Here is a 144179-nt window from a genome sequence, read left to right on the forward strand (position 1 = left end):
TTCTAATTCCAACTACCAATTCCTTGATGACATGATGTGCTAGGGCAATTCAATTGCTCCCCTAATAAATAAAAGAATTAAATATGTTAAAGAGGAATGACACCTTGGGTTTGAGGACATGCTACTATTGCTAGATAAAGAGTCTACAGGAACATTGTTCATGTGATATGCCCATATTTTGTATTGGGCATTGATAGTTACTACTTCAAGACCCCTTCTAAACTTTTCATTATAATATAAACTAGCTGTATCAAACACAGTGGATTGACCCTGGATATGCTTTTCCATGCTCATCATATATGGGCTTTATAGAGAGATTTATGGAGTAATTTCCGGAGGATCTTCTTCACAGCAGCAGTAGCATCAGCCTCCAGCAACAGCAACAGCAGCAGCAACATCAGCAGCAGCAACAACAACAACAGCAGCAGCAAAGCAACAGCAGCAACCACACAGTAGCAGCAACCACAGCAGCAGCAGCAGTAGCAATAGCAGCAGCAGCATCAGCCTCCAGCAATAGCAACAGCAGCAGCAGCAGCAGTAGCAGCAGCAGCAACAGCAGCAACCACAACAGCAACAACAACCACAGCAGCAGCAGCAGCAGCCTCCAGCAACAGCAGCAGCATCAGCAGCAGCAGCAGCAACAGCAGCAGCAGCATCAGTAGCAGCAGCAGCAACAACAACAGCAGCAACAACACAACAACAGCATCAGCCTCCAGTGTACATCACTCAACAAAAACGATTTCAGAAATAGCAGGAATGAAACAGTAATGCTGGAAACAAAAGTAATAAATTGTTCACAGCAAATATGTAAATGCACTTCAAACAGAAGTGGAAATTTTGTTTAATTCATAAACCAATACAACCAAGCTTGTTCTACCCCATTGTTTCCTGACAAAAAGTGTGCATATTTTGAACCTATTTACAGCCAATAAGTTATTTCCCTATAACTGTGCATCTTCTGAACCTATTCCCATCAACACAAAAAAAGTTCAGACTATGAACATATCATCTTCTGCACCTATTTACAACCACCATATTCATTCCCTAAAACTGTGCATCTTTTGAACCTATTCCCATCAACACAAAAAAATGTTTTGACTATGCACATATCATCTTCTGAACCTATTTACAACCACCATATTCCACACAAAAAATAAAAAAGAAATTTCATCTCCTTGGGTTCCATCATGTAGCACCAGCTGACCCCTCCCCTGTTCTCCTAGCTTTTGCCTTTTTCTTCTCTTGCCTGACTACCATTTTTTTTCTTTTCTTAGCCTGAACAGTCATATTGGTTGTAGCAGAGGACTGAGACCTAGTGACTCTTTGAGAGGCTTGAGACCTACTGGCATTCTTTTGGCTTATCTACAAAAAGCAAAACCAAGTTAGTGATCAAATCCATATCCATATTTATTTGAATGAAAACATAAAAAAATTAGCATTCCTTCACAATGCCAACCTGACTAGCAGTTGGTCCCATTTGGCAACCCTTACTATTATGGCCCATTTCTTTGCAGTTACCACATCTCACAGTCTGATGTTTCCTCCTAAACTTTGAATGGTCTGCCTCACCCGGTTCCCGTCGCCTATTTCTTCTAGGTCTACCTGGTTGCCTCTTCAATTTAGGAGGTTGGAGCACACCATATAGTACCTCTGTATTAACTGGCAATTGTTTCAGATCAGGTATTGGTGGAATCATCTCCCTGTATGCAAGCCGGAGTTTCTCAACACTATAATAGTAGTCACAGAAATCATCAATATCTCTCCTCTGCTCTCGAATGCATGTTGTTGCATGCTTACAAGGGATTCCTGAAACCCTCCAAACTCCACAATCACAATGTTTAGTGCTCACATTCACTGTAAATCTTACACTTCCATTAGTGACTTCATACTGATTTTCTCCAGCAAAATGTGCGTGACAAAACCTTACATCATCCGCAATCAATTTCGGCTTCTTCACAGATGGTGTTACCTTCCCCTCAAGAGAGCAAGCAAAAGCATACTTATGCCATAATTTAATCATCAATTTTAGCCTAATATCATCTATTAGACTAAGAACAGTCTTGTTTCTCGTTGGCCCTATCCAATTGTTGAATGATTCTGTCATGTTATTAGTAACATGATCACATTTTGCTCTAGTGTCAAAAGCATGTCTGGACCATGTACAAGGGGGATTCTGAAGCAACCAACCATGTGCTACTACATTCGTGTCTTTAATTTTTTCCATTGCTTTCTCATAAACCCATGCAGAACTTGCTTGTGCTGCTTTCCAAAATTGTGACTTCAATAACAATTCAGGAAAGGAGGCTTTGAAATTACTGTACAGGTGCCTACAGCAAGTTCTGTGGTGAGCACTTGGAAATATACCATTGATAGCATGTATAAGACCCTACAAAAGATAAATATATAAAACAGTTTAGAATATGTAATATACATGTATATGCAATGTAAGATTAAATATACAAAGGAAAAAGGTAGTTTAGGAATACATACCTTCTGCTTGTCTGTCATAAATGTTAGGTTCATGTAATCCACAACACTCTGAAGTGCATCAGCTAGACTGTGTAGAAAAAACTCCCAAGTTGCTGTGTTCTCTACTTCAACAATAGCAAATGCTAGAGGAAACAAGCAATTATTCCCATCAACAGAATCCACCAAATCTTCCCTTCAGAGACAGCAGACAACATAATTCCACCAAATCTTCCCTTCAGATGACATCCATCTAGACCTATAAAAGGTCTACATCCATTAAAGATACAAGCATCCAAACAAACAAACATTCTCTGAAAAGTAGGATCTTCATTGAAGTCATGCCTTACAGCTAGATGCAACAAAATTACTGAACCAAGATTTTTGTTTAACAATAGCTCACAATATGCGGGCAATTTGGAATATGAATCTACATGGGTACCAGAATGCTCTCCCTTGGCAATCTGTTTTGCTCTGTAGTATTGTAACTTATGTACTACAACCCCATATTGTTCTTGTATAGATGTCATCATACTCTTAATAGTCATGTCAGGCTCTTCCCTAAGCCTGGCTAGAAGTACTGTTGCTATCCAAGCAGATGTTACATTGGAATTTTTTGATACGGTTGCACATGTATGACCTGGTCCTATTGACTGGATCATGAAGGTTACACCATCATTAGTAAGTGATGCATGTACCCTCCAAAGGCACCCATCATCTTTATCTCATTTTTCAATCTCAATATATCAAAGCCACCTTTTATTGTAAATTCTTGAAGGGCAGATCTGAATTGTTTGATATTTTAAAAAACTGAATGTAACTTAAAATCTGTACCTCCATCAACAATACCTATGTCATCATCTGGCATGTCCAATTCCTTATCTACATTCAAACCTTCATTCCCTTCATTCCCTTCATTAGTAACTGCCTCCTCATCATAGTCATTTGATGCATCATCATCTAAACTATCACTTTCTTGCTCTCTACTATATTCAGATTCAATATCATCATCATCATCATATGCATAGATGATTCTGATATCATCCCCTCATCAATAACACTAGCAGGAGTCATCCTCTCATCAATAACACTGGCCGGAGTCCTACTACCAGAATTACCACCACCCCTTTTAATAGGGTGTTTCCCAGTCCTACTAGATCCAGCTGTACCCCTTGGATCTCTTGTTCTTGGAACCACTTCACCTGGAAAATCATTGACCTTATACATTTCTGTGGGGCTTGGGCCAACTTCCATATCATATACAAAGAATTTAACCACATCCACATCCTTACACAATCTAAACATTGTCAATATAATCGGGTCAGAGGTAATGTCCATATCTTTTGAGGGGTCCGATAATATACATTGAATAGAAAATTTTGCATCATACCCAACCGGTGCATCATCCCTCACAACTGTGTTGTATATATCTGACACCATATCCAGGTACCCATACTTGTCTGGGTCTACTAACTTTTCACTTGTTATCCCTTCATAATAATATATTAACCTTGTCCATTGTGCTTTACTCATTTCTTATACCCTGCAAGGCTGCAACAGTTTGCAAAAGAAAACAAAGACTAGTGTCAAAATCAGTTGTCACATTAACAATATCAAACTCCTGTTGAATCATTTACTATGCCTTTGTTTGACATGCCCAACAACATACAATCATAGAAACCAAGCACATGCCATTTAGCAGTCCCATTAAATGCATGGCCAATACGGAAATTCTCAAAAACATAGTCCACTTCATATACTAAAGTAGGCTGCAAAAGAACTGAAATACTATATATTTTCCATAATATTTGTCATAATTAGCCAAAATTAATATTTCTCATGTTCTTACATTCTTGAATAAAAACCATAATACTACCAGAGACAAAGGGAGAGAGATCCATGGCCTAAAACAGAACTGAACTCACACTAAAAATTTAAAAAAAAAAAAAGTAAAAATTAAGAGTAAATCATTCTAACCAAAGCTGTCAGTGGGAAATAGTCAAACAAGTTTGTGAAGATCTTCCATACATTGCATTAGAGTGCCATATCAGTAAGAATAAAGAAGCACATAGGGAAAGCTAAATATTATAGAAGAATGTTATTCCATGACCACGCAAAAACAATGTAAAACACAACCAGACAAGTCCAATCAATTATCAGTTCATTAAATTATTACACTCTATGATACAATAAATGAAATGCATATGAAACTTGATACATTTTCTTAGATATACTTAGGCATTACAAAAGTTATCAAATGCTTATGGAAAGACAATTGATTAAAATGTACACAGTTGAATTGACTCAATGCCCATCATCAAAATATTGATCAGCAGTAGATCCAATCAATTATGCCAAAATTACAAGGAAAATATCTGGAGATCTCATGTGTGACCATAACACCAACACCAGAGCATAGGGACAAGTTTACAAGCAGGCACATGAAGCATGTAACGCAAACAATCACAGACCCTTAGAAGCTTAACATATTAGCTAATGCTAAAGCAAGCCTACACTTACAATTCAGTAAATCTCAACCAAGGTCCATTTCACAAGGTGAAAGAACAACCACTCAATTGGTCGCCATCATCTGAACACTAAATCAACTATTGCCAAGTCCCACAACAGAACAGTTCTTTTTTCACCTTGGGAAGAAGCCAGTTTAATACCCTAAAGAGAATACAGAAACAAGGAATGTGAATTTCTCTAGTTTGTTGCCAACGAAAAGGAACAGAAGAATGAAAGAAATTAACAGAGAAGTGCGAGCTCTTTTAATGGGTATCATCAACAAAAGACAGAAAACTATAACGGTTGCAGGAGCCAACAACGATGACTTGTTAGGGTTGTTACTTGAATCCAATGATAAAGATATTCAAGAAAATAAAAACAAGAAGAATGTTGGGATGGACATCGAAGTGGTCATCCAAGAATGTAAGCTATTCTACTTTGCAGGGCAGGAAACCACATCTGTTCTTCTTGTTTGGACAATGGTTGTATTAAGTATGCATTCAGAATGGCAAGTGCGTGCTAGGGAAGAAGTTTTACAAGTCTTTGGGAAGAACAAACCGGATTTTGATGGACTAAATCACCTCAAAATTGTAAGGACTTGCTTTCCCATCAGTTTCAGATACATATAGAGTTTATTAAATTTAAAACAGAGTTTTTCTGAACTTTCCCTAATCCTCCATTGCAGGTTACCATGATTTTGTATGAGGTTCTTAGATTATATCCACCAGTGTTATTTCTTGTTTGGAGTACATACAAGAACATAAAACTAGGAGAAATATCTCTACCCCCTGGAATACAACTAATTTTACCAATAGTCCTTCTTCACCATGATCAAGAAGTATGGCGTGAAGATGCAAAAGAATTCAAACCACAGAGATTTGCAAAAGAATTTGACATGCTTTTATTGACCAAGGAGATAACCTGCAACAAGGTGAAATTCTTGCCACAGTATTTCTCCACGAACAAATCAATCGCTTGAATGCCTTATGGATTTCACCGATCCTCAAGCTTGAATGTCTGAGATTTCAAACATATTCAAAACCCTAGATATTAGAATCTTTTCATGAATATTAAAAGAACAGGAAAGATTGAAGGGGGAAAACATACCGCAGTTGGTGTTCTTCCTTCTTCCATCTTCAGAGCATGGTAGCTGGTGTTATGCACACTGTTCCGGCGTCTTCTCCGTTCAGCCCAACGACAGCTTGAAGAGGTGAAAACGATGAATGTATAGTTTGTTTTTGGTTAAGTTGGGGGTTTTACCCTTAAGGGTATTATGGTAAGTTTGTCACTTCTTAAGGGCAATTTAGCCATTATCGAAAAACTAACAGCAACTTAACTGCAAAAGCCTAACATAGGTGACTAAGTTGATATATATTCATAAAATAAGGGTAATCTTTGTCATTTTGACAAAATTTAGGGTGTCCTTGTCATTTCGAATAGTTATAGGGAGTGTCGATGAAATTTGCCCAAAAAAAAAAATCTATCTTGATTATCTGTTGCTCAGAGATCTAACTTAAGCATCGGAGTGAGATCACCGACAACATCCAGTACTCTCTGATAATCTTGTCTTGCAGGTAGAGCACGCTCCGACAACTTTCTTGACACAACAATACTATTCCAATCAACGAAAGTGAAGAGGGAGAAAAGAAGGCACCCAACGATTTTAAAAATTTAGCTCCTTTGAATCATTGACACATCGTCTCATAAGGGCAAAATTTGTCCCGCTACAATATCTGTTTGTAACCAATCCATCATGTTAAACACATATTTTTAGTATCCAGTTACTTAAACTTTATTTTACTCTTCCTGATGAAACTTCCAACTTCTATAATGTTAGTTTTAAATGGTGTAATTATGAACCTTTCTATCGCAAAGTTTTAGACAAGGCGCATCTACCTATCACTGGGCCTATTTTTTTGCAAGACATCAATTAGTACTTTTTTTTTGCGGTGACAATCGACTAGTACATTTACATATATGAAATTATGTATTTTTTTTTTAACCTGTATCCAAAAACGGGCTTGTGAGAAATGAATCCGGATCAGCTACCCACATGAGAAATCACTGCGTAAGGTCCGTTTATAGAAATATTAAAACTCAAAATCCCAAACGCAATTATAGACGTGGAAAGCAAAATCCCACTTATAAAAAGCAATCATCACTCAATCCCATCTGAAGCCACTTTGAACACGAATATTCTGCTTCTCAAATCCATCGGCGGCCTCACTGTTCTCTTGCTCTTACTGTATTACTTTACCTTCGCTTCTCTAAATCTAAATCTCTAATGGGAAAAAAGAAGGACCTGGTTTTCTTCTTTTATGTGCTCCTCTGCTTGTTCAATCTTCTGACTGGTACGAACAATAGAGTGGAGATGAATTTCTTTCTTTCTTGTTTCCTCTTCTGTCGTCCTGGATTCGTGGGAAATGTATACATAACTTGTTTACCTAATCCCCCTATTTCCTAATTGTTGTTTGTTTCCTCTTCATTTGTTGGTTATTAATTATTTGATTGCGGTTATGATTTTTTTGTAGGAATCCAAGGATTTCAAAGTTCAGTTCAACATCTACAGCAAAATGGTCACAAACGCCTTGGCTTTTCAAAGTTGTTTGTCTTCGGAGACTCTTATGCAGACACAGGGAATATTGGGAAATCAGTTTCAAGTTCTTGGAGGCCCCCGTATGGAATCACTTTTCCCGGTAAACCAGCCGGCCGTTTCTCCGACGGTCGCATCTTGACCGACTATATAGGTACGTCTCTCTCTCATGACTCATTTATCCTCCACCAAACTTATTTATCTTTGTTCCATCTTTCCTTATCTCCGTCTTTCCTTATCGTTTCCTCTTTTCAGTTCAAAGTAATGGCTGGCTTTAGCTTTGTGCATGATTGCTTAGTGGGTTTTGTTCGGCAGGACAACCTCTCTCTCTCTCACACACACACAAGTTGTGGATGGTAAAGTGGGTGGGACGGTGGGTCCTGAGAGCTATTGCCCGTTGCTTTTTTTTTTTGTGGTTTGGTTTTGGGTTTCAACTTTCAAACCTTTTAAATCCTACATCATTTCAGCACTGGACTTTTTTTTTAATGTCTAGTGCTTCTCACCTACTATCGTCTGCCGAGGTCTGAGGGACGACCAGACGTCGATGATTTAATGCTTTTGTTTTTGTTCCTTCAATAAAGGGTGTCGGGCGTGGTGATGGTGATGAGGGGTGAGGGTGAGCGGGTGAAAGAGGGATTCGGGTATGGTGAAGAGGAATGTATGTGGGACCTTTTTCTTTCCTCACTTTTCTATGGAGGAAGAGAGAAGTTTCAGCATTAGGAGAGGGTAGGACCAAGTGTTAAAATGAGATATTGGTTGGGGTTCTATTTATCGGCATGGAAGGGAGTAGGTGGAGAGAATGTACTGTATGGTTAATGGTCATTGGAGGAGGAAACATGTGGCCATAAGAGGGGTGATGTAGAGGGGATTTTTTTCCTCTAAAGTTCCTTTACTCATATGGTTGTGAGGTTCTTTTTAGGGATGCTCGACACATGACAGAGAGAAATCCAACGGTTGTGAGAGTGATTCCCAAACAACGAGTGACTGTCTCTCTTTCTCTCTCCTCTCTCTTCTCTCCACTCTATCTTCAAAATCGCTCTCTTCTCTCTCCTCTCTCCCCGTTTGTAGTTTCTTTGAGAAACTACAACTCTCACGTCTCCTCTCTCTCGTCTCTCTCCTCTCTATACTATTTCCAAAGAAAAAACGAAGAGGGAAGCGGCAACGATTTTGTCAGCTCGTGAGCCAGACGTCTGCAACCGTTCACTCTCGGCCCTCCATAAACCTCCCGAGAAAGAGAGGATCGAGCAAATGGCAGACTAGAGTGAGCAGATGGTATTCAAGCAATTCAAAGAATACCCACATCGCCGTGGCTCCTCCAAGCACACTGGCAGAAATCTTCTTGTTCCTCCACAAGAATACATCAGCAGCTGCAGAGAGAGAGGAAACGTGAGAGTTGCAGTTTCTTTGAGAAACTGCAAACGTGGAGAGAGAGAGAAGATAGTGGTTTTGAGGATACAATGGAGAGAGGAGAGAGAAGAGAGTGGTTTTGAAGAAAGAGTGGAGAAAGGAGAGACTGAGAGAAAGTCACTCGTTGTTTGGGAACCACTCTCACAATCGTTGAATTTCTCTCTGACACGTATCGAGCATCCCTAAGGAGAACCTCAGAACCGTATGGGTGAGGGAACCTTAGAGGAAAAAAATCCGATGTAGAGGGCTATGATTAGATAGGAAATTATGAAGCCATTAGGACTCAAGGGTGAAGGAAAAAAAAAAGGAGGGGTGTGAAGGGTTGTGATAAGTTGGGGAGATTTGGTAGGGATTGGTTGGAAAGGTTTTACTTATGGGCGAAGAAAGAAAGGGTTCTTTGGTAATTTGAAACTTAGCCTAATGATAAAGAAAAGATGGGTAGTTTGGGCATTAAAGAATGACAATGGCAATTTTGTAAATAAGGGGTAAAGTATAGATATATATTGGATGACAAAATTTGTAAATTGATGGTAAAGTAGGGGATATATAATGGGTGGCAATTTAGTAAATAGAGGGTAAAGTAGGCATATGTATTACGATGATAGTTTTGTAAATAGAGGAAAAGGGGTAGTAAGTAGTAACTAGGATAACAGTTTACCAAAAACAAAAAAAACTAGGATAACAGTTTTGTAAATAGAAGGTAAAATATGGTAGTTATTAGGATGGTTGTTTTGCCAATAGGGGAAAAAGTAGAAAAGGGGTTGTTTAGTTGTTATTAGGATGATTGTTTTTGTAATTAAGGAGAAAAGTTAAAGGGTAGAATTTTGATAATTAAGGGGAAAAGTGGGAAAATAAAATCTTTGGAGAGGGAAAATTTGATGGGCTTTATGAAAAAGGTAGGGTGAGGTGGCTAGTTAAACTGAAGATGAGGTGGCATCTCTAGAATATCTCAATTGGAATCTTTTGACCGTAAATTTTGGACAATGATAACTTTCAATTGCTTGTCTGATTTTCATGAACCAGGTGACTTTGGATAGATTTTAACATGTACTATCCAAAAGTGTAAGAATTGGGTAAAGATTTGACAAAGACTATGTTCTAAAGTGGGTCTCTGGGTATAAGAGCCGGTAGATAGTAATTCTCATAAATCAATAGCTAAATCAAACAGTTTTCACACCATTTTTTTAGGACATGGTATGTCATGATAGAATAAACTGGTATAAGAATTTTGGGACCAATTTGGGAATATTTGAAAATTATATCCACCATAGGGGCATCCTGGTCATTTTTTAGAGAACCGTGACCAAGATTTTGGATGAGATTCCAGGAGATTAATTTTTGTCATTACTATCGATACAAATCTCGGTGTGACAAATTCAGTGTCTACAGAATACCTTTCTTTGACTTAGGGTACGTTGTGGATGAAAGTTGAAGAAAATACTCTGAATTTTACCATAAGGAGAGCAAAAATATTACCTGCACCTGGCTCAAGGATGCAAAAGTGGATACATCGGTAATACAATTAAACGAACTGGTACTCATGAAATTTCCAAGATAAAATATGGTAAAACACAATGAAGGGAATGTGTAAAATAAAAAGTGTTGTGTGTGATGATGTGGTGAATTGTACCAACATGCAAAAATTGGAATGGACTCACCTGGGGTTAAAGGGGATTTGATACGTCATAAAATCGGCACCCAATAGGGTTCTGACACATGTAACCCCATGTGGGCGAGGACGGTGCATGCCCGCGAACAGGTCGTCCCATCGAGGACAAGGTGAGGAAGAACCGACCTGGAGTAGATAGTGACATGATCCTGAGAGGGGGGCGACCACTGAGGACGAGGCGAGGAAGAACCGACCTGGAGTAGATAGCAACCTGATCCTGAGAGGGGCCGACCTCGCCCCGATGCCAAATCTGGATAAGGCGGTGGAATCATGCCCCGAAAATGGCGCAAAAATGCCCTAACACCCTAAATCAGCACACTAGTCTAGCCTGATGTGGCGTGATGGGCTGGAAAGCTTATCCCTAGCCCTAAAAAGGCTCCTAATCGCCTAAACTCACGCCGGGAGGATTCCCTTTCCTATTAAGTCATGTCACCGCCTGTAGGACTCTCTCAACCACCTATAAATAACTGGGTAACCTCCTATGATCATCTGATTTTCAATTACTATCATCTGTTGCTAGAGAATTCTGACTTAGGCATCAAAGTGACCAAACTGGCTCGCCCGGCCCGGTCCTCTATTGCTACCTTCTTCTTTGCAGGAACAGCACGCTCCCCCCAGTTCTTAACGCAACAAGATTATACCAATATGCAAATCTGGAGCAGATCATTACCAGCATGTAAAACTGAAGTGGGCTCAATCTCGATTGACAAGATGAATGGATCAAATTAGTATGTAGAAATAGAGCTAACCATATTGGCAAGTTAAATTGGGATAGACTCGATCCTGATGATGAGAGTGGATTATACCAGGTTGGACCGTACCAGGATGTAAAACTAAGGTGGACTCGATCTCGATGATGAGATGAGTGGATCATACTGGTATGAAGAACTGGAGCAGACCGTAGCTACGTGTAAAACACTAGGGTGGACTCAATCCTGATGGTGAGATGAGTGGATCATACGAGTGTGTCCGTAGAACTAGAGCAACCGGTACTGGCATATAAAACCAGAGCATACTATACCAACATGTAAAATTGGAGTGGACTCACTGGATTTAAAGGAGATCATACTATACCAACATGTAAAATTGGAGTGGTCCCTCTCTTTTGGGATTTTATTTATATCTCTCCTCCGTCTCTCCTTTCCTCTCTCGTTTTCCTTTTCTTTTTCCAATCTCTTTCTCCTCCGCAGGTTTTTCTGGATAGCATTGCGCAGAGATCAACACCATCGTTAGTTACACATGAATCATAGTTACAAAATTGGAGTCTTATCACTGGTTCACTCACAAAGGCTTGCATAGTTACACATGAATCATCATAAACATTCAATAAAAATGAAAATCCATATCTCAAGCAAAAATTTAACCAACAATGGAAGAGAAATAATGTTCTAAGTTTAAATAACTGGTAAAAACATCAACAAACTCTAGAATCACCTGCTATAACTCCTGATAATGACATTGAATGCTCTAGATTGGAACAAAATTTCAGCATGAATTCGCAATAAAGATCAGAGTTCAAAGTTGTGCCCTCCCCAACTTAAATGACATTGTCCCCAATGGCGTGCAAAAGAATATAACAATATAAAACAATGGGAAACAAATAAAAACAAAGGAAAGGAGTAATACAACCTTGTGAAGTGGAACGCTACGATCATCAACCCACACCTACCTTGGTTATCTACTGTCTACTTGAAAAACTACGAAAAACAAAAACTGAAGTAAAATGGTGGGTTACCTCCCACAAGCACTAAGTTTACTGTCTTCATCCAGACAAAGAGTGGGAGCTCAAGAAAACTCATAAATCGGGTCAATCAAGTCAACAAACTCAATGACCTGCTTATTTGTAATGCCATCCACATAGGGCTTCAGATGCTACCCATTAACTGTAATAGTGTACCCTGTCTACAGATTTTGAATGGTAATAGCACCATGGGGTGACACTTGGGTGACAACAAAAGGATCATCTCATCGAGAACGAAGCTTACTAGGAAAGAGGCATAATTTGGAATTAAAAAGCCAAACTTTCTGGTTAACCTCAAAAGACTTACGGACAATATGTTTATCATGAAAAGCCTTTGTCCTAGCCTTATAAATACGTGCGCTTTCATACGCATCATTGCGCATCTCTTCCAACTCTAAGAGTTGAAGACGATGGGTGGAACCAGCTTGGACCATATCAAAATTAAACTATGTAATGGCCCACAAAGCACGGTGTTCCAACTCGACAGGTGAGTGACAAGCTTTCCCAAATACCAACCGGTATGGGGACATGCCAATGGGAGTCTTATAAGCAGTACGGTAGGCCCACAATGCGTCATGGAGTCTCAACGACCAATCTTTCTTATCCGGCCTAACCGTTTTCTCAAGAATGTGCTTGATCTCCCTATTGGACACCTCTACTTGATCACTCGTCTGCGGATGATAAGACGTGGCAACCTTATGAGTAATAGAATACTTCCACAGTAAAGGTGCGGGAGAAAGAGAGAAATAGAGCAAACTAGAACTAGAGAGAAAATAGTTGTCAAATGCTTAGTGTTGCATCAAGAAATTACCGAGCGGTCCTGCGAGTACCGTCACCTACAAAAGGACCAAGGGGTCAACAGAGAGAACCGGTGTGGTTCCGGCCTAGGGCTCTCCGATGCCAAAGTTAGATCTCCTAAGCAAACAGATGAATATAGCATTCAATATGAGTTCAGATGTCCCCTCTGAGGGTGGTGTACCTTTCCTTTTATAGTGGAGTATGATGATATAGAGAGTCCCAGTTTGATGGCGAGTGTGCCGTTGAGTGGATAGAGGCCTTGGATAGCAGGGTTCTATCCTGATTGGCCATCTCCCCGCAGGAGGGAGTGTCCTGGTGGTATCAAGATCCTTGGCGGATAGATACTCGTGTGTGGTGATAACGTCATTGGTGCTTGAATCCGTCTGGGTGACGTGACTTCTAAGCGGTGGCCCAGAGTCCTGGTGGTGGCATAAGTCTGTAGTGACCCTATTGGGTCATAGACGAGCAGCCTCGGTGTCTGTGTACATCACGTCTGCGTCCACAATGCCGTGCCTGGGTGAGAGGCCGCTCCTGGGTGAGGCCGCGCCTGGGTGTGAGACCACGCTTGGGTGAGGCCGCGCCTGGGTGAGGCCATGCTTGGGTGCAGGCCGCGCCTGGGTGTGAGACCACGCCTGGGTGAGGCCGCGCCTGGGTGCAGGCCGCGCCCGGGTGAGGCTGTGCCTGGGTGCTGGCCGTGCCTCGGTGGGATCCCCGGTTGGTTCTCTCTGGTTCTGGAGCGGGTCGCTTTGTGACACGTAGCAGCCGCTGACTGGTTCGGTGAATCTTGGATGTATCATTTGCCCCCCACTCTCTTGAGATAGGATGTCCAAGAGAGTAGATGCCTTTATATAGTGAGGGGTCCGCTACGAATGAACTTTCTTTGTGGGGCATGCCTGTAAATCTGTTAGTGAGGTAGGAGAGGTTGGAGGTTCAAACCTTTCCTCCTACACTTTCCCTTCTTCTTTTTTGCTTTATTTTTTTTAGATATATGTCCCTCTTCTTCACTTTCTCCTTTTTCACTTCTCATTTTTCCTCATCATTTCTCTTTCTTAATTTTTGTCTCCCACTTTTTGCTTTTTTTTTGAATTTCTCCTTTGCATTGCACTTTTGTCTTTTGCCCTCTTTTTGGTGCCCACCATGTGCTTGTCCTTGGGTCACCTAGACTAGTGTCAACTTTTTGGTTTTCCTTCCTTTGGTTTTGGGTCCCTGTGCATGCCTTGTGCTCACTTAGTGCCTTGTTTACTTGGAGGGCTTGAGTGGTGCTTGGCTTGAGTGCCTTGCATTTGGTGGTCTCTGTCACTTGATCATGCCCGTGGTGTGGTCGCGTCGTCGTGTGTCTGCTCCCCCGTGCGATCATCTTCCCCCTAAGGTAAGTTCAACCCCTTCTTTTTTTTTTTTTTTTTTTTTTATGCAGGGTTGCACCTAGGTGAGGCCATACCCATAGGTGTGGCCGCTCCTATGGGTGTGAGGCCGCGCTTGCAGGTGTGAGGCCGCACCTGGGGTGGCTGAGCTTGTGGGCTTGAGGCCGCGCTTGCAGGTGTGGCCGAGCCTATGGGTGTGAGGCCGCGCTTGCAGGTGTGGCCGAGCCTATGGGTGTGAGGCCGCACTTGCGGGTGTGGCAGCACCTATGGGTGTGAAGCTGCACCGGTGGGTGCGATGGAACCTCATGCTTTTCCACTCTCCTTCTTGTCTATGATGGATTTACTGTTTATACTTTTTAGGTGGTCTTCATTTCATTTTTCTTGCTAGCTTCATGTCTTTGAGGGAGATCGCTTTCTCGAGTAAGTAGTCTATTCTTCTCTTGTCGTTCATGTCGTCTCCTAATGACCCTAGCCCTGCTTTGGTCGGGGTTGGATCTTCAGAGGAGCATTCCCCAGGATCGCCTTCTTCTGTGTGTACTCCATCCTCTGTACCTTCCCTCAGTGCTAGTGATGGGGGTGTGGGACCTTCTAGTGTCTCTGGTCCTGGTAGGGATCGTAGGCCTTCTGGGGCGGCGTCCTCAGTCGCCTGTCCTGCTGATATGTTGGGTCATATTGCTAGTATCTTGTCCCTTTCCGACTTGGTCTCCCTTCGTGAGGAGTTCCACATTCCCGCTGAGGTCATGTTACGTATTCCCAGACCTGGCGAGTATGCCTTCTCTCACCATGCAGACGAGATCTGTCTCTACCGTGCCTTTTTCCTCCAGGGCCTTCGCCTTCCTATCCCTCGCTTTGTCGAGTTAGTGCTAGAGCGTTGGCACCTCACCTCTAGGCAGGTGTTGCCCAATTCTTGGAGGGTGATCCTGGGTTTCTATGTATTTTTCACCCGCATGGGACATGCCACCACTGCTCTCCTGTTCTCCCACTTTTATCTACTGAAGAAGGGGAATCATGGATGTTATCACTTTGCTCGCCGCGTGCTCAAGGGGCCTTATGCCTCTTTGGAGCTTCTCACAGGGATCACTAGCAACGTGAAGTATTGGAGGGATTACTTCTTTTTTGCCATGGTCCCCCGATGCCCACTACGGACTGTTAGGGAAGTCATTGACCTCAAGAGGGCCAACTGGGGGCTTGAGCTGAGTGATTTTGAGGGTGACTCCCTCAAGCAGTGCCTGGGTCACGATCCATTCCACGTCCAGGAGTTAGACTCGGAGGCCTTCCTGTCCCTTTGGAAGCTGAGTCCTGGTAAGAGCACTGTCTTTTGTACTTGATTGGCATGCTTGTATTTTAATATGCATGTCATCTGACTGGTTGGGCGGTCTTGGCTTGATGTTGTCATGCAGTGGATACGCGTCCGAATTTCAGTTTGCTCCGTGGTAATCTGCGGAAGAAGGCCGCTTCTCAGGGTGGTTCATCTGCTGGAGTAACAGATGTTGGTGGTTCTTCCGCGCCTGTGGCTGTTGGGGCGAAGCGGAAGGGTGGTCCAGGACATGCACATGTGACGAGCTCTGGTATGCGTGTCCTCCTTCCCTGTACTTCTCCTGATGATGATGGTGTTTCGGGCTCTGTGCCTCCGCCTCTTACTGTCGCCCCCTCCGGGTCTTCTGCATTGCCCCTCTCCAAGGGGAAAGGGGTGAGTTCCTCCGGTGGTACTGCCACTGATCTTCCCGCTATGGATGAGTCCCTGGTGATCACCTTGGGCATGCCGGAGGGTTCGACCTTGGCTGGGTCCGGCGTGTCACGGGAATGGGTGGATAAGGGGAGGCTTCCTACCGCGAGAGTAGCCTTGCAGAGGCTTAGTGACGCGTGTCTAGCCCAGACTCTCTACCATGATATGGCTTCGGTGAGTTATTCCTTTTGGTTTCATCACGTTCGCTGCTCCTCTTATACTTAGAGTGTTTACCGCTTGTCATGCTAATTATAGGTCCATCACCGTCTTGCTGAGGCGGTGCTTCGACTGGAGGGTCACGCTTCTCGCGAGGTGCAGATACAGCGCACCCTACGTGATGTGGAGAGGGAGCTCCAGGGACATATCGATGCTCGTGAGAGGGCCGAGGCCCGCGCATAGAGGGCATCGGAGGAGCTCGCGATGGCATCCGGGAAGCTCCTGGAGGCTTCTGAGGAGCTTCGAGTGACCTTTGCCGGTGCAGCCGAGAGTTCAGCCAGGGTTCTTGCCTTGGAGGAGGAGCTTCATGCGTTGAGGGGGAGTCATGAGGCGGAGCTGGCATCTGCAAGCGAGCGAGTTGTGACTGAGTTCCAGGCGTCCCCGGTGTTCTCGACGTTGTATCAGGCATAGCTTCAACCGGCGTATGAGGGAGGGATCCGGGACTTAACCGCTTGTGTCCTGGAGGTGACCCCCGGTTATGACTTCTCCGTCCTGGGGTTCTCTGAGTTTGTTGCGGTGCTTCCTGGTGTTGCGGTGGTGGCGAGCGTTCTAGTGCCAGAGGTGGAGACTGCCCTGCCTGAGGGGGGTGTTGCTGTGTGCCTTCTCAAGGTGGACCTGATGTCTCCTGCCAGGTCGGAGGTGACCCACCCCTCTGTGGTCCCTTGACCCTATGGTCGTATCGAACTTAAAGATGTCTTGAACCTTTTCTTTTTGAACTTGAGTTGTAACTATTATGACTTCTCTATGTGATCGCTGTTGCTTTTCTTTGATTGCACTGTCTCTTGGTGGTTGATTGCGCATTGGTGCCCTATGAACCTTGACAGTCATGAGACTTTGGTAGTGGCATTGCGTCTTAGTGGTCATCGGACCTTGGTGGTATTGCGCCTTGGTGGTCGTCGGACCTTGGTGGCCTTGCGCCTGAGTGGTCATCGGACCTTGGTGGCATTGCGCCTTGGTGGTCATCAGACCTTGGTGGCATTGCACCTTGGTGGTCATCGGACCTTGGTGGCATTACGCCTTGGTGGTCATCGGACCTTGGTGTGGTAGAGGTGACCCGGTCAAGTAGGAGAAGTAGATAAGTATATCCAAAATCAACTATTTACTTCAAATGAAAATCTTTCGAATTATCCTTGAAAATTACAAACCTACTGTATATCATGGCTGACAGCCGACTCTGTTACTGCTACTATCACTTTTACTGGCGGTGTTGCTTCAATGCTTCCACTGCTACTACTACCCTTATTGATAGTATTTCTTCAGGTGCTCTGAGTTCCAGGTGCGGTCTACCTTCTTGCCCCCGGAGTCTTCAAGCGGTAGGTCCCTGGATGAATCGCTTGGAGACTATGTAAGGCCCTTCCTAGTTGGCGTGACTTCCCCGCCTCTCGTGGTGTGATGCACTTGCCCTCCTTAGGATCAGATCTCCCTGGTGGAATAGCCTTTCCTTAACCCTGACGTTATAGTACCCGGCAGTACGTTGTTGGTAGGCGGCGTTCCTTAAGAATGCTTTCTCACGGACCTCATCTATAAAGTCTAGGGTCGCCCGTAGTCCGTCGATATAGGTACGTTCGTTGAAGTGCAGAACCCTATGGGACATGGCGCAGACCTCTACTGGCGCCAATGCTAGGCAGAATGGGCTCTCTCCTGTGGGTGTCCGTACTGTAGTTCAGTACGCCCACAGAACGCTTGGTAGCTCTTCGACCCATTTTCCTTTGGCTCCCTCTAGCCTTTTCTTGACTCCTTCCAGCAGTGTTCTATTGGTGACCTCCACCTGACCATTGGCCTGTGGATATGCTACCGATACAGGCCGATAGTCGATGTTGTAGCTTTGACAGAATGCTTGGAATTTGGGGTTGTTGAATTGTTTGCCATTGTCTGAGACTAGTATTTATGGTACCCCAAACCTGTAGATGGCGTCGTTGCGGATGAACTTCTCCATCTCTGTCTCTGTTATCTTGGCCAAGGGTTTAGCTTCGACCCACTTGGTGAAGTAATCAATCGTGACGATCAGGTACTTTCTGTTTCTCGGTGCTGTGGTGAAGTTTTCTAAGATGTCCATCCCCCACATAGCAAAGGTTATGGGGTTGAGGATTGATGTCAGCTTGGTGGTGGGTAGATGGGGTACTGGGGCGAACAACTGACATTGCTCGCACTTCTTGGCATATTGTATAGCCTCCTCTTGCATTCATGGCCAGTACAGTCCCTGGCAGAGGATTTTGTAGCCTAGGGCTCGTCCCCCCATGTGGCTTCCACATATCCCCTCATGGACTTCTGCTAGGGCGTACTCTGCCCCCTTGGGTCCTAGGCACCGGAGTAGTGGTGCTATTGCCCCCCGCTTGTACAGTACCCCGTCTAGGACGGTGTACTTTGTAGCTCTCATCCTGATCTTCCTTGCCTCGGCCTTGTCTTCTAGTAAGACGTCGTTCAGGAGGTAGTTGAGTACGGGGTCCATCCAGCTAGGTCCCTCCTCAATTTCGTTAACCTGCTTTTCCTTATATGTTGGTTCATGTAGGATCTCAACATAGACTGCACTAGCCAAATTTTGGAGTTCATCGTTGGCTAGCCTGGATAGGGCGTCGGCGGCGACGTTCTCATCCCTGGGGAACCATCTCGAACTTCATGAAACTCTCGATCAATGCTTGAGCACGTGCTAGATATGATGCCATCCTATCATCTTTCGCCTTGTACTCTCCATTCACCTGGTTCACCACAAGCTGGGAGTCACTCCGGGTGGATAGGTGTGTGACTTGGATGGCCTTGGCCACCCGGAGTCCAGCTAGCAGTGCTTTATATTCTGCTTCATTGTTGGATGCCTGGAAGGTGAATCGGAGAGCATATTGGATCCGGAATCCTTCGGGGCTGGTTAATATGAAGCCAACGCCGCTTCCTGCCGCGTTACTCGACCCGTCCACGAATATGTCCCACGATTCGTGATCCTTCTCCTCGGGTTCCCCTATCTCTGGCTCGATCTCAGATAGGGTACACTTTGCAATGAAATCTGCCAGGGCTTGACCTTTGATGGCTGTCCTTGGTTGGAACCTGATGTCATGCTCACTTAACTCCACTGCCCATGCTATCAATCTTTCGGAGACGTCTGGCTTGTGGAGTACCTTCTTTAAAGGTAGGTCGGTGAGGACTATGATGGTATGGGCTTGGAAGTATGGTCGTAGCTTCCTAGCCGCGATTACCAATGCATAGGCTACCTTCTCGATCCTGGTGTACCTAGTCTCTGCATCGATCAGAACATGACTGACATAGTAGATGGGCCTTTGGACTTTGTCTTCTTCCTTCAGCAGTACTATGCTGACCGCGACAGGGGTGGTGGCCAGGTAGAGCTGCAATTCTTCGTTAGGTTCCGATCGCCCAAGCAGTGGTGGGCTCTCTAGGTACTCCTTCAATTGTTCGAACGCCTTCTGGCACTCTTCTGTCCATGTGAAGTCTTTAGGGCTTCGGAGGTTCTTTAATGTTTTGAAGAATGGTAGGCACTTGTCACCTACCCGTGACACGAACCTTGAAAGGGCGGCGACCCTTCCATTCAATCTCTGCACTTCCCTGACCTTTCGAGGAGGTGCCATCTCTTGGATGGCCTTGATCTTGGATGGGTTGGCTTCTATTCCACGTACTGAGACCATGAACCCCAGGAATTTTCTTGACGTTACACCGAAGGCGCACTTTGCAGGGTTTAGCTTCATCTGGTTCCTCCTTAGTATTGTGAATGTTTCCTCTAGGTCGATCAGGTGTTGGTTGGCGTGGATGCTTTTCACGAGCATGTCATTCACATATACCTCCATGTTGCGCCCGATCTGTTCCTCGAACATCTTGTTGACCATCCTCTGATAGGTGGTCCCTGCATTCTTCAACCCGAACGGCATGACATGGTAGCAGTAGTTCTCCTTGTCTGTCCGGAATGCGGTGTAGGACTCATCACCCTCATGCATGAGGATCTGGTTGTACCTGGAGTAGGCATCCATGAAACTCAGCATCTCATGGCCAGCGGTGGCGTCGATCAGTAGGTCGATCCTGGGCAGTGGGTACTGATCTTTTGGCATGCCTTGTTCAGTTTGGTGCAGTCGACACACATCCTCCACTTCCTATTGGGCTTTGGTACCATGACCACATTTGCGAGCCAGGTTGGGAACTTCTCCTTTCTGATGAACCCTGATTGGCTCAACTTCTCGACCTCTTCCTTGATTGCTGCTTATCGGTCGAGGGTGAAGTTACGCCACTTCTGTTGGATGGGCTTCCTGGTTGGGTCGACATGTAGTCGGTGGACCGCTCTGCTATGGAACGTGGTATTCCAGGCATGTCAGAGGTCGACCATGCAAAGACATCCATGTTCGCTTGGAGGAGGTGTCCAAGTCCTTCTTTCTGTTCGTTGCCTAGTAGCGAACCAACCTGTACGACCTTGGAGGGGTCGTCCCTGCTGAGGGACCATGGGATGAGGTCTTCCACTGGTCTTCCTCTTCTCTCTGTCAGTTCATCTCTCTGGTCACTGACAATGTTCTCTAGGCAGAGTTCCATTCCGCGGGTGTTACCATTATTCTTCTTCATGAAGGTGGCGTAGCACTCCCTTGCTTTCTTCTGATCTCCTCGGACTTCGCCTACCCCATTCTCGGTGGGGAACTTCATCTTCAGGTGGAGTGGCGATATAACTCCTCTAAGGGCTATCAGAGATGGTCGCCCTAAGAGGCCGTTGAAGGACACCACGGACTTAACAACCATGAAGTTCACCATGATAGTCACTTATCGAGGGTGTACCCCAAAGGTGATGGGTAGTTCTATGGTACCTCTGATGGAGGCGGTGGCACCTGAGAATCCATGGAGGTAAGTGGGCTCTGGTTTGAGCTGATCGTCCCCGAACCCGAACTGTCGATAGGTGTCCAAGGAGAGTACGTCTATAGATGCCCCTGTGTCTATCAGTACCCTGTGTACAAGTCGGTTGGCTACCTCCACCTGTACTACCAGGGCATCCTCATGTGGGAAGCTTAGTCCTTCCAGGTCTTCATCCGAGAAGGAGATCATCGTCTTAATCTTGGCTATCTTGCTTGGCTTCTCTGCCACTCCTACGAACCTGGCATGGGCTTTAGCCTTTCTGGTGGACTCTTGCCCTGGTCCTCCAAGTATGGTGAGGATAGGAGGTCCCTTGATGCCACTAGGTTCTGTTGCATCTCTTCGCTCTTCTGGGCGGTCTCTCTCTCGATCTGTTCTTCTTTCTTCCCTTCTCAGTTCTACTCTATCTCCATCACGACCTCTGTCTCCTTGGCCTGAGCGGTTATCACGTCTCCCCTTCACATACTTGTTCAAGCTTCCTGCTCTTACAAGTTGTTCTATCTCTTTCTTCAATTGATAGCACTCCTTTGTGTCATGCCCATTCTCTTTGTGGAAGAGATAGTACTTGTTGGGGTTTCACTTCTCTGGTCCTGCTAGCATAGGTCGTGGCCAACGGAGAAGGTCACGGTCTTGGATCTGCATGAGGATTTGGGACCTGGTGGTGTTCAGTGGGCTGAACTCAGGGCTGCTTGCCCTCTCACTTCTTTTTGGCCGACGATCAGTCCTCCCAGATGGGCGGTCGCCCTTCTCTTGTCGACGCTCTATCCTCGACCTCTTACTTTCTTTGCGATCATCAGGTGCTGACTTCTTGTTGTCCTGCGGCTTGACCTCGATTATCTTCATTCTAGCTTGTAGTACCTCAGCCATATTTGCAAACTCGTTGCACCACTTCAGGAGCCCTTTCATAGTCCTAGTCTCATGACGTGCCAGGTCCTTGATCAGGTCCAGGTCCCTAATACCTCCTGCTAGGGCTGCATGTTGGGTCTGGTCGTCCAAGTCTCGAACCTCCAGGGACTCCTTGGTGAACCTGCTAACATACTCCCTGAGAGATTCCCTAGGGTTCTGTACCACGTTCAGTAGGTTGACGGTGGTCTTCTTCTGCTTGACACTGCTCTGGAAGCGGGTGACGAACTGTTCGTATAGCTCCGCGAACGAGCCTATAGATCTCGGTCGTAGCCTGGAGAACCATGATGTGGCTGCTCCCTTGAGGGATGCAGGGAATGCTGGACAGGAGACCACGTCCAACCCACCATACAGTGTTATCATGCCATTAAAGTAGTTGATGTGGTCATTAGGGTCCGTGGTACCACTATAGAGTTCAAAGGTAGGCAGTTGGAACCTGGAAGGGAGCGTGGCTGACATGATCTCTGTCGAGAATGGGTGTTGTCCAGGTATGGAATGTGTCTCGCCTTTGGTCTGCTTCTTCAACCCTTCCAGCTTCTCATCCAGGTCGCGGAGTCTTCGATCGAGCTCCTCATCCCGTGTCTGTCCCTCACGCCTGGCAGGACGTTCACTGCGACCTCGTTCACGCTCTCTCCTGGATGTCCCCTCCCGCCTTGAGTGTTGGCAGGATAGTGAATGGTCACGCCGTGATGAACCCTATCGCAAAGGTGAGGGGCTTTCCTCTCTGTAGGTCCGGCTTTGTCGTGGTATGTGACCTTCTTCAAGTCGTCCGTCGAACACAGACCTCTGGACCGATCTCTCCGGGCTAGGCACCCTTGCCCTGGGTGTTGGTGTCCTCCCACGCTCTGACCGTGGCGGGAGGTCTCTTGTTCTCCTGGGACGCTGGGAAGGCTCCCCCCGCTGCGGAGTGGGGGTTGCCCATCGCGTAAGTCTTTCTGATCCCACGCCCCTGGGAGATGATCTCCTAGGGTTTGGCTCTTGTCGAGGTACAGACTCTGCCCTTGCTGACGGCGACGTCCTTCGGCGGTGAGACATCGTACGCTGTGTCGAGTAGTCTCGAAAGAGTCGTCGTTCATCGAGGATCTGTCGCTGCAGGTCGTTGATCTGACCCACAATTGCTGGTGCATTGGGGTCAGGTATCACCTCCACCACCACATCGTCTGCCTCGTCATTGTTGGGCTCGTCGACCACAAACTGGTCATTAAGGGGGATCTCTTCCTCCAGAGGGACATGGTCCTGGTCATTGGCTCTGCAGCGAGAGCACTCTGGGGGTGGTGATCCATTCCTCACCACGTTGTTGGTGGTGGTAGTCTTCCTTGGTGCCACTGAATGAATATGGAAGCGAGCTAGTAGATGTAATGGCTAGCGTCGTTCCCACAGATGGCGCCAATCTGTTGCATCAAGAAATCACCGAATGGTCCTACGAGTGTCGTCACCTGCAAAAGGACCAAGGGGTCAACAGAGAGAACCGGTGTGGTTTCGGCCTAGGGCTCTCCGATGCCAAAGTTAGATCTCTTGAGCAAACAAATGAATGTAGAATTCAATATGAGTTCAGATGTCCCCTCTGAGGGTGGTGTACCTTTCCTTTTATAGTGGAGTATGATGATATGGAGAGTCCCAGTTTGATGGCGAGTGTGTCGTTGAGTGGATAGAGGCCCTGGGTAGCAGGGCTCTATCCTGATTGGCCATCTCCCCGCGGGAGGGAGTGTCTTGGTGGTATCAAGATCCTTGGCGGATAGATACTCGCGTGTGGTGATGACGTCATTGGTGCTTGAATCCGTCTGGGTGACGTGACTTCTAAGTGGTGGCCCAGAGTCCTGGTGGTGGCATAAGTCTGTGGTGACACGATTGGGTCATAGACGAGCGGCCTCGGTGTCCGTGTACATCACATCTGCATCCACGATGCCGCGCCTGGGTTTGAGACCACACCTGGGTGAGAGGCCGCGCCTGGGTGTGAGACCACGCCTAGGTGAGGCCGCGCCTGGGTGCAGGCCGCGCCTGGGTGAGGCTGCGCCTGGGTGCTGGCTGCACCATGGTGGGACCCCCGGTTGGTTCTCCCTGGTTCTGGAGCGGGTCGCTTTGTGACACGTGGCAGCCGCTGACTGGTTCGGTGAATCTTGGATGTATCACTTAGTGAGAAGTGCCTTCTCAATCTGCTTCAGCTTCTATTTACAGACCACGGATTTGAAAGAATTTGAAATCCCAAATTACTATTTGATGAATAGCAATATGCCTTCTCACTTTACTACTGTAGTGAAAGTAAAGTAAATAGTGACCATTGTGTCGGTGGTCAGTTGTCCGCTTTGTGTGCTGGAGGATAAGATCAAATCTTATCTGTGCAGTCGCTCCCAGACTTTTTCTATATTAAAGCTATGTTTTTCTTTTTAAAAGCTGATGCTTTTATTTGTACCCATCTATCATCCTTTAGCCATATTATCAATATTGTGCTGAGTAACACTATCTCCGTTGTCGGTGGAGTAAGTGTCAGTCCCTTGTTGTTCTTCTAGAAGGATTTGATCAACTTCTATGAGTTCTTCGGCATCGATTAACAGATCATATGGTACATCCAATTGGTCAAGTATTAGACAATTGGTGATGAGAGTATCAGTTTGTTGTTTTTGTTCTTTAGTAAACATATAATCAACTTTAAAATCTGTACAAAAAATTCGTCAATCATCAGTGATTCTAGTTGTAGAATTGCGCCAAATTTTTGCAGCTCAATGAGTGATCCTCGGTATAACGACTCAAGATACAGTTGTCTAGCTGATTGTAGAGCTATGTCATCTTCAATCTTGGGAGGGCCAACAAGTCGTTTTCATTGGCACGTCTAAAAATCCAAATTGATATGGTTGGAAAAACTTGTCACGTTGTCTCCATCCAAGTGTTCCAAAAATGTCGATGACAATATGATTCTGAATATGCCAGTTTTTGGTACAATGATAAATCATGGTTTTGATCATCATAGGAAATTCATGCAGAAGATGTGAATTGGGAAGGATAACAATTCTACCGACTAATCCCCATTCAATAGCATTAACTTCCCAAGGTTCATTTTTTTGTATATAAAATATAAGTCGTAGAAGATTGAATTGATTTTCAAACATGTTTTTAAAATATTATGTAAAAATAATTTATATTTAAAATATTGCTCTTGTTTGCAATAATGAGATATTTTTGAAAAAAGTTGCTTACATTTTTTGTACAGACATCCATTTAATTCGATAAAATTCACGATTTTTTGAAAATATGCTTTCATCGAGAAATTCAAAAATCTCAAGAAAATTGTTTATTTTGTCAGAAGAAAAATCATCATCCCAATTTGTTTGTTTAACAATTTTAAGAATAAGGTTTTGAAAACCTAAATCTTTTTTGAAATGATCTACCAATTTTGTGAAAAGTTGACTAAGATGCTTTCAAAACAGTTTTTCTGTTCAGTAACATGTGCTTTCCAAGCTCCATTGATTTCTTGATAGATTTCTCCAGGAAAGTTTGGATTATAGAAATTTGAAGCTGATTGTATTTCAGTGAAAGGAGGTGTGTTTGGAGTTTTGGCTCCCTGTCTTTGAAGACTTAAGTTGTTTTGTATTTGTAAGGCTTCAATATAGAAAATTTCGTGCCAGTAATTCGGCCAAGGATTTTGGGCAAACTGGATGTGAGAAAGGGAAGTGTGAGCAATTGATTGTTGCCCGGATGTGTTAACAGGTTGATTACCTATTAAAACATTTTGCGGAGCAGAATCGTTGATTACAATCCCTGTGGTAGAATTGGGTAGAACCATCGGTATTGACCCTTTTTAGGTTTTCGAGGTTGTATCCATGGTTGTTTTCCTTTATCTGGTGGTTGTCCTACCATGGTTGTTTTTAGCCTTTTTCAGCAAGAACATTGTTAGTTCCCTTAATAAACTCTGTCTCAAAAGTAAACTGACAGAGATAATTATATAAATTTACTTTTCGAGCATTTTCTTCTCATCTCGGTTTAGCTTTGAGAAAATCTTTTACTACTTGATTATCTGTTCTGATAAGAAATTTGTTTGATGCTAAATAGATTTTAAATCTATATATGCCCTTTTTTATGATAAGTAACTCCTTTTCAAAAATAATCCATTTTAATTCATTGGGTTTGCATTTTCCTTAATTGTAACCACATATTTCTTCTTGTTTTGGATTTTTCTGTGGTTTGCATTTTAAAACGGCTCCCCAATGTTCATTGGAAGCATCTGTCTCTAAGATCATATGATCTCCCGTTTTAGGAAAATATATGGGAGGTAAATCTGAAATTTCTGCCTTTATAGATTTGCCCAGATCAGTGTCTTCTGGTGTCCAAGAAAAATTTTGATTATTTTTCAATTTTTCTTGTATTGTTTTTTCTTTGTGGGCAAGATCTTTAATAAAAGTTTTTCCATAATTTAATATTCCTAAAAAACTTTGTAATTGTTTTTTGTCTTGTATTTTTGTGGGAAAATCTTTTATTTTTACAAGTAATGGTCTTGTAGTTGAAGCCCATCTTTTGAGTGTTAATCCTAAGAATTCAATTGATGTTTGTCCTAACTCAATATTCTTTGGGCTAAGGATTATTCCATGTTTTTGGAAAATATCAGAAATAATAGAAAGATGATTTTTATGTTCTTCTGTTGTATTAGAAAATACTAAAATATCATCAATATGTACAACACAAAAAGAAAGATAATTGAATACTTTATCCATCCATCTCTAAAAGACCTGAGGGGCATTACAGAGACCAAAAGGCATAACTGTCCATTGATAATACTTATAGTATGGAACACTAAATGCAGTTAATGCTTTTGATTCTTCTGTAGGCTTCATTTGCCAAAAACCTGATTTACAGTCGAATTTACTATAAATCTTTGCATCATACTTTACTAAAGTTTAATCATGTGTGTGTTAAAAACAGCATCGTTTATGGGAATGAAGTCGCCAATACCATACAAAGGGAGGAAGATAGGGATAAAGGCAGCGAGATACGGGATGAATTTCGCTTACGGAGGGACAGGTGTGTTCACGACGCTGACCTCCGAACCAAACATGACCACCCAGATCCTCTACTTCCAACGCGTCGTCCACGATGACCGCCTCTACACCTACGCTGACATCGCCTCCTCTCTTGCTCTCGTTAGCCTCGCTGGCAATGACTATGGTGCTTATTATGCCCGTGGTGGCTCTTCTCAGGTATATAATTTTTACTCTCTTCTGCTGGAATCCCATCTCCCTCTTCAGCAGTGTAACTAAGAGTACGTTAATTGAGGTATATAGTTTTTGGGAGAAAGAACGCTACCTGGTCACGTGCGGTGCGGTTCTTGCACCAAACACAAAGCCCCATAAAATGACCGTCGTGCTCCCACGGGAAGGTGGAAATTCCTAAAGGTGTGACGGTCATTTTGTGCGACCCTGTAGTACAGGAATCAGACTCCTGTAGCAGCGCGGGGGTGCACCGAAAGATATCCGGCACCGCCCCTGAGCTTGACACATGGCGAAGTGCCGTTCGATGGCGGGGATGGATGCGCACCACCCAGCTTGAAATCCTTTTCTCCATCCCATGTGCACCCAGCTTGGTGGTTGGTGGTGCGCATCCATCCTCGCCGTCAGAATGGCACCTCGACCACATGTCGAGCTCAGGACCACACCAAACATCTTCCAGCACAGCCCCACGCTGTAGAGGAGCTGGATCCGTAATAGAGGGCCAAGGCTGTGCGCCGCACACGATCAATTAGCGTTCTCTTTGCAATAATTTTTACTCTCTTGGGAATTGGAAGATTGTTTGATTGCTTCATTGTGGGTCATCGATTTGACATGTTGCCAAGCCCATGTGTCCTAATCTCAACCTGACTCCTCCAATCAAGGCCCTACTTGGCGAAGTTTGGGCCCACCCCATACTAGTCCATACCGAGCTGGGATTTGGGCTGAGCTGGACAGTCCCTCTTTCTTTAATAAGAATTCTGGTGGTAAATTGGGATCAAGCCCCAGCACCTATCATCACCCTAAGTACACCCTAAATATGTTATTGTGCTATGGCCTGCCTGCCCGTAGCAGCCATAGCAGCGCCCTAATGAGGTGCGGAGCAATGATCGCCTTACCTCTGCTCGAGCATCTTGCCCGAGCAGGGGTAAGGCGATCATTGCACCGTGCCTCATTAGGGTGCTGCTATGGCTGCTATGGGCAGCAGGCCGTAGACGATCTGAATTCGGCTATTATATGCCAAACGGAAAGAAACGACCAAAGGCCCGGGGCTAACTTGGATTACTGTTCCTGGCATGTACAAACTATACCATAATGATAGGGTCTGCCGGCTTTCATCGCAACGGTGGTTAATCAACTGGCCTTGAACTTAAAAAGTATTCATGACGTGGGAATGAAAAAAATAGCGGTTACAGCTCTGGAGCCCCTTGGATGTCTCCCTCAAAGCACAGTGATGTCGTCTTACCAGCAGTGCAATGGATCTCAGAACACGGCCGTCAATCTCCACAACATCCTAATGCAACAAGCTGTCGCAAAGTTGAATAATGAGACCAAAGATTCTGCTTTCCATATCCTTGATCTCTATGGTGCCTTCATGTCCGCATTCAAGAGACAAGGAGACCATTCAGGTGATTAAATAATGCTCTCTCTGTCTCTCTCTGTTGTTATTTAATACCAAGTCTGATGTGGGATTCTATTTGTTGTTTGTATAGGAAGCATATTGAAGCCTTGTTGCATGGGTTTGAGACAAGAGTTCTCGTGTGGGAGTGTGGATAAGACGGGTGTAAAGCAGTACACAGTTTGCCAGAATCCTGAGTCTGCATTCTTTTGGGACGATGTTCATCCTTCACAGTCGGGTTGGCATTCTGTATATTCAGCTTTGCAGGCTTCTCTATACCAACTGTATCCGTAACTAACTTCCTTCAGTTTCTGTTTCTGAACGCTAATGACTTCGCTTCGTCAACGTCCGTATCATGCCTCCTCTCTCTCAAAGTAGTTTTTTTTTTTTTTTTTTTTTTTTTTTGGGTTTTTAGAAGTTTTCAAATTAGGGGTGGTTCATGGTTATGAATTGTGATTACTGGTTCTTGAGGGCATAACAACGGTTAATGCCTTTTAGGATACCGATATAACAATTAAAGCTGATGTTTCCCAAAATCACAAGATAAATTTGAATTATCTAATTTTAAGTTTTTTTTTAATCTCTTAAGGGAAAAAGTTTTGTAAAATGCCAGCACAAAATTGAAACTTCCTCACATGTCGTGTTCATGTGAGGGGATGATATGTCATAAATGCCCTCCTACCCCCACCCCACCCCCCTTTTATCAGATTCCAAATGGGGTTCTGTTACATGTTCGCTTGAAATTGCACTCAAGTAATGTAGGGTCCTCTCCCTTAATCTAAATAGTTTATTCTCACTAAGAGTAGAGAAAGTGAACAATAATGTCAAGAGTAACATTGCACATGAGTGGACATACATTTTTTTAATTACAAAGAGGAGTATTTGATTGAATTGGACTCTCTATCAAAAAAAAAAAAAAGATTGAGTTGGATTTTAAAATTTGGCATGTGGCTGATGTGGACCGTGTCCTCTTTATCCAATGATCAGAATGGACATATCATCTTCCCATGTGATAGAATAGATGCCTTGCTACATTTGAAAATAACATAGCATTGTGACAATAATTCACCTATTATTTCACTAAATTTCGAAGGAAATGGATATATGGTTTAGAAGTCCTAACGCTTTTTCATGCAAGATTTTCAAAATTGAATTTGGAATTTGGGTTAGTAGATACCCACTTGATTCTCAAAAAAAAAATTTGGAATAAGAAATTAATGAACTTAAATTTTCTACTATGTTGGCAATTTTTTTTTTTCTTAAATTTAGAATCTGGGTTAGTAGATACCCACCTAATTGAGTAAAATGGATTAATACTTCCAACCATTTGAATTACAAGTGGTTTTCCAATAGATAGTTTCTCTTGGAATGAAAAAGGGATTCAAAGGTTCAAAGAAGAAACTAAGCTCGACTATAATGACTAGTTTAACAGTTAGTTTGTTTGCCTATAAGTAGGTGGAGTCATTTAATATCAATTATCAATAAAATCTACAACAATACAACATACGGTTAGTACAAGCTTTACTCGTTTATCATCTTGAGGATAATTACTAATTTTCATTGTGTACATCATCTTGAGAATCTGCTACTACTATTGTGACTGCGTTCAAGTGTATACATCAAATTGAGAAAGGACTAAAGAAAAAGAGCTACAACATGTCCAGTTAAAAAATTTTAACATCTTGTGTTGATTAAGGTGTTCTTGAAAATGTTTACAATTTCAGGCTTGAGAGAAGAATCTATCTTGTTGTAAAAGGAAGCTTGTGTGGCTTGAAGGAAATCTTTAGCCTATGTGGCCTGGGTGGAAATTCTTAACCAAGGCTGGTCTAGGTGCTCAATATGAAATAATAGTTGAGTTGGTGCAAGGGCTTGATTCTTATCTGGGAAAAGAATCGGATAATGGAAAAATCCATAGTCTGTGATCAAAGTATTGGACGTAGGACAGATCGTCCAAACCACTATAAATTGTGGTGTGACTGCTTCAATCTATAAATCGTTGTGTCATATGTCGTAGGATCATCCAAACCACTATAAATTGTGGTGTGACTGCTTCAATCTATAAATCGTTGTGTTGTATGTCGTAGGACAGATTGTCCGAACCACTATACATTGTGGTGTGACTGCTTCAATCTATAAATCGTTCTCTCTCTCTCTCTCTCTCTCTCTCTCGCACTTAGTTTACAACAAGCAACCGGTAATATCCCCCATGGCACTATCTCTGTTTGTTTCATATTTATTTTCTGTCATATGCCATTATGTGATGTTAGGACTTCTTTGGGGTTTAACTTTTGTTTGTTATATGTTCTTTAATTTGGTCAAAGTCCCATTCACCCACTCTTGGGTTGCATTCGATCCTACAACTCAATTTTGACTGCCCATGATAAACAAAGACGAGGGCTACAAATCCTAATGATGTTTCAATCAATGCAATGACGCAGGTTACCTTGACTTGCCCCAATGTTATGATGTATTCTTGATAGCATATAAATTTTTATGCTTGTAGTATTTCCAGACACCATGTGAATGTAAATTTGAACAGTTAAGGTTTTTAGGTAGATGCCATCAGATCTAGGTCTTGTTTTGTAATAGTTATAACTTTGAGAACGATAGAATGGAATGTACATATAAACCCTATCAATTTTAAAGTTTTCTATTGTAAAATTCATGATTGATGAATGGATGTTTTGGATATTTCACCCCTTTTGTTGTCATGTTTTGACACAAACCGACTTTGTGCGGATATAGATAATAGAAGCGAAGGGTTTTGTCCTGTGTGGTCCCAGTCAGGTTTGGCGATTATGGGCCCAGCCAAGTGTAGCGCCCCCAAATTTGGGTAAAAGGTATTGGTGCTATCCCTCACGGGCTGCCGTGTGATAACGGTTGGTCTTCCTTTTCTGTTACTTTCTAAATACGTAAACTATAAATATATGAAAGTCTTGTAGTAGAGGAAGAACTAAAATCACATTTAACACTTTAACTTATATACAACTAAACACATGTATTTACATCTTCACATCATCTGTTGCATTTCTACTATCATCACCTCAGGTACCTTTTTCAGCATCTATCAAGTTCTTACAACATCTAAAAGGATATCAAAACATCAAAAGTCTCTAATCTCTCTAATTATCTGCTCACAGGGACTTATGTCCTTTCCCCCGTCTCTCCTAGCACAATCAGCATACTGGGACTCTACATGTACATGCTATATAAACAATCACAATATTATGGTGAGCTCAACTAGCTCAATGAGAAAGATGCAGTTCATATCATACTCAATGGATAAAACAAATCATGCTATAAACATTTTACCATCATAAATCTATCAAATCTAGAATATCATATCTGATCATACATTAGCTAGCATTCATGATACTTAAAACAATGAAAACATCGTTTATATTTTACTTTCTTTACTATGGCCAATTATGTCTGGCCATCTGTGTAAACTACCACTAAGCTCTGAAGGGTGAAGATACAACAGTTTATAACTCTTGGGACCTACTCCTAATTACAGTCACCATAACACTGGGGAGGATCCAACTCTATGTATATATAAGGGACAGTTTGCTCCTAATTCCAGTCACCATAGCACCAGGAAGGACTATCATATATACCTAGCCTACTTCTTGTTCAAGATACCATATCACTGGGAAGGGCATCTATCTTCCTAAGCACATGATCTCCACCCTAACCGGTCACCAAAGCATCGGGGAAGATCACACCCTAATCTCTGTGTACCTCATCCAATACCTAAACCCCTACTGGAAAAGGTTGGCAGTCATAGTATTTGTTGTTCCTTTGTTTTATTTACTCTCTTTTCTTGAGCCTCTATTGCTCCTTTATTTTCTTTGTTTACCTCTACTTCCAACCCACACTATACCAGTGGGGTGGACATTAGGGGGCCCCATTATCCTTCCATTCCTTTTCTTGAAGTAGACATTGATGAAACCTTCAACTTTAGTTCTTTGCTGTTCACTTAGTTTATAATTACTCATCTCACTTAAGCATTTCAAAAAATAACATTTCATTTTACTAAATCATAACATGATCTCAAAGGAAATGATATACACATAAATATTGGGAAAACATGCAATGATATGATAAACTTCCCCTCATATGGGTGTCTCTCTACTATACTTGTATCTCTATAGTTCTCAAACAGTGGTATCTGCTAGCTCACTGACGTTTTTCTGGATCAAACTGGATCCCTACATAATATTTTCATACATATTAGATCCTTCTCTAACTGTTCTTAAAATCGTAGGTGAGGTCCCCTACCATTTTCACTTAACAACCCCTAAAAAATAGCCCTCTTTGGTCAACCAGACGATGTACCAGTTTACCCCTTTAACCACAATTGGTCGATCGGTTCCAGGGAAATTAGATCAAGATTGGATTTTTTGCCACTTTTGCCCCAAGAACACTGAGATTTCCTCTCCTTTCACTCTAAACCCTCTTAACACATTAACAACACTACTAAGGAACTTTCTAACTATTCAAAATAGGTCAGAAACACCCAAAAGAATCAAAAGGAGCTTAGGGTGTATCTTTTGAACTCAAAACCCAAACTAAAGAATTTTCCCTTCATTCCTTTTGATCCAAGGGCCTTTACACTTTAATCGGAAATCTGAATCCTCAATCCCTTGCTTTCAATTTCTTCTCTTTCTCTCTTTGTCTTTCTTTTCCTCTTTTCTTTATCTTTGCTCTCTGGTTTTCCAACTTTTAGAACAAAGTGGAATGAGCCCAGTTTCCACTTAATAACCCTTATTTTTATCCAATCGATCGACCGCCATGACCACTAGTCAATCGGTTCGTCAACCGACTCCCTACTGAAATAGGGAGCATGATGTAAGTGGTGAAAGTGAGTTTTAAAGATGTAAGTGGGAAACTTTAATCAATAGAATTTTTTAGAGTTCAATCATTTTCAAGACTTTCGTGATACGAAAGGCTAGTCCATTATCTACCAGATCCATACTAGTATGAGACGGCTGCTCATTGTGAGTTTACCCTGTGGCCATCCGGTTGACCGGTACATGATCCAATCGACTGGATCCTACCTTTTTAGGATCCTGGTCCTTTGACCCTTGCCTATTCAAATCGGTAATATCACACTTGATGAAAACTTGATCATCCTGATTCTTTTTCCACTAGAAAGGTAACTCAATGACCTTCATTTCTTGTATTTAGGGATCTTTTCAATTCTAGATAAAAGATATTGTAAAAGTCATGTAAAGTCATTGCTTCAGTGGTGGTTGTGATGACGAATCAGACTGCATCACAATTGGAGAGGATGTTGGGGCACGAGTGATTACACATTGATGGCCATTCACTGAATTCTCCTTCGAGCCTTGGCTATGATATCGCACGGGCTAGCTGTCTTGACCTTGTGCATTTTTGAACGATTTGTTTTCAATGACCTTCCTCGTAGTCATGAATGCTTCGAAAGTCTTGAGGTGTTGGTCATGAAAACAATCATAATATTCTCTACATCATCTCCACTTGTTCTGCTTCTGTTGGGTGGTTCCACATCTTTGAGACTTCTTCTCTGAACCTCATAATGAAATGGGAGAACCCTTCAGTTGGCCCTTGCCTTAGGGTCTCCAACTCTCGGCGGTTGATATCAACCTTGGTATAAATGAATATTACTTGGTAAAAGCTTTCTCAACCACTGACCAAGTTTGAGTCTCTATCTAGTCCAACTGCGTCAACCATCGCGAAGTGGATCCAGTGAGCGAATTAGAAAATGCCTGCCTCATCTAATTTTTAGCAAGATTCCAAACCTTTACCACAGTTGTAAAGATTTTAAGGTGGTCTTTAGGATCTTCAATCCCATCAAAATTGTTGAGTTTCCATTTGAAGTCCTCCGAACTGTGGATTCTGGGAAGAATCTCATATTATCATCTTCAAATAAGTCCTCACTTTTCCTGCTACGAACAGCGGCTTCCAAATTCTCTGCTTTCTCCCTCATCCTTTCTTGTCGTTCGGTCTCAGGGAATTCTTGATGAGCGCTAGCCACGACATCTTTGTCGTCTTTTATGATCATTCTAATTGGAACTCTGGAGGCTATTAGAGTTTCTGGTGGGGTTCTCTTAGGGTCACCGAAGGTAGACACAGTTTCAGTCCTCTGTTAGGCCTACACTGCTTGTAGTAAATGTACTATGCACTGTCTAATTTTTGCCACCTCAGCCTGTAATTGATTCACTTTCTGGTCCAATTGTACTTCTGGTATATCACTGTTGGATGGATCCATGGTGTCTTTATCAGGAAATGACCCGGTTGGACTCTGGCTCACAAGTTAAGTAGAGAAAAGGGAGATTTTGAAATCTCTAGTGTATAGAGGGAGTGGGGACCGGATCAAACTGATTCAGGCTAGCGGTTAGCCTATTGCCGAGGCGGGTCCATACAGGTAGCGGGAAATTTCCTTGACGTGGAACTGTGTCTTACCCGAGCAAAAGAAATTTATTTCAGGACATAAAAATTTTTGATCTATTATGGACAACATTCCCACACAAATATGTACAAACAATGTTATTTCACATGACAACCCATTGTTTGCCTTTGATCCACCTTCCTCAGGTAATTGGTGGTATGACTACATTGTCATGTAGTAAGGGATATCGGCATCCGTATTGAATTCAAAATGATTTCCCTTGTGAGAGGGAGCAATATCCACACGCCATTAACATGTGACTGACGTAGTCATACCATAAATCCTTCATTGTTAGGTGGTTATTAGGCAAAACCGGTGTTACCACATAAAGAACAAACCAAGTGACTCAAATAAGATCGACCCCCGTGGTCAACCTTTTACTAGCATACGATCCTTTTTTACCGAGGGACAATCCGAGCTTCTCTTTTGTAGGCACACTACATCAGGTAAAGCATGTCCACCAAAGTCTTAATCTAACGAGCACACCTGGTGGCTCTAATAAGAATATCTTGGTGGTTAACTCTTTGCTACCATAGAGTGTCTTTTATTGCAGGATAAATCGAGCTTCTCTTTTGTAGGCACGCTATAGTAACTAGAGTCTACCAACAAAGATTATAATCAAAGCACCAAGCAATCTACAAAGTTAGTTTGTGGTGAATCCTAGTCATGTATGAACTAATTTCCTACATGATGCATGCAATAGGTAGGCTGATAGGACATAAAAGGTCATCCTTGACAAAACCGTTATACCTATCGCTTGTGAAAGCGAGTCGTGGGTACGTAGTTCCTTTGATATACCTGGGAAATCGATCAGTCAGTCTTAGAATGATTAAACTAGTGCCTTTTTTTTAGTATTGAATGTACCCCATAGCACACTAGTGATCATCCTCACTCATGATTCTAAACCCTTAAAGTAAATAGAAAGGTAATTACCCATGACTACACATGGGGTCCAACAATTAAACCATATGGCTTGTGTTTTCCATGCAATGTGTGTGTGCAATGAATGCAGTGTAGAAAGTGGTCATCAGTGAAACTCAGAGTATTTAGTATGATGTGCCTCCCCCTCCCCTCCCCGAGGGTAGAGGCACAACAGAGAGTATCCTCGTCACTTGATTTCACTTCGAATAATCATGTATAGGAAGCTGTTATCATTCGATCTCAGAGTACTTAGTATGATGTGCCTCACCCGGTGGGGTAGAGACATAAGAAGGGGTACCTTCATCGTTTGATTTCACTCCGAGTACGATACATGATGCAGTTAGTACAATCATGGTACAAACAAAGTTATCAAACAAGTATGTTATCACATAAACAATATATGAGAGAGAATAATATTTGCATTTAATAAAAGAAGCATCTAGTATTAAAAGCTTGACCATAAACTTTCCCCAACGGAGTCACCACTGTAAGGTTCGACAAAGACAATGCGCCGTATCGAGGCCAACCCTCTTTTTTTTTGGGGGGGGGGGCACGCAGGACTTACTAGAGGTTGGTATCCCTCTCTAGAGACTCAATTGATTGTTTGTGGACGTTGACATGAGGTCACGTCTATCCAGGGTGCGGAGGAATGCACACTTTAAAATAACAGAAGGGAGTCACCACCTAGGTTGTGAAGGGCCTAGAACCCTGAAGATGTAGCTCAAATCCTGGTTAAGGGATATATGGCTACGATTGATTCCATGTGATCTAACAAGAGAATGGGTTAGAGGTCAGGTTACGAAGATGGGAAGGGTTTACACATCCCACTCCGCCCGGAGGAGCCAGTCTTTTGTGTTATATAACAAAATACACAGTTATTATATGATTGAAATATCATGAATCATGAGAAATTAAATATGCAAACCAACATAGAATGGTAAAATTGCACAAACACCCCCTGGAGAACAAAAATGCAGGAAAATGCATTAAAAGTCATATTTGAACATCACCATTGATAAATATGATTAAATACATTAATATCATGTATGTAAGGTGTTCCAAACACCTAAAATGCAAACAAGCATAAGATGGTAAAAAGTACACAAATACCCCCTAGAGAGCAAAAATGCAAGAAATGCATTAGAAGTCATATTTGAACATCACCATTGATTAAAACATGACAGAATGCATTAATATAATAAATGTGAGACATTCCTAACGTCTAAAATACAATCTAGCATAAAAATGGCCATATTGACCATATTTACCAAAATACCCCTAGAAGGTAAAATTGATATTTTATGTGGATAAAACCATATTTAATTATCACCACTGATCTTAACATAATTAAAACCATTAATATAATATATGTGAGACATTCCTAATGTCTAAAATGCAAACAAGCATAAAATATCCATATTTACCAAAATGCCCCTGAAAGGCAAATTTGATATTTAATGTGAATAAAATTATTAATGCATGGATGTGATTACGTTTCGGACCTAACAAAAAGGGTGAACATATTTTTATGAAAATAGGTACCATGACGATACAAGATTCGACAGGGTTTTTTTTTTCCAGAAAAACATAACGGCATAAGGGCTGAGAAGCTAAAATCCTAGAAAAAAAGTAATGACTGAGGGTAGCTCAACCTTATGTCCGCCAGTCAGATCGTTAGTGAAAATAACGCACGCACTCATTAGTAAAACTTTGGAAAGCAAGTAATGACTGAAGGTAGGCTCAGCCTTGCATCCATCAGTCAGGTCGTTAGTGAAAATGACGCAACCACCCATCACTAAAACTTTGGAAAGCAAGTAATGAAAAGCAAGTAATGACTGAAGGTAGGCTCAGCCTTACATCCATCACTCAAGTCGTTAGTAAAACAACGAACGCACACATCACTAAAAATCCTAGAAAACAGGAATTTATATTTTATGTGCAGTTGCGATGTACAATGGGCATGTACACGCATAGAAATCATATGAAACACCCTAACTGATATTGATATGTACAATAAAACATGTTATTTTAATGGACTACATTATGCCAAATGTAAAAAGATAAAAATACCTAGATTCGACCTTCCACAAGGGTAAACGGAGAGAAATTCCATACAAAAATTTCAGCAGCGCTTCAGCTCTATCAGACGGGATCCGTTGATGAGATGCGGGTAGAGAACCCCGACTTATCAAATGAACTTTTGTTGACGAAACTCGGGTAGAGCTTCGACATATCAGGAAGATTTTGTTGGAATCCGGGATTCAGCGTATCAGAAGAACTTCATCGAAAATCAGACAGTACTTTGGCGCAGGTGGAGGAAAAAAGACTACTGCTCTCTCACTTAAAGAACTATACCTCCTAGGTAGGGTAGGGTAGGTTTTAGAAGTTGATCACACATGGACTTCTAAGACCAAAACTGGGGTAATCCCACTCTTGTAGATTCGGGACATCAAGGGACTTTTCGCATAAAGAGGGGATCGGGTTGTGTCGAGATAACTCAGACAGGGTAACAGAGAAAAAAAAATAGGAGAGAGAAAATCCCAAAATCCAATTTTGGAGTGAACATTGCTCTCAAAAGAAGTGAAATTCGGAAATAGGGGCGAAAAGTTATATTTGGGAGAGAGAGGCTCTCCTTTTTAGGAAAATGAGGAGGTGAGTCATTCCACATGTGGGGAATGACTCACCACTCCACGGATCAATGGAAAGTTCCACGAATACACACGTCTGGACAACCGCCTCAACCTCTAAGGTGGGCCCAGACCCTTCGATTTGGCTCAAAAATGTGCATTTTTTCTGTTTTGGGCACAATTTCGCGCTCGAGTGTCGGAAATTGATGAGTAATACAATGGTATAAAATTTGGTCTAAGTTTTGCAAAAAAAATAACTTAATTTTGAGAAGAAAAAAAAAGACAAACACTAATTTGATGTTGGGGAATTCTCAACAGCCATTTTGATTAATGCTCTTGCACCCTTGGCTAGCATTGAACATTTTGCATTTAAAAACACTTATCCAAACCTTATCGGGGTCATAGTGGGGTTTGTTAGGGGGTCTAGCCCTTCCTGAAAGAGAAACTTCGTCAATTCACATCAGGTTGTCATTATTGCCGAGGTGATAAAATTCAGGGTCTACAGAATGCCCCTCTTTGGCCGAGGCCTATGCAACTGCCGAAGGGCAAAAGCAAAAGAGCACCTTCTTTTGTCGCCCAGAGCATGCCTACGCTCAACATAGTCATACCACCTCAAATGACTTTCTTATAGCTTATCATGTATCAAAGCTACTAGTGAAACAATATGATGGTTCATGAGAATGTGCATCGACTATAGAGCTTTAAATCAACAAACAGTGAAGAATAAATTCCCAATACCCAACATTGATGAATTTATGAAATTAAAGATAAAGTTTGCTTTTATGGGGGAATTAAAAAGGAAAGTTTTGAGTTAATACAGGTAAATATACTTGAGTGATACCAAATTTCCCCTTTTTAAGTTTGAAGGCAATAATAGAGTGCCCAAACAAAGTGCCAATTCTTAACAGAGCACATCCCTTTCTCTAATAATAAGGTAAGCTTGGGTCCCAAACACCCTTTAAGAGATAGGGCAATCGTCACTCGATAGCTCCTTTTGAAATCGATTTGCTCAATAACGAAGGTCATCATCATCAAGAAAATGAGAACGCCCTGATCCTTTGAGAGCACAAAAAAGCCTGGACCCTAGCTGTTTGCTTTCCTTAGCTACCTGGGAAGTAAAGGAAAGTCGAGCAAGAGGGCATTACGCATGCCATGGTTTCGTCATTCTTTGTATGTATGACCACAACTACCTTTGATTTCACTTCCCTTCCTTTTCCTTTATTCCCCTTGCAACCAAACAGTGCTATGATATTTATGATAAAAACAATCATGCGGAACATTCATGGAGATCAATGAGCATACACATAAATTATGGAGATGCAAATGGCGTACCTTGATCCATGACTGAAGTAGAAAACTTGCTTTACGATCCCTGTCGCACACGAACGTTGGTCTGTCCTCCCCTCTTCCACTTGACTTTAGGTTTTCACTAAGAAGTCACTTAATAGGCCAGTGACAATTATTTATAGTGGTGAGGGTAGGGACCAACCCTGCATAGAAACTAGGATTTCCTTCCCATTAAGAAAACAATACTTTAGGTCCACACATGGTAACTGGACTCATACTATTAAGGCAGCTCCCATCAACACAACTAAATCGATTTTAATAAAATCAAGTGGGACTATGCCAGCCCACCTTATGGAAATCTTACAATCTCCCACTTGGGCTGCATATGTCACAAGTTTTGTTTTGAAAACCATTTTAAAATGACTCTCCGGTTTAAATAAACTGATTGTGGCTACAAAAGACAGTGTTGAATGGAATACACCTTAAACCTGATGCCTTGGTCCGAATGAAACTATAAACACCCAACAGTGCAGATCATCACATCTAAAGAGACATGGGACCTAACACATCAAAGTGCTTATGGCCTCACAGACTTGGGTTGTACAGTATTAGAGTGTGGTATGAAAATTGCATGAGACCGTGATCAGCATGCCAAATTCCAAATTGGTCCAGGCTCAGAAACCGAATGAGCCACATGAGACAAAATTTGGAGGTCTCATTAACCGCAAGCGTCACTCAAAACACTTATGCTTCACCTAAGGAAGCTCATTGGGACTGGATCCAGATGTCCCAAGACACTAGCACCATTTCTCAATCCAAGTGAGACTTTTACTAGTAACTGGATGTGCGTGTATTGACTGGAACCTCGAATACCGAATAAGGTAAATACACCACATATAGCCTCAATTTATTCTGTAGGAGGCAATTATTCAAGTGTAAACACATAAATAAATGGCCATAAAACAATGCATGTATTCTCAAGAACAGTAATAATAAGATGGGATAACTGAAAATCAAAAGTAACTGAATACATAAGTAAAACTCCCACTAATAAAGTACATCAAAAGAGCAAACTAATCCCATTTTAGTAACATGCTCCTGAAAAACTTTTGGAGTCAAACCCTTAGTGAGAGGATCAGCAATCATAATATCTGTAGTGATGTGCTCCACTGTGATCTGTGACTCCTAAATTTTCTCTCTGACGAGAAAATACTTAATGTCAATGTGTTTGGAACCAAAAGTGTTTCTGCAGTTATGAGCAAAACGAACTGCAGCTGAGTTGTCACAGAACATTCTCAGTGGCTTAGTTATAGAATCAATAATATGTATCCCTGAAATAAAATTCCTCAACCATAATGCCTGAACAGTGGCCTCATAACACGCCACATACTCTGCCTGCATAGTAGAGGATGCAGTAAGTGTCTGTTTGACACTCTTCCAAGATATAGCCCCACCAGCCATGAGGAAAACATATCCAGATGTAGACTTGAGATCATCTGGACATCTTGCAAAATCTGCATCAGTATAGCCAACCACATCAAGAGAATTAGATCTTCTATAAGTAAGCATGAAATCTTTGGTACCTTATAGATATCTCATGACTTTCTTGGCAGCTACCCAATGCGTTTCACCAGGATTGCTCAAGTGTCTACCAAGTACACTAATGATATAGGCAATGTCAGGCCGTGTACAAACTTGAGCATACATCAAACTACCAACAACAGATGCATAAGGAACATTCTTCATCTGATTACGTTCCAATTCAGTCTGTGGACACTGAAACTTAACAAATTTATCCCCCTTCACAACAGGTGCCTTAATAGGTGAACAAGCTAGCATGTTAAATCTTTTCAGTATCCTCTCAATGTAGCCTTTCTGAGACAAACCAAGGACGCCACAAGACCTTTTACGATGAATCTCAATACCCAAGACATAAGAGGCTTCACCAAGATCCTTCATATCAAAGTGACTAGATAACAACTATTTTGTCTCATGCAAAAGACCAACATCATTACTGGCAAGGAGAATGTCATTGACATAAAGCACAAAGAAAATGTACTTACTCCCACTGATCTACAGATAAATACGCTGATCCACCAGATTTTCCTTGAAACCACAAGATGTAACAACTTTATCAAACTTGAGGTACCACTGTCTGGATGCCTGTTTCAAACCATAAATAGATTTGTTAAGCTTACATACAAGACGCTCACTCCCAGTCTGTTCGAAACCAGGAGGTTGCATCATGTACACATTTTCTTCCAGATTTTCGTTAAGGAAAGCTGTTTTGACATCCATCTGATGAAGTTCCAAATCAAAGTGTGCTACTAAAGCTATAATGATTCTAAAAGAATCCTTGGTCGAGACCGGTGAAAAAGTTTCCTTGTAATCTATGCCTTCTCTCTGGCTGAATCCATTTGCTACAAGTCTGGCCTTGTAACTTTCAATCTTGCCTTTGGAGTCCCGCTTGGTCTTGAAAACCCATTTGCAACCAATCGGTTTACTTTCTCCTGGCAATTTCACCAAATCCCAAACACCATTGATTGACATGGAATCCAATTCCTCCTGCATAGCAACCGTCCATTTTGAAGAATTTGGACCACTAACAGCTTGGTCAAAAGTAATTGGATCAGTATCCATGCCAACATCATACTCATGCTCTTGCAAATAAACAACATAATCATCAGATATAGCAGACTTACGAGCTCTTTCAGATCTCCTCAAGGGAACATCAACTACAGGTTGGTCTTGAATGTCATCAACTACAGGTGGTGCAGCTTCAACTACTACAAGCTCCATAGGTTCTTGAGTGGGAACATTATCTTGTACAGTCTGAGGCTGTACCACTGTACGCGAATGTGTCAAGGGCACAGGCACAAGAACACGCTCCTCCTCAAAAACCAAATTACGTGGTTGAGCAGCCTGAATTTCCATATTATCTTCAAGGAACACTGCCCGATCAGATTCCACAACTCTGGTAGAATGTGTACAATAGTAAAATCTGTAACCCCTTGATCTTTTTGAATAACCAATAAAATGACCACTAATTGTTTTAGGATCAAGTTTCCTTATCTGAGGATTAAAAGGTCTAACCTCTGCTGCACAACCCCAAACATGTAGGTGAGACAAATTTGGTTTCTTGCCAGTCCACAACTCATAGGGAGTTTTGGGAACAGACTTACTAGGCACTTTATTCAAAATATATACTGCTGTTTTTAATGCATCACCCCACAAGAAATCCGGTAAAGATGAATTGCTTATCATGCTTCTGACCATATCCATAAGGGTACGGTTTCGCCTTTCAGCCACCCCATTCTGCTCAGGGGATCCTGGCATAGTGTATTGAGCATCAATACCACATTCTTGTAAGAATCTAGCAAACGGTCCATGGTTGCGCCTAGTTTCATCATAACTGCCATAGTATTCTCCACCACGATCAGACCTCACACTCTTTATCTTCTTTTCCCTTTTAAGTTCTGCCTCAGACTTAAAAATTTTGAAAAAATCTGAGGAATCTGATTTTTCTTGAATAAGATAAATATAGTCAAAACGGGAAAAGTCATCGATAAAGGTAATAAAATATCTGTAGCCACCCATGGCAGCAGGAGTGAATGGACCACAGATGTCTGTATGAACCAGCTCTAGTACCTCACCTTTCCTGGTTGTACCCTTCTTTTTAGCTCTAGTGTGTTTCCCCTTAATGCAATCAACACAAGTTCCAAAATCTGAGAAATCCAACTGAGGAAGAGTACCATCCTTAATCAACCGTTCTATCCTCTGTTGGGAGATGTGTCCTAAACGTCTATACCATAACATAGAAGAATTCTCATCCAGCTTACCACGCTTAGAACTAGAAGCCATATTTGTAACAGCATAATTAACAAGATTAGGAGAGGTAGTGTCCAAATCAACTTTATAAAGGTCATCACACAATAATGCAGATCCAACTAAAAGAGAACCAGAATAGAGAGAAAGTTTCCCACTGCCAAAACTAAAAGTGTAACCACAATCATCAAGTTTAGAAACTGAAATCAACTGCCGCCTAAATGACGGTACATAAATCACATTGTTCAAATCCAAAACAAAACTAGTAGAAAAAAGTAATCTAACTACTCCTATGTATTCAACTTGGGTCTTCTCTCCATTCCCCATGTAGACCACCATCTCTCCTTCACTTGGTTTCCTCCTGTTTCTTAGTTTTTGGAAATAATTAGTGATGTGAATAGTTGCTCCAGTATCAATCCACCACGAATCAAGGGAAACACTTACTAAATTTGATTCAAGACACACTAGAGCTAAAGGTGTACCTTTCTTCTCAAGCCATTTCTTGTGTCCAAAACAATCTGTCTTCCTATGCCCATCCTTCTTATAGAAATAACACTTTCCCTTGAAAGCTTCACTCTTTGGTTTCAAACTTTGATCAGTTTTCTCAGATTTTGCCTGTTGGTTACCTGACTTCTTGCCTTTCCAATTTTTCTTGAATTTCTTCTTCTTACCCCCATTATTGGAAACAAAATGGGTTGAATTTACTTTCTCCTTTTTCTTTCTTTCTTCTTCCTGCACCAATATGGTAGTCATCTGCTCAAGACTCCACTCTGCCTGATTAGCACCATAGGAGCTCTTGAGACTTTCAAACTGTGATGGAAGTGACTTCATAATCTGCCACACAAGAAAAGAATCTGATATGGTCACTTCCATCTCCCCCAACTTGTTGGCATAGTTGGTCATCTTCAGGATATGGTTGCATACACCACTTGTACCATCATACTCGGTGTTTGTGAACCATTCCATGTAAGTACCCTTTTCAGCCTTATCATGTTTGGTGAATTTCTTGCTGACAGCTACAAAAAAATCCTTAGCCTTTTCAGTTGCAGGCACACTCTTCTTTATCATCTTGTTCATGGTGTCCTGCATGATCAATAAGCACAACCTATCTGACTCCTCCCATTTTTCATAGAGAGCCTTTGCTGCAATGTCACTATCAGCTGTGGGCTTGGTGGGCTCATCAACTCTCAGGGCAAAATCAAGCCACATAATCCCAAGAGTAATAATAAGACGGCCTTGGAACTCCGAACTTTGATCTACAGGCCTAATCTAATTGATCGCTTAGGTAAAATAAACTTCATCCAATCCCTTCATCCCACTGGGCCGCTCCATACAAAACCACACACATTCAGTTGATAGATATAGAAGCAAAACAGAAAAGATCTAGTTCTAGCTTTGTACGAATTAATTAAATTCTTTAAATTCTTTAATTAATGGGCCATTCCCAGTTGGATCAATCAATTTGACTCAGGTTTTGTCCAACTTATAAGCGGACAATTTTGAACAAATCAGAAACCATATAAAAGGAGACCAGTTCTGAAAACAATTTCCATTGCTTAATCTTTAAAGACATTGGAATTTAGCTAAGATATGGGTCATAGTTACCACTTACCAGTACATACCTATCCAATAAGAGTGACTTGGCCATCATTCCCTGTTGAATATTAGAGCCTATAGAGATTCAGAATCATTATTATTATATAGAGAGAGGATCGATCTCACCATCATTTACCCTTTTTTGTCATGCAATCTTTCAGATTAAGTTGAGACCCATCTGTATGGTGGTCCTGATCCTATAAATAAAATGCACTAAGTATAGTCCCATAAACCTTGATCTAGGGCATTCACCAATGAAGGGCATTCACCAATGAAGATTTGACAATAAAAAAAAAAATGATAAAAGAAACATTATACAACTACTTCATATACCACATACATAACCCCTTGCTCAATGTCGACCTACAAATGCAAGAAAATCCCAGCAAACCTACAATGCAATTTTGCAAGAACAATGAAAGTATTCTTCACCCATCCTCCCCAATGAAAAAATTCCAAATCTAACAAATTCGAACAAATGGGATCCACAAGACTGAGCATGCATCTCAATCCACAAGAAAGATCAAATCATCCAGGGCCTTTCCTGCACTTCGCATAACCCTCATCGTGTTCGTCATCGAAATCCATTTATATGTTGATCTACAATTCAAAACACAACACTTTTAGATCGAGATATAACATAAATTCCTCACATGAAAACCTCATAAAATAACTCTCCTCGTATCCTTACTTTATAACTCAAGTTCCATTAATATGTGTCTAGCGCTATATAATTCAATATATAAAAGAAGATACCAATCAGAAATCCACCTGATTGCAGGCTTAAAATCCCTCCAGAGCCTAACCTGGAATCCTCTAGGCCTTACATTACTGAGTCCACAGCAGCATTTGGTCTGAAATCCACAGAACCAGTAACATAAAAAGTTTTTTTTTAATCATCAAAATCATGGGGTGGTCTTAACCTTTTACATATATTTATAGCTTTACTAAAAGCTGTCTCAAACTCAATCAAGGAAAGGCTAGAGCCAATCCTGACCAGATTAAAAAAAAAAAAAAAGAATAAAAAACTAACTCTAGATTCTCCAATTGCAGGCTGTGATTGGTGTCCTAATCTGACCAGGATTCTGAGAAAATAAAAGAAATATACTGAAAACAGGACTGGAGTAACCTAATACAGCCTGACTACTGACAATTTAATAACAATAAAACAAAGAAAATACAGCCCAAACAAACTCACACTCACCCCCCCCCCCATGCTGCCCCCACACACTCACCCACCCCTTGTTGCGCCTACACACTCACACACTCACACTCACCCCCACTCCCACCCCATGCTGCCCCTATACACACTCACACTCAAGCGCAGTACTGGTTCCTTAGAAGGAGAAATATTACAGCTATTTAAAGCAATCTATGCACACTCATGCAGTCCAATGTGTAAATTATGATTCTAGTAATCAAGTTGCAGACTTCCTCTCAAGATCACATAATGATTCCAGGGAGACTCAATAGAAAAACAAAACAGCAATCCTAAACACAACAAAATGCAACATTCAGAAATTTTATCATTACAATTATATCTTGTCATTACTGTGTTAAAACACACAGTAATCTTCCAATCATTCTTAGTCATGTCCACAGAGAATCAACTACTCGATTAGCTTCTATCTTCGTTTCTATACTTCCAATAACCTGTAGTGCAACAAGGAAAGTAGAATTCCCCTCGCACTCTGGGAACTTGGTGGTACAAGAGGAAAGGGAAACAAGTGTTAAAAAAAGAGTTGCAAATAATACTTGCATTTTGGGCGCAACCAAAGAAGCTCGAAGGAAAAAGAAAAGAATAAGTAAGTCAATAAAACTAGGGACCTGGCTGGACTCCATATACCAGAGTCAAACTGAATTATAAACTAAAATGTGGGGATGAAAAATAAAATTGACCCCAAATATGCATGTGAAGGTCATCACTATTTTTTTCATTACTCTACACAAGATCATGCTACGCATGAAATGAAAGAGACTGCAGCCCTCGCAAACTAAAACTGTCATGACCATCCTGAAGCTATGCAAATAGCCAAGTTGTTTATGCCTGGAACACTCATTGCTAACAAAATTTATCATGAAAGCTTGCATTCCAGAGAATCATGTCATGACAACAATATGCACATGAAAGAACCTCACATGCGTTCAACTCCACCTTCAAGAAAATCAGAACTAGTTTTAGGCCAGCAACCATCTACACGTGGAAAAGCTTATGAACAAGAACAAGGGATATCTTTCTGGAGAAAAAGGTTTCCTGACAAATGAGAAGACGGAATTCAACAGTACATGGATTATATTGCTTACAAGGGCACAGTTGCGCAGAGTCCAGGAGAAGATTTTTCAGCAAAGCAACCAGGATTATCAAACACTCGAAATCATTTTGGCTAAGAATAATATAACAAGAACTAGAATTAATTAGGATGAAATGCAAGCAACCCAATAAAGTAGGTAGAATTAATTAGGATGAAATGCAAGCAACCCAATACAGAGAAAGAGAGAGATATAAAAGAGAATAAGAAAATCACCTTAACCAACTGCCTTGCCTGACCCGGTCTTCACTGTCCACCATAATCCACCTGGAAGAAAAACACAACAAAAATTTTAATCAATAACTACAAAACCTAAATCGGACAGAGAAGCATAAATTTTTTTTAAAAAAAAATATACATCGGTGGTCTGAGCTAAGAGAAGAGCGAGAGAGAGAGTGAGACACAGCAGAGAGCACGAGAGAACGAGAGAGAGAGAGAGAGAGAGACAGAGACTGCGAAATAGCAGAGAGCAGAGAGAACGAGAGAGAGAAATAGCAGAGAGCAGCAAGTAGAGAGCACAGAGCAGAGAACAGTTGGTACCTGGAGGTTGAAGGCGACGGCGAGTAGAGAGCAGAGAGCAGCGATCGAGTTTCTGGAGGTTGAAGGCGATGCAACGATCGTTGGTGAGCTTCAGTGCCCTTTCCCCTCTCCTTCTAGGTCAAGTTCGTTCGCGAGATCGTGAATTTAGAATTAGGTTTCAAGAATCACCAAAAAAGTCTCCTATTTATATCAGGTACCCCAAATGGTAGATTCTTGTTGGAATTCACCTCATTAAAAAATGCCGGAGTCAATTTTACGTTGAAATGAAGAATCATTGATTTTCGTAGAATCCAGTTCACATTCAACCAAACGCTATATTTTAGTAAGAATCATGAGTCCGTAGACTCAAATTCTTAAGACTTAGCGAACCAAACGCTTCCTTAAGGGTTTTGTGAAAACCCACCACCGCCGAGCGTTACCGGTGGCCAGACAGGTGCTGGCGGGCAGGGAAAAACCCAGCGAAGAATCCACTCCCTCCGGCGACCTCAACCACGGATGGGATTCCGGCAAAAAACCCAAACAGCAACCAAATTTTGAAAAAAAATAAAAACCAGATTTATGGGTTTCAAAAAACGCCACTGCCGCCCCTTGCGGTGGCCGGACTTGCGGTGGCCGGACAGGGGCACGGCGGCTACTGGTAACCCCGGCAAAAAAATCCTCTCCCTTTGGCGACCACAATGCCGAGGTTCCGTGCCAAACAGAGTTTTTTTTTTTTTTTAATCAAAAACACAGCATAACAGCTACGATGGTCGAAGAAGGGTTTCCACCTTATTTTATTTTTTTTTTATTTTTCTTCGTTTGTGACTTCAAAAACATAGACATGCCGAGAGAAGTTGCTTCATTCATACAACCATGGTTTCAGCCATGGCCGATGCAAACTTTTTTTTTTTTATGTTTTGTTGATCTATCTAGATCCATGGCTGAAGCAGAAAACTTGCTTTACGATCCCTGTAGCACACGAACGTTGGTCTGATCTCCCCTCTTCCACTTGACTTTAGGTTTTCACTAAGAAGTCATTTAATGGGCCAGTGACAACTATTTATAGTGGTGAGGGTAAGGACCAACCCTGTATAAAAACTAGGGTTTCCTTCCCATTAAGAAAACAATACTTTAGGTCCACACATGGTAACTAGACTCATACCATTAAGACAGCTCCCATCAACACAACTAAACCGGTTTTAATAAAATCAAGTGGGACTATGTCAGCCCACCTTATGAAAATCTTACAATTTATGCTTGACACTTGGGGGTAATGACCGAATTTAACTTGATCTTGAACATCACAGTTTAGAGCTCAATGGCACCGTGGCTGTTAAATTTAATTTCCTTTATAAAAATTCAATGCTTTTTTTTTTTTTTTTTGTTAAAAAAAAATTCCATACTCTAGCACATTAATGTATGTGATTTAATTAGTTAGGATTATTAGTTAGGTTATTTGTTAATTAGTTAGGATTATTATTTAGATCGTTGGTTAAAGAGGATTGAGTTGTATTGCCCTATAAAAGGGGATCTCACTGTATTCTTTTCATACCCAAAGAATACAGTGAGATCCCCTTTTATAGGGCAATACAACTCAATCCTCTTTAACCAACGATCTAAATAATAATCCTAACTAATTAACAAACAACCTAACTAATAATCCTAACTAATTATCGTATCCTTAATTATCCTATCCTACCCCTTGATTCCCATTCATAACAACTGATCTGGTAAAGAGTGAGGCATACTATAACCAAAAAGACCTGGGATCACTTACCATGTGTCTCATTGTGAAGGTGCCTGAACTCTGAAGCACAAAATCACCAAGAGCTGGGGTCGACTCCTGCATTTCCTTTTTCCAATATCCGCTATCAAATAATCCATTCCACAGGGTTCCTCTGGGGAGAATCGGATTCAGGGCAGTGCAGAGTGAAGACTGGCCCAAAGCACCACTTTTCCAATAGGTGTTTTTTTTACTCTTTTTGTCAGGTTGGCTCCTCTGGCCGGGGAAGATGTTGAAGACTTGCTGTCCAATTGCTCACAATCCATTCCAATAACTGTTAATGTCTTCTTCTAAAAAATAACTTTGATTAAAGCATCACTGACATCTATCAACCTTAAAGCAAGCCCAATATCATACATATATCAAAAGAAAATAGATAATTGTTGGGATTGCCACTTAAGCAACCGAAATATGATACCATCCCTACCAAATTCATATTCAAACATGTTTACCCCATACTCCCACGTCAATGGGGTTCAACCTTGGAAGGTAATAAGTGGTCACCACTATATTCAACAAACTCATTACTGTAAGGATGGTAGGGTGTTCCTTTACTTTGCCCTTCAAAAGTTCCTGAAGTGGATGTAGATTCAGCATTTGGATGTAGACCAGCCAAATGCATTATGCTCTCAATTTCTTTCACAACTCGGCTCATTGTCGGCCGGTTGGCTGCTGAGTCTTCTACACACTTCATTGCTAGATCCACAAACTTCCCAAATCCCTTGATTATGCTGCCTGACCCAATGGTTGGATCAATAAGTTCATGAAGGCCATATAGATCCCTCGTCTTGTCCATTGTTACCCTCACCTTTCTCACAATGTAAGTCCCCCGCTCTATTGGCTTCCTTGCAGTTATTAGCTCCAACATTACTACTCCAAAGCTATAAACATCACTCTTCTCGGTCAATTGCTGCGTCATATAATATTCTGGATCCAAGTAGCCCTGTATCAAAACAAGATTCATCCTATTTAAAACTGAAGCAACACTATTGGAATCAACTCACTTAAAACTCTGAAAAATATCTAGATTATTCAAGAAGCTTGTGTTGATGTTATCAAAATAACAGAAACTTTATTTTATTGTGAACAAGTAGAAATGCTATATGAAATTCAAGATTTATATTGATATTTACAAGGTTTTCAATTACCTCCTGAAATTTGTTACCAAAAAAAAAAAAACAAAATTCCCTCCTGAAATTAATAGAATGAATAATTTATCTAATTTAAGTTTTCAATAAGAATTCCACATTTCCCTTTAAATTGCCAATAGAAAAAGAACATAAGAGTTTTCCCCTATAAAATTTGTAATTTATAGTTTTGCTACAAACTTACATACACATTACTAAATTATTTGATTCATCAGCCTATTTCCTCTATTTTCTTCAAGAACTGAAATGGCATCCATTAATGTTAGCATAGGAGATTAGCAGATTTAGAACTCACCATCGTCCCCTTCACTTGAGTCGTGACATAACTCTTTTCATTATCATTCATCAGCTTGGAGAGACCAAAATCAGAAACTTTTGCATTTAACTGGTCATCAATGAGGATGTTGTTTGATTTAATGTCCCTATGTATTATAGGAGGGTCAGCAAGCTCATGCAGATAAGTCAGCCCTCTGGCTGATCCTATGGCCACCTGAAGTCTCCTCATCCAATCCAATCGTATACCTGACTTCCCTACACAGATCATATATGTTGATGAACAAACAACCCAAGTTTTTAAGTTGGGTTTCCCCCCAATAAATCAGCAAATCGTAAGACTAGAAACTTGGATCGAGAAACCATCTTATGATGTTGTTAAACTTATGAATTAATTATACAGGAAAACAAAAGACAGATGCGCACCATGCAACTACTAGTAATGTTCAAAAAAGGGGAGAATCCAAATAGAAAAAAGGATCAGCTGGAAGTACCTGAAAGACTTTCCCTTAGAGTACCATTTGGGATATATTCATACACCAAAATGTGTTCCCCATGTTCGAAACAGAAGCCTACAAGGCTCACAAGGTTCTTATGATGAACCCTGGAAAGCATCTCAATCTCAGTTTTAAACTCAAGACCACCCTGCATGGATCCTTGTTGAGCCCTTTTAATAGCAACCAGTTGTCCAGAGGCAATTGTCCCTCTGTAAACCTATACCGAAATCAAGATCATCATTATCATATTTGTAAACCACAAATAAATTTATTCAAAAGGATAAAAGTAACCATGATTAACCTTCCCATAACCCCCCTCTCCAATCTCACTGGCCTCTGAGAAATCACTGGTGCATTTCTTCAGTTCCTCGAAAGAGAACCATCTGGCTCCTTTTAACTGAGGAATGCTACCACTGCCTTTACTTGGGTCCCATGATGCTGCATTTGCATGAGATGGCAGAAATGATAATAATAAGCCTCAGAAAAATGGGGAAAAAAAATACAGAGAAAGAAACAAGCCACCAATAGCTCCAAATGGAAAAGATCATTTAGCGTTTAAATTGATCACAGACATACCGAAAGGATTGTTTTGTTTAATAACTCTGTCTGCCCTTTTCTTCTGACGATAAGCATAAAATCCTGCAGAGATCAGCACGAGTACAACTAGAAATCCTCCGATTGCTGCTCCAATAATAATTCCAAGGCTCACTGACTTTGAAGATTCTACATAACAAGAATAGAGACATGAACATTAACAGTAAGACGATCAAAATTTCCATTTAAAATAGATCTGTAATTACCTAGAAAATACCGATAATTTGAACCATTGAAATAATATGGCCCAAAGTAATGTGGTGGTTTATAGGTTTGTTTGCTCAGCATTAAACCAATTTTCGTTATCTCTGACTGACTGAAATGATCATATCCAGAGGGGAAGACCTCCAGATTTATTTCAAGATAATCATTTGAGTCCTTTCTTGGGTTGCTCAAAGAAACTGAATCCACCAGTAGTTGATAGGTCTGAAATGAATGCATAAGCGAACTTTCAAGATCCATATAATATGATGAGTTTCCCAAGTCTGAGAAGGAAGGAGCTCTGAAAACTAGGGTTCCCTTGTATGGGTATGAACATTTACAGTTAGGGCTGGCACTCTGGTCTGAAGGACAAACAACAGGTGCACAGTTCCTTGAGCCAGTTGAATATGAAGAAATAGATTGATTTGGTTGCATGCAGTAGTTGGATGTGGTTCCCGTTCCTTCACAAACTGGATTACTCAGGAGACTGAAACAAAAGAAGGAAAAAGTGAGATGGTGAAAACCAGAACATAGTCTAGATAAGACTTTAGGATTTAGGTTCTTAAGTATAGAATACACCATTGCTTCTAAATTTTGGACTTCAAATATATAACCAATTGAAAAATCCTCATTAAGAAAATGAAATCAAAACAAAATAGATTGTCACATACATTAATTCGTTACGGTATACTCTGTTTTCCACAACTTCAATTAAATTATTTTGTAAATCAATGAATTGCAGTTGATTGCTAAAGTCAGCACCAATGTCAAATGTACCATTAAGCCGATTGTTTCTTAGACTCCTGCAACCATATTTCAACAATTAGATTCTAAATGTCCCTTTATATATTAGAAATTATAAGGACGCATAGATGTCACAGTTCTGTTGAAACTTCAATTAGAAAAGTGTGCATGACTATTCTATTGATTTCAATTGGTTGTGAATATAATCTACTAAAGTCATCTGATACTCACACGGTCTGTAATTGAGGATTGCTGAACAGAGCTGGTGGTATTGCTCCATGAAGTCGAGTGTCATCCATCATTCTACAGGGCAAGATAAGTAAGTTATGGCAAACAACTTAAATTTTTTTCCCAAGATGTAAGAGAAAGAGAGAGAGAGAGGAAAATACAGTGTCGTCAAGGACCCTAAGGTTGAAAACCATGACGGAACATCTGTTGTATCAAAACTATTATTGCTCAGGTCCCTACAACACAAATCATCTTGGGTTAATGAGTCCAATAGAGAAACATTGCTAGTGAATTAATTTGGCGCAGTAGTGTCAGATGTCTCTTAGAATTTAATCTATTGGGATATGAGTAGAATTCTGTCTGATTACACTGCAAAAGTCAGTAATAAAGTAGCTTGAAAAAGGATTGTTGAAATAGGCTGCTTACCCGATTGGGGTAAGTAGTCCTAGTTAGATTAGGATTTGTTCTTTATTTTATTTCCTTTTTTTCTGTATTGTTTCCCCCTAACCGATCTCTTTTTGGGATTCCTAGTTATAATGGGAATTCCTAATAGGAATAGGTAAGGGGGTTAGTCCTATTTTGATTAGGAGTCATTCCTACTTTGATTAGGAGTAAGTTTCATTCCTAATTAGACTAGGAATAAGGTGTAATTCTGTTTACTCTATAAATAAAGGCTGTGGGTGATCGATTATGACATCCAAGCATTCTCTAAATTCTCTCTTCTCACAAGGATTTAACAGAAACAATATGCTTTCCTCTGCCATTGATATATTAGAATTGATAACATTTTTAAACTTATTTAAAATTATTCCAAAAATTATGGCAACGAGACTGTCCTCGATTTTGCATAAGCTGATTTCCCCCGAACAAGGCGCTTTCAAGAAAGGCAAGGTGATTTTTGAGAATATTGGAGTTGCATCAGAGCTGACAAATATGATGGAGGTTAAATGCAGGGGTGGTGGGTTGGGCATGAAGTTGGATATACAAAAGGCCTTTGACACCCTTGAGTGGGATTTCTTGTTCGATGTTCTGGGTGCCTTCGGCTTCGATCATCGCTGGATACACTGGGTACATCAAATTCTACTTTCTACTAGAATTTCTGTCCTGATTAATGGTGGACCAGCTGGCTTTTTTGGGATGGAAAGGGGATTGCAACAGGGTGACCCACTGTCCCCCCTGTTAGTTATTTTGGCAGAGGAAATATTATGTAGGGGTCTCAATGTTCTGCGCAACAAAGGATGGATTAAAACGTTGAACGGGCCCCGACAGGTATTTACCCCTTCACATCTGCTTTACGCTGATGATCTATTTATTTTTATGAAAGCAGAGATTTCAAATGTGAAACGAGTCAAGCAGTTTCTGGAGGCATATGGAAGGTACTCAGGGCAAGTGGTCAACCTCGCAAAAAGCAAGGTTTTCTTGGGTCGTATCTTAAGCACGAGAAGGCAGCGTTTGGAGGCGATTCTTCAAATCCCAGTTTGCTCGTTCTCTACAAAATATTTGGGAGTGATTTTAAAGAAAGGCAGGGTGCAACGGGACTTAATTCTTCCTCTCATGGACCAATTCAAGAAGCGGTTGGTGGTGTGGAAGGGACGGCTATTGTCTATGGCAGGTCGAATAGAACTTGTTCGGTCAGTGATGGGCAGCATACCAGTGCACAACTTCTCTGTTTACCTGTGGCCTGCAAGCGCTATAGAAGCTATGGATAGATGGATACAAAATTTCATTTAGTCTGGAGAAGCAGACCGAGCCAAGGCTATAACTATGCGTTGGAGTAGCTTGTGCAAACCAAAACGAGAGGGGGGCCTTGGGATTCGACGTCTGCGAGACCTGAATCTTGCGCTGATTGCCAAACTTGCATGGGTAATTAAGACTGATAGTTCGCCGTTTGCTAGCTTTCTGAGGGGAAGGTACGTAAGTTTTTGGTATGATAAATGGATTGAAGACAGAGCGTCGAGGACCTCCTTCAACCCAATGACATTCCACGCTCCTTAAGTGCGAAGATTTCAGATTTTGTGGATGATGGTCATTGGACTCTACCGGCGGTAGGAGACACTACACTTCAAAACATCTTCAACATGATCCAGGGCATGAACCTTAAGCTATCAAATAGGGAGGACAGGTGGTATTGGGCGCATACAATAACAGGAAACTTCACAGTCAGGTCGGCATGGGAAGAGCTGAGAATGAAAACCACGAGGCCAGCTTGGTATGGGGCGGTCTGGAACACGGATCTTCACCCTCAAACCTCGGTATTTGGATGGCGATTAGCACATGACGCACTGCCTACTGATAACAAAGTAAGTTGCAGGAGGGTACCTTTGGTATCCAGGTGTGAACTATGCTTTGAGGCATGTGAGTCAGGACAGCACTTGTTTCTAGATTGTGTTTTTTCAGGCCATATATGGAGAGAGGTTTCAATACTCTTCAACGTTGCATGGAGTGGCTTCCCATCCATTGAGCTGCTATTTCTCATGGTGGCGGAGGAAGACAAAGATAGTCCATCTACCACAAGTGTGGCAAGCCCTGCTGTTAATTATATGCCAACAAATTTGGTCAGAGCGCAACAGGCGTCGCTACGACAACCAAAGAAAAACACCATCACAGATAGCACAGATATGCTTCAGAGAAGTTATGTACTGCACAAGACTACATGGGGTAAATGTGAGATCAATCCATGACCTTGTAATTGCTAGGCAACTACAGTGTGTAATCTCCAGGCCCCCTGTAAGAAAGATCATTGAGGTGAGATGGAGGCACCCCCCGGTTGGATGGTGGAAGCTTAATATAGATGGGTCATCAATGGGCAATCCAGGATTAATGGGGGCAGGAGGTATTTTTAGAGACGATCAGAGTGCAGTATTAAGATGCTTTGCGGACTACCAGGGGATGGGGACCAACTACATGGCTGAGCTGGGAGCGTTCTTCCCGGGAATGAAACAGGCTCAAGAGTTAAATATTGGAACATTGTGGATTGAGAGCGACTCGGCTGCCCTGGTTTCAGCAGTCCTTAACCATTCAATTCCATAGCGCTTCATGCAGAATTGGTGGACTGTTTCTGAATATCTTAACACAATTCAGTGGCGTATCACGCATTGCTATCGAGAAGCAAACTCAGCGGCAGATGCCCTAGCAAATCAAGCGGCCAAAGGAAGGAGTTCTACATTGTGGGATGTTACCCCGAGCTTTGTTGCTCAGATAGTTAACGGGGAAGCTCTTAGCAGACCCCACTACAGATTTACATAAGTTGGGATTGCCTATGTTTTAGCGGCAGATACTTGTGATTTGCTGATTTTTTGTTTCCAGTCTTTGTAACACTTATTCATTTTATTCTTCAATACAATTGCTGACCTTTAGCAAAAAAAAACATTTTTAAACTTACACGTAATTGAGGACATTCATCCCAGTCAGATCTGGCATGGGGCCACTCAGAATATTGTTGGATAAATGCCTGAAAATGGAAATCCAAACTCTACATTTTCAGAAACAAATAAACCTGAAACCCATAATACTTATTCCTATCATGAAACAAATGTGACAGTCCACAGCCAGTAAGTTATGGAAGCTCACAGCTCACCAACGCTTGTAAGATTGTTAAGATTTGAAGGGACTGTTCCACTTAGAGAATTCCTATCAAACCGTCTGTCACCAGCGAATATAAACAAGATATCAGAAGAATTCAAAGTCAATCTGACTTTACAAGTATCCTAGTGTGAAGATAATCATTTAACTCATGTAGATGCAAGGTACTCACATAACCTCCAAAGTTTTCACAAGTCCTAGAGTGGAAGGAATGCTTTCAGTGAATGAGTTACTGTCAAAAAGCCTGTTCACCATTATCAATTAGTATTTGTAGAGAATAATATCTTAAAACACTTCGGTTCCATGATGGTCATTGGGATATCCACATGCATACTAGTACATAATAAATATAAAGTGAATTAAGATATTTTCCGCATAATTATATAAAATTATCATTGTATATTAGACATAGTCATATACTGCACGCCTAGGCAATGCTTGGGCGTGCGCCTTGTCACCTAGGCACCCCTGCAATGCCTTGTCTTGATAACTATGATGGTAAATACATAAATTTAAGCTGATAAAAGATATTTTCTGCATGATTACATGTAGGATGTTGTTGTTTATTTGATACTTAACATCTTATTTTCTGATCTCTCAAAAGGATGGTTTGTAACCCCCCACATGCATGTCATGATTATTTTATTATTATTTTTTATGTTTTTTAATATTTTAATGTTTTTGTATCATAGTAGAATTTACAATTTTGCCATTGATCATTTATAACAATAAAATAATATAACCTCATCATTTAAATAAGGTTAAATGCCTTATTGCCATTTAACCTTATTTAAATGATGAGTTTATATTATTTTATTGTTATAAATGATCAGTGGCAAAAATTGTAAATTATACTATGATAAATGGCATGAGAATGTGAATTATTTAATGTGATATAGTATGTTTTCACTATTTAATGATTATTTTAATATGAGATGTAAAATTTCATAATGTTATAATGTAAAGAATATTATTTTATTATTAATCTTATAAGGCATTTACATTATAAGAAATTAACTATAATATTATATATTATGATATAAAATGTAATATGTAAGTGTTATATGGTTTATACATATATCTTTTATACTATGTGAATAAGTGAAATGTATGGATTACATAAGTATACTTTTGTTTTAACTAGGGCGAAGAAATATGAGGATCTTTATACCAACCTAAGCACTAAAGAAGGAGAAAAAGCTATTTATAAGATAGTTAAGATGAGAGAAAGGAAGAGTAGAGATTTTGGCCAAATGAGGTGCATCAAGAGTGCTGATGGAAGAGTGTTGGTGAGAGATGAGGACATTGTGAAGAGATGGGATGAGTATATCTGTGACCTACTAAATGGAGATAGGTCGAGTAGAAATGACCCAGATGATTACAGTTTTCAGCAAGACGCCACAAGTCATAGAAACATAAGAAAGATTAGTGTGGCGGAAATTAAAGAAGCCTTAAGAAAGATGAAAGCAGGCAAGACCCCAAGCCCAGACGAGATTCCAATAGAAGTGTGGAAAACCCTTGGAGACTGTGGGGTTTCTTGGTTGACTAAACTGTTTAACAGAATTTTGAACACAAGGAAGATGCCAAATGAATGGCGGAGAAGCATTGTTGTCCCAATCTATAAAAACAAAGGTGATATCCAAAGTTACAACAACTATAGACGCATTAAGCTTATGAGTCACACTATGAAACTATGGGAGAAGGTTATTGAAACCCGTTTAAGAAGAGAGACTCATATCTCGGTAAACCAGTTCGGCTAGATCCACGACAGAAGCTATATACTTATTAAGGAGGCTCGTGGAAAGATATAGAAAAGCAAGAATGATCTCCATATGGTCTTTATTGACTTGGAGAAAGCTTATGGCCGAGTTCATAGAGATTTAATCCAGAGTGTCCTAGTGAGAAGAGGAGTTTCTATCAAATATGTGGATGTTATAAAAGATATGTATGAGGGCGTGGTGACTAGTGTGAGATCTGTGGGAGGTCAAGGAAAGAAATTCCCAATTACGATTGGGTTACACCAGGGATCAGCCCTAAACCCTTATATTTTTGCGCTCATCATGGACAATTTAACGAAAAACATTCAAGATGAGATCCCGTGGTGTATGCTCTCTGCTGATGATATCTTTTTGGTGGATGAGACAAAAGAAGGGATTAACTCTAAGTTAGAGCTTTTGAGGTCAACATTGAAAACAAGAGGCTTTAAGATTAGTAGAACAAAGATGGAGTCTATGATGTGTAATTTTAGTAACACTGTGATGGATACTGATATGGTTCGAATTGAGGATAAAGATATACCACAAAGTGACTATTTTAGAAATCTGGGATCAATCATAAGTAAAGAAGGTGGCATAGAGGATGATGTTTCCCAGAGAATTAAAGTGGGATGGACGAAGTGGAGAGGTGCGTCTGGAGTGCTGTGTGACCAACGTATTCCTTTAAAGCTTAAAGGAAAGTTCTATAGAACTGTGGTACGACCGGCTATGATGTATGGGGCAGAATGCTGGGCAGTTAAGAAGTGTCATATTGATAAGCTTTGTGTAGCAGAGATGAGGATGTTAAGATGGATGTGTGGTAAAACAAGGAAGGATAAAGTACGTAACGAACGCATTAGAGCGGATGTGGGAGTCGCCCTGATCAGTGACAAGCTCCGAGAGAGTCGCTTAAGGTGGTTAGGTCATATTCAACGGAGGCCTAGGGACACCCTAGTAAGGAGGAGTGATATGATCCCGATTGAAGGAGCTAAAAGAGCTAGGGGCAGGCCTAAAAAGACCATAGGAGAAGTGGTGAGGAAGGACATGCATAGCCTAGGTCTTGTACCTAGTATGACTTCGGATAGGGCCTATTGGAGGGCAAGGATCCAGATAGCAAACCCCATTTAGCTGAGATTCTCCTGTAATGCTGGGTTGGGCTTCTTTCCTCTTACTATCTTTCATCTTTCACTTGTCATTTTTCACTTTCCATTTTGTATCTAGTGTCATATTGCATCTTTCCTCAGTTTCCATTTCTTCTTTCATATTGCATCCCCTGTTAGAACTTAGTTTTCTTTTATTGTGTTGGGATCCATGTAGCCGACCCCATTAAGTTGGGATAAGGCTGAGTTTGTTGTTGTTGTTGTTGTATATGGTTTATACATATATCTTTTATACTATGTGAATAAGTGAAATGTATGGATTATATAAGTATACTTTTGTTTTGACATTAATATGGTATAGTGATATAAGGTAAATATGTATAATGATTTAATATGGTATTATTGAATTTAATTATATAAGATTTAAGATAAGATTTAAATATGATATATATATATATACAATGTGAATAGTGCTTGTATAGTTAGTGGGCATATATGATATAATATAAGGTTTCATTTTATATTTTCATACACCAAGTGAATAGTGTGTTAATGGATTAATGGGTCAAAGGGTTAATGGGTATGGAGTGTTTCACCAAGAGTTAGTGGATTTTATGGTTGGCAGCACCATAGGCAACCACATGGGCTAGCATGGGGCTGCCACCATGTGTTTGAGGGGAGTGTTGTGGTGGTGTTAGAGTTTATATTGTAAAGTGTTTCTGCCTCATTTCTTCTTGGTTTGCAATGAAACCATGCCCATTTGGATAGCTCAAAGGTCTCTTTTAAGCCCCCAAGAGCTCGGGTGGTGAGGAATGGTTAGAGAGTATAGCTCTCCTCTATGCTGCTACACATGTACCATTAGATGCTTGTTTTCCTCTCTGTTTGAAGTTTTTTTTTTTTTTTTTGTCTGATAAATGTTGAATGGCTGTAGTGAGTTTAAGGGTTATGGTTGTTATGGAATGAAGTTGTGATGTAAGAAGTATATTTGAGAAATTGTTGTCTGTTTGCTTGTTGGTGATATATTTGGTTGTTGGTTTGCTTCCTTTCTCTGGGTGAAACATATTTCCTTCTTACTCAAGATATTTTAGTGATTTGCTAAGTGTTTGCACATCATGTTTGGGCCTGGATCAGAGGTCAGTGGATCTAGTGAAGCTTCAACAGGTGGTCTGGGTAGCCTTCATCCTAGCATGACCCCATATGATAATCCCAATACCCAAATTTCTATTGTGAAGCTGGACAACACCAATTATTTAGATTGGTCTCACTCTGTGAAATTATCATTGAGAAGCAGGGGGAAGTTGGGGTACATTACCGGTTCCATCACGGCACCTGCATCAACTGATTCAGCATATCTAAAGTGGGAGACTGAGAACTCCACTGTCATAACCTGACTGATTTTCTCCATGAAACCTGAGATAGGTCGAAGATTTATGAGAAATGAGACTGCAAAAGAAATTTGGGACAGTGTCTCTAAGACTTTTGATCGAGTAGGTGACTCGACAAAAGTCTATCAGATTCTTTAAAAGGTCATCAATATGAAACAAGGTGACCGCAGCATTTTTGAGTATTATAACACACTCATTGGTCTTTGGGAGGAGTATGACCATTATAGAGACCTCCATTTGTCCAACTCTGAAGATGAAGCAAAGGTGTATAGGACACTTGAGAAAGAATGTGTCCTTATTTTGCTTGGTGGGCTTAATCCCGAATTTGAGCCAATTCGACTGCAGATTTTGGGGCGGTCGCCTCTCCCATCCTTAGATGAAGTATGTAGCTACTTATAGAGTGAGGAGACTAGGAGAGTATCCACGCACACTGCACCATCCCTGGAGAGATCTGCTCTTACTTCTAGCTCTCACAGAGATGGCGAGGAGGGGGGAGAGGCTGAGGGCCACCCCGGGGAGATAACAAAGACAGATTCAAATGTGATCACACCAAAGACAGTTGTTGGGTCCTTCATGGTCAACCTCCTGGTATGCGTGGTGGATCCTCTGGTACTCGTGGGGGTAGGAGAGGGGGTGCTAGAGCCCACACTGTTGCAGCCGAGCCTGAGTCATCTGGACTACAGGTTGACCCTGATTCTCTTTCCAGAGACGATATTGCAGCCCTTCGCGGGATGATGTCTCGACTGGGCCACTCTTCTACTGCTCTTGGAGAGTCAGATTCTTCAGCCTTAGCATTGAAAGCCTTTACTTCCGCACCCTCCACCGCTCCTTCTTGGGTCATTGACTCTGGTGCCACCGATCATATGACTGGTATGTCTCAGTGCTATGATTCCTACTCTATTTGCTCTTGTAGGGATAAAGTTAAGGTTTCCGATGGTTCCCTTTCTTCCATTTCTAGTAAGGGTAATGTTAGAGTCACTTCCTCTATCTCTCTTGATTTTGTTCTTCATGTCCCTGATTTTGCCACTAACCTATTATCTGTTAGTCATCTAATCAAGTCCTTAAATTGTTGTGTCACATTCTTTCTTTCTTATTGTGTCTATCAGGATTTGGTGACGAAGAGGGTTATTAGCAATGGACGTGAGGAGAGAGGACCCTATCTACTTGAGCCTCAAACACCTACTACTCAGTCTTATGTTTGTGGTCGGAGTGACTGTAATACTATGGATTCTATGATGTTATGGCATCAACGTTTAGGCCATCCATCTTTTGCTGTTATGCGAAAACAATTACCACATTTGTTTACTTCTTTTTCCTCTTCTCATGTTTTTCAGTGTGAATCATATAATTTTGCTAAACATTGTCGATCATATTATCCTTATCATGGTAATAGATCAAATGTTCCTTTTAATATTGTTCATTCTGATGTTTGGGGACCTGCTCCCACCACTTCTTTGTATGGTTATCGCTACTTTGTTTCTTTTATTGATGACTATTCGTAGTCCACTTGGGACTTTTTCTATGAAACAAAAGAGTAATGTTTATGAAGCTTTCAAAGATTTTTATCAGTTGATCCGTACTCAGTTTGGTACTTGCATTCAAATAGTTCGTTTTGATAAGGGGGGTGAGAACATGAATGGAGGGCTCCAACAGTTTTTTACTGACAATGGATTATTCACCAAGTTGTCTGTGCTAGCACTCTCAACAAAATGGGGTGGCTAAGAGAAAAAACCGCCATTTATTAGAAGTCACTAGGAGCCTCCTCTTTGGTATGCATCTTCCTAAGACCTTTTGGTCAGATGCACTTCTTGCGGCTACTTCCCTAATCATTCGGATGCCAACTCAGCTCCTTGGCTCCAAATCCCGTTTGGAAACCCTTTCACCTCAAGCTTCTATTTTTTCCCTTCCTCCCAAATTGTTTGGGTGTGTCTGCTACGTTCATGTCAATAAATCAGCTCGGACAAAGCTTGACCCCAAAGCACTAACTTGTATTTTCCTTGGCTATTCAACTTCGACTAAAGGGTATAAAATATAAATGCTACAACCCTTCCTCCCGAAGGTGGCTTCTCTCTAAGGATGTCACCTTCTTTGAGTCTATTTCTTTCTTTTCTCATCAGCATCCTCTTCAGGGGGAGAACAATAAAAGTGAATAGGCTGCTGATGTCATTCCTTTTTTGTATCCTTTGCCTACCTCAACCTCCCCATTTCTACTTGACATTGGAAAATACAAAGCAGTGGATGTTTTTTATGCTGATACCCGTTTAGGTGTTGATGCTAGCAATGAAAATGAATTAGTTAGCAAAGGAAAGCAGCTGGTTGTAAACAAAAAAGGTGAATGTTTGGAAGGTAAGGGAAAGAAGACCTGCCAATAGCCCTCTTTGGATCCACATCCTGAGCTTCACCCTCCTCAGTCAGGTAATACTTCCTCTCCTTCCTCTGAGTTAGATCTTCCCATTGTAATTTGGAAAGGGAAAAGAACTTGTACTAATCCCATAGCCAAGTTTGTATCCTATGATGCTCTTTCTTCTACAGGTCTTGCCTTCTCCACTGCTCTTGCGTCCTCTACCATCCCTTAAAGTGTCACAAAGGCTATGTCTAACCCAAAGTGAAAGGAGGCCATGTCTAAGGAAATCATGGCTCTTGAAAAGAATGGTACTTTGATTCTTATAAATCTTCCCAGGGAGAGAGTTCTAGTTGGTTGCAAGTGGGTTTATACCATTAAATACCAATCAGATGGTACTATTGAAAGATATAAGGCTCGGTTGGTGGCCAAAGGGTACAGTCAGGTGTACGGCATTGACTACCAAAAGACATTTGCTCCTGTGGCCAAGCATAACTCAATCAAAGTTCTCCTATCAGTAGCTGCTAATAGAGACTGACAATTGTACCAATTAGATGTGAAGAATGCCTTCTCCATGGTGACTTAGAAGAAGAGGTGTATATGCAAACTCCACCTGGTTTTAAGTTTCCCTCAACAGAAGGGAAAGTTGTCTCCTAAAAAGGCTCTTTATGGCCTGAAGAAATCTCCTAAGGCCTGGTTTGAGAGATTTAGGCAGGCCATTCTAAGGAATGGGTACTCCCAGAGTCAGGCTAATCACACCTCGTTTATTCAGCAAGGGAATGGCACAGTCATAGCCCTCATTGTTTATGTTGATGACATTGTTGTGACTGGGTATGACAATGCTGAGACAAGTAGATTGAAATCTTACCTGGCTCAACAATTTGAGATTAAAGATCTTGGCCTTTTGAAGTACTTCTTGGGTATCGAAGTTTCAAGATCAAAGAAAAGGATCAATATCTGCCAGAGAAAGTTTGTCTTGGATCTATTGAAAGGCAAAGGAATGTTGGGGTGTAAACTAGAAAATTCCCCAATTGATCCAAATCACAAGTTTGGTGACAAGTGTGGTTCTCCCCTTATAGATGCAGGTAAGTACCAAAGATTAGTTGGGAAGTTGATCTCTCTCTCCTTGACTAGATCCGACATCACTTATGCAATTAGAGTGGTGAGTCAGTTCATGCATGCTCCCAAGGGTGGGCAGTTAGATGCTGTTTATCGCATCATCAGGTACTTGAAATCTTCTCCAGGAAAGTGCCTTCTATATGTCAGGCGACTCAGGCATAATCATTTGAGGATAGAAGGTTACATTGATGCTGATTGGGCTGGTTTAGTCTATGATAGACGATCTACATCTGGGTATTGTACCTTTGTGGGTGGTAATTTGGTTACATGGAGGAGTAAAAAACAACCAGTTGTAGCTAGATCTAATGCTGAGGCAGAATTTAGAACCATGGCTCATGGAGTATGTGAACTTATATGGCTGCGGCGGTTGCTTCAAGATTTGGGAATTGATACTGAGAGACCTATGCGGCTTTATTGTGACAACAAGGCTACCATCAGTATTGCTCATAATCCCGTGCAACATGACTAAACGAAGCACATTGAGGTTGATAGGCACTTCATCAAAGAGAAGTTGGATTCGGGTTACATTTGCACTCCCTTTGTGAAGACAGGCGATCTAGTGGCAGATGTCTTTACAAAGGGCCTCATTCCTAGCCTGTTCAGTACCCTCCTATGCAAGTTGGGAATGCATGAAATCTATTCTATAGCTTGAGGGGGAGTGTTAGAGTTTATATTGTAAAGGATACTTTGAGCACTGCCTTGTTATAAGCCATGCTAAGTTGTAATTTTATCTTATGTTCTTTTTTTTTTTTACCTCCCTAGGGAGTTATGTGTAATTTCTAAAATATTTAATGAAGGATATAGGTGAGTAGAGAACTCTCTAACTCAATATCGTTTTCTCTCAATTCTCTTACTTCTTTCTCCCTTCTTCTTCTACTTCCCTTTGTTGTTTAATCTAGTTCCTTTACTAAAATCAATCCTCATCTAGTTTCTAACTGGTGGCTGTACAAGAAGCCATCTAGCATCATGTTATGAGGTGTCCCAAGGTTGGTAATAAGGGGTGGCTGTACATTAAGAGGCCACATGTTTAGCTTTAGAAATGCCACCATTTACATGGGCTGTTAGTAGTAGACTAGTAGCATTACAAGGGTAAGCCACCTAGCATGGCTGGTTGTTGAGGTGTTTTATGTTGAGAATTTGGGGACTAATGGAAGTTTGACTAGCTTAATGTGGGTTTATGTTATGATTAGTAGTAGGTATTAATATAAACTGGGTTTAAAAAAAATTACAATTCATATTACTGGGCTCAGGTAAATCGGTGGACAGTTTAGACATAGAAGAAGAAGAAAATAAAAAGAAGGAAATAAGAAGGAAGAAAGAAAAAATTGGAAGAAGGAACTAAGAGGGGAGCTGTATTTGAGTGTGGATTTGGGAAGTTGCAAAAAATTAAGGGCTGGAATTACTAGAAGGTAAAACGGATTGAGAAGGAATTTGGGAGAAGAACTAGAATTGCTGCTGAACAGAGAAGGGTTTAGAATGGTGTTGTCTTGCTGATTTGAGAAAGAAATTATGTGACAGTTCATGAAATCAGAAGCTGGAATTTATGTTAGTAGCTACAGTAAATTGAGAGCTGAGATCATTAAGAAGTAAAGGTATATTGATGCTGAACCATAGAAATAAAAAGAAGAAACTGAGTTGGTGATGAATTTCAAGGGTTGATCTACAACTAAGGCTGGAGGCTGGAATTGAATATTTGAGTTGTTGTTTTACTGAATTAAGAACGGATGCAGAGAATTGAAGAAGAGGAGAGAGATTCATGTTGTTCTGGGTTGCTGAACCATTGAATTCCTAGAGGTTACCATGGATTAAGGACTCAAGTGAATTTATCAAGAATTAGAAGGAAATGAACTGGGTTGCAGCTGATTAATGAAGGTAAATATGAAACAGATTTATAGTTGGAGAAATTTAGCTTTAGAGTGTTCATCCTATGATTTAATTAGTCTACTATTATATTGGAAGGATCATACATCAATTGGGATAGAAGTTGGGTGTTTGAGTTGCAGAGGGATTTCAAGGCTGGCAGTGAATCAAGGTGAGGGAACATGTTTATATAATGTGTGTGTTATGATGTATTGATGTATGCTATACTAGGCTGAAAGAAATGCATGTATGCTAGTAATGAAATGATATGGTTCATGGCTATGTTATGTGAGTGCAATGCATCTATGATATATGAATACGAAAGTACTTATGATGTATGAATGAAATGAACGATATCAAGTATCTACTGATTTAAATGACTGATATGATATATGTGATGCTTGGTCCATACAAGTATGCAATGACATGAAATACTGAAATATTCAAGTATGATGCAATGTGAATTGATTTCCCAAAATTTGGCAGGCAATGCTCTATGAATTTCATGGGTATGACAATTATAGTATGTTCAATGGAAGTAAGAAAAGATGTGGAATGGAAGAGAAAGACAGAAAAAGAAATGGTGTTAAGATTAAAGATATTGTAATTAGAAACCCTAGGACTTCCTCCCCTCTCCAATAGGGGATTATGTACTGGATGAGGGCCTTAAAGAGAAAGAGAGTAGGACCGTGTCCACCCCAGTGCTCCTGGTGTTTGGAATAAGGTGAAGACACGGCCTACATGATGCTAGTGCTTGCCCTCCCTAGTGCTCCTGGCGTCTGGATACATGGAATAGGCAAGACTAGGAAGATGTTTTGAGCTAGAGCTTGTCCTCCCCAATGCTCCTGTTGTCTGGATATATGGAGTAGACAAGTCTAGTGTAATGTTAATGCCAGATGCTGATCCTCCCCAATGCTCCTGGTGTCTGGATAGACGGAGTAGAGCGCATCTGTATGCTCAACGTATCATCCTTCCCAAGGTTGCAACACCTAGGACTCGAGTTGAATACTGATACGAGATCGACTACCACCCTCAACTATTTGTGCACTTCGGTAGTTTACTAAATGGCCAAGACCTGACCTAGTTAAATAAAGAATGAAATTTTATGATTTTTCATTTATGCTTCCATCTCATTTACTGTATTTTTTATTGCTTGTATGCATATGAACATGTACACCCTCACTGGGCATTAGCTCATCCCCTATATGTTGATGTTTTCAGATGAAGAGACAGGTGTGGAGGCTTTTATAGCTCCGGAGTTTTTGGACAGAGAAGTGTTTATGAGATGCATATAACTATATGGACAACATAAACAAGATTTTTGTTGTACACTTTTGTAGTTAACTGCCACCAGTGTATATATTTGACTTGAACTGTTATCTAATATCTAATGCATCCGCTGTGTTGTATGTGAAACTGGGATTTATTTATTATTTTTTATACGTAAGATTGTGACCTTATGGGTCTGTGCTCGTGAGAGCAGTGTCTAAAACCTTATCCGGGTTTGGGACATTACATGATTTTTTATTTGGAATCCTGGCTTGGATCGGCCACTGGGGGATCCCGATCTAAGAGAAATCTTGATTAGCTGATCTTGAGAGCAACCTGACCCATAGTAGGAGCAAAAATTTTGATTTATTCTGGATCAACTACTAGGATCCAATTCTGGGTTGGCCAATCCAGCTGATCCGAACCCAATACTTGAGATAATGCTCAAAAGTTTTTTATTTTTCTATCACCATTCCCCAAGACTATAAATGGTATGTTTTAAGGTCTCCAATAAGAGAGCGGTAGATCGCTCGAGAAGATAGTCCTTTGAGATGGTTCAAGATAATAGTGCTAGAGTTTTTGGCACGTGTTTCTGTTTGAAATAGTTATCTATCCGGTTATCTGCATATCCAGGATTGTGGATAAGCACAGGCCATCTTCCACAGTACAACTGAACCTCAAGACCTCAAACTTGCATGAAACACCACTAACAATGATATGCATCTAGAAAGTATGAAATAGAGGAAAGAATTTTCCAAAATCAAGCCTTTATCATAAGGGGAAGATAAAATTACTTTTTTCCTTTTGATTAGTCTAGGATATCATCCTATATATATTACTTGCAACTTACCTATTTACTCTTGCTGGATTTTCTGTGTCGATCAAACAAAAGAATATCATTGATAGACAAACTCAATGAGAACTAGTCAACAAAATAATACATTTCCAACAATTGGAATACCGAACATAGTAGAAGAGATATCAATAACATTTCACTCCCTTGAGAATGAATCGATGGCATCTCTTTTTGGGTGAGCCTTAAATTTTTCCATGTGAGCAAACTTTGCATATAAGCTTAAGAAGTTTCTCTATCACATAAACTGAGAAAAGGCTAATAGTTGAGAAGAATAGATTGGCTTGTCTGGATAGACAGAGGTCACTTTACTTATAGAGATAAAAGATATTACATATATGGAATGACAGGTAAGGTATTAGTCAGCACTCTTATCCTCCTAACATACAACGAATCTAGATACAGGAGCTATCTAGTCATAACACTTCCCCTCAAGTTGGTGCATAGATACTGTTAGAAGTCAAGAATGTGGTTCTCGGTATTAGCGCCTGGGCTAATACCGAGAATGGTTTAAGTGAGGGTGTTTTGGACTTTTTAGTCCTCTCTTTGTATTGTGGTTGCCCTATTATATATATCAGAAATAGGGGAGAATAATACGATTGATTATTCTCCCCAAAAGCTTACGGTTCAATTTCTTCTTCTTCCTTTTCTCTCTTTTCTTCATCTAATTCACTGATCTTTACATGGTATCAGAGCTAGGCTCTTAAGAATCAATTTAAATCCTTAAGACCTACTCTATTACTCTCAATTGTCATAGGAATTGCGATCTGAAGTTTCTCCAGGTTTGAAGTTCTTCGTGGATTTGGTTTGAAGGGCCTGCAACACCCTATGCTGCGATTTTTGGAAGATGTTTGAGACTAATTCATGACTATATAAGAAGAACTAGGTCTCACTTTCGTGGATTTTTATCGGTTCAGGGTTATTGTTTGAAGTTCGATTAAGAGGAGCATTCAGTTTCAGGTTTCGGTGTTGGCAGATTCTTTTTTGAAATTTTTCCCTGGATCGATATCTGTTGTGACTCGATTTTTGTGGCTTGTTGAAGACCTGATTTCTATAAGAAATCAGTATTTGTTTTGTTTTGGAGGGACTATTGCTGTCCAATATTTCTGTTGAAGTTCGATTATTTTGAAGTTTGATTTTTGAAGCTATTTTTGCTTGATCAAGATGGGTGAAACAAGTGGAGATTCAAAAGAGGTTGTTGCTGAAGTTGTCTCAGGCTCTTCCAAGTCTATTACAGAGAAGAGATTGGAAGGGGTAAGTAACTTTCAGCAGTGGAAGAAAATTCTTTGCATTGTTTTGACGGGTCGTGGCCAACAGCAACACCTTACAAAGGCCAAACCCGAGGATGATGAAGCATGGGAAATTGTTGATGCTCGTATTCTGGGACAAATGCTGAATAGTATGGATTCACAGATTGTTGACTTAGTGACTCACATCGATACTGTGAAGGAGTTGTGGGAATACTTACATGTTCTATATTCTGGACAGAATAATTTATCCCGCATTTATGAACTGTCCCAGGAGTTCTATAATGCTGATAGGAAGGGTCGTCCATTGACCCAATATTTTGCTGAGTATAAACGGATGTTTGAAGAGTTGAATGCATTGCTGCCCATCAGTTCTGATGTGAAACAGATGCAAGACCAGCGGGAATAGCTCGTGGTTATGGGATTTTTGGGAGGACTGGGTCAGGAGTATGACTCAGTAGTCAGTACGCTCTACTATACTTGTAGGTGAACGGGTTGTCTCTCTTGCAGACATTTTTTCCCGTGTTAGTGTTTCTCGTGATAGTTCCCATGAACCAGCAGCTGCTCCTAGTGAGAACTCTACCCTTGTTGCTTCTAGTCAAGGGAGAGGTTATGGTGGACGTAATGGGGGCCGTGGTGGTGGTACAGCTGGCCGTGGAGGTGGAAGAGGCAGTGGTAGTGGTAATGATGGTAAAAATTCTGGTTCTGTGAAGACTTGTAATCACTGTGGTCGTCCAAGACACATCCAACGCTTTTGTTGGAAACTTCATGGGAAGCCACAGCAACAGCAATATGCTAATTCAGCAGCTAGTACTGAGTCTCCTGCTACACCTTCTGAGGGTAAGGTGGTAAGATTGTCTGATGAAGATTATGCTCGGTTCACACAGTTTCAGATTTCTCAGCCCTCTACATCTTCCTCCACAGCTACTTTTGCCCAGACAGGTAAAGCCACTGCGTGTTTCTCCACTTCTCATCCATGGATCATTGATTCAGGTGCCTCTGATCATATGTTTGGTGTGTCAAGTAATTTTTCTTCCTTTCAGTCTTCAGAATCTAACGTTACATTGGCTGATGGTTCCCTTGCTAAAGTCACTGGCATGGGTACTGTCAATCCAACTAAGTCATTATCTTTGTCTTCTGTTCTCCATTTACTTGACTTCCCTTATAACCTGCTTTCTGTTAGTAAAATTACTAAAGCCTACAACTATTCAGTAACCTTTTATCCTGATTCTTGTGTTTTTCAGGATCTTATGACGAAGAAGATGCTTGGTAGGGGACGTGAGCGAGGGAGGTGTATCATCTTGAAGACTCTCCTTCAGTTGCTTATTCCAGTGTTTTGTCTCAACACCAAGTTCATTGTCGGCTGGGTTACCCGTCTTTGCAGAGTCTACAGAAGTTGGATCCTCGTTTTAGTTCCCTTTCTAGTTTAGAGTGTGAGTCCTGTCAGTTTGGAAAGCTCCACCGTGTGATTTATTCCCCTAGAGTCAATAAACAGTCTGCGTACCCTTTTTCTTTAGGGCATTCTGATGTATGGGGGCCTTGCCCTGTCACCTCTAAGATGGGATTTAAAAATTTTGTTACTTTTGTTGATGACTATTCTAGAGTCACCTGGGTTTCTTTAATGAAAAGTCGTTCTAAGTCTACCATTTTTCGTGCCTTTGTTACTGAAATTCAGACTCAATTTAATAAAAACTATTCGTGTTTTACGCAGTGATAACGCCCTTGAATATTTTTCTGCTCCATTTTAAATTCTTTTATGGCTGACCGTGGTATGTTGCACCAGTCTTCTTGTTCAGACACACCCCAACAAAATGATGTGGCTAAACGGAAGAATAGACATTTATTGGAAGTAACTCGTTCCATTCTTTTTTAGATGAAAGTACCAAAAATCTTTTGGGCTGATGCTGCTTTGACTGCCTGTTTTCTTATAAATCGTATGCCATCTTCAGTGCTACAGGGTGGGATTCCTCATTCTCTTTTATTTCCTACTGAACCTCTCTTTATTTTACCGCCCAGGATTTTTGGGTGTGTTCGAGATCATCGTCCAGGTTTGTCCAAATTAGATCCCAGGTCTATTAAGTGTATTTTCTTGGGTTATTCACGAACTCAAAAAGGTTATCGGTGTTACTCACCAGTTCTTCAAAAATACTTTCTCTGCTGATGTTAACTTTTTTGAGTCCACTACTTATGATGATAAATCTTTTGTTTCCTTGGAATTGGACGAGGATCTTCCTTTATATGTGGTGCAATGTACTATTTCATATGGTCAACCGGCTGCTGCTCTGAATCCGTCGCCTCCGCCTCCTCCTGTTCGTCCAGCCCGTCCTCCTATTAAGCTCACTTATGGTCGACGCCCTAGAGATGATACAGCACCCCCGGTCTCTACTTATCCTCCTACTTCAACTTCGTCTGTGGATCCTGTTCCTCAGTTAAGTATTCCTTCATCTGATCTTGATACTCCCATTGCTCTTCGTAAGGGTGTTCGTAGTTGTACTCAACATCCTTTGTCTCATTTTGTTTCTTATACGGGCTTATCGGCTAATTTTTCTTCTTGTCTTTCTACTGTTGAGTCTTATCCTACCCCTAAGTCTGTTTCAGAGGCATTATCCCACTCTGGCTAGAGGACAACTATGGAGGAGGAATTGGATGCTTTGGCTAACAACAACACTTGGGACTTGGTACAGTTACCTGTTGGCAAGAAGGTTGTTGGTTGTTGGTGGGTTTATGTGGTTAAGGTGAATCCTGATGGCTCCTTGGCACGTTTGAAGGCCCGCTTGGTACACAGGTTTATGGGGTTGATTATCTTGATACTTTTTCCCCTGTTGCCAAGCTTGCGTCTATTCGTCTTTTGATATCTCTTGCCGCATCCTATCATTGGCCTCTTTTCAGTTGAACGTGAAGAATGCTTTTCTTCATGGTGATCTCCATGAGGAAGTCTATATGGAGCAACCTCCTGGGCTTGTTGCTCAGGGGGAGTCCGGTTTGGTGTGCAAGCTTAAGAAGTCGGTTTGAAACAATCTCCCAGGGCCTGGTTTGGGAGATTTTCGGATGTTGTTTTGGAATTTGGGATGATTCGGTGTGGCAGTGATCATTTGGTGTTCTACCGGCATAGCAAGACTGGCAAGATATTTTTGGTGGTATATGTAGATGATATAGTCATCACTGGTGATGATGTTGAAGGCATTATGCAGTTGAAGGTACATTTGCAGTGTAAATTTCGGACCAAGGATCTTGGTAAGTTGAAGTACTTTCTTGGAGTTGAGGTAGCTCAGTTTAGCAAAGGTATTTCTCTCTCCCAGAGGAAATATGTTCTTGACCTGCTTTCCGAAACAGGTATACTTGGGACTAAACCTTTGGATACTCCAATGGATCCAAATTTGAAATTGATGGTTGATAATGGTGATGCTCTTGATGATCCAGAAAAATATAGAAGACTTGTTGGAAAATTAAATTATCTCACTGTGACTCGACCGGATATTGCCTTTCCGGTTATTGTAGTAAGTCAGTTTCTATCCTCTCCTAGGACGTCACATTGGGATGCTGTGATTCGAATTTTGAGATATCTCAAGAAAGCTCCAGGTCGTGATATACTCTACACTGATCATGGTCAGGGACGGGTTGAGGGGTTTTGTGATGCTAATTGGGCCGGATCCCCGGTAGATAGGAGGTCAACTACTGGGTATTGTGCCTTTGTGGGAGGAAACTTGGTGTCTTGGAAGAGCAAGAAGCAGCCAGTAGTAGCCAGATCGAGTGTAGAGTCCAAGTACCGAGCTATGGCCCAAGTTACTTGTGAGTTGATGTGGATGAAGCAGTTGTTGGCAGAATTGAAGTTTGTAGACAAATCTCCTACAAAGTTATGGTGTGACGACCAAGCTTCTATCTATATTGCTTCCAACTCTGTGTTCCATGAAAGGACAAAACACATAGAGGTTGATTGTCATTTTGTTCGAGAAAAACTACAAGAAGGTCTTATTGCTCCACAACATGTTCATACTGGAGAGCAACTTGCTGATTTTTTACTAAGTCTTTGGGAGGTGTGAGAATTAATTATATTTGTAACAAGCTGGGCATGATTAACATCTATGCTCCAGCTTGAGGGGGAGTGTTAGAAGTCAAGAATGTGGTTCTCAGTATTAGCGTCAAGGCTAATACCAATAATGGTTTAAGTGAGGGTGTTTTGGATTTTTTAGTCCTCTCTTTGTATTGTGGTTGCCCTATTATATATCAGAAATAGGGAAGAATAATACGATTGATTATTCTCTCCAAAAGCTTACGGTTCAGTTTCTTCTTCTTCCTTTTCTCTCTTTTCTTCATCTAATTCACTGATCTTTATAGATACCCCTCATGCCCAACTTGAAAACAACTGGATGGAATGCCTCAGAGGTCAAACCCTTAGTGAATACATCAGCTAGCTGATTCTCCGAAGTGACGAGAGGAATGTGACCAGAGGGAGTTTAGTCTATGTTTCCTATGCAATTGTATGTGGAATAACTTAGAGGGGGTTGAATAGGTTATCACTAGTGGATTTTGCCTCTTTTTTTATTACTTAGTGCATTACAATTTATGATGTGCAATTGTAATGAAGTAATTCACAATTTATAAATACACAATTGAGCAAATAAGAGAGACACAAGGATTTATAGTGGTTTGGCTAAACAAGCCTACATCCACTCCTCTCAACCTTGAGAGAATTCTACTAGTATTTCTCTTTCAATAAAATAGGTGGACAAATACCACCTTTACAAATCTTTTTCAAGGATAAGAGGATCCTCTACAATCTTTAAAAGATAAGAGTATCCAATCTTGTAAGGATAAGAGAATCCTTGTAATAGTCTAAGTACGGTCTAAACTAATATAATGCAATCTCATAAGGATGAGAGAGTCCTTGCAATAGTCTAAGTACGGTCTAGACTAAGGCAATGCAATAGTGCTCAATCTAGAGTTTCCACAAACTCAAGAGCATGAACAATTACAATTGAAAATTAAATTGTTACATAACAAGAAATGTCACCTAATTCCTTGTGGTGAGTGAAAAATGATGACATGAAGAATGAATGCACTTTTAAAGCTCCTTGAAACACTCCTTTGATGTAGTAGTTGGAGAGTGTGAAGACTTGAATACTTGAGTCCTTGTTGAAGATGACTTGAAAAATATTCTTTTGAACTCAAGGACATTTTCACTTTTGGATGATTTGATCCCTCACAATAAAGCTCTAATTTGGATGGTAGTTGGTTGATATTATTGTGTGAAGAGATAGCTTTTATAACACCACTTTGTTGCCCAAATAGTTGGTAGAGCAGGTCTAACGGCTATATTTTTCTTGTTTTCAGTCCACCTTTAAGTCTGACGGTCAACAGGTGAATATGACCGTTGGAGTCCAAGAGAGTCGTTGGACTCAGACGGATGATGTTCGTTCGACCAAAATGGCAACCGACAACATCCGGTCGACCGACATTTCTGTTGGTATCAACTGTCAAGATTCTGTGAGTGACGGATGCACATTCCCTGTTTTCACGGTTGACCGGTAGTATCGACCGATAGGTTCTCTGATCTGATTTCACTTGTGTGATTTTGGGCACCTTCTTACTAGTCCATGTCCATTATTCTTAGGACATTCTAGTAGGTCATTTGACATCACCTAGGATCATTCTAGGCTATGATGCATGTGAAATGAGATGCAAATTACAATATGCATATTTGTATTCTATCCTAGACTAGGTGCATTTGTCTTCTTCAAATGACTTGGTCCTTGATTCCTTCAGTCTTCAATCTTCTTGTGCTTTTGATCTTCATGTGTGCCTTCAATTTGTGTTCTTCATTTTCTTCATTTGAACCTTGTCACTTGACTTGGTCCTTGATTCCTTAGGGCTACATCATATGAACTTGGTAAATGGTGTTAAATGCCATCATATGTTTGTTATCATCAAAACCAACTTTAAGGTTTGCTTGAGAGTGGGTTTCCATTTCCCAACACTGTGGTTTCTCCATTTAAACAACTCAGATTGACCTAGCATTGGAAGCTGTCCGTTCACTTGCCTCCCAATGTTTAATAATATGTATGCCCTTGAGAAAGAAGGCATTTACAATGACCGAGTAACTGACTAATAAACTTTAACCAAAGAAGGGACCTCAGCAGGAATGTCTGCGAAACTAATTAGAAAAGCTCTAAATGTGTCGGTATTGTGTGTTTTGTGTTGTGTGTGCTTGTGTGTTTTGGAAAGAGAGTAGTCCTACAACCAAGAAGGAGACTAAACCCAAACACACCCATCCCCTTAGCTCCTGCAACTAAATGATGAATGATGGTATATTTTGGAGCATGTTCACGCTGCGATCCCAGAATTTTGGAACTGAGCAACCACAATCTTCTGAGTCCGGATCCTCTGGCGTACTGCAGGGTGTACGGTGCACATCCTGCGGCACAGCAGAGGTCACATGTGCGCACATCCTGCAGTATGGCAGAGGATTTTTATTTTAATTTTCTGATTACTGTTTTCAGAATTTTCTGCTCCTAAATTACAGTTTGGAGTTGGATTATCCACCCATTTGAACAGTTCAGGTTACCATAAAGGTATTAGATGAACAACTGTATTAAATAATTAGCTTTTCAAAGAAACTTACACGTGTATAAGAACCATGTCTGAACTGAAAAGTTGAGGTGGGATGGTACCAGAGAGCTGATTCTTTCCGAAATGACTGTAAATCAGAAACAAATTCATCAGTCATTCATAATTGAAAAACATCTAAATTCAGAACAGAGCTAAATAATTCCCAGAAAAAAAAATGAAGGAAAAGGACATACAAGTGTAGGGTATGGACTAGCATATCAAGACCAGGTGTACTCCCATCAGAGACTGGTATAGGCCCCGTGAGCTTGTTGTCAGATAGATCCAACCAATAAAGCTTAGATAAATTACCAATGGAAGATGGTATTTTTCCAATGAAGCTGTTAGAATTTAGGGCTCTGCAGACAATAAAAGTGAGGAATTTCTGGAGGACTGAACAAGAGGCAATATTATTAAAATATCAATTTATTCGGATCTGTTTCCACTGACATGCATCAATAGATGTAGGGGCATTGCCCAGGTGACACCTAGGTGCCCTTGAGGTCCAAGGGGACCAGTTGCTTGATGTGGCAAGGCACCCAGACCTTAACCCGATGATCTTGCTGTCAACATATTTTAAATTTATATCATTTCTCACTTCTACCCTTACATGTTTCTATAAAGTAACTTTTACCCCTCCCCTCATGTGCTACATTTTGATCTTTGTGACAAGCACCTGAAAAATATGGCCTCGGATATAACATACGGCTCTCGCCTTGGGTGCCTTGGCCTAACCATTGCATCACCTAAGCGTCAAGGTGGCTGGTCACACCATGCCTTTCCTTGGTGCAATGAAAACTACATATGTATCCGATTTTTGGTTGGCTTACCAAATATTACAGGATAATAGAATATTACCAAGTCTTCAAACGTTTCCTAGTCTTCTGGTATGCTTATATGTTCTTTCCAATTTTTATCCAAATTTACTTTGTACTTGATGATTAAATAGAAAAACTTGAAACATAACAATTTTTGAAGATTATAGAAAAATCATCAAATGAAAATTTCATAAATTCATACTGGCTAGGTGGCCAAATCAATTATGGAGGATTACTATTAATTAGATTATAAGGAATGTAAAAGTTTCAATTTTATTTAGATACTACAAGATACTTGTGTTGAATTCACTGGAAATTAATGAATTAATAGTGCTTGCATCTATGTAGGCCTTTTATGCAATATGCATACCAATATGTTACAGAAGAAGTTTGAAGGAAATCAAAACATTAGAAGATAAGATATCAAGGAAACAATATACTCTATGAATGGATGCATAAATAATTCTGTGTTAAAGACCATATACCTAAGATCTCATGGATTTATTTATCCAAATTAAATAACCAATGATGTGTGTAAGAATGTAATATCTCTGAAATATATTCATCAGTTTAAATTCATGCTGTTTAACTTTTTTCCCCAAATGGTTGCTTGCTTGCTTGTAATAGTGTAATGAGTTGTGAATATATTTATATTCTAGTATAATTTTCTAAAATATTAAATTTCTTGCAGAGTACAACAAATGATATGTGCCAGAATGTAGTTCATTCTTAAACCCTTTCTGTGAATGGCTTTGAAAGACCCATTCATGATAGCAGCAATCTTAGTCCATTGCTTTGTTGCTCCTTTCTGATGTGCAGTGTATAGGCAAGTGTTTGTTTAGAGAATTCCTTTTCGCCTGCATTTTCATGTAATGAAACATTTTACCTTTTCTTTTTTCTAGAGAGAGAGAGAGTGAGTGACTCAAATTTTTGAGATAATCCATCAGTTTGAATATCTGATGTTTATTCATTTTGTTCCATTTTCCAAATGATTGTTAAGGGAAATACAAGGTTGATGATGAGAGATTATGCCAAAGAGGGTTACCATGTCTTATGGGGCCGGGGTTTGGATGGGCATTATGAAAGTACCGATCCTTATATTGATTTAATGGGATGTATGGTGGAAATGATGAGAGGGTGAGGATGTCGAGAGATGATTATTCAAGCATGTTTTTTTTAAGGATATGTTCTTAAATTTATATAAGATTGTGAGCGAGAGGGAGGTCTAGATGAGCTCAGAAGTTGTTGAGACATTACATGTCTATGTATGTTTTTGGTGATTCTCACTTGTATGATGTATTCTAATGTGAAAAAGATTAGTTGTATTGGTATACCTAACCTCACTCTTAAGCTTCATAGTGTGCAAGATGTTGATCTTTGCAATGGTCAAAGGGTTGTCAAGCTTCACTCATTAGAAGATTTTCTAGGTTGGTCAACCAACTTTGGCAGCAAATGGCATTGCTCTTGGACTATCATTAGTCCTTGTGTAAGTCCAACCCCAACGCATGGAATGTTCTAACACTTCAGTAAGTCCATCTTTGGCATGTAGTGGCAACTTCAACAATGGTATAATTAGGGTCCTACTATAAGTTCACTTTGTGGTTTGAAATTGAGGAGCCGAATTTGTCGAGTCAAGCTTCCTTCAGTCAGACCAACGGGAGATATGTCAAGACTCAACTGGACACACATCAACAATATGTACTGTTAGTAGAGACTGTTTTAAGTTTCAGATATGTTCAGGGGTAGTTTAGGTATTTTTGGTTTTGTTATTTCCTATTGTGTCTCTTGTGTATCTTAAGTATCTATATATATGAAATGATGTGGGAGCTCCAACACTAAGTGGAAACCTTCCAAGTGTTAACCGATTTCCATTGTTCTCTTCTTCTTCTTTTACTTCTTCTTCTTCTTCTTCTTCTTCTCTATTTCATGGTATCAGAGCAAGATCTCTAGGGACTGTTACACCTTCCTAGTGTCTTGTCTCTTCCTTCTTCAAGGATTCCAATCAGTTGTGATTGATCCATCTCAGTTTCTGTTTTGAGAATCCTTTCGGTTTGTGCTTGAGATGGTAGCAGCACCCTATGCTGCATTTCTGGCTGTTTAGAGACTAGTTCTCAAATGGAGATTGGGAACTAGGGCTCTTTTGTTGGTGATTTTTAGTTTATGGCATGGAGAAGACATTCAAGGCCTTATAGAGCACTTTGGATCATGTTGTTTGATCGATTTTTGGAGGAAAAGCAGAGATCGACTTTTCAGTCAGGGTTTTGCAACTTGAGATTGACTTTTTGCATTGGAGCTGATTCCAGTCTGCTTTTTGGAGATCGATCTCCCCTTTCCTTGTTTGGAGACTGTTTCTTGGTATGTTGAAGGTTGGAGATCAATCTCTCTTTGAAGTTTGAAAGTTGGGGAACCCTTTTCAGGGTTTTGAGATCGACTTTTCAGGTTTTTTGGGTGGCTGAAATCGATTTTGTTTGAGACTTGAGTTTGAGGATTGTGGTTGGTGATTCTTGTGGTTCATTGGAGTGGAGATCACCTTCTCTTTGAAGCATTCAAGGTTTGGAGCTGAGATTGGCTTTCTCAGGTTTTGTTACTATCAATGTGTCGTTGTTATCTTATTGCTCACCCTGTGTTTGTTGAAATGGGTGAATCATTGAAGGCTGCTGTTGGTGAAGTTGTTTCATCCTCATCTAGCCGGATTACTGAAACAAAGCTAGAGGGGATCAACAACTTCCAACAATGGAAGAAGATTGTTAGGCTGGTACTGATTGGTAGGGATCAGCAGGATCATCTAACCAAAACCAAGCCTAAGGATGATACTACGTGGGACACAGCTGATGCACATATTTTGGGACAGCTTTTGAACTCCATGGACCGCCAGATTGTTGATCTTGTCACTCACATTGACACAGTGCAGGACTTGTGGGAATATTTGGATGTTTTGTATTCTGGACAGAACAACATAGCTCGTATTTACAAGTTATCTCAGGATTTCTATTGGTCTGATCGAAAGGGCCGTCCCATAGTCCAGTTCTTTGCTAAGTACAAGAGGATGTATGAGGAGTTGAACTCTTTGCTTCCTATTACTTCTGATGTGCAGCAGATGCAGAACCAGCGAGAGCAGCTCACAGTTATGGGATTTTTAGGTGCTATTGGAAAGGAATATGAGTCTGTGCATTCCCAGATACTTGGTGGTGACAAGGTAGCCACATTCTCTGAGGCTTTCTCTCGTGTTCTCCGAGTGCCACGAGAAAGCACTCATGATTCTATGCACATTGACAGTTCGGCCTTAGCTTCTTTCCCACCTAACCATGGTCTCTCCACTGGACCAGGGGCTGGTGGTGGTCGTGGGCGTGAGGTGGTTTTGGGAAAGCTCTTATGCCCCCTTTGCTTGGGAAAGCACCCATTTCAGGATCCGAATCTTCTGGTATGGTGAGGACATGTCACCATTGTGGACGTACAGGGCATATCCAACACTTTTGTTGGAAACTTCATGGCAAACCACCACAACAACAGTTTGCCAATTTTGCTGCCACTACTGAGACCATACCTCCCTCATCCTCTTCTGAGAGTAGGACTACTGTGACATTTTCTGATGAGGATTATGCTCGTTTTTCCCAGTTCCAGATCTCTCAGTCCTCCCAGCCTTCCACTGCTACTTTCGGAGAGACAGGTAATGCAACTGCATGTCTTTCGACTGCTTCTCGCTCCTGGATCATTGATTCAGGGGCCTCTGATCACATGACTAGAGTCTCAGGTATATTTTCTTCCTTTTGCGTATCCTCTTCTAGTGTTACCTTAGCTGACGGTTCTTTAGCTAAAGTAACTAGTACAGGTACTGTTCAGGCCACTCCTTCTTTATCCTTATCTTCTATTCTTTATTTACCTGAGTTTCCTTTTAACCTTCTATCTGTTACTAAGTTTACTAAAACTTATAACTGTTCTGTAACCTTTTTCCCTGATTCATGCATCTTTCAGGATCTTACAACGAAGAAGACGATTGGTAGAGGTCGTGAGTCAGGAGGGCTATACCTACTTAAAGATACTTTATCTATGGCATGTTCGAGCCTGGCATCTCCTCACCAAGTCCATTGTCGTTTGGGCCATCCATCATTGCAGAGTCTACGCATTTTGGATCCTCATTTTCAGTCTCTTTCTAGCTTACCTTGTGAGTCCTGTCAGTTTGGGAAGCTTCATAGTGTGAGCTATCCCCCTAGAGTCAATCAAAGGTCTAGTCAATCTTTTGCTTTAGTTCATTCTGATGTATGGGGCCCTTGTCCGGTTGCCTCCAAGTTGGGATTTCATTATTTTGTTACTTTTGTTGCTGACTATTCCAGAGTTACTTGGCTTTATTTAATGAAGAATCGTTCTGAATTGTTCTCTACCTTTTGTGCCTTTGTGAATGAAGTTAAGACTCAATTTAGTACTCTTTTACGTATTCTTCGTAGTGATAATGCTAAGAAATATTTTTCTGCCCCTTTTTCTACTTTTATGACTCAACATGGCATTATCCATCAGTCTTTTTGTGCCGACACCCCACAACAGAATTGTGTGGCTGAGAGAAAGAATAGACATTTGTTGGAGGTCACTCGGTCCCTTTTGTTTGAAATGAAGGTTGCCAAACCTTTTTGGGCTGATGCTGTCTTGACTGCGTGTTATCTCATTAACCGCATGCCTTCCTCTGTTTTACATGGTGGGATACCTCATTCCCTTTTGTTTCCTTCTACTCCTTTATTTGCCTTACCCCCTCGTGTCTTTGGCAGTGTTTGTTTCATTCGTAATCATTGCCTAGAAATCTCTAAGTTGGATCCAAGAGCTCTTAAATGCATCTTTGTTGGATATTCTCGAACTCAAAAGGGCTATCGTTGTTATTCCTTTGAGTTCCACAAATATTTTGTCACTGCTGATGTTTCTTTCCTTGAGTCTACTCCTTATATGGATTCTCGGTGGTTTCTTCTGACTTGGATGATGATCTTCTTGTGTATATTGCTCCGTCTTCTGTTCCACAGGTATCCCCACCACCATTGTCGCCAACTCCACAGGTGCCACAGCCTATTGTTTTCCATCGCCATAATTGGAAGACTTGGGCCCCTGCTGCTCCTCCTTCACCATCCTCTTCTTCGTCGGTGGATCCTTCCCCAGGTACTTCTTCTTCTCCTAATATTTCTTCCCCTGATCCTTCTTCTCCTGCTGTTTTCTCTGACCTTGACATACCTATTGCTCAACGCAAAGGTGTTCGGAGTTGTACTCAACATCCTTTGTCTAACTTTGTATCTTACTCTGGTTTATCCTCTACTTTTCATACTTGCATGACCACTATTAAGCAACATCCTATCCCTAAGTCTGTTGCAGAGGCATTATCTAGTCCTATCTGGCGGGCTGCTATGACTGAGAAATTGTTGGCCTTAGAGGTCAATCAGATATGGGATCTGGTTCCCCTACCCTCAGGTAAATCTGGTATTGGTTGTCGATAGGTCTTTGTGGTGAAGGTGAATCCTGATGGTTCTTTGGCTCGTTTGAAGGCTCGCCTTGTGGCCAAGGATTATGCCCAAGTGTATGGAGTTGATTACTTGGACACCTTTTCTCCTGTGGCCAAGCTTACTTCTATCCGTATCTTGATCTCTCTTGCAGCTACTCATCATTGGCCCTTATTTCAGTTGGATGTTAAGAATGCTTTCTTGCATGGGGATCTCCATGAGGAGGTTTATATGGAGCAACCTCCTGGGTTTGTTGCTCAGGGGGAGTATGGTATGGTGTGCAAGCTCAAGAAATCTTTGTATGGACTGAAACAGTGGCCTCGAGCTTGGTTCGGTCAGTTCACTGAAGTCATTTTGGAGTTTGGATTGACACGTTGTAGTAGTGATCATTCTGTATTTTTCCTCCATTTTGATGCAGGGAGAATATTTCTTATTGTATATGTGGATGATATTGTCATTACAAGAGATGACTCTCTAGGGATTGAGAAGCTGAAGGTGCACTTGCAACAGAAGTTCCAGACTAAAGATTTGGGAAGATTGAAATATTTCTTGGGTGTTGACGTGGCTCAATCAAGGAAAGGGGTCACACTTTCACAACGAAAGTATGTCATTGATCTTCTTTCAGAGACAGGGTTGTTAGGATCTAAACCTCTAGATACTCCTATGGATCCTAATTTGAAGCTTACAGCTAATGTTGGTGATGTTCTTAGTAATCCTGAGAAGTATCGAAGACTTGTTGGAAAACTAAATTATTTGACTGTGACTCGACCTAACATTGCCTTCCCTGTTAGTGTTGTAAGTCAGTTCTTGTCTGCTCCTCGAACATCTCATTGGGATGTTGTTATTCGTATCTTGAGGTACCTCAAGAAGGCTCCTGGACATGGTCTACTTTACTCTGATCATGGACATGGAATTATTGAGGGCTTTTCAGATGCTGATTGGGCTGGATCTCCTGTTGACAGAAGGTCAACTACAAGCTATTGCACATTTGTTGGAGGGAATCTCGTTTCATGGAAAAGCAAGAAACAAACTATTGTGGCTCGATCCAGTGCAGAGTCAGAGTATCGAGCCATGGCACATGTTACATGTGAGTTGATGTGGGTGAAACAGTTGTTGACTGAGCTTGGATTTATAGACAACTCACCTATGCAACTATGGTGTGATAATCAAGCTGCTGTTCATATTGCTTCGAACCCTGTGTTTCATGAGAGAACGAAACACATCGAAGTAGACTGTCATTTTGTTCGTGAGAAGCTGCAACAAGGGCTCATTTCTTCTACTTATGTTCGTACAGGAGAGCAACTTGCAGATGTGTTCACAAAGTCCTTGGCGAGTGCTAGAGTGGATTACATTTGTAACAAGCTGGGCATGATTAATATCTATGTTCCAGCTTGAGGGGGAGTGTTAGTAGAGACTGTTTGAAGTTTCAAATATGTTCAGGGGTAGTTTAGGTATTTTTGGTTTTGTTATTTCCTATTGTGTCTCTTGTGTATCTTAAGTATCTATCTATATGAAATGATGTGGGAGCTCCAACACTAAGTGGAACCCTCCCAAGTGTTAACTGATTTCCATTGTTCTCTTCCCCTTCTTCTTCTTCTTCTTCTTCTCTATTTCATGTACTAATATTGTAATTTACTTTATGTATCCTAAGTCGTAAGGTGATTCTCCAACTAGGACTCCCAAGACTCATTGGACTTAGTTTTCTAAGACCCTAGACTCACCATGGTAAATACCTAGACTTAGGGATTTTTAGGAAAACGGATAAGGGAAACACTTAGCACTATAATGGGTAATTTCACTTAATATATTGACCAAAACATGACAAGGAACATAAGTCAAATTTCTAGGGTTTAAAATACCCAAAAAATTGTGTCAGCCGATGTTTCCCAAGAGCAGTCAGAAAGCCATCAGGCTGCTAGTCAAGCTGTCAACTGACCACGGTCAATGACCGGTCAGAGTACTGGTAGACAGGAGACCGACCAGATTTTGTAACGGCCATAAAACAGCTAGTTTTCAATGGCCACATTTGTGGCGGTCAACTTCCTCTAGAGCTTGGTCAACTGGCAAGGGAAAATTAGGGCTGTTGGGCCCCATCTTTGGCCTATCTTTTGGACTTCCTTTGACCTATATAAAAGGGGATTTTGGGAGCCTTGTATGACAAGTTTTGCACTTCAACTGGAATATCTTTATTGAGGACAAAAGTATTCCACCTTGTGTGGAAGCTTTTGCTTGGATTGTCGCTCAAAATCAAATGCTACTTATGATATTTTAAAAGTAGGAGCATCCAATTGGCAAACAAATATGTTGTGTGCAGTAAATTAAAGAAACTAGATTTGCACTTTTTCATCACATGTAAGCTTCTAAATGGTCTTTGCTTTTACTATTTAAAGACTGTTTCAGATGGTATAGAATAAACCCACAGATTTGAACAGCATTTGGCTTATTGGTCGAGGGGTAATTTTACAGTTTAAAGGAAGGATTTTATGGAGGATGTCACCTTATGTTATTGTAAGGGCTCAATTCGTTGGAATGAAATAGTACGATTTCTAAGACAAACAAGGGATTTCATACTCATAGAGATAGTTCAATAGGTGGGTTCTTTTCTTCATAATTGGGCTAATGGTGAGAGAGGACTTTAAGCGAGTAGTTATCTTCTTTTTGGGAAGGGTTTAGAAATTTGTCAAAGGATTGAGTGAAGGGGTTGCTGGTTTCTTTTTTCTTCTGTATCATATTTAATTTTGGAGTAGTTTAATAGTGGTGGAATAAAATTTTTGTTTTCTATTTAAAAAAAAAAAAAGAAATCCTGTGAGGGAGACAAGAATATACTTTTTGCTTGTTTCAGGATTTTCTTAAAGAGGTCAAAACATTTTTGGACAATATATATATACTGAGAAATAGAACCCGCTAAATACATGATACTAAGCACTGGAAAGAGAGTAAATACAAGAGATTTAAAACGAGTACAAATGCAGTGGACTTTTTAGTACCTCGCCTTGTAAGAGCTGAAAGTGAGGTCATCAGAACCAATGAGATTCTGAACGGTCTTTAATAAAGATCCAGTAAAAACTTTTTTTCATCTTCTAATTACAAGATTAGAGTCCCAAGCTGTATTATCAACTTTCTCATGATCAAGGAATGAGATTCCACATGTAAACAAATGCTTATAAACCCTTCAATTGAAATTAAAAAAAAAAACTTCTTTCCATTGTCCAAAAACTTACAAGAAGGTCAGCTCTTGTAGAGAGCCTATTGTGTCAGGGATCTGCCCGGAGAAACTGCAACCAATCAGGGTCCTAACATAAGCAGAAAATCCTTTTGTCAGTCATGGAATCTAACAGAACTTATCGGACATTAGATGCCACTTTGTCAGCCCCAATATGTTCTTACAAGTAAGTCAACTTCTTCAAATTCCCAATTGATGGTGGAATGGGTCCAGTCAGGTTTTTGTTGTAAGACAGATCCCTGCACAGAACAATTTACAATCAGTGACGAATCTTCATCTCATAATTATAAAAGACAACAGCAGAAGCAGCAGAAACAAATTCAAATCCTGTACGGTCTACCTAGGAAGGCATACCTAGGTGCCCCAAATATTTGTCACAAGGTAGATTAGGTGGGGACTCAGATTAATGGTTGTGGGATGCAGTTGCTGCTTGGTGGGATGCTAGGTTGGCCAGTGGGATGCTGATCAAGGCTTGGGTGTGAATCTCAAGTCATATCCTTCTTATATCTTCTTCATTGTTTATTTCCTGCAACAGTTCATATGCATGCTATAACTCTCAAACCTTCAATTTTTTACTTGTTGCTATTAATAATTTAATCCTGATTTCATACGGTTCAATCGGGTTCTACCTTGCAACTATCAAATATATCAAATTTTGATTCGGATCTCAGATCATCTGATTCCTACTGTTACTAGGATTGCTGGTTTTCTTAGTTTATTCTGTGATTTCTAGTTTCCATTAGTAGATTTTGTTTTGCATAATATCTCAGATTATTGTTCAGTTCTATTCTAAATTCTATTAAATGTTGTTACTGAATCTGAGTGAGTTTATTTGCTGATCAGAAATCACTTGGTTACTGATATCAATTCTTGATTTTAGAAGTCCTATTTCAAGTAAAATCACAGAAATAAAACTCGCGAGATCTCGAAGAAAATCTCGCTATTTTAAATGCTCGAGACAAGATGAAGGGCGAAATGGAAAGTTACAATGTCTCGGCCGAGATCTTGGTGGTTTAGGTCATCTCTGTGGGAAATCTTGGTATACAGACACCTATTTATGCAAACCTTGGTATACAGACACTTATTTATGCCAAAAACCAGGACATACACTTATTTATGCCTAATATTATTTAAGTAAATGTTTTTGTAAAACATTTACTAAGATATTATTCATAAATAAGCAAATATCCCCCTATTTGAATCCAATAAAAATAGTTAAAAATCAAATTCCAAAAGGATAAAAAGTCAACCCCCCAGTTCAAGAACAAAAACTGGATTTTCAGCGGTAGGTGCAATTTTTAACTTTCTAATGCTAGGGTTTTTCTCAAATCTAAATATTCCATAAAGCTTAATATGATAAAACATTGCTAAAAACCAAAAGTGTGGTAAAATATTCAATTGTTTTGATGTCCAAAAAAATATTTTCATTCAGAGCGATTTTGACAGCATTCGTGCACACCAAATTAAGTTTGACCGGCACATAACTCCTTCAATATAAACCAAAGTTTTCCAACAAATCCAAGATTGCTTACATCTGATTTATATTGAAGGAGTTATGTACCAGTCAAACTTAATCTGGTGTGCGCGAATGCTGTCAAAATCGCTCTGAATGAAAATCTTTTTTTGGACAGCGAAACAAATGAATATTTTACCGCACTTTTGGTTTTTTAGCAATGTGTAACCATATTAAGATTTATGGAATTTTAGATTTGAGTAAAACCCCAGCATTAGAAAATTGAAAATTACACCTACAGCCGAAAATCCAGTTTTTGTTCTTGAACTGGGGGGTTGACTTTTATCCTTTTGGAATTTGAATTTTTAGCTATTTTTATTGGATTCAAATAGGGGGGTATTTGCTTATTTATGAATAAATCTTAAGTAAACGTTTACAAATACAAAAGCATTTACTTAAATGATATTAGGCATATATAAGTGTTTGTCCTGGTTTCTAGCACAAACAAGTGTCTGTCTTGGTTTCCCACTAAGTGAAACTTTTATTTGGACTTTGATTTTTCAAAATCTGATAGTGTCATTGTGTTTAAATGGCCCAAAATAGGCTGTATACCAACTTTCATGACCAAACTAGGTCTAAAACCCACCAAAACCAGCCATCGAGTTAAAAAAAACAAAATACCCAAACTCGATATTTGGCCAGCTCGAAACCTGTACTCGAGACGAGTTTTAGTTCCTTGAGTAGGATACTTCTGAAACTCAATATCAGACCCTTAGAACAAGTTCAACTTTTGATATTCTGTTCCTATATTTGATTAGAGTTACCCAATGAAATTTGATTCAAATCTGAGATCCAAATTACTGTTTATCACTTATTCTTAATTTTAGTCAATATTCATTCACTGTGGTTCTCATTTTCAACTGAGTTTCTAAACCTAATCCCTTGGGCTTCTAGAAACGCATCTTAATCATAACAACAAAAACAAAATGAACTCATATGTATCAATTCTGGATTAGTGTACATATTTTCTGTGTAATCCTTAACCTATCTTGACCGTTGCCATGTGTATCTGTAGCATACGATACGTATCTCCGATACGATACGATACGATACGTCTCTTAAAATCACCATTCCGATATGATAATCGATACCAATATTCTAAACCTTGCCGCCAGCCACTATGGCAGGGGCTACAAAACCCCTCGAGGTATCTTTGAAGCTTTTAATCTAGATCCATTTGGAAAATTGTTAACGTTAACAACCAATACCAGTTGGAGTAACTACTTAAAATCTCATTATTGTAAATAGACTGTATTGCATCAGTATCACGGGGCTAAAACTTGGCAACCACTTGCTTCACTGCTTCTAGAAGATTTGGATTCAACCTTTGTCTATGACTAAATTGATACTTGGGGTTTAGATAGCATGCTGAAAATTGACATATAGATACTGTCAATGTATAGTAACACAACAACAAACTCAGCCTTATCCCAACTTAATGGGGTCGGCTACCTGGACCCAATCAAACAAAGTAGGTAAAAAGTGAAAAGTGAAAGTGAAGAAAGGAAAATGAGATGAGAAGTGAAAGATGAAAGATGAAAGATGACAAATGAACAAAGGAAAATAAAAGAAAGTGAAAGAGGAAAGAGGCACAACCCAGCAAGTCAGGATAATCTCAGCTAAATAGGGTCTGCTACAAGGATCCTTGTCCTCCAATAGGCTCTATCCGAGGTCATACATGGCACGAGAACTAGACTATGCATGTCCTTTCTCACAACTTCTCCTATGGTCATTTTAGGCCTGCCCCTCGCTCTTTTAGTTCCTTCAATTGGAATCGTATCACTCCTCCTTACTGAGGCGTCCCTATGCCTCCATTGAACATGACCAAACCACCTCAAATGACTCTCTCAGAGCTTGTCATTGATCGGAGCAACTCCCAATTCAGCTCTGATGTGATCATTCCTTACTTTATCGTTCCTTGTTTTTCCATAATCCATCTTAACATCCTCATCTCTGCCACACAAAGCTTCTCAATATGACACTTCTTAACTGCCTAACATTCTGTCCCATACATCATAGCCAGTCGAACAACAGTCCTATAAAACTTTCCTTTAAGCTTTAAAGTAATAAGTTGATCACACAGCATTCTGGACGCACCTCTCCACTTCATCCATCCCACCTTAACTCTCTGTGAGACATCATCTTCTATGTCACCTTCTTTATTTATGATTGACCCCCAAATATCTAAAATAGTCATGTTGCGGCGGTATCTCTCTTTCCTCAATTCGCACCATGTTAGTATCCATCATAATGTGACTAAAATTACACATCAAATACTCCGTCTTCATTCTACTAATCTTAAAACCTCTTGTTTCCAAGGTTGATCTCCATAGCTTTAACTTAGTGTTAATCCCTGCTTTTTTTCCATTCACCAAAACAATATCATCGGCGAAGAGCATACACTATGGGACCTCATCTTGAATGCTCTTGGTTAGGTCGTCCATGATAAGAGCAAAAAGATAAGGGCTTAGGGTTGACCCCTGATGTAGCCCAATCGTAATTGGGAATTCCTTGCCCTGACCTACCACAGATCTCACACCAATCACCATGTCCTCGTACATATCTTTTATTATATCCACATATTTACTCGATACCCCTCTCTTCACTAGAACCTATCGGATTAAATCTCTAGGGACTCGGTCATAGGCTTTTTACAGATCAATGAAGACCATATGGAGATCCGTCTTGCTATCTCTATGCCTTTCCATGAGCCTCCTCAATAAGTACATAGCTTCAGTCATGGATCTGTCTAGCATTAAACCAAATTGGTTAACCAAATTATGGGTCTCTCTTCTCAAATGACCTTCAATAACCTTCTCCTAAAGTTTCATAGTGTGACTCATAAGCTTTATGCTTCTATAATTAACGCAACTTTGGATATCACCTTTATTCTTGTAGATCGGGACTACAATGTTTGTCCTCTATTCATCAGGCATCTTTCTTATGTTCATAATCCTGTTAAATAGAATGGTTAACCAATAAACCCCACAATCTCCAAGGTTTTCCACAATTCTATCGGAATCTCATCTGGGCCTGGAGTCTTGCCAGCTTTCATCTTTCTTAAAGCTTCTTTAACTTCTACCATACTAATCTTTCTTACATATCTATGCCGTGTGATGTCTTGATGAAAGATGTAATTGTCTGGATCATTTCTACACAACTTATCTCCATTTAGAAGGTCACAAATGTATTCATCCCATCTCTTCATGATGTCCCCATCCCTTAACAACACTCTTCCATCATCACTCTTGATGCACCTCACTTAATCGAAATCTCTACTGTTCCTTTCTCTCATTATAGCTATCTTGTAAATAGCTTTTTCTCCTTCTTTAGTGCTCAGGTTGGTATAAAGATCCTCATATTTCTTCGCCCTAGACATCCCCACAATCTTCCTAGCTTCATTTCTAGCATCATAATATCTCTTTTTACCCTTAGTATCTTTAATCCTTTGCCGTCTCTTAAAACAAGATTGTTTTGTCTCCATCACTAAGTCTCCCTAGGGGCCTGATGACAACCCTTCGCTTCCCCTAGCACATCTTTGGCAACCATCTTAATACAAATCATCATCTCGTTCCACATTGCATTGGTGTCTCCCTTAAAGTCCTACTTTCTTTGTTTGACCACATTATCAGTAAATGTCCTTAGGGACTCCCCTTTTACTCTCCACTACCTTATCTTAGGATACATAGGTTCCCTCCTCCTACGCTTTTGTGAACTGAGGCACATATCTAGGACTACCAATCCATGTTAGGTGGTTAGTCTCTCCCCAGGGATAACTTTACAGTCCTTACACACCATTTTGTCTGCCCTTCTTGTTAGTAAGAAGTCAATTTGACTGGTATGAATCCCACTTTTATCGGTAACTAAGTGTTCCTCTCTTTTTCCAAAGAAAGAGTTCACAATGGATAGATCATAAGCTACTGCAAAGTCTAGGATTGAGGTCCCCTCCTCATTCCTCTCCCCAATCCCGAAGCCTCCATGGACACCTTTATAGCCTCTACAATCTTTCCCAACGTGACCGTTCAGGTCACCTCCAATAATTATCGATTCATCCTAGCCAAAACCCTACACTAAATCATCCATGTGGTCCCAAAATTGGCACTTACTACTTTCATCCAATCCTATCTAGGGTGCGTAAGCATAAACAATATTGACAACCTCTTTCTCCAATACTAGTTTGATGGAAATAATCCTATCACTTACTAGATCATTCTTTAGATCTTTACCACTATAATCCCCACTCCGTTTCTATTACTTTGGTCTCCTGAATACCAAAGTTTGAAGTCGTCCAACACTTTAGCTTTGTTACCCTTCCATCTTGTCTCTGGGATACATGCTATATTAATCCTTCGTCTCCTCATAACATCTATCAATTCCAGGCTCTAACCCATTAAGGATCAAATGTTTCAGAAAACTAATCTAATCCTATGTTTTTGGGCTGGCATAATTCCACTCACTTGCCCTTGCCCACTTATCATCAAATCTGGGCGTCAATGTGGCACGTTGCATACTGGGGACACCCTAGAAGAAAGAGGACGGAAAGACATGAGATCAAGAAAAAGATCAAAAAGCAAAAGGATCCATTAAAGTGCCAGCTACCGACCTGACACACCACTATAGGAATAGGAATAGGAATATATATTTATAAATATATTAGAGAAGTACAAACAATGAGTTCCCAAGCATCAAATATAGGGAAAAGAATATAACCAAGACAGAGAATCACTTAGGCATTAGACAATGGAAACCACACACATAGTACAAGACATAAATACCAAAAGATATATCAATACTTCTAGGCAGGTAATACAACATGAGATATGTAAAATGCTATCCAGGAAATCAAACAGAAATATAACGAGTTCTACCATGTTAAACTAGAGCGTATCAGCCTATAAGGGAATGGAAAAATATCATGCAAAATTAATTAACAGAGAAACAGCTTGCACAAGAATATCAGGTCAACAGATATAAGAACCACATATAGATGAACAATACATACAAGAAAGGGTTTTATTGATTATAGCACAACACTAACAAAATAGGTAGGTGAAACAAGGGCCAATATCATATTGGATGAAACAACAAATAGCTGAAACAACACACTGACAGAGGAATATAAGCAAGAGGGAAAAGGTTGGTAAAGTATAACAAACAAAAATCAAGACAAGAGGGGATGGGATTCAGAATAAAAAGGAGTATAATAAATAAAAGGTAAACACATAAATAAATAAATATTAACTAGAAAAATAAAAAAGAGAGGGTAAAATAGATGTCCCTTACTAAACCGAGGACTCCAAGCCCCTGTCAATAGCGATTTAGAATCGTTGAGAGCACCTCCAGCCTACACTGACATTGTGGATGAGGAGAGGGATCTCAGAGAAATCTCCGTGCAAGCTCCTCTAGACAGGTAATCAGGAATGGGGTGGGAGACCACCCCCAGTCGGATCTGGGAACAGCCGAATCAGATCAGAGCAGATCTGTAAGCATGCCGAGCAGCAGAAATCGAGACCTCCAAACCTTCAGGATTTTTTTTTTTGGGCTATCGCTGCAGCTCCAGGAGTTCAGATTTTTCTGTTTCCTCCCCTCCTATGATCGTGCTGGCCCTAGAATTGGTCACAAAGCCAAACCGTATTCTGGCAGAGAGAGCGTCAAAGGGAGAAGAGAGAGCACCTCGGTTATCAATGTATAGTAATACAATCTATAGATTGTAAAATGCAATGTCACTTAGGTACATTAAAGAAAATACTCATCAAACTTATGTAATGGATGCATAAGTTGAAGCTCCCAATGATCCTTGATAATCTTGAGGAAGGTCTTGCTGCCACGTGACATCACATTGTAGACGTGGTCCATCATGTCCACAGTACCATACAAGTGTGGCATGGTGGGATTGAAAGCAGAGTCCACCATCCCTAGGACTTTGACCATTGGGGCCAAAACTTTCACCACCTTACTCACTTGGTGCCAAAACTCCTCAAATGAAATGGCTGCTTGTGCTACCCTACCACAAGGGGAACTCAACTCCCTCCACCCAAACCACTCCTTAGATGCAAATATAAATCTGAGTCCGGCTTTCTTCAACTCAAAGCTCTTCAATGCAATGTAGATTGTGGCGAATCTAATGAGGCTAGGCCTGACCAAGTCCCTTTCACACTTCTCCCTCAGAAGGTTCAGTGCAATCCCATGGTTGTAAGAAAAGGTGCTCACCAGTCTCGCTCTCAACCATACCCTGCACCAATTTTATCATCCCATGTCCTTCAGCATTAGGTCAATGCAATGGACTGCACAATGGGTCCAGAAGAGCCAGTACTTACTGTTACTCATCAACTTCTGACCGACCTTTTTGAAGTTGCTTCCGTTGTCCTTCACAACCTAGACAATGTACAACTTATAAATGTATTTAGCATCCTTTTTCTCCTTGGATGCATCCACATATTTTAGGAATATTGTCCTCTCATCACATTAAACTATAAAGTTGATGGACTTTCTCATGGACCCAGTCCAACCATCACACGTAATCGTCACCCCGTAGCTCTACCACATACGTTTCAGGTCATCTATATACTCCTGAAGCTCCTTTTCTACTAGGACAATACATATTCATCATCTCGTCTCCGGTGGCCCCTTGACCCCTAGGCCACCCTCAGCGACCGCATCTACAGGTCCTCATAGTGGCATGCGCTGAGATGCTATGGAATGATAGCTACATACACAGCCTCCCAACCATCCCCCTCACATTACCCCACATCCCCTTCAGTTTATGTTGTTTGTTGCCTTTTCCCTGTAGATGCCAAGATACTGCTCGAGTACGAGGTCCTGTCATTGTGGTACTCGAGATGGAGCTTCCCTCGTACTCTGTGATCTCCTTAAGGGAAATGCATCAATGCCTTATCCCCTGTGACTGTGCAGATCCACTCCACCTGCTCTAGACGGACCAGCTCCTCCCATAGAGGCTCTGTATCTATCCTACTCATGAAAAATGGCTCTGCTCCTAGCCTTTGCCCGTCGAAAATCTCTTGCATCTGCCTCTGTCTGCACATAATCAGGCACATACACAGGTTTATCACTGTCAACATCACCATCATAATCCCCCTGGGTCACATGAACTGACTCCTCAAATTCTATCCTCGCCTTCTCCTTTTCTGCCTTCCTCATATTCCCTCCCCTCATGTGTGCAGCTATATGGCCCTAGAAATCTCCACAAGAACCATGGGGCATGTAGCCACATCTTTGGTATTCCCAGTTATCAACCGAACCATCTCTACAGCTGGCGGTGTGCTATCCTTGGTTTCCATCAGTGGTGGATTCTCTCTAGGATTGCCTATCCACGGTTTCTATTAGTGGTGGATCCCATCTAGGATTCCTACTATCAATATCTATTTTGTATAGTAAGCTGAATCAAAGGGGATCTCTATTAATTGTCCTATTTTTTGTATATAAAAACCTATTATCACATGTAATTGGAGAAGGAAAACATTGAATACAATTAGGATTGTTATGGTATCAGAGTTAAAATAAGCTCTACCGAGCACCCTTTTTTTCTTTTTCCATTAGTTGTAGCATCCATGGGCGATCCCTCTACTGAATCTACCACTGAAAACATGAACCCACCGCCACCACTAACGCCTTTTAGTCATGCAATATGGGATACTCTATTTACATACTTTCCGCTCACTTCAACTACGCGCATTCAATCCCTCCACCTCGCCTTGCATGGCTTGATGTATAAGCCCGACGAATCTGTTTTGGCCTTCCTTCAGCGCGCCAAGGGTTTTTCCGATGAACTTGCCGCCACCGGCAATCCTTTATCAACAATAGATTTTAATGTCCATATTTTTCACGCCCTCCGTTCTGAGTTCAAAGAGACGATCCCTATGCTCATGGGACACCCTGTACCAGTCCCATAAGATGAACTTCACTCCTTCTAAGCCATGAGTTCGTTCATAGTTCAGCGCTGAAGAAGCTTGCTGTTGTTGATGCCTCTGTTGGAGAGTCTGCCCCATCAGCCAATACCGCCAGCCGCCACTCTGCTCTAGGTTCCTCCCCCGACCCACCACGCCCTCCCACCACTGACCGTAACAGCACTCATGGTTGCGGTGGTCGTGGTCGCGATCGCGGTAAGGGAGGGAGCTACACTCAACCAGGTCGTCTGTCATGTACCATATGCAACCGTAACAATCAGTACACCTCCAACTGTTTTTCTCGTTAACCCTAGCCAGCATCTGTCCTCCTATCCCACCTATTCGGCTCCCCCTTTCACACTGCATTCCCCATATTAGCCTGCTCCCCCATCCCATAACCCATTGAATGCCTGTCACACTTACCCTTAACCGCCCCCACCACCTCCTCACCATCCTACCTGGTATCCTGACACTGGTGCCACTCATATTGTGACGTCTGATCTCTAGTTACTCTCCTCCTATGATGCGTACAATGGATCGGATCAACTACATGTCAGAAACGGTAAGGGACTCCCCATCTCCAATATTGGTTCTTCAACATTGACCTACCCCCATCGTTCTTTTTCTCATTCTAATGTTCTTTATGTCCCTAGCATAACCAATCCTTTCTTCTTGTGCAAAGATTTAGTCGTGATAATAACGTATACTTTGAATTCCATCAGTCTTGTTTTCAGGTTAAGGACCAGGCAACTAAAAGTACACTACTTTCCTGTCCGAGTAATACGGGTTTATACACCCTTCCAGTGCAGTCCACTAGTCCAGTGACTCCAGTCACCCGTCCGTCTACCTTGCTGAATGAACCTCCTACAATGGATGGCATTGCCGTCTTGGTCATCCCAACGAGAGGGTTCTTCGTCAGATTCTTCGAGTTCATCAATTACCTTGCTTTCCTAATTCTGTTATTTCAATTTCTACGGCTTGCCAATTGGACAAAGCAAGTAGACTAAGTTTACCAGAGACATTCACTCATAGTGCTTTTCCCTTTAGATTTAGTTTTCACAGATGTTTGGGGACCCTCTCCCTTTGTTTCAATTAATGGTTATCATTATTTTTTTATTTTCGTTGATGATTGCACGAAATATGTTTGGTACTATCCTTTAGTTCACTACTCCGAAGGATTCACCACCTTCTCCAAATTCCAGTCCCTAGTTGAGAGCCAGTTCAATAGAAAAATTAAAATGGTTCAATCTGACTGGGGTAGTGAGTATTGTTCTTTGTCTCGCTTCTTTGAAAAATTGGGCATTCAACACCGTATTTCTTGCCCCCACACCCATGAGCAACAAGGGGCTGCTGAGCATCGCCACCGCCACATTGTGGAGATGGGGCTCACCCTCCTTGCTCACGGCTCTGTTCCACACCAGTATTGGCATTTCGCATTTGAGACGGCTGTGTACTTAATCAAGCGCATGCCCTCTAGGATCACCAAAGGCGTTTCCCCATTTGAACTTGTTACCAACCGCCCTCCGGATTACTCGTTCCTGCGTACATTCGGTTATCTGTGTTTTCCTTTTCTCCGACCTTATCACAAACACAAGATGGAATTCAGGTCCTCTCCCTGTATTTTTCTTGGTTATAGCCCCTCCCACATGGGCTATCGCTGCCTGGACTTAACTAGAAATCGGTTCTATATTGCTCATCACGTCCGATTCGACAAATCATGGTTCCTGTTCAAGGATCAAAACCCCTCCATACCGGGTCTAGTACCGTCCTCCCCTCAACCAAACTGTCTCTACAGCTGGCAGTGTGCTATCCTTGGTTTCCATCAGTGGTGGATCCTCTCTAGGATTGCCTATCCACGGTTTCTATTAGTGGTGGATCCCATCTAGGATTCCCACCATACATATCTATCTTGTATAGTAAGTTGAGTCAAAGGAGATCTCTATTGATCGTCCTACTCTTTGTATATAAAAACCTATTATCACATGTAATTGGAGAAGGAGAACCTTGAATACAATTCTGATTGTCACCAGCTAAATGTTGTTTCAATCTTGTGGCCCCTCCTCCAATCATTTTCTTGTGACAATAATTACATTGTGTTTTTTTTCATCACCATCAATTGGCACTCCATGTTTCCATGCTGTCTCCCCTGTCACCTACCCTGCCTCCTCCCCAGTCGCCTCCCCTGTCAGCCATTATCCAACCACCATAGTGTTGAATAAAGAAAACAAGCCATTATTAACTAAGGCACATCAACTGAGACCACTGAAATAACTATGTAGCTACTTATTATTTTTCCTCCAACCCTTATATTTTCCTCTTAATTATTTTTCAAAATTTTTTTAATAAAATTGGTCTATTACAACAAAAGTTAATATGATACAACACAATAAGCTCATATGCACTTCAAAACACGCTGAAATTACTTTCATAATTTTTCTTTATTTTTCAAACAAAAACAAAATATTTTCCTTTTTTTATTTTTTAAATCATTTTTATAATTTTAAAATAAAAAATAATTATTACCAGAAAAAAACAATTCCGACTCAGTGAGGCCATAGATTGGCCAACGGTGTCTAATATATATATATATACATTAACCCTAATTTTTTCACATATTTTTTGTAGGAAATGTTTTTAAAAAAACACACAAAAATTAAAAAAAAAATTTCCAACACCGTGAGTATGTAGATCGGCCTCCGGTATCTGACATACAAAATTTTCATCATCAACTAATAGGTATTTACCATAATTTTTTGTAAAAAATCATTTTTGGGAAAAAATTGTTTACCTGGATCTATTGAGTGTGGCCAAATCTTCACCAATAAGCAGCAATTGATCTCTTTGGAGTGATGTGGCAATTCCCAGAAGTGTATTCCAGCAGTTTGAGGCGGTGATGTGGCAAAAATACCAGCAAAGGAGGTGTTTTCTCCTTCTCCAAAGAGAAATAAGCAATACTGTTGAGTTCTGGTCGAAATTTTGACAAAAACTTGTGAAATGGAGTATTTAAGTAAGCTGGAATATGTCGTTTCGCTAAAACGATATGAAAGATATCGAAATTTCGCTGAAACTAGTTAAATGCCGACCAAAACAATGCAAGACTCCTGTTTTGCCTGCCATTTCGTTTTGGCAGGCTCTGAATTAGCAACAAAAACGAAATTTTGCTCATCGAGATCTGTTTCACTATCAATGGAGAATAGGGCTATAGTCGCTCATTCCTCACACCTCTCTCAGATTTGCAATACAGAGAAAGAACTCTCGCTACAGATTTATATATATATATATAACAATAATAATAATAATAATAATAATAATAATAAAAGACACATTAGAGTCTTCCATAGATTTGATGTCTAACAATACATTGAAGAAAATCCACTAGATGAGTGGATGGTGATCATATGGTTGAAATGGGCTATGAAATTTGACATGTCGACTATTCAAGGGGTGTTCTATCTACCCAACATTTGATTTGATCATATTGACCCTTAACTTAGCTCACAGAGACCAGGAAATAAGGAATTACTTCCTCATCTGCCAAACATGTAATTATTAACATCACAAGGACAAAGGTCAAACATTAAAGAGATGAGAGAGAATATAGGTGTGCGTATAATTATGTTACAGTATCTGATTTTTATTTTGCAATGAAAGTTTTCAACCACTTCCCTATTACGAAAACATATGATCATATCTGATCTGTATTGTATGATGGAATTTTTTTCAATCACGCCCCATTTAAGGGTTACGACAGAGCAAGCAAAAAATGCAATGGAAGACTTACAGTGTCTGTAACTCAGAGAAGGACTGGATGTCTCCAGACAACTGACCTTTCAGTCCAATGCTTGATAATGTTCTGATATAGAAATTGAAGGGGCAGAAGTATCAGGAATTTCTACATGTTGAAACCATTGATAACTGATTGAAAATAGTAATGACTTACATGGAGATCACTCGAGAATCAGAGCAGCTAATTCCAACCCAACCATTACCACAAGGATCTGAGCCCACCCAATTAGTTGGTGTATTTTGCCAAACAAGCTTGAGCGAATACAGAGCAGAAACTGCATCAGCAAAAGATAACAAAAATGACATCACATGACTACTATTTTTCAGTCTCCTGCTGCCAAAGACTAGATTCTAGCACAGAAATTCCCCAGAATGTTCCAGAATAAAATAAGGAATGCAAAACCAAAGAAATAAATCAGTTTTAACAATCTTTTTTCTCAAGAAAAGAAATGCCCTAGGCTTGTTAGGAGTTAGGACCATAATCCAATCATGTTCCAAAAGTGACTTAGATTTCAGTGACTCTCCTTTATGATAAAAACTTCGTAGTGTTGGGACATATTTGACAGTCATATCCTTCTCATAATTTCAAAAACTGTCTTGTCAGTCCTAATACAAACAGAGGGAGGGGATGGGTACGTTGTTCCATATACAAGATTCTTTATTTAAGCATCAAATTTTTCATGCTTTTTTTCTCAGCTAACTTGTTTAAACTTGGAGATTGAAAGACTGAGCTCCACTGCAAATCAAAGCAGTGGGCTACCCTATAAAAGTGTCTATTACATATAGATTTTGGCAGCAAATCAACAGACACTTGAATAACTTTCATGCTGAATGAGAACTTTTACCGAATACCTTCAATGATACCAAAAAAGTTGACCTTTCTAGCTTTCCATTGAGATCTTCTTGAACAGGAAACACTGGGTGCTTTTGTAATACCTAAAATTAGTATAACCTACCAATCTTAAAGTAAACATATATTAACCTTAGGGTGCCTAACTGATGAAATTGTAACCACACAACATATCAACTACACTCAATATGACTCTTCCTGCCCTCTTGATCTTTTCATAGATTATCTTTATTAAGATGAAACCGGTAGAACAATACCTACCATCTACAGAATTTGTCACGGCTGCTATAGATGTAATTTGAAAGAGAGCAACCAGTAGCCAGGCGTGGATTCTTTGATCCATTGCTGACAAACAAACCCCAGCTATCTAGCAGAGGAAGATCTTGACAAAAAAGAATTGAGATCCAGAACTCTTTTCCAGTCTCGCTGGATAAAGTTGACCAGCCATTACAAATTAGTGGTTTTATCATCTCCTGCAATCACCATCATTGGAATTAGTGGTTTTATCATCTCTTCCAGTCACCATCATTGGAATTGGTGGTTATATTTTGTCGCAGTCAATATTTTGAAGAAAAGTTATTGAGTAGAAAAATAACCTGAAATTTGTCACAGGATGAAAGAATATTCCGTGAAAGTAGAAAAATCATCTCCTCCATTACCATCATTGGAATTCGTGGTTTTTATTTTGCTTAGTCTGTTATAGCAACGAAGAAATTCTCTGTTTAATTAATCCAGACTTTCTCAACTCTGTCAGGAGGAAGCATTCAAAGGTTCAAAAACATCTTCCCTTTCGATTTCCCATTTCCCCTATTCCCATCTAGACTTTCTCAATTCTGTTTAATTAAGCTCATTTGTTTTTCTCCACCATGAGACCCACTCACCGTGTCCGGCTACAATATCATCGACGATTTGAATTACCTTTTCTTTTTCTTATGCCCCCGTCGGCCCGACCTTTCGAATCTCGTTTACCTTTTAAGTTTTAAGCTTTGAGGGGGTGACGCGAATACGCGATGACAAAAAGAAAAATTGCAGTGCTAATTGCAGTGCTATGGAGTATGGAGTCTGTGGACGACTTCCAGAGTTACTGTACCAATTAAGAGGTCAGCTGCAAAATATTGGGAATCGGTCTTCACCCTCGCCAGGGAGATAGATGGACCTCTTTATCTGGAGCGGGCAGGAAATAGCGAAGAGCCACCCCCTCTATTAGAGGAACTTGATGAAATGAAGCGGGCTGGAAATGGAGTCGATAAAAAGACGAGATAGTGAGGGTGTTCATAATCTCATATCGAATCGGGATCAGGCAAAATCGGCTGGATCGGATCGATATCGGCCATGATTGATCCCAAGATAAGACCAATCCAGCAATCCTGTCCAGGTTACATGGAGCAGTCAGTGAATCGGATAACACGATCCTCCAGTCAGATTTGATACTAATAACAACAACAACAATAATCATACTATCATATCATATTATATCATATTATACTATATTATAAATGTAGAAACTCAAAAGTCATGGTAAATCTTTTCATACCAAAAATACCCTTCAACAATTTCATTAAGCCCAAAAAAATACCCTTCATTAATTATTAATTATTATTTGTTATAATTTTCAGCTATTAAATTCTTCCTCCATTAATAAACCCCCATCAATATTACATTAATTATTCTTTTATAAAAATTAATGGACCAATCATTTCCCTACTCAGTTTTCTCACGTTTTTTCAGATAAATTCAATAAGAGATAATTATTATTAATTATAAATTATAAATTATAAAGATAGAGTAAAATAATCTCAATTTTCGTTGAACAATGTATAAATTTAAAACACCACTTTCCAATGTATAAAATAATCTCATCTTATCCTACCAAAAAAAATTTTACAATATTATCCATTGTTCCTTGAACAATCGATAACACCCCCCCTCAATTAATTGATATAATTTTAAAAATATCCTTCATTAATTATTAATTATTAGTTGTTATAATTTTCAGTTAAATTAAATTCTTCCTCCATTAATAAACCCCCCCCTCAATGTTACATTAATTATTCTTTTATAATAATTAAGGGACCAATCGTTTCCCTACTCAGTTTTCTCACATTTTTTTAGATAAATTCAATAAGAGATTATTATTATTAAATATTAATTAAAAATTAGAAAGAGAGAGTAAAATAATCCCATTTTTCGTTGAACAATCTATAAAACACCACTTTCCAATGTATAAAATAATCTCATCTTATTTTACCAAAAAAAAATTTACAATATTATCCATTATTCCTTATCCAATGTATAAAATGAAAAAAAAATTTAAAGAAATAAAAGAAAAAATGGATTACTCTAATGTTTGTTTATATAAACAATTTTATTATTTAAGTAAAACATCTAAAATGTTGGGTGTTCATTTTGGTGATTCATACATGAAAAAAAGCAAACACTTGCATTTGCACGTGCAACTTTACTAGTATTATTAAAAAAAAATAAAAAAAGACAACAACAACAAAAACCCTTTTTGTTGTAATATGGGTATATTACCCCAAAAAAGAAGTTGTAATATGGGTGTAGTGTTATTTATATCATTAGGAATTTTATTTTGTTGACCTGGGGGCATTAATGTACTTGTACCTTCTATCACTTTTAGGGGTGTCAACGGATCTGGCATGGCCTTAACCCTAGTCCAACCCTAGGAGCCTTAACCTAACCAAGCCCGGACTGGCCCTGATTGACCTTGAATATCATGGTTGATGGCTCATTAAGTAGTGAAATTAGCAAAGCCTCTCACATCCCACTTAACAAAGCCCATGCTTTATTATATATATTGTGCATATAATGAATATATATCCACCACTTTGGTACACTATTAAGCCCAATTATATAAATAAATATATATATATATATATATATATATAGAGAGAGAGAGAGAGAGAGAGAGAAAGTTCTCTGTCCGAGAGTGTAGCCTACGCCATCACTCCCATGAGTCTATCTCTCTCATCCCCATATGAAAAGACACCTATGGCCCCTTGTTTTGAGTATGAGAGAGATAGACACATGAGAGTGCTGGCATAGGCCACACACACACACACACACACATATATATATATATATGGGTAATCTTTCCCGTTACTAAGCCAAGTGAAGCATTTCACTTCATTATGACTTTTTTACCCTCTCAAATATTTTACTAAATGGGATTGAAGAGCAATTTTGCCCTTCCTCCCCACACTGGCTCTCTCTCTCCCTCTCCATCTTTGGTTCAACCTTCCATCCCCCTCCCCTGCCCTCTTTCTCTCTTCCCCTCTGCTACGAATCCCGCCACATCCCCTCCCTCGCATCTCCCTCATACATTCAAAGTTGGCATCTTATAACCTTCTTTGGGAGTTGCAGTGGTTTCATGCATGGCTGCTTTTTGAGTGTCATTGAATCCAGTGACTTATGTTGTGTGTACTATTCTTTAAGAAAGGGTTTATGAACTAGAATGGATGATCATTAACCCCTTTCTAGATTTTAAGTTTCTATTGTTTGGCTTCTGATGTTTTATGATTGTTTGTATCTGGGTTGGTGGGTTGGGATTATTTTCAGTGTCATTTCTACAGTTGTCTTTGTCTTTGTTTTATGGGGTTGTCGCTAGCAGATGGTCATGGATGTTTATGGCTGGTCATCTTCGTCGTGATGGAGCTTCGATTCCAACTCCTGCAACATCTATTGGGATCGATACACGACGGACAGAAGGGCAAGCAAGAGGAAGAAACACAAGCAAACAAAAACAACACATAAGATTTGCGTGGTTCAGCAAAAACCTGCCTACATCGACGGAGAGTTCCCTTGTTCTTCACTAAGAGAAAAATACAGTACAAGCATGGTTTAAGTTTAATCCCAAATCCCGTGTACACCCTCTCTCAGTACACCCAAGAACAATCCACTCTCTCACACCTCACATCTTGCATGTCCCTTGCTTGTCCCTATATCTCTCTCCCATTTCAAACCCCGTCAAAATATATAGAGATGCAAAGGTTGGCGTGCAAGCATCCTTCCCTTGCATCCCACTCAACCCAGCTTGACCATCAAGCTAACCATGAGAGTGCCAATGCAATAAATGTGAGCCAAAACCCAACAACTCATGTGAGTCCCCGTGCAATCAATGCGAGCCAAAACCCAACAATTCTCCACCTGGCAAACATTCTGCCACTTTAGAGAAGTGTTGCAGCTCCACCTACTTGTAATTACCACATACAAAAAAACCATTGGTCTTCAATGGAGCTACCAACTACACAACCAAGTCGAATCAGCACTTTCTCTGTTTCGCCTGATTCAAAAACAACGACCAATGAACATGTGTAGCTAAACAAATCAAGTTACCTGACTTCCATACCCAAACTGGTATGACCCACACCCCCATGGCGCTACCTGGGGCGTCTTTTCTTTGACCGCCATACCCAAGCCGGCCAAGCATGGCCCACACCCCCACCCGAGGTACCCCATACAACTCACCGCTGCCACACAACGTGACGTTGCTCTATCTCTACAACCGTTGCAGTCTGCTTTGAGAGATCACCGCCACTCACCAAATCAGAAGGAAAAGTCACTTGCTTCATCCCAGACTTGCACTTGTTCATCACTTGAACCCCCTGTAGTCTTTACTGTCTACTTGTACCTCTTGCCTGAGTTTCAACAAGAGCTCCACCTATATCAAAACTCCCTGCAAGCCTGTAGACCACCGATACTAAATTTGTACCCTTCGTGTCCACCATCAACATGTTCACCGTTGATCTTTGCACGAACCCACAAGATCTACAACAACGGATTGGAATCTGCCTGATCCGTCCCTTCCACTGAGTCTAAAAATGCCAAAAAACCTAAGGGAACTCAAACCTCCGTACCACACCCTCTATACAAAACCAAAATTCTAATACAGAGCAAAATCGACACGGAATCGGCTCGGCAAAAAACAATTTTTTACACCACCGAACCATTGTTCTTCCCTCTTCCAAATTTTTCCTTCTACGTTCACTTCTTCTCACTTAAATTTAGATTCATCATTACAATAGCTAATGATTACCTCCCTTTTTCAAATTTTTTTTTTCAATCCCTAGGGATTTACAATTCCATCCACAACACTTTTGTTTAAGAAAAAAACTAAAATAAAACAAACTCACATCTCTGCAATCGTCCAGAAATCCAAAAATGGTTTCGTACCACCACTTTCCACCCTTCTTTTTCCACTAAAACTCCTTCGTTCTTCAGCATTTTCTCTTTCGCAGAATTAAACAAAGCCAATGGCAACTAAAAAAAAAAAGATAAACCGTCCCACGATCCGATTTCAACACAAATCGTACCTTCGATTTGGATTTCAGAAACCTCCTTCCTCTCACGCACCATTGTTACCTGGATCTCCACGTGTCACTTGCAACGATCCACTGAACCCTACTCTGATACCACTTGTTGGGATCGATACACGATGGATAGAAGCGCAAGCAAGAGGAAGAAACACAAGCAAACAAAAATAACACACAAGATTTATGTGGTTCGGCAAAAACCTGCCTACATCTAGAAAAAGTTCCCATGTTCTTCACTAAGAGAAAAATACAGTACATGCATGGTTTAAATTTAATCCCAAAATCCAAACCCAAATCCCTTGTACACCCTCTCTCAGTAAACCCACCACTCTCTCACACTTCACATCTTGCATGTCCCTTGCTTGTCCGTATATTTCTCTTTCCATTTTAAACCTCGTCAAAATATGTAGGGATAAAAAGCTTGGTGTGCAAGTATCCTTCCCTTGCATCCCACTCAACCCAGTTTGATCCTCAAGCTAACCATGAGAATCCCAATGCAATAAATGCAAACCAAAACCTAACAACTCATGTGAGTCCCCATGCAATCAATGCGAGCCAAAACCCAATAGCATCCTCTCTCTCTCCGCACCTCCTTCCCCTTGACTCTCTGCTCCCTCCAGTAAACCTTTATCGTGAGCCCCCAGAAACAATGTCAACTCATCTCTTGTTCACTTTGAACACAACCATTGATGGAAACTTTGGAAGAAGGGGAGGGAACTATTCCGACAGTCGTAGATGGAGACACTGGTCGTGTATCGTACGGATGTGTACCGCATAGTAGCCATCACCTCTGTAGAATATCGCATCTGGTCCTTCAAAATCAGTGTCGTTCTGTTTCTAATCTTTTGAAACTCAAATAGTCACAGATCTACAATGAAATCACTGTTCTATTTTTATAAATTCTTCGATAAAAGAACCTTTGATGAATTACAGGTGATTTTGAGCTCAGAATCCTAATCCAAAGATGTCGAGCTTGATTTTAGGATTTCATCTCAAAACAGAGAGATAAATCAAAAAATAATTAATAATTAAAAAGGTAAAGGAGAGCAGGACAACTGAAAAGATAGCGGGAGCCAACGACAAAATCTCCTTGAATGCCTAAGTTCAGTAAGATGGTGGGAGGATTCTCCTTCTCAACTAACCAAAGGGGAGGATGAGAGGAAGATGGAGAGAATAGGGTGGGAGGGGAGGAGAGAGGCCATGGTCGGGGAGGAGGAGGGGAGCATACGTAGGGGATTTGGTACGGTGTTCATGGTTTGTGGATTTCTTATATCTGCCCTTAATATATTGAATAAAAAGGATGGGCAAAAAAGTTAAAGTGAAATAATTCATTTCATTCTTCGCAAGCCCAATAACGAAGGTCATCAATGAGAACGGGAAAGCCCTAGCCTTTGAGAGCCTAGAAAAGCCTTTCTTTGAATCCAATGTCATACATTCTCATAATGGGGTAGCGACGTGCACAAACAGGTTACCTAAGATATTTTATTGAGCCACTAGCATCAATGGTTGTTTACCCTGATCCAGTTGCTTCAGTAGATTAAGTCAGTTGAATCAGTTGTTTATTCGGTTGTTTAAGCCATTAATGCAGCAGTAGATTCGGTTGTCTTAGCACACTAGAACCAATCACAAGCATCGATACGGCTATTCTTCTCAGTTGACCTTCCTTTTCAGGGATGAGAGTGCGGAACCCCATTTTGGCGAAGAAGGGTTTCATCGCTTGAGCCATGAATCATTTTTTTAATCAACTCATGTTCGTTCGCTCTTATTTACTATACAATGTAACTTGCTGCATTTGCTTTCTTCCTGAGTAGAAGGACCCAAAAGAGAAAGATGGAAAATCATGTATTCTTTCCCTGAACCCTTAAACAATAAAGTGAGGGGAAGATATTACAAGACAACATTCGCACTCACTCTGGCATCCACCCGACCTCCTGTGGTTCAGCTACAACTACAAACATTGGTAATTTTGGAGACAATTTCATAGATCTAAATCTTCGTACTCCAGTTAACAACGACGATATGACCCTAGTTGATCTATCCACAATCTCAGATGCATAATTCGTTAATTCGACCGAATCATGGATGGTGGAGATTGGATTTTGTGCCATCGAATGAGATTAAAGTGGAAATTCCAAGCTCTCAACAGGATTGGGAGGTACAAAGAAATCTCAAACCTTGTGGCTTATCAATGTGCAATGTGATATGTGATTATTTTTCGTCTGGTTGCGAAATTGGGGCAAATGGGTCTCTCTGTATTTGTTTGGCTCTTTTTTCGGATCGCTCAAACAATTGGTTAACCATAAAATCAGTCTACCTTAATGAACAATGATAATGAAGAGCGCAGGCGTGCCAGAGTCTTCAAGACTCAATGTAAAAGAAGTTTGCACTTCTGAATTCTATCAAGCAATGTGGATTACCCTCCTGCCTCAATAGCTCCAAGGACATTTTCAAACAAAGACCAAATTGCAATGAACTCAGTAAAAAGGGGCATCGCAAAGAGATGATAGTGGGATAAGAAATCGAGATCTTCTATTAATTTCTGGTAAAAGTACATCCAAAAGAAGTACTATTGTTATAGAGGATTACAAAAGAACTTGATAGGGAAAGAAAGAAAGAATGGTCACAAGGATCTGGGGGAGAAGAGAGTTATACTAAGGAAATGTAAAATGTAGAAATAAAAAGATAAGTTGCAGGTTTGTTTGCTAATCAAGAGATCCCCCTTGTTCTAAAATTATGACTTTTATGCTTGTGAAGGAGAACCTCCATTACGTGTTTCCCCAACTATAGCTTCTCTTAACGGTTGTAGAACCGTTTGGGGTCACGTTATGATTGGACGATTTTCACTTTCATAGTGGCTCTTAACCATAGGGGTTTCTCAGCTATAACCATCTCAGTCTCTTAACACCCTTACTTCATTCGAAGAACCTCATTTACCGATTGTTTAAAGGTCCTACCTTTATGACCCATCTTTCTAAACAATTTTTGCTGGTGAAAAATTTCGATAGTGGGCAAAGCATGCACACTTGAAAAAAAAATCATTTTTCATATTCAAAATTCGATTAAATTATTTAAACACACATACAATCAATCTTAGGTCTGTATGGATGGCTCTGATACCAACTGTTAGAATATCCTTGAATTTTCATGAAACTCTAAACAAACTCCATACAGTAAACTAGAATACGATTGAATAAAGAATACATGAGAAACGATGTATACCTTGCACCTTAGTATGTTGGAGAAGACCTTGTTCAACTTCCTCATGATGTACGCGAACAAAACCTTGGTTTAGATTTTCCACAATCTTCTTGTCCCACTTACACCTCTCAAATTTTTGGTTGAAAGAACAGAGAATGAAATCAAGAGACTACAAGGATGCCAATCGTGTATTTATAATACAAAACCATAATCTTTGTCCACCCCTACAAAAGAATGGGCTAGAATACCCCCATTAACCTTAAAGTGGTCCCAAACTGGGTTTTATGCCCATAAACCCACACCAATAGGTTAGGGTATAATTAATTAAGCCTATAAAAATTAACAATTTCCTCTTCCATTGAGTAGAAAGTATTCCATTGTTTTAGAAAGACAAATCCGATTGCAATATATCTTACCAAAGAAGCGATTGAAAGAGGATATCAGTAGGTAGAATGCATCTTCCATATCTTTTTTTTTTTTTTGGGTAGAAAGCAGGGCTATTCATTCATGCGTGCCCAACGCCAAAAGAAAGAAAATAAGAAATATAATGTAGATAGTTGATATGTGATACACAGGTTTGAAAACTGACAAGGTTCAGAAACCAATGAGAGACATATGATCCTGACATACATGTCATAGGCAGGACCGATTGGGGAAGAGAATGAGTAACAACCACATCCCAAGGAAACTCGCTATAGACACAGCTTACATAATGAAGCGCATGCACGATCATGCCATAAAAAAGGAATACATCAGCAATAAACAAAAAGAAGACATCATTTTTTATGCTGCATGCCAGACACGACCCTAGGAGACAGGGAAAATCACAGTATGCATGCGGCCCAATGAAATTCTTGATGGTTGTTGCATTGGTTCCAGGGCGCATATTCCGAGTAGCTTCACCATCGCCGATAATATTCAAGAAGAAATTTAATTAGATGATTCAAATAGATCTAGATTTCGTTTCATCTAGGTAGTGGGTTAAGGGCTTCCCTACTTATGGTATTGTTGAAGGTGGGGCCCCTTCTCCTGTTAGTTCTATTTTGTATCCATTTGGATTTGCCTAGACATTAAACCTGTAAGTTTTTCCTTCTAATTAACAAAAAAATAAAAAATAAAAAAAAATTTCCTTCTCATTAATTTATTCATGGATCCCTAGAGCGAGAGAGAGAGAGAGAGTTGCGCATCCTCAGAGTTTTTTCCTTATTTTCTAAACATAAGGGGTTTCTGGGCAATTAATGTTAGATAAAGTTTCCCCCACCCTGCTGAGAAAGGTTCAGCCACCAATGTTGGGCTCCTCTATAGAGCGACAAGGATTGTAGCGTACATCCAACGGTCTATAGTGCTTAGGCACGTAGCCCAACACCCTGCCTATGTGTTAGGTTGCATGCCCGAGCACTGCCGGCTGTCAGATGGTGTGCTACAAATCCTATCGCACTACAGAGGACCCAAATCCTCACCCATCATCCTAGGGTCTTAATTACTGTCCCCTACCAGCATGAGATCGAAAATGCCCCTAGAGTCCCATCCAAGCACCCTTGAGCCCCATGGGTGAAGGAAATTTGCTTGGTCGTGGGTGAAGGTAACTAGGTCCATTTATGTAAAACATTTTTGCCTTTTCATCATGTTTATTTTGATCTTACCAAAAAAAAAATCATGTTTATTTTGACGGGCCAATCTGAGCTGTTGAACTACTATCATCTAATCTGGAACGTTCATTTTATTAAAGCACATTAGTTCGGAAGATATGAGGAGATCCTTAATCTTGATCCATGCTTGTTACTTGAATTGATGTGGGGTGATAAAATTCAAGTGTGGGAGAATCTTTGGCTCCTTGATCTTTAGTTGAGAATTCTTAGAGCTTGTGTGCACTATCCTACTTATGACATGATTAAAATTTGCAGCATATTTTTGACTTATTGAATTTTGGGTGTACATTCACTGCAAACACCCACGAGACAAAACTCGTCCACTAGGGGTAACCTAGGGGTTCAAAGGCTTGTTGCACATGCTAAGTGCAACCATGATTCCTACGAAAGTCAGTTAGGACTTCTGCATTTTAGGATAGTTTTTGTTTTGTTTACTTGAGGACAAGCAAAGTTCAAGTGTGGGGGAATCTGACGAGCACATTAATGTGTGAAATCTTAGGGTATATGAGCATGCATTTTTATACTTGGATGGAGCTACTCGAGTTTTTTATTTGTGTTTTTAGGTTTTAGGTGAATTCTTGTGAAAATGGAGCAAATGATGCTAAGAAAACGTTTTTAAGCTGTTTAGTGGTGTTTGGCAATAGCCGGAAGCGCCCAGGAGTTGAGAAAATCAAGTTTGGATTGAGCACTGAAAGAATCACGCCAATTAGTTAAATTTGAACGTGAATATAGTGGGCCCCTTAGAATAATTTTGAGGTGTTAATAGTATGGATGCGTAGCCCATTGAGTCAGCTTCGCAACGGTTCAAATCGCACTTGATTCCGAGTTGAAACGAAGAAGTTACAGTCGTTTCCGTAACGACACGCAGAAATGGCATGCCACTGTTTCAATTTTCATGACAGAGGTTTGTTTGTAATTATTGACAAACGGGCGGTGACAAAGTGAAGCGGAAGTTTGGATTCGATGGGCCATATTACAATTATTAGAAGTTATCTTTTCTGTTAACCGAAAGATTCCATTTGGAAGGCTCTGGAGCAGTCCAATTTCAACTTGAGATATCTTGGGCTCCCAAACTCCAAATTGGTCAAAATTTGGGTCTATTTTGGGTGATTTTTTGCAAGGAACGCAATAGTGAGGCTTATATAAGCACCCCATGCTCCACATTTTTTGAAGGACAGAATGGGTATTTTATTTATTATGAGTGGAATCCTAGTCATCACTCTCTCTCTCCTCCAACTTTCCAAAGGTACTTTTGAGATTTTAATTTGGATAGATTTCTTTGAAGAAGATTCTCTCATCCTTGGAAGGTTGAAAAGTCAAAAATGCCTTGATCAAATGACTTAGAGAAGACTCCTGTAAAGAAAAGGAAGCACAAGAATAAAATTAGAAAGTCACTTTTTGAAAAATAGAAAGTTTATGTAGCTAAGATTTTTATCTCTCTTAGTCTCTATTTTTTCTTTTTTTCTTGGGGTTCAAGCTTTTTGTAAAGGAAGGAGAAGGGAATATTTTTCCTGCCTCTTCTCTCTTCTCCCTTCTCCTCTCCTTTCCCCTATAAATACCCCTTGCCCTTTGGGTTGTACCTAGTTAGTTTTTAGTTAGTTCTAGTTCAGTTTTTAGTTCAATATTTAGTGCAATTTTTAGTTTAATTCATTAATGAAATTTCTCTCTTCTTCTTCCAATTTTTGGTTTTCTAAGTTTCTAGTTTGATTTATGAGCTTAGTTTAATGATTGTAATAGGTTTAATTCATGCTTTAATTTCAATTTATGTCTTCAATATGGTTGTAATCATTTAATTCTAGTTTAGTTTTAAAGTTTTTTAGTCTAGGCTTCTAATCCTTGTGAGAAGAATTAGAGACTTGGAAGCGGAAGCCATGCAAGGATTATTCAAGTGTTCAATCTTCATCAAATTACATTCATGCAAGTCCTAATTAATTCATGCACTTTTAACTTTGGTAGAAGGGAGTATTAGTTCTTAATTTTATTTTTAGTTTCTTCTTCTTAACCTTCTAATTCCTCCATTATTTTTATTTTAATCACACTCTCACCACCTCTAATCCCTCCATTCTATTAGGAATTTTCATTCTCCATTATTTTAATTTTCATTCTCAATCTCTACCTCTCTAATTCAATCATGTTTTTAGGATTTTATTTTTTGGTTACTATTATCATTATGCATTATGGTAGGCTTTTAATGTAATTATTTGTGTTTTAATTTCATTTTTGGTAGCGCCATTTCAAGTAGAGAAAGCAAGCAATTTCAATCCGGTTCAAGCACCTTCGGGTTTTTACCTTTCTAATCTCTTAGTCTCATTCTCTCTCTCTAGTCTCTTTCTTTTGTTTGATTTTTTTTATGTGGTTGTGGTGTGTGGCTGCGATTTATTCCTTCCAATCCGCGTTAGAATTGATAGGTTAGATGGATATGTGTTAGGACACCAATTCAATTCGTTAGATACATAATTTCGCTAGATGCTTGTGAGTTAGGATACGTAATTATCATTAGTTTAATTTTACACTTTAATTAATTTGGTTCACTTTGCATTGCTTTTAAGTGAGTAAAATAGAGTGGCGTACATCTCCTTGTGTTTGACCCGTAGCTATGACTGATCTGTACGTTTGCAGTTAATTATTTCTTACAAACATGCACCTCGAGCGTGGGATCAAATCCTAAAGTAATAAATCAGAAATGTGTTATTTTAATTATTCAAAACTGTTTTGGATAACCTAGTGTTGGTTTAGGCTCACTGGTCTGACTCGGTGTTCAGTCTGGTGTCACTTGGAATTCTTCGGGTCTTATACTGGGCCTTTGGGTCCATGTCCCGGTGCATCATCCAGAGATGTGGATTAGGGTCAAATCTGGTATTTACCAGTGTAATTAATTGTACATGGTCCTGATAGTCTTATAAATCAATCCTCAGGTCAGCAGTTTAGCTGGACCATCTCTGGCCAGGTTGCCAGGTCCTGTGGGGCCCACTTGGGTACCCAAGGTATGAATATCAATGAACAGATGTGAAGAGGGGTATTTTGGTCATTTAACACCTCCTCACACTATATATGGCCCACTGGTGAAGGCCCACAGAGACAAGACAGCAGTACAGTCCAATTTAAATCTCTAGGCGATTCACTGGGTGATAGGGCAATCGCCCAGTGCATCGCCCAGAGCCTATTTGAGGCGTGAACAAGCTCAAATTCTTGGATTTTTCTGCATGGGCAGTGCCTAGGTCGATTCTTCTTGCATGTGGAGTTGTTGTGGGCCCCATTTGGAGTGGAATCCAATGGTCCTTATGGATCATTGCTTGGTTCTGCCCATGGAAGCCAGGAGCAGTCCAGACAGTTCAGAGAACAGCAGCCCAGCTATGTTCCAGCTTCATAGCCATGGTTTGGGCTACATGCAAGGACAGATTTACGTGTATAATCACGGTAGTAGGCTGTTCCTACATAGGGCTAGGCAAGGAGCAACTTGTGTGCAAAAATCCATGTCCAGATTGCCTGTTCTGGGTGCAACAGGGCAGTGCAGTCTAGCACAGAGACTGATCTCAGTCTCAGATGCAAACAGCAACCATAATTCATACAAAATGCTTTGATCTTACATGCAAGAGGTTTGCATGTTAGATCAGAGACAACATAAGGCAGCCCCTAGGTGTTCTGGGCTGTCCTTGGCCAGGTTCACCTTCACAGAGCAGAGGTCCATAGGAGAATATAGGAAACAACAGCAGCATATGGGGGTATGAGTGTTTACCTGTGATGACTAGGCTGCTGGAACTGAGCTGGATGTAGTAGTCCAGTGTCCTCCTTCCCCTCTTCTTCTCCTCCTCTTCTTCTTCCTTTCCTTCTTCTCTCCTTTTTTTTTTTTATTCTCCTTTCTCTCTTTTCTCTCCTCCATGGTTTGAACAATGTAGAGGTCTTAATTTTGGGGTGGGACTGCGTATTTATAGGCCAGCCCTCTTTAGAGTCTGTTTGGCAGCCACACCCCTCCTCTAGAATTCATTTTTCAAACTGATTCTGGGCCATTCTGGCAACTCTGGTGGGGTCCATAGGGGTCCAAGGATAGGTAATGGTTTCTAAAATTTTCATCTACCCCTAGAGGGTGTCCATGGTCTGTATGAGTGGTCCCCACATGTCTAGAGTCCAAAAAATACAATTCAGCCACTCTGGACGATTCACTGGGTGATAGGGCAATCGCCCAGTGCATCACCTAGAGAATACAACAAAGTTGTAACTCCTTTGTCCTTGTACAGGGGCTTGGCCTAGGGCTTGGGCCTTGTACCAACATCACACCCTGGGTCCAATACACATCTTTCCAGGTGTCGGCCCCATATTTATGGATAGGAGAGAGAATACCTGGGATTTATGCTGTACATTATGCAGTGTGCAGTGCAACTGCTTGAGGCTGCAATCCACCTTCTGACGGGTATGTAGGAGGTCATTCTCAGTGGTTCAGCTACTGGAGTGATGCTCCACAAGGTGTGGATGATTGGCCAGAGGTTCCTGTCTACCATTCAAATTTTCAGCCAGTTAGGGGCAGCCTTACTAAAATTTCATGCTCGAAATTGGCTTACCTCGTAGCTCAAAAAGTTGGGGATACTTTTTCTGCATTTCCACTTTGCGTTCCCATGATGCTCCCTCTATTGGACAGTTTCCCCATCGAACCTTGACAGATGCGACCGTGCGGTTATGAAGGTTATGTTCTTTTTTGTCCAATATTTTCGTAGGCTATTCTTCATAGGTCATATCCGCCTCCAATTGTTCAGGTTCAGCTGAGAGTACATGTGCCGGGTTGTTGATGTACTTCCTTAGCATTGACACATGGAAAATATCATGGACGCCTTGTAAAGATGGCGGTAATGCCAGTCGATATGCTACGGGTCCCACTCTATTGAGGATTTCATAGGGACCAATAAATCTTGGGCTTAGTTTGCCCTTTTTGTTGAAGCGTAGCAATCCCTTCATTGGAGACACTCGGAGGAATACCTTCTCTCCGACTCTAAATTCAATATTCTCCCTCCGATTATCGGCATAACTCTTTTGTGTAGGATTAAGCACTTGCCAATCTCCCAAAAGACGCCTTGTGAGGGAAGGTACAACTTTAATTCGTTATTACACACCAGCCAGCGCGCATCGGTCCTCTCGCCCGAGCCAGGATCTGGGCAGGGCATTTTGGGTCACTCCCAACAATCTCCCCCCAATTGCACACCCAATAACAGAGCACCCATGGCACCAGGGAGACTCAAACTCGTGACCACCTGCTCTGATACTAATTGTAGGATTAAATGCTTGCTGATTCCCCAAAAGACGCCTTGTGAGGGAAGGTGCAACTTTAATTGCACACCAGCCAGCGCGCATAGCTCCCTCGCCTGAGCCGAGATTTGGGCAGTGCATTTTGGGTCACTCCCAACATTTTGTCTTGACTGGGCTGCTTTAATCTTCTCTCTAATGATATCCACCTTCTCACAGGTTGCTTGTATCATTTCGGGCCCAAGATATTTTCATTCTCTGACTTCATCCCAATACAACGCGGTCTGGCACTTCCGACCATAAAGAGCTTCATACGGTGTCATGCCAATCATTTTGGGCCCAAGATACTTTTGTTCTCCGACATCTATCAGTTGCTCGCTCACAACCAAGGAAGCGAGACATGCGGTTTAAGATTTTTTGCTTAACACATCCGCCACTACGTTGGCCTTATTAGGGTGGTACTGGATCTCACAGTCGTAGTCCTTTATCAATTCTAACCACCGTCTTTGTCTCATTTTTAGCTCCTTCTGGGTGAAGAAATATTTCAGACTCTTATGATCGCTGAAGATCTCACTCTTTTCACTATAGAGATAGTGTCACCATATTTTCAAAGCGAAGACTACCGCGGCCAACTCGAGGTCATGAGTGGGGTAGTTCTTTTCGTGTTCCTTCAGTTGCCTTGAGGCATAGGCGACCACTTTACCTCTCTGCATCAACACGCTACCCAATCCCGTTCGGGATGCGTCGGTGTAAACCACCATTCCTCCGGTACCATCTGGAATGGTCAAAATTGGTGCCGTTACCAATCAGTTCCTCAACTCTTCGAAGCTTTTCTTGCAAGCATCGTTCCATTCAAACTTTGCGCCTTTCTTTGTTAGCTTTGTCATGGGCATCGAGATGCACGAGAAGTTCTCAACAAATCGGCGGTAATATCCGGCCAAACCCAAGAAGCTTCGGATCTCAGTGGCATTCTTCGGAGTCTCCCTCTCGAGAACTGCCTTCACCTTATCTAGGTTTACTTTGATACCATCTTTGGTGACGATGTGCCCCAAAAATCCAATCTGGTGGAGCAAAAACTCACATTTGCTGAACTTGGCGTACAGCTGGTGTTCCCGCAAGTGTTGTAATATAAAATTAAGGTGTCGAGCATGCTCCTCTTCGCATTTGGAGTACACCAGAGTGTCATCGATAAACATGATGAAGAACTTGTCCAACACATCATGGAATACTCTATTCATCATGTCCATGAATGCTGTCGGGGCGTTGATTAACCAGAATGATAGTACAAGAAACTCATAACGTTCATACCGAGTTCTAAACGCCGTCTTGTGGATATCACCGCTCTTGATCTTCAATTGGTGGTACCCGGACCTGAGATCAATTTTGGAGAAAACTCTTGCTCCCTGCAGTTGATCAAATAGGTCATCGATGCGTGGCAACAGGTATCGATTCTTGATCGTCAGTTTATTCAGTTCTCGATAGTCGATGCATAGACGCACACTACCATCCTTCTTCTTTACGAATAGCACAGGTGCTCCCCAGTGAGATACGCTAGGTTGTATGAATCCCTTCTTGAGCAAGTCTTGTAGTTGGACCCGCAGTTCTTTCAATTCAATAGGTGCCATTCGATATGGTGCCTTGGAAACCGGTGTCACACTAGGAATCAGATCAATCGTGAATTCTGTCTCGCGATCAGGTTGCAGCTGGGTCAGGTCTTCTGGAAAAATGTCAAGAAATTCTCTAACGACGTCAAGCTCCTCCAAAGGCTTTATCTTTGCCTCGGTATCCATTACCGTGGCCAAATAGCCTTGACACCCATCATCCAGCAACTTGCGCTCCTGGAGAGCGGATAAGGTTATTCTTTTGGACTTCCTCATTGGTTCAATTTGGTAGGTGAAAACCGAGCCATCATCTAACTTGAATGTGATCTTCTTCTCCGCACACATGAGATTCGCTCCATAGGCGGATAGCCACTCCATGCCTAGTATCAAGTCAAAGTCCTTCATATCGAACTTGATCCGACGTGCATCCAAGTTCTTCCCACAAATCTCTATTGGACAGGGGTCGTAGACTTTCTTCAGGCTCATGACACTACCAGTCGGTGTACTAACTACTAAATCATGCCCGATGTCTCTTGGTTGTACAGTCATCCTACTCGCAAAGGTGGTGGAAATAAAAGAGTGGGATGTGCCCGAGTCAAATAATACTCGTGCGGGGACGGATGAGACAATTAGGGTACCTAGGGTTCGTATGAAGTTTAAGTTTCTTGCATATACTAGGTTATTTTCTACAATTTAGCAGTGTGCAGTAGACTTACCTGTCATTACTTTGGGGTTTGCCTCTGCTTCCTTATTAATCAAGGCGAATACCTTTCCTCGTGTCCGATTGTCCCGTGGCTGAAAAGGTCGAACATGGGACTGGCTTGGCGAGTAAGTGTTGTATCCGCGGTGCATGCATTCCCTGGCCATATGTCTTGCTTTGTGGCACATGTAGCATCTGTTGGACAGCACGGCCGGTGATGAGGCTTGGCTCACTTGGCTCATAGCAGGTCGAGCTGGCGAAGCTGCTATTGTCGCTTGACTTGCAGTTGGTTGGGCAGGCCGGTTATAGGTGGGGTAGAAAGGATTCTGGCCCACATCTGGCCTACAATACAGAGTTGGATTGGGGCTCGAACTAGCTCTTTGGAAAACCTTGTTCGGCCAACCGAAATTCTGGTAGTTACTTGGCCTCTTGCCCAATCCGGGCGACGTTGTAGCTTTCTCTTTCTCTTTCTCCTTCAACCTATCTTCCATACTCTTCACCTTGTCGACCATTTGAGCGTAATCCCGAATATCCATTGATGAGCACATTTATGTGTGAAATCTTAGGGCCATAGAGCATGCATTTTTATACTTGGAACGGAATTACTCGAGGTTTTTGTTTGTGTTTTCAAGTTTTAGGTGAATTCTTATCAAAATGAGTTAAACGATGCTAAGGAGCCATTTTTAAGCTGTTTAGTGGTGTTTGGCAATAGCCGGAAGCGCCCAGGAGTCGAGAAAATCAAGTTTGGATTGAGCACTGAAAGAATCATGCCAATCAATCAAATTTGAATATGAGTACAGGGGGCCCCATAGCATAATTTTGAGGTGTTAATAGTATGGATGCGTAGCCCGTCGAGTCAACTTCGCAATGGTTCAAACGACACTTGATTCAGAGTTGAAACGAAGAAGTTACGGCTGTTTCCGTAATGACATGCGAAAATGGCATGCCACTGTTTTCCATTTTTATGACGGAGGTTTGTTTGTAATTATTGACAATTGGCCGCGGACAAAGTAAAGCGGAAGTTTGTATTCAAGGGGTCGTATTACAATTATCAAAAGTTATCTTTTCTGCTAGCCAAAAGATTCTATTTGGAAGGCTCTGGAGTAGTCCAACTTCAGCTTGAGATATCTTGGGCTCCTGATTTCCAAATTGGACGAAATTTGGGTCTATTTTAGGTGATTTTTCACAAGGAATGCAATAGTGAGGTCTATATAAGCACCTCATGCTTCACTCTTTTTTGAAGGATAGAATAGGAATTTTATTTATTGTGAGTGGAATCCTAGTCATCACTCTCTCTCTCCTCCAACTTTCTAAGGGCACTTTTGGGATTTTACTTTGGATAGATTTCTTTGAAGAAGATTCTCTCATCCTTGAAAGGTTAAAAAGTCAAAGATGCCTTGATCTCATTGCTTGGAGAAGACACCTACAAAGAAAAGGAAGCACAAGAATAGAATTAGAAAGTCACTTTTTGAAAAATAGAAGGTTTATGTAACTAAGATTTTTATCTCTCCCACTTTTTATTTTTTTATTTTTTTTTCTTGGGATTCAAGCTTTTTGTAAAGGAAGGAGAAGGAAATATTTCTCCTACCTCTTCTCTCTCCTCCCTTCTCCTCTCCTTCCCCCTATAAATACCCATTGCCCTTTGGGTTGTAACTAGTTAGTTTTTAGTTAGTTCTAGTTCAATTTTTAGTTCAATTTTTATGCAATTTTAGTTCAATTCTTAGTGAAATTTTCCCTTCTTCTCCTTCTAATTTGTGATTTTTGGCTTTCTAATTCTTAGTTTTGATTTATGAGCTTAATTTAATGGCTGTAATAGGTTTAATTCAAGCTTTACTTTCAATTTATGTCTTCAATATGATTGTAATCCTTTAATTCTAGTTTAGTTTTAAAACTTTCTAGTCTAAGTTTCTAATTCTAATGAGAAGATTTGGAGACTTGGAAGAGGAAGCCATGCAAGGATTATTCAAGTTGTTCAAGCTCATCAATTACATTCATGCAAAGCCTAATCAATTCATGCAATTTCAACTTTGGTAGAAGGGAGTATTAGTTCTTAATTTTATTTTTAGTGTCTCCTTCTTCTTTTTCTCTTAATTTATTTTTAGTTCTTCTTCTTCTTAACCTTCTAATTCCTCTATTATTTTTATTTTAATCACACTCTCACCACCTCTATTCTCTCCATTCTAGTAGGACTCTAATTCTCCATTATTTTTATTCTCATTCTCAACCTCTCCAATTATTCCATGCTTGTGGAATGTTGTTTTTTTTTTTTATTATTATCATTATCATGTATTAGGTTAAACATCTTAATTTAATTATTTTTGTTTTAATTTCAAATTTAGTAGTGCCATTTCAATTGTGAGAAACAAGCAATTTCAATCCGGTTCAAGCAACTTTAGGTTTTACATCTTTAATCTCTTGTTTCTCATTCTCCCTCTCTATTCTCTTCTTTTGTTTTTTGTTTTATGTGGTTGTGATGTGTGGCTGCGATTTATTCCTTCCAATCCGCGTTAGTATTGATAGGTTAGATGCTTATGTGTTAGGACGCCAATCCAATTCCTTAGATGCATAATTTTGATAGATGCTTGTGAGTTAGGGCGCGTTAATTTAATTATCATTATCATTAGTTTAGTCCACCACTTTAATTAGTTTGGTTCACTTTGCATTGCTTTTAAGTGAGTTAAATAGAGTGGCGTACATCTCCTTGAGTTCAACCCGTAGCTATGATTGATCTGTACGTTTGTGGTTATTATTTTTTGCAAACAAGTTTTTGGCGCCGTTGCCGAGGAGATTATTGATCACTTTATTTTTTTGATTTATAAGTAATTTGAAGTGCTTTTTCCTTCTCCTCTTTTTTTTCAATAAAAAAAAAATTGTTTTAGGGAGACCTTAATTTTGGATAGGTGGTTAGTTTATGCATGTTTGAAATAATGAGAGATCACCCCCACATATGACATTGGGGGAAAGATGGAACCATTCTAAGGCAACCATGACTTTGGGGGAAAGGTTTAAACGGGCTAGGACAACCAAAAGTAGAGAGTTAGAGAACAACTTTGCACCACCCCAGTAGAATTTTGTTCCCCAACCCAACTATGTGCTTTCAGAAAATTTTGATTGGTCACATCCCCAGACTATCCATGATATGGAAGGATGCCCTAATTTTTATGGAGGTAGCTATGGTGATGAGAATGTGAGTCCTCTATTTCAGTACAATTCTTTTGGCACTTACAATCATGGGTGGAGTGATCATCCCAATTTCTCATGGGATCAATGGAATAACCAAGCTGGACCACCCAATTTCCAATATCATGGTCAGTTTGGTCCTCCCATGCCCAACCCTCCACCTCTCCTTGCACCATATCAACAACCCCCTGATAGAATAAGTGAGCTTGAGAAGACTGTTGACCTTTTCATAGAAAGTAGTAATAACATGGAGAACCAACTCTCTCAACTGATCACCATGATGCAGGAGGAGGAAACGGATAAATTACCTAGTCAGCCTGAACCTAATCCATGTTACCAGATTCTAGTTCAGAATGAACCGCCCCATCCCCAGTTCAATGATATTGAAATTCCACCACCCCAGTTTGAAGTTAATGAGAGTCAACCCCAACAAACTGATTTTCAAGATGATTTATTTGTTGAGATTGAGCTTCCTGAAGAAGTTAGTGAAGCGAAGATTGATGAGCCACCTGGGAAAGTACAACTTTTGCCTAAAATTTTTGATCTTAGTGAGCCTAGTGTTTCTACTGATTTAGAATCAGATTTTCACGGCAGCATAGAAACCCAGGAAATTCGAACTCCCCCTCTCTCTTTGGAAAACCCAGATAATTGTCATTTTGAGGATTCAATTGTCCCATATGTTGATTGGTCCAAGCCTCCTAGGTTTGATGATTTTATTAAGGAGGACAATGTTAGTCATGATGCTCTTCAAGCATATTATCGTGATCCTTATTTGGCAAACCAAGTTATGCAAAGGGCAGATAGTTTTATTGCTAAGATTGATTTGAATAAACCTCCCATTTTTTATGATTATCTTGATGAGGTTATTGATATTCATGATCCTTATGATGCTTACTGCGATCCATTCTTGGTTGGTTTTTGCGATAATGACATGCATTCTGTATTGACCATGGGAAGGAATGGAAGGATTTATGGCCTGAGTTTTAATGCTTTCATTTTCCACTGTCCCATGTGGACAGCTTTTCTTGTTGGGTATTTCTCATTTGTGCTGAACTTCCATATTATTTCTTGCTTTACTAAAATTCATGGTCGAGTATTTTCTGGTTCTGAAGCTCTTTCTACATTTACTGGCCATGGATTGAGATTTTTGTTGCTGCCCCTAGTACTTTTTGTAGAGCTCATGACTCTTAATGATCCTCTTCGTTGATTATATCTGGTAAGCCCCCTCATCTCCTCCATTGTCTTTATTCTTTATTTTTTGCATGCATTGAGGACATTGCATGAATTAAGTGAGGGGGGTATGCTGGGCTTAATTGGTGAATTTTGGTTGTGGCGGTAGTTGGGTTTTGTGCATAAGTTTCATTGATTGCGAAGCGAGAGAAAGAGGGAATTAGGTGCCCTAGCATGCGAAATAATAAAAAAAATTCCTTTTCAAGGACGGTAGTTGGTATGTATCCGGTGAGAGGGACTGAATTGGAAAATATGAGCACTATTTCATTAGATGGCTAGATTCCTCTATGTATTTTATGGCCCCTTTGATCTTTTGGCTAGTAGTTGAGACCAATTTGTTTGTGGCAAGGCAGGCATGAAAGTGAATGGAAATATAAAAAAGAAAAAAAAAAAGAAACAAGAAAGGAAAGTGGAATTCCTTAGGACTAGACAGGGCACTGTTGCCACAGGAAGCAGGGTGACTTATTCGAAATTCCTTGGAAGGAAACTCAAAAAAAAAAAAAAACTTTTGCATAAATGTCTCAAAGTCTTTATAGATATATGCAAAAAATGAAGCTACCAAGTATTTGGATGTCCGGTGTATGCTCCACCATGTCATTCAGAGAACAGCAGTGGAGTAGAAATAGAGTTTACTGTTGTGAAAGAAAAGTGTTTTTTGCCTTAATGTCTGAAAAGAAAGTATGATAAAAAATACTCAAGCCTAAGTCTTTGGTTCCATCGATGCTATGGGGGGGTTTACTTGAAGATGAGTAGTGTTCAAAAAATATGAGGAGATCCCTTAATCTTGATACATGCTTGTTGCTTGAATTGATGTGGGGTGATAAAATTCAAGTGTGGGGGAATCTTTGGCTCCTTGATCTTTAGTTGAGAACTTTTAGAGCTTGTGTGCACTATCCTACTTATGCCATGATTAAAATTTGTATCATATTTTTGACTTACTGAATTTTTGGTGTACATTCACTGCAAACACCCAAGAGACAAAACTCGTCCACTAGGGTAACCTAGGGGTTCAAAGGCTTGTTGCACATGCTAAGTTCAACCGTGATTCCTATGAAAGTGAGTTAGGATTTTTGCATTCTAGGTTAGTTTTTATTTTGTTTACTTGAGGACAAGTAACGTTCAAGTGTGGGGGAATCTGATGAGCACATTTATGCGTGAAATCTTAGGGTTATAGAGCATGCATTTTTGTACTTGGAATGGAGCTACTCGAGGTTTTTGTTTGTGTTTTTAGGTTTTAGGTGAATTCTTGTGAAAATGGAGCAAATGATGCTAAGGAGCCATTTTTATGCTGTTTAGTGGTGTTTGACAGTAGCCGAAAGCGCCCAAGAGTTGAGAAAATCAAGTTTGGATTGATCACTGAAAGAATCATGCCAATCAATCAAATTTGAATGTGAGTACAGTGGGCCCCATAGCATAATTTTGAGGTGTTAATAGTATGGATGTGTAGCCCGTCGAGTCAGCTTCGCAACGGTTCAAACGGTACTTGATTTCGAGTTGAAACGAAGAAGTTACGGCCATTTCCGTAATGACACACGAAAATGGCATGCCACTCTTTTCAATTTTTATGATAGGGGTTTGTTTATAATTATTGATAATTGACCGGGGGTAAAGTAAAGTGAAAGTTTGGATTCGAGAGGCCGTATTGCAATTATCAGAAGTTATCTTTTTGTTAGCCGAAAGATTTCATTTGGAAGGCTCTAGAGCAGTCCAACTTCAACTTGAGATATCTTTGGCTTCTGAATTCCAAATTGGACGAAATTTGGGTCTATTTTGGGTGATTTTTTGCAAGAAATGCAATAGTGAGGCCTATATAAGCACCCCATGCTCCACTTTTTTTAAAGGACAGCATGGGTATTTTATTTATTATGAGTGGAATCCTAGTCATCACTCTCTCTCTCCTCCAACTTTCCAAGGGCACTTTTGGGATTTTTACTTTGGATAGATTTCTTTGAAGAAGATTCTCTCATCTTTGGAAGATTGAAAAGTCAAAGATGCCTTGATCTCATTGCTTGGAGAAGACACCTACAAAGAAAAGGAAATACAAGAATAGAATTAGAAAGTCACTTTTTGAAAAATAGAAGGTTTATGTAGCTAAGATTTTTATCTCTCTTACTTTCTATTTTTTTATTTTTTTTTCTTGGGATTCAAGCTTTGTAAAGGAAATATAAGGGAATATTTCTCCTATCTCTTCTCTCTTCTCCCTTCTCCTCTCCTTCCCCCTATAAATACCCCTTGCCCTTTGGGTTGTAACTAGTTAGTTTTTAGTTAGTTCTAGTTCAATTTTTATGCAATTTTAGTTCAATTCTTAGTGAAAAATTCTCTTCTTCTCCTTCTAAATTGTGATTTTTGGTTTTCTAATTCTTAGTTTTGATTTATGAGCTTAGTTTAATGGTTGTAATAGGTTTAATTCAAACTTTACTTTCAATTTATGTCTTCAATATGGTTGTAATCCTTTAATTCTAGTTTAGTTTTAAAGCTTTCTAGTCTAAGTTTCTAATTTTAGTGAGAAGATTTGGAGACTTGGAAGAGGAAGCCATGCAAGGATTATTCAAGTTGTTCAAGCTTCATCAATTACATTCATGCAAAGCCTAATCAATTCATGTAATTTCAACTTTGGTAGAAGGGAGTATTAGTTCTTAATTTTATTTTTAGTTTCTCCTTCTTCTTCTTCTTCTCTTAATTTTATTTTTAGTTCTTCTTCTTCTTAATCTTCTAATTCCTCTATTATTTTTATTTTAATCACACTTTCACCACCTCTATTCTCTCCATTCTAGTTGGACTCTAATTCTCCATTATTTTTATTCTCATTCTCAATCTCTCCAATTATTCCATGCTTGTGGAATGCTGTTTTTTTTTGGTATTATCATTATCATGCATTAGGTTAAACATCTTAATTTAATTATTTTTGTTTTAATTTCAGATTTGGTAGCGCCATTTCAAGTGTGAGAAATAAGCAATTTCAATCCGGTTCAAGCACCTTTGGGTTTTACATCTCTAATCTCTTCTTTTGTTTTTTTTTTTTGTGTGGTTGTGATGTGTGTCTGTGATTAATTCCTTCCAATCCGTGTTGGTATTGATAGGTTAGATGCTTATGTGTTGGGACGCCAATTCAATTCCTTAGATGCATAATTTTGATAGATGCTTGTGAGTTAGGATGCGTTAATTTAATTATCATTATCATTAGTTTAGTCCACCACTTTAATTAATTTGGTTCACTTTGCATTGCTTTTAAGTGAGTTAAATAGAGTGGCGTACATCTCCTTGAGTTCGACCCCTAGCTACGATTGATCCGTACGCTGGCGGTTATTATTTCTTGCAAACATCTATAATTGACAAGACGGACCCGATCTCCGGTTTATCCATTTCAAACTTGGGTTTTGGGTGTAAAATCATAGGGTTTCAAGGTTTGGTTGAATGACACTTAAATGAGAGGTGCAAGGGTATGCAATGGAACCATAAGGGATTAAAATCAAGTCCCAACACAAGAGCATTGGGTCCCAAGTGGAACCCAAAGCTTTTCCCAGCCCCAAAAGATTTTCCCCAAAATCCAAAACAAAGAAAATAGAGAAATGGAGAGGGAGAGATGGGAATAGCACTCACCACCAATGGAGGGAGCAAGAACCAAGGCTAGGTGAGCCCCCTTTGATCTCCTTCCTTCTTCTTCTTCTTCTTCTTTCTCTTCTTTCCCACCCACGTTTTGGCTTGAGGAGAAGGAGAAATGAGCTAAAGAGCTCATGCCCCTTTTAAAATTAAAATGGCCTGGAGGGCTCGTTTGGTTGGCAGTTTTTAGGTCCTAAAGCCATTTAATAGTCAAGTTGGGCAATGGGGGCCCACCAACTCGACCTCATAAGGTATGGAATGTTAGGGATGGGGTCCACCATGCCTAGGGACACCAACTCATGGCCCAATTTATGAGGCAAGTGGGCCCCATTGAGTATACTCTATGTAGAGTATTCTAGCCCATGCGGTTGCACGGATGGCTGCATCAGCAACTGTAACTAGTCGTGCTACCGCCCATACTGAAAGGGCTATTTCGACATCCAAACCTTCCGGGCTTTGGCTCAAATTTCAAACGCTTCAAGGGAGGGTATGTATACATAACATTTAGGGTTAAAAGCTCACCTTTGGGTGGTCTCATCACCCATCAAGGCGAAATCCCATACTTTTAATCAATCATTCTATCCTTGACTGCTATGGCCCAAGGTCACTAGTGTCGACAGTTGCAACCACAACACCTAATATTAAAAATTTTAAATTAGTCCGGGATTGTGGGCATGGGTATAATAGAAACAGTCCTTTAGCTCACGCTCTAGTGCTGAAGCCGATTATCGTGCTAGGGCTCAAGGCATTTGTGAACTGATGTGACTGAAAGGTTGTTGAGTGATTTGGGTGTTACCACTGAAGCTCCATGCGTCTCTATTGTGACAACAAAGCCGCCATCGACATTGCCCATAACCTAGTTAAGCATGATAGGACAAAGCACATGACCACAGGGAAGCACATTGAAGATAAATTATTCAGAGAGGCATACAACCAGAATAATCACCCGATGCAAAATCAAGGCCAAAACCCGAAGGTGAATATGGTAAATTCAAGTCAACGTGAATTCACTGATTTGGGCATGACTAGGTGATCGTATCCTTAACCGGTCAAAAATAAAACCCTAAATTAATCTAGCAGGTAGCGAGTAAGGGGTCGATCAATGGGGAACTGGATGGCTAAATTACTAAGATGGTTAGATGAAAGTGATGAAAATTAAAGTGCAATAAATCTGATTTTAAATTATGAACGAAAGAAACGAATCTAAGCTAACAACGATATGCAAATACGGGAGAAGACTATCTTTAGGGTTCGAATCCCCAATGGGTTGTTATTCAATTCAGTTGCATGCTTTGGTTTATTATAACCACATGCCTAATAACACCATAGAATGTAGAGTTCTTCCTAGGTATGGACTATCTTGACGAGTACTATTGTCCTTTGCTATAGGGCTTGGTACGCTTAGTTCATTCAACTATAATCCATCATCGGTACAACCACATAAGAACCAAATACTATTGCTTGAATGAAAAAAATATTGAATCACAGAAACAAAATTCCTCAACTAAATACATCAATTAAAATCATCCAACTAGGAATGGGGTCTCAACATCAAGCAATTAAGAATGCAAACCAGAATTTTATATAACAACTACCATTGGTTCATCTACACCTAAAGATGGAGAATACTTAGCCGCTCATGGCGCTAAGAGACAGGGGGCAGCAATGGTGATCTTCCATGAACGTGATACGCAGGTAGAGAGCTGGAGCAGCTTCAATGGTGAGGCTGGTCTTCGTATGGAATGCTGTCTAGGAAAATCCTTAGAAGAAGAAGAAGAAAAGAGAAGAGGAGACAATGAGACGAAAGATGGAATGATGGTGAGTGATAATGTGCTCGGTTGTGAATGTTGGAGAGCTAGTCCGAGATGGGAGAGATGAGAGTGAAAAGCAAAAAATGGGGAACCGTGAGGAAGTAAAGAGATATAACAAGAGATGGGAGAGAGGGATTGGGAATGGTGAGGGAGATGAGATCGTGGAGGATTTTAAGAGAGATTAGGAGATAGAGCCGTGGGGAGATGGGAGAGAGATGTGGGCAGCATGTGAGAGAAGAGAGATTTTAGGGAAGAGAAGAAATAGGGGAGAGAAAAGAGAATTGAGAGAAGTAGGAAAGTTAGGAACCGTAGTGGGATGAGAGAGAATTTAACCTAGATTCTAAATTTAATCAAAATCCTCTTTGGGAAAATAACTCTCCATCTTGACCCTGGATTAACCCAATTCCAGAATTAAAGTTGCTCCAATTAATGTTCTGGACAATATGAGCCTAATATCAGATATCTTCTGAAAATTTTCGAATTTTCTAAAATTATGATTATACCCTTGGGTCTTCAGTGAAACTTCTTCCCATCTTGCCCTTGATCACATGTGAGTCGATCCACGGGTAAACTGGTGCCTAGATTGAATCAAATCCTTCAATTCAGCATCTTTTATGCGCATGACCCCCTAAGACCAAATTCAGTGGAGCTAGGTGGGGACCACCCCCTGAACTCAAAAATACAAGAGGTCTTCATTGGGCTGGGCTTGTGTAGCATTGAACTCTTCCAAATTGGTTTTATCAATTTGGACTCCGAAAATGCACTCTTTCTCCAATTCTTCCAATATGCCAAAAATAACCCCTGTACCCTGAAAATACAGAAAAGTACCCGAATAGCTCCATTCTAAGAAGATAGAAATGCAGAACTAAATGGGATAATTTCACACATAAATGTGTTCATCAAATACCCCCATACTTAGATTTTGCTAGTCCTAACTCACTTTTGTAGGAATCACAGTTACACTTAACATGTGCAACAAGCCTTTAAACCCCTAGGTTACCCCTAGTGGACGAGTTGTGTCTCATGAGTGTTTGCAGGGAATAAACACACAAAATTCATGATTCCAAAAATATTGCAAATTTAAACTTTGACAAAGGGTAAGAAGCACACACCAAATCCGAAACCAAGATACTCTACTTAAGATCAAGAAGGCAAACGTGCCCCTACACTTGAGCTTTTATTACCCAGTATTGATTCTAGCAACAGGTACGCATCTTAATTGGGGAATATCCTCATATTTTCCAAACACCAACTCACTTAAGGTAAGACCACTCAAGACGTCAAGGGAGCCAAGGACTTAGGTTTCGAAGCATTTTTGACCATACAATTGTACCAAGGCCATGACATTTCTTTCTTTCTCTTCTCTTTTTTTTTTTTTTTTTTTTTTTCTTTTCTTCTTTTTTTTTCTTCTTTAATCACACTGAACTCCATTTGTTACTCCACTACTGTTCCTCAAATGCCATGCAGGGTCAGTACACAAGACACCGGAGTTACTTGGTAGCTTTGCTTCTTACATATATCCACAAGGATAGTGATGCTAAAGTTCTTTTTCAGAAGTTTTATCCCAAGGAGTGTTAAGCAAGTCACCTCGCTTCCTGAGGCAGAGTGCCTTGTCTAGGTCCAAGGAATTCAACCCTTACTTTTATTATCTTCTTCCTTCCTTTCTTTATTTAATTTTTTTTAATGTCATGCCAAAACTTGATCTCAGCTCCTAACCAAAAGCTCAAGGAATCACAAGACAGACAGGAGGTCCGTCCATCAGACAAGATGGGGCTCTTATTGTTTGAGTCAAATCCCACCTCAAGATATACACTAGCTACCGTCCTCTCAATATGGTTTTCATTACTTCAGATTAGGGTTCCTAAGTCTCTCTCTCCCATGCTTCGCATCAAAGTAACAGAAAGACCTATAAATACTACCAAGAGCCAAAATAAAAATCTGCCAATCGAGCTCACACTCCTCCCCATACTTAAATTATGCAGTGGTCTCAATGCATGCAGAAAATAAAGAACAGGGATAATGGAGGGAATATACTAGATAATAGGAATAATCAAGATACGGTAGAGTAGTGCATCCAACAAACTGTAACAGCTACCTAAAAAAAAAAAACACACAAACAACCACAAGAAAATAAAGGTCTAAAGAAAAATGGTGGGTTGCCTCCCACAAAGTGCTAAGTTTAGAGTCTTCAGCCAGACTTAAAATGAGGCTCACGAAGAGTCAAGGAGCAAATCATGTAACTCCAAAGACTCAATAATTTGCCCATCAGTAAGGCCATCCACATATGACTTCAGTCATTGACCATTGACTTTAAAGATATGCCCAGTCTGAGGGTTACGAACTTCTAGAGCACCATGAGGGGAAACATCCACTACCACAAAAGGGCCATCCCACTGAGATCTAAGCTTTCCAGGGAATAAGAGCAACTTGGAGTTAAACAACCACACTCGCTGATTGGGCTCAAATGACTTTTGGACTATATGTTTATCAAGAAAAGCTTTAGTCCAGTCCTTATAGAGGCATGAGTTGTCATAAGCATCATTGGGCAATTCATCCAATTCAGATAACTGGAGACGACGAGTGGAACCAGCTTCGGACATGTCAAAATTAAATGTCTTGATAGCCCAAAATGCCCGATGCTCCAACTCAACTGGGAGATGATAGGCTTTATCGAAAACTATTCGATACGGAGACATACCAATAGGAGTTTTATAAGCAGTCCGATAAGCCCATTAAGCATCATCGAGTCGAGTAGACCAATCCTTACGGTCAGGTCTAACTGTCTTCTCCAAGATTCGTTTTATCTCACGGTTAACCATCTCCACTTGACCAGATGTCTGTGGATGGTAGGGAGTAGCAACCTTGTGAGTGATGGAGTACTTTTTCAACAAGGCTCCAACTCTCCAGTGTTTGAAATGATAGCCACCGTCACTGATGATAGCTCTAGGGAAACCAAAGCGGCTAAAAATGTGACTCTGAACAAAAGACATTACAACCTTATGGTCATTGGTCCTGGTTGCTTTAGCCTCGACCCATTTAGAAACATAGTCAATTGCCACTAGGATGTACTCATGACAAAATGAAGCAAGAAATGGGCCCATGAAATCAGTCCTCCAAACATAAAAAATCTCAACGACCAGAATAGGATTGAGGGGCATCATGTCTCATCGAGAAAGATTACCAACCTGTTGGCATTTAACACACGTTTTATAGAAAACATACGCATCTTGAAACAAAGTAGGCCAATAGAAGCCACTCTGCAGCACCTTGTTTGCATTCTTGTTACCATTAAAGTGTCCTGATGAGCACATTTATGTGTGAAATCTTAGGGCATAAAGCATATATTTTACCACATTGGACAGAGTTGCTTCGATGCTTTCTTATGCTTTTCAGGTTTTAGGTGAATTCTTGTGGAAATGGAGCAAAAGATGCTAAGAATAGCCGGAAGCGCCCAGGAGTCGAGAAAATCAAGTTTGGATTGAGCACTGAAAGAATCAAGCCAATCAGTCAAATTTAAATGTGATTATAGTGGGCCCCTTAGCATAATTTTGAGGTGTTAATAGTATGGATGCGTAACCCGTCGAGTCAACTTCGCAACGGTTGAAATGACACTTAATTCCGAGTTGAAACGAAGAAGTTACAGTCGTTTCGTGGATAGGGGTTTATTTATAATTATTGATAGTGAGCCGGGGGCCAAGTAAAGTGGAAGTTCGGATTCCAGGGGTCTTAACACAATTATTAGAAGTTATCTTTCTGTCAGCCGAAAGATTCCATTTGGAAGGGTTTGGAGCAGTCCAACTTCAACTTGAGATATCTTAGGCTCCCGAACTCGAAATTGGACAAAATTTGGGTCTATTTTGGGTAATTTTTCGCAAGGAATGCAATAATGAGGCCCATATTAGCATCCCATACTCCACGTTTTTTGAAGGGCAGATTTGATATTTCATTAATTGTGAGTGGAATCCTAGTCATCACCCTTGCCCTCTCTATCCTCCAACTTTTCAAGGGCACTTTTGGAATTCTACTTGGAATAGATTTCTTTTGAAAGATGTTCTCTCATCTATGGAAGGTTGAAAAGTCAAAGATGCCTTGATCTCATTGCTTGGAGAAGATATCTACAAAGAAAGGGAAGCACAAGTTAGAATTAAAAAGTTACTTTTTAATAAATAGAAGGTTTATGTATCTAGGATTCTTTTCTCTCTCTCTTTCTATTTTTTTAGTAGTTCAAAGTGCTTTAATTTCTTCTCCTTCCCCTCTTGTTTTTCAAAAAAAAAAAAAAAAGTTTTTGCAAAGCTTATCTTTTTTTTTTTTTTTGTTTCAAGAGTGTGCACTCAATCTAAAGTTTTTTATATGCTCAAACCCAACCTCTTTTGGTGTCCCTCATAGGATTAAGTTACCTATGATGCTACATCTTGACTTGGTTGGGTGGATTGACATGTGACTTATCTTTGGAGGTGACCACTTTTGATAACAAGAAAACAACATAGTGAGCGCTTGTGTTTTTAGTGATTTTTTCTAGTCCTTTTATTTTTCTTTAAATCCAACAAAAAAAAAATAAAAAAAATAGGGAGACCTCAATTTGGGATAGGTGGAGATACACTCCACATATGACTTTGGGGGAGAGATGGAACTATGCAAAGGCATCCATGACTTTGGGGGAAATGTTTAAACAGGCTAGGGAAGCCAAAAGTAGTGAGATAAAGAACAATTTTGCACCACCCCAGTACAATTTTGCTCCCTAACCCAACTATAGGCTTTCGGAAAATTTTGATTGGTCAAATCCCTAGGCTATCCATGTTATGGAAGGATGCCCTGATCTTTATGGGGGTAGCTTTGGTGATGAGAATATGAGTCCTCTATTTCAGTACAATTCTTTTGGCACTTACAATCAGGGGTGGAGTGATCATCCCGATTTCTCGTGGGATCAATGGAATAACCAAGCTGGACCACCCAATTTCCAATGTCATGGTCAGTTTGATCCTCCAATGCCCAACCCTCTAATGCATTCCACAAGAATGAATGAGCTAGAAAGGACTATGGATAGAATGGAGAAACAACTCTTTCAACTGATCACCATGTTACAGGAGGAGGAAATGGGCACATTACCTAGTCAGGCTAAACCTAATCCATATTACCAGATTCCAGTTCAGAATGAACCGCCCCATCCCCAGTTCAACGATGTTGGAAGTCCACCACCCCAGTTTGAGGTTAATGAGAGTCACTCCGAACATGATGATTTTCATGATGATCTATTTGTTGAGATTGAGTCTCCCAAATATGTTAGTGAAGCGGAGTTTGATGAGCTACCTAGGGACATCCAACTTTTGCACGAAATTTATGATCTTAGTGAGCCGAGTATTTCCACGATTTAGAATCAGATTTTTGTGATAACATAGAAACCCTAAAATTCGATCTCCCCTCTCTCTTTGGACAACTCGGATGATTGTCATTTTGAAGATTCAATTGTCCCACATGTTGATTTGTCCAAACCTCCTAGGTTTAATGATTTTATTGAGGATGACAATGGTAGTCCTAATGCTCTTCAAGCATTTTATCGCGATCCTTATTTAAAAAACCAAGTTATGCAAAGGGCAGATAGTTTTATTGCTAGGATTGATTTGAGTAAACCTCCCATTTTTTATGATTATTTTGATGAGGTTCTGACATTCATGATCTTTTTTATGCTTCTGCGATCCGTTCTTGATTGGTTTTTCTACACATGACATGTGTTCTACATTGCAAACGGGAGAGAAGGGGAGGATTTATGACATGAGTTTTAATGCCTTCATTTTCCCTTGTCCCATGAGAACAGATTTTTCTATTGGATATTTCTCAGTTGTGCTTAACTTTTATATTATTTCTCGTTTTACTAAAATTCATGGTCGAGTGTTTTCGGTTCCAAGCCCTTTCTACATTTGTCGGCCATTGATTGAGATTTCTTTTGATGCCTCAAGTACTTGTTGTAGAGCTCATGACTCTTCATGATCCTCTTTTGGATTATATCACGGTAAGCCCTCTCATCTCCTCCCTTGTCCTTATTATTTCTTTTATACATGCATTGAGGATATTGTATGACTTAAGTGTGGGGGTGTGTGTGAGCTTGCTTATTTGGTGAATTTTGATTGTGGAGGTAGTTTGGTTTTGTGCATATGTTTCTTTGATTGTGAAGCAGAGAGAGAGAGAATTAGGTGCCCTAGCATGCGAAATAATAAAAAATCCCTTTTCAAGGATGGTAATTGGTATGTATCCGGTGATGGGGATTGAGTTAAAAATATGAGTACTATTTCATTTGATGGCTAGATTCCTCTATGTGTTTTAAGGACCCTTTGATCTTTTGGCTAGTAGTTGAGACTAATTTGTTTGTGGCAAGGCAAGGCATGAAAGTGAAAGTTAATGGAAAAAAAAAAAAAAGAAAAAAAAAAAAAGAAAGGAAAGTGAAATTCCTTGGGACTAGACAGGATCTGTGCCTCATGAAGCGGGGTGACTTGATCAAAATTCCTTAGAAGGAATCTCAAAAAAAAAAACTCTTGCATCAATGTCTCAATGTCTTTATGGATATATGCAAAAAGTGAAGCTACCAAGTATTTGGGTGTACGGTGTATGCTCCACCATGTCATTCGAGAACAGTAGTGGAGTAGAAATAGAGTTTGTGGTTGAGAAAGAAAAAAAAGCTTTTGCTTTAATGCACGAAAGAAAGTGTGGTAAAAAAACTCAAAGCCTAAGTCTTTGGTTCCATTGACATTATGAGTGGTTTACGAAGGTGAGTAGTGTTTAGAAAATATGAGGAGATCCCTTAATCTTGATGTATGCTTGTTACTTGAATTGATGTGGGGTGATAAAATTCAAGTGTGGGGGAACCTTTGGTTCTTTGATCTTTAGTTGAGCACTTTTTGGGATTATGTGCCTTTGTCCTATTTATGCCATGATTAAAATTTGCAGCATTCATTTACAATTGAATTTTGGGTGTATATTCACTGCAAACACCCATGAGACACAACTTCGTCCACTAGGGGTAACCTAAGGGTTCAAAGGCTTGTTGCACATGCTAAGTGCAACCGTGATTCTTACTGAAAGTAAGTTAGGATTTTTGCATTCTAGATTAGTATTTCTTTTGCTTTACTTGAGGACACGTAACGTTCAAGTGTGGGGAATCGATGAGCACATTTATGTGTGAAATCTTAGGGCATAAAGCATATATTTTACCACATTGGACAGAGTTACTTCGGTGCTTTCTTGTGCTTTTCAGGTTTTAGGTGAATTCTTACAAAATGGAGCAAAAGATGCTAAGAATAGCGGAAGAGCCAGGAGTTGAAAATCAAGTTTGGATGAAAGAATCAAGCCAATCAGTCAAATTGAATGTGATTACAGTGGGCCCCTTAGCATAATTTTGAGTGTTAATAGTATGGATCGTAGCCGTCGAGTTAGTTTCGGTTCAAACGGTACTTGATTCGAGTGGAAACCAAGGCTGCGTTTTCGTGGATAGGGGTTTATTTGTAATTATTGATAGTCGATAGGGACAAAGTAAAGTAGAAGTTCAGATTCTACGGCCTTAACACAATTATCAAAAGTTATGAGCTGAAAGATTCCATTTGCTTTGGAGCAGTCCAACTTCAACTTGAGATATCTTGGGTTCCCAAACTCCAAATTGGAAGAAATTTAAATCTATTTTGGGTGATTTTTACAAGGAATGCAATAGTGAGGCCCATATAAGCATCCCATGCTCCACGGTTTTTGAAAGACAGATTTGACATTTCATTAATTGTGAGTGAAATCCTAGTCATCCCCCCTCCCCCCCCCCCCCCCCCATTTTTGAAAAATACTTTTGGAATTTTTTTTATAATTATATTTTTTTTAAAAATTTTTTTTTCCCTTAAAAAAAAAAAAAAAAAAAAAAAATAAATTTATTTTATTAAAAAAAAAAAAAAAAAAAAAAAAAAAAAAAAAAAAAAAAAAAGTTACTTTTTAATAAATAGAAGGTTTATGTATCTAGGATTTTTTCTCTCCCTCTTTCTATTTTTTTTCTTTCTTGGGGTTCAAGTTTTATTGTAAAGGAAGGAGAAGGGAATCTTTCTCCTACCTCTTCCCTCTTCCTTCTTATCTCTCTCTTCTCTCTTCCCGCTATAAATACTCCTTGCCCTTTGGGTTGTAATAAGTTAGTTCTAGTTCAGTTTTTTTAAGTTAGTTTTAGTTTAGTTTTAATTCAGTTTTTAGTTCAATTAATTAGTGAAATTTCTTCTTCTCTTCTTCTAATTTTTGACTTTCTAAGTTCTAGTTTGATTTCATGCTTTCAATTCCATGGTTGTAATGCTTTTGATTCATGCTTTAATTTTATGTCTTCAATATGGTTATAATAATTCTAGTTTAGTTTCAAGCTTTCTAGTCTAAGTTCCTAAGTTGATGACAAGACTTGGAGATTTAGAAGAGGAAGCCATGCAAGGTTTGTTCAAGTATCTAGGTTTTTACTCTCTAAACTCTTAAACTCATTCTCCCTCTCTTCTATCTCATTCTCTCTTCTTCCGTCTCATTCTTCTTCTTCTTCTCCCTCTATTTCTTTTATTTTTTTTATGTGGTTGTGGTGTGGCTACAATTTATCCCTTCCAATCCTCGTTAGTTTGATAGGTTAGATGGATATGTGTTAGGACGCCAATTTAATTCATGCCAATTTAATTCGTTAGATGCTTGTGAGTTAGGATGTGTTAATTTGTTAGTTTAATTAGTTTAATTTAACACTTTAATTTGGTTCACTTTGCATTACTTTAAAATGAGTAAAATAGGGTGGCGTATATCTCCTCGTGTTCGACCTGTAGCTACGGTTGACCCATACGCTTGCGGTATTATTTTTAAACTCAAACATGTCCCCCACAGGTAAGAGTATAATAAAAAGACAATATACTCTGGAACTCACTCTCAAGGACACAACGTCTAATGACCTGATCCAAACAGTATCGAAACAACTCAGGATCCTCCCAATAGTAGTACTTTAGCAATGAGAAGAAGCGATCCTTAATAGATTTATCCCAATAAGAAGGAATCTTCCCACTAGCAAATTAGTTCACAATGTGAGCATACCAAGGAACCGGTTTAGAAGATACAACAAATAACTATTCATCAGGAAAGGATCCCCGAACCAACTCAGAAGTGAAAGGATTAAGGGAAATACGAGATAAATGGTCTGCTAAAATATTTTCTGACCCTTTCTTATCTCGAATTTTCAGGTCAAACTCTTGAAGGAGGAGAATCCATCGGATGAGCCTCGGCTTAGCATTACGTTTGGATAGGAGATGCCGAAGAGCTGCGTGATCCGAATAGGCAATCACCTTCGAGCCCAAAAGATATGATCTAAACTTATCAAGGGCAAAAACTACTATTAGTAACTCCTTCTCAGTAGTGGCTTAATTCATCTGAGCATCAGAGGGGGTCTTATTAGTATAGTAAATCACAAAAGGCTTCCCATAAACCCTTTGGCCTAAAACAACACCAACAACATAGTCAGATGCGTCACACATGATCTCAAAGAGGAGAGACCAATCAGATGACCTCATAATGGGTGCTTTGGCCAATGAATCACGAAGGGTGTGGAAAGCAAGAAGGCATTTATCATCAAAGATAAAATGGGCATCCTTTGCAAGCAGAATGTACAAGGGCCTAGAAACCAAGCTAAAGTCTTTGATGAAACGCCTATAGAAGCCGACATGGCCCAAGAAAGAACGGACCTGCTGAATGGAAGTGGGAGGGGGTAACTTTGCAATCAAATCAACCTTGGCTGGGTCAACCTCAATGCCTCGTGCAGAGACAATGTGGCCAAGGACAATACCCTTTTGAACCATGAAATGGCTCTTCTCCCAACTAAGAATGAGGTTGGTCTCCACACACCATTTAAGAACCTGAGATAATCGGTGGAGACACTCATTGAAAGATGACCCAAAGACAGAGAAGCCATCCATGAAAACCACTAAAGATTAGCCAACCATGTCAGAAAAGATGGCCATCATGCACCTTTGAAAGGTGGCCGGAGCATTCCATAATCTGAAGAGCATGCGTCTGAATGCAAATGTACCAAAGGGGCAAGTGAAGGTTGTTTTCTCTTGGTCACTGGGACAGATAAGGACTTGATTGTATTTCGAATAACCATCAAGAAAACAAAAGTAGATTTGCCTAGTTAATTTCTCTAAAATCTGATCAATGAAGGGCAGAGGAAAGCGGTCTTTGTGGGTGCCCTTGTTCAGCTTTCGATAATCAATACCAACATGCCAACCTGTAGTGGTATAAGTAGGGACAAGATCACCTTGGTCATTGGGAACAACCGTGATGCCGGACTTCTTAGGGACAACCTGAGTGGGGTTAACCCATTGACTATCCGAGATAGGGTATATGATGCCAGCATCAAGCCACTTTACTACTTCGTTCTTCACTACTTCCTTCATATTAGGATTCAGACGACGCTGTGGATCTCTAAAGGGTTTTGCTCCATCCTCACAATAAATTTGGTGCATACAAACTGAAGGGTCAATAGCCTTAAGATCAGCCAAGGACCATCCAATGGTGGCCTTGTACTTAGAATGAACTTCCAACAGTTGAGCCTCTTACCTAGACAAAAGATCGGATGAGATAATAATAGGCAAGGTCTCTCCTTTCCCTAAAAAAATGCATACTTAAGGGTGGAAGGGAGAGGTTTAAGCTCTAACTTTGGAGGGGATATTAGAGAAGAAGGTTGGGGAGATGCAGCCAAAGGGGGGAGAGGCTCAATCCTAACTATCCAAGGTGGCCGTCCTAAGAGGGTGAGGCATCCAGCAAGGTGTTCACCTCTTCAGTATATGCCTCAGACTCATCTCCAAACATTACATAGTGTTGCAAAGGGTCATCATTAAGTAGGTGAGAAGTGTGATCAGCCACAACTTCATCCAATAAATCCAATGCAAAGCACTCTTTCTCTCTAACGGAACCTAAGGATGTATTGAAGATGTTAAGCCTAAGCTTCTTATTCCCAAAAGAGATGTCCATGGCACTCGATCTACAATTTATGCAAGCATTTGCAGTAGCTAAGAAGGGGCGCCCTAAAATGATAGGGGGAAGCTTGGCTATGGTGGCTGTATCCATATCAAGGATAAGGAAGTCCACAAGAAAGTACAACTCATCCACCTTCACTAAAACATCCTCTAGCAATCCACAAGGTGTCTTGACTGAACGATCAGCCAACTGAAGGATGAGCTCAGAGGGTTTCAACTCTCCTAGCCAAATCTATCATATATCGAACTGGGAAAAATATTCACACTAGCCCCTAAATCAAGTAGTGCCCTACTAAAGGAAAGATCTCCAATGATGCAAGAAATAAGAGGCACACCTGGATCCTTAAGCTTAGGGGGTAGGTTGCTGAAAATTACAGAGCTAATCTGTTCAGTCAAATGGACGATCTTAGGGATTTGAGTTCTCAACTTACGCTTTTAGGTGCAGAGGTCTTTTAAAAATTTAGTGTAAGTAGGAACTTGCTTTATAGCATTCAAAAGGGGGAGATTGATGCGAACTTGTTGGAACAAGTCTATCATCTCTTACATCTTTGCACCCTTTTTATCTAGAAAGGTTGGGGATGGTGTCTGAAGGGCTTGGGGAAAAGGAACCTTTGGAATGTAAGAATCAGGTGATGGTCCCTCCACAATAGGAATGTGCAACCCCTTCCGTGGGAACTGATGAGTGACTACCACAGGTGGTGTTTCTATACTAGGCTCATGTGTTTCCACATCACCACCTAAATTCTCAAGGGTTGACTCAGCCTCTGCTTGGTTTTGAGAATTATTGGGCAATGTCCCATTAGTAGTTAAGGGTGCATTAGGTTTTTCCACCCTTTTACCACTCCTCAAGATTGCGACTGATTGGACTTGCTCTTTTCCTGTACCTATTTAACTATTTGGGTTACCTATTGACTGAATTGGCAATTGGCCAGCCTCCCTCCTACTTATAGCATCAGCTAGTTGACCAAGTTGGTTCTCTAGCTTATTAATGGACTGAGTATGTGAGTGTAGCAGTTGTGTTTTCTGCTCAAGTCCATTTAATGCTTTTAGCACCTTCTCCTCAAAGGATTGATTCTATTGGGGTTAAGGATATGGTGTCTATCCACCCCTATAGGTATTGGATTGAACATTAAATGGTGGCCTATATGGTGGGTTTGGAGGATTATTAGGTAATAAGTTTCTCCATGAAAAGTTCGAGTGATTTCGCCACCTCGGGTTATAAGTATTGGAAAAAGGATCATTACCCGATTTAGGAAAACTTTGAGCCACTTGTAACTGTTCCTAAACAAACTCAGGGTATTGTGCAGTCGAAGAGTAGTCTGTCACATAATGACTAGGCCTAGCACATAAGGCACAAGCTTCAGTCTGATTAGATGGAGAAAAACTCATTAGGAAAAGGGACATAAAATTCTGTCCTACAGACATCAAATAATCCAATTTCTTGGACAGCATGTCAACCTTAGCAGTCATCTCAACAGTTGGGTTGACCTCATAGAGACCACCCTTCTTTGGTTGCCCTATATGTGGAATTTCAGTTCGAGAGGTTGAAGCGTGATGTTGGAAATTCTCACTAAGAGTTTCAAAAAGATCCCACACTTCGGTCTCATTCTTGTGCATAAATGCTCCTCCACAAGAGGAGTCCACCATCTGCCTATATTGGTCATGGAGACCATCATAAAAATACTAGGCTAACTGCCATTTCGGGACAGCATGGTGGGGGCACTTCCAAAGTAATTCCTTAAGTCTTTCCCACGCTTCATGAAATTGTTCGTCCTCTAATTAGGAGAAACTAGTAATGGCTCGCCTAAGGCTATTAGTCCGGCCAATGGGGAAGAATTTTTTCAGGAATTCCTATTGCATTCCCACCCATGTAGAAATCCTAACTGAATCTGGGGAATGAAGCCAGTGTTTGGCTTTGTCCTTTAAGGAAAATGGGAACATAAGCAACTTTAAGGCATCTTCAGAGAGGTTTTGGATTTTGACTATAGAGCATACCTCTAAGAACTCATCAAGATGCTTGTAAGGCTCCTCATTAGTAAGTTCATAATAGGATGGTAACATTTGTATGATGTTGGACTTGATCTCATATTGAGCAGCTTGACTGGCGGGCAACTGAATACAAGACATAGGAGTATAGGTACTTGGAGTGAAATGCTCACTTAGTGGCCATCTTTGTCAAGCCCCCATCCCGATGAAGATATTTTACATTAAATAGGGAGTGACTGGGACAACCAGTGTCATCCCAATACCTACCAGGATCACAGATACAGTGTCCCGAGCCACAGTCCACCCTATTATCAATCGTGATAACAACAAGAAACGTACCAAATGGAATAAATCGTTCCAATCACAAAGTTAGCGAAAGCGAAATTTAATTAAATCATGTGAAATTATAGAGCATCGGTTCTCTAATGATAACACATAGTACAATCTCAATATTTGTAATCATTCAATCTCTCCTTATAATTAAACATAAAGTTTATACATGATTGTGGATGAGTACTGAAATTAAATAATAAATAATCGCCACTAAGGCACCATCCTTGGGTGTACAATGACATCCAAGTCACAGTCACCAGCTCCACTTGATTCGCATCCAACGGTGCTCATCAAGAGTTTACTTGCATATCAACTAAAAAGGGGATGGCGCAATGGGGTTAGCTACACCAGCTAGTGAGGGAGCAAAGGGGAATGCACATACATACACACAAACAATTTCAAGTAGAATGACGCATGCTAATGTTAGATTCATTTTCCACCTAGCACACAATTCTACAAGTCAAGTGTATACTACTGTGATAACTCGGGAGACACTGAGGGTCACTTCACCTATCGCCCCAGTGAAACCTCAATTATCACATGGGAGCCTACGCCGGTAGAAATCATCCGGTCACCCAGTGGCAGACCCCAATTTCCATCACTACCCCTGACCTGGCCTCTCCCACCTCTACAGGCAACAAGTGCTCAGACTATCCAACACATAAACCCCTGTTGGCAAGGGTCATAGCATAAGGGAGCAAGCATCCTAGCCACAGATATACTACATGCAAGTCCTTTCGTCCCAAGAGGTATTTCAGGTGCATCAACGTCCCATTCCATCTAGTACACGGGTACCAGCATGGCATGGCACATACAAATCAGGATGGCATATAATATTTTTTATAATTAAATAAATTGGGGTTCTGATATCGGCACACCTGACACCGTCACCTGATACAATGGTGAGAATAATATCACATTCATAACAATTCACATTTAAGATAAATAATGCAATGTGCACAATGCTTATATTTATATAATAGCATGATCATGGTTGCTTAATATGTATATTCAAGCCCAACAAAGTTATCCAAAACCCACTCACTGAACTCGGGTGTCACCCAGCATGGTTAACATGAATCTCACCAGTGCACTAGCTATCTATCGAGTTGGGTAGCCTAAAAACATAAAGGCGATCATTAAAAGATGTAGAGAGGGGTCCCATGCTAGGCCCCCAAGGTTAAAACTAAGTTTCAACCAAGACAACATGAGCGGACTCACGGACAGAAGCAATAGGGTGAGTCCGTCCCTGACTCCGTTCAGGCGAAAAGGTCAAAACACAAGGAGTGGATCCACGGATGGAACATCTTATTTGGATCTGTTTGTGCATCCGTTCGTCTGCTGAGACACACCCGAGAGTGAGAGGACCCATGGGCAGATGTGCCATCTTAATCCATCCCTGCATCCGTTTGATCCCTGAGACATACCCAAGAGGGAACTGACCCACGGGCGGAGGCAACAGAGTAAGTCCGCTCCTTCATCCGTTCAGGTCAAATCAGTGGGATTACACTGGGCGGACTGACGGACGATACCACAATTGGTGGATCCGATTGTGCGTTTGCCAAAAATCTTTTTCGAGATTTCAAAGCGCTTCTCCTCTAGCTTGAAGCTTGGAGTACCCCTTGCACTTAGGAGCATGGAGGGGGTGTCTAGGTCTCCCTAGGGTCACTAGAACCTAGGCTTACCTCATGGATCCAAGATCACGCAAGGGTTTGGTCTCATTTGGTCCAAGGGTAGGGTTTCATGGCTTAGAACCAAAGGTTCAGCAGCAATGGCTGCAATGCAACACATACAAGCCTCAACTAAGGTTCGGTCATCACCATTTGAGCTCCAACAAGGGTTGAGCTTCACCTTGAGTCCCAAATGGAACCTTAGGTTAGCTCAAGCTCAAGGAATCTTTTAAAATGAAAATAGGAATGGAGAAGTACCAAGTTTTAGGTCTTACCTTGGTGAGAGGAGCCCCAATTCTAGCCCTAGCCAGCCTTAAAGATCCACCTCCTTTTCCTTCCTCCCTTCCTTTCCATCTCTTCTTCTTCTCTTCTCCTTCTCCCCTTGTTTGGACAGCAAGAGGAGGAGATGTGGGGTAGCCAACCATCTTGGTATGGCTTCCATCTTCTTCCCTTCCCCTCCTATTCCTCTCCTACTTCCACTTCTTCTCCCTCTTCCCTTGTCTCTTCTCCTCCACGGTTTGCTTGGGAGGGGGAGAGATAAGGGAATAAGAGTTTTGGTTTATCTTCTAAGGGTCAAAAGGGCCTTAGGTCTTGTTTGTTTAGGTACCCCCAACCACTAGTTAGTCCCTTAGGTTTTAAATGGGTTTTAATTAGGTCTTAGGTCTTGTTTGGTCCATGTCCTAAACCATTAGGTCCATTTAGTTAATTAGGACTTGTTTGGGTTCACCCAAAGCCTTATAAGACCTATTTGTCCTCTAATGTTTGTTTGGTTTAAGTTAAAATAGTAAAACTCATTATTTACTTTAAATTAAGTCTTATGGGCCCACTTTCATGGCCCAATTAACCAATTAGTGGTAAGGGTGAGGGTCCATTGGGTCTGAGGGTCAGATTATGGTGTCCGGGACACGGGGATGTGAGTCCCACAGGAAAATAAACCAAAAGGGCAGGTAACAACACGGGCGGATCCACGAGCGGTATTAGTACAAGTGAGTCCGTTCATGACTCCGATGCTGCTGTCGGGGCCCAAACTTCAAGGAAAGTTACGGGATTTTGACCCGTACTCTCAGGACTTCGAGGGGACACTTATAATAAAATACTAGGTTCAAGGTCATAAGTATTGACCAATGCCACCGTGGCATTACCCTTTGGTAAGGTTCAATTTACCCTGGGGCACTAGGGTA

At 40.4% G+C, this 144179-nt stretch overlaps 3 protein-coding genes and 1 long non-coding RNA gene across 7 annotated transcripts; 3 read left to right on the forward strand and 1 right to left on the reverse strand.

The window, feature by feature from the left end:
• The first annotated feature begins 4962 nt into the window (after positions 1-4962).
• Positions 4963-5953, forward strand: LOC122650613 (cytochrome P450 CYP72A219-like). Its single transcript, XM_043844013.1, has 3 exons — positions 4963-5045; positions 5177-5564; positions 5660-5953. Exons 1-3 carry the CDS (start codon positions 4963-4965, stop codon positions 5951-5953), a joined length of 765 nt encoding a protein of 254 aa, XP_043699948.1.
• Positions 5954-7241: 1288 nt separating this feature from the next.
• On the forward strand, positions 7242-29156 carry LOC122653206 (GDSL esterase/lipase At5g03610-like). 4 transcript variants are annotated; one of them, XM_043847152.1, is made up of 5 exons: positions 7242-7325; positions 7506-7721; positions 27127-27401; positions 28510-28816; positions 28901-29156. In XM_043847152.1, exons 1-5 carry the CDS (start codon positions 7259-7261, stop codon positions 29098-29100), a joined length of 1065 nt encoding a protein of 354 aa, XP_043703087.1. In that variant the 5' UTR covers positions 7242-7258; the 3' UTR covers positions 29101-29156. The 4 variants fall into 4 exon arrangements, with proteins under 4 accessions (XP_043703087.1, XP_043703088.1, XP_043703090.1 ...); XM_043847153.1 differs by having other exon boundaries at positions 28510-28804; positions 28900-29156; XM_043847155.1 differs by having other exon boundaries at positions 28510-28805; positions 28891-29102.
• A 13164-nt stretch (positions 29157-42320) lies between these two features.
• LOC122652624 (leucine-rich repeat receptor protein kinase HPCA1-like) lies at positions 42321-100847 on the reverse strand. The gene is made up of 21 exons (XM_043846416.1): positions 100731-100847; positions 99774-99894; positions 99615-99686; positions 86581-86655; positions 86415-86486; positions 77102-77263; positions 76921-76995; positions 57546-57617; positions 57362-57433; positions 57174-57242; positions 53953-54027; positions 53795-53866; positions 53491-53622; positions 52825-53306; positions 52601-52747; positions 52326-52462; positions 52022-52241; positions 51550-51785; positions 50572-51049; positions 47687-47689; positions 42321-42332 (listed from the first exon to the last, which is right to left on the reverse strand). The coding sequence occupies exons 1-19, from the start codon at positions 100810-100812 to the stop codon at positions 50573-50575; spliced, it is 2850 nt and encodes a 949-aa protein (XP_043702351.1). The 5' UTR covers positions 100813-100847; the 3' UTR covers positions 42321-42332; positions 47687-47689; position 50572.
• On the forward strand, positions 50417-66583 carry LOC122652625. The gene is made up of 3 exons (XR_006331622.1): positions 50417-50552; positions 64261-64264; positions 66573-66583. It is a non-coding gene; the product is annotated as an uncharacterized LOC122652625 (long non-coding RNA).
• Positions 100848-144179: the final 43332 nt, after the last annotated feature.

This window comes from Telopea speciosissima, chromosome 2 (assembly GCF_018873765.1).
Source record: "Telopea speciosissima isolate NSW1024214 ecotype Mountain lineage chromosome 2, Tspe_v1, whole genome shotgun sequence".
NCBI lineage: Eukaryota > Viridiplantae > Streptophyta > Magnoliopsida > Proteales > Proteaceae > Telopea > Telopea speciosissima.

Excerpts from the sequence above, each read along its gene's own strand:
- LOC122650613 (XM_043844013.1), top strand. The coding sequence starts at position 4,963 with ATGCTAAAGCAAGCCTACACTTACAATTCAGTAAATCTCAACCAAGGT. Across the intron at positions 5,046-5,176 it reads AAAGAACAACCACTCAATTG|TTTGTTGCCAACGAAAAGGA; the intron begins GTCGCCATCATC and ends GAATTTCTCTAG. Across the intron at positions 5,565-5,659 it reads GACTAAATCACCTCAAAATT|GTTACCATGATTTTGTATGA; the intron begins GTAAGGACTTGC and ends CCTCCATTGCAG.
- LOC122653206 (XM_043847152.1), top strand. The coding sequence starts at position 7,259 with ATGGGAAAAAAGAAGGACCTGGTTTTCTTCTTTTATGTGCTCCTCTGC. Across the intron at positions 7,326-7,505 it reads CTTGTTCAATCTTCTGACTG|GAATCCAAGGATTTCAAAGT; the intron begins GTACGAACAATA and ends ATTTTTTTGTAG. Across the intron at positions 28,817-28,900 it reads GAGACAAGGAGACCATTCAG|GAAGCATATTGAAGCCTTGT; the intron begins GTGATTAAATAA and ends TTGTTTGTATAG.
- LOC122652624 (XM_043846416.1), bottom strand. The coding sequence starts at position 100,812 with ATGGATCAAAGAATCCACGCCTGGCTACTGGTTGCTCTCTTTCAAATT. Across the intron at positions 54,028-57,173 it reads ATGAATGTCCTCAATTACGT|GGACCTGAGCAATAATAGTT; the intron begins GTAAGTTTAAAA and ends TTTGTGTTGTAG. Across the intron at positions 53,867-53,952 it reads TTAGGGTCCTTGACGACACT|AATGATGGATGACACTCGAC; the intron begins GTATTTTCCTCT and ends CTTGCCCTGTAG.